Source organism: Anopheles coluzzii, chromosome 2, assembly GCF_943734685.1.
Source record: "Anopheles coluzzii chromosome 2, AcolN3, whole genome shotgun sequence".
NCBI classification, from domain to species: domain Eukaryota; kingdom Metazoa; phylum Arthropoda; class Insecta; order Diptera; family Culicidae; genus Anopheles; species Anopheles coluzzii.
Window position 1 is genome coordinate 24,181,790 of NC_064670.1, and position 121,896 is coordinate 24,303,685.

At 47.2% G+C, this 121,896-nt stretch overlaps 2 protein-coding genes across 5 annotated transcripts; one reads left to right on the forward strand and one right to left on the reverse strand.

The window, feature by feature from the left end:
• Positions 1–9,583: 9,583 nt before the first annotated feature.
• On the reverse strand, positions 9,584–107,473 carry LOC120947720 (hemicentin-1-like). Of its 4 annotated transcripts, none has more exons than XM_049607995.1 (12): positions 107,329–107,473; positions 107,184–107,231; positions 72,793–73,673; positions 47,234–47,350; positions 39,638–39,838; positions 24,768–24,908; positions 24,501–24,632; positions 18,284–18,381; positions 17,361–17,738; positions 16,317–16,525; positions 14,878–14,936; positions 9,584–14,422 (listed from the first exon to the last, which is right to left on the reverse strand). In XM_049607995.1, the coding sequence occupies exons 3-12, from the start codon at positions 73,154–73,156 to the stop codon at positions 14,292–14,294; spliced, it is 1,830 nt and encodes a 609-aa protein (XP_049463952.1). In that variant the 5' UTR covers positions 73,157–73,673; positions 107,184–107,231; positions 107,329–107,473; the 3' UTR covers positions 9,584–14,291. The 4 variants fall into 4 exon arrangements, with proteins under 4 accessions (XP_049463952.1, XP_049463951.1, XP_049463950.1 ...); XM_049607994.1 differs by having other exon boundaries at positions 72,793–73,676; XM_049607993.1 differs by having other exon boundaries at positions 107,184–107,473.
• LOC120947719 (uncharacterized) lies at positions 83,385–85,989 on the forward strand. Its single transcript, XM_040363317.2, has 3 exons — positions 83,385–83,516; positions 83,599–83,848; positions 83,915–85,989. Exons 1-3 carry the CDS (start codon positions 83,472–83,474, stop codon positions 85,864–85,866), a joined length of 2,247 nt encoding a protein of 748 aa, XP_040219251.2. The 5' UTR covers positions 83,385–83,471; the 3' UTR covers positions 85,867–85,989.
• Positions 107,474–121,896: the final 14,423 nt, after the last annotated feature.

The following is a 121,896-nucleotide window of genomic DNA, read 5'->3' on the forward strand; positions in this document are numbered from 1 at the left end:
CTCTGGAGGTGTCTAATTTCTTCTCGTTGGAGCCGTGCCACTATTGCTGTTTCGGGTGACGTCAGCTTGGTGTGCTAGTTTATCATACCGCACCAGATGAATAAATGAATGAATGACAAGCATGCGAGAAGACAGGAAAAGGGTCACCTTTAAAAAGAGCTTCGTTATAGTGTCGGCAACCGCAATGGCTTTAAATTACAGCGATCTAAACACATAAATTTGACCGGTCTTGTGGTACAGTCTTCAACTCGTACGACTTAACAATTTCCCGGTCTTGGGTTCAAGCCCCGGATCGATCATGACTCCATACGTAGGGCTGACTATTAATGAGACAGTGAAAGCCAAGGATTTAGGGCCGGTCTGGTGGTACAGTCGTCAACTCGTACGACTTAACAACATGCCCGTCATGGGTTCAAACCCCGAAAAAACCGTGCCCCCATACGTAGGACTGACTATCCTGCTATGGTAAAAATTAGTCACTGAAAGCCAAGCTCACTTCACTAGTGGGTACAGGCAGGCCTTGACCGACAACAGTTGTTGAGCCAAAGAAGCAGTAATAAATAAATTTTACCAAGCTTCAAGGTAATGATCAAAATGTCGTCTTGTATTGTGATGAAGATTATCTTTAATAAGCTATGCAAAAAGATATTGGAGCAGTACTGGCGGAAATTATTTACTATTAGAAAAAGATTGGTGTTAGTCTAGTTTCGAATGGAATTGGTACACCAAGGGCTCAAACTGAACATTTCGCTAGGTTTGCTAGGTTTGAACTATGCATGAAGTAGAAGTTGAAATACAAACAGAATGCTTTGTTGGCAGCAAGAACATAGCAAAACCTGTGGTAAAAATTCAATTTCCATTTCGTTCTGTTTGATGCATCGCTTGGCACGCTGATGTACGAACCAACAACTATGGTGCAAATCCTTTTAGCGAAATAGATGACTTTCCCAAACGTCTCACTCCAGAGTGGAACAAAAATATCACAAAAGGAACTCAAGGTATAAGCTATATAAAAGAAAAAAAAAGAGAAAAAAAAACTTTCTAAAGACGATACTTCATATTCCAGTCGCTTGTAAGATGTTTCACTAGCCCATTTCATAGTTTTTCAGCTGATAGCGCCGTTCCATTTGTGGCGCTGCACAAAACCACCCAGCCACCGGTGCAGATGGAATGCATTTGTTTGACTCTCGTAGCAAATGTAGCAAAAGCAGAACGAAACAAAAAAAGAAGCGTGGAAAAAGTTAACACGAAACTACCACATCAAAAGTGCTCTCCATCTTCGGATCGCGGCAGACACTCCGCAGCAGCCATCGCGCATCCATCTTGCAGGCGCCCGCTGCGTTTTCGGAAATTGATATGCCGTCAAAGACAACATCCAACCCGGGGCAGGGCACGTTTGGAAGCGCAGCAACAAGAATCAACACTCTCCGAGAAGAAAGAGCGTTCCGTTGCGCTTCGCATGTTGTTGGACGGATCGAATCGACGCCCTGAAAGCCGGGATCCGTCACCAGCGCCAGCCAGCCGAAATATGAAGTTGTCTTTCGTGAATCCACCATCGTTTCGGTTGTGCCGATGGTCGGGGTGGCAAGGTAATGTTGTTTTCGCAGAAATATTCAACATTTCATCAACACGGGGGTGTTTCCTGTGGTGCGAAAGCGTGAAACATTTCATAACATCATCAACCTGAATGTGTCGGTGCGCAAGGATAAACCGAGCGGAAAGACGATACCGAGCGCTGAAGATGATCCGGGGGACAAGGCGATCTGCTCCTCCCGCTTTATGGCAACCACCCCACCTAGCCACTCGCTCTCGCTCGCTCCGTCTAATGTGTGCTTTTCGTTTACACACATTTGGATAATGTACAGCGCATAAAGGTTGTGCTTTCTAGTTGAGTTTTGCGTAAGAAACAAGCACACACACACACACACACAAACAGACACAAAAAAACTTCAAGAAACGACACCCCACAGAGCAGTGGATTGAAGTTTTTCGTCGATAAAAGTGAACCGATGAACGTGTGCCGGTACGATGTTCGTCCTTCGAACTTCGCTGCGCTGCCAGAAACAATGGCACCATCGGGAACGGTACTATTTATGAGCATTGCCCGGGACCCGGGCAGTGTTCGAACACTCCTCGCTACTCCGGGGGGGGGGGGGGGGGGGGGGGGGGGGGGGAGGGGCCGGGGCTGGTTCGAAAGGTTGAACGGGAGCAAGTTGGTAAAACGCTTCAAATTATGTTAAATTTTATGGCCATCTCTTCATCCTTCATTGAACCCGGCTTGGGTGGGGCGATGGGGGCTGTGGGTAGGATCACTTTCCATTTGTGCAAACACATTCCCTTTGCACACCTGTCCGCCACAAAGTTTCGTTAACATGAGTTTCGGAGTTTGTGTCGGTTGTGCAGGTGGGTGAGTCGAGAATGATAAGCGAATTCGCCCGCCGATATGCTGTGGGCCGAGCACGAGCTGGATGCATCTCAGCGCCCGGGGTTCGTCAATCCTGGGCCCTTCTCAACAGCAACCTGCCGGGCACCGGGAAAAGTGCGTTCGGATAAAGTTTTGCCCCGTACGGGCTTGGTTTGCGTGCTTTTTTCTCTGTCTCTCTCTTTCTCGCTTGTTAGTTGGTTCTTTCCAACGACGATAAAACGATCGAGCAAGGGGCTGGTGCGTTAGGATGCTGCTGGATGGTAAACATGCAACGAGGACGTTTTGTGCTGCACAGTCAAGCAGGCACAGACGCACACGCCTCCACACATAAGCATATGCTAATGCTATAAGATATTCAATTTCTCCCTGCTGAGCAGTAGCGCTGACGGTGTGTGGTTTCGGTTTCTTAAGCAATTCCGTGCACGATGCGGGGAGTGCCGCACTTGCAGGCTTGCAGACGCCAACGCCCGACTAACGGGATGGTCTCCCCATCCCGAAACAGGGATGGTTTGCATCTCGGTGGTGGTTTTCTTGGTCACTTAAGACGTGCGGACGATGCCCGGATTGCGCAAACGGTGAACGGTGGCTTATGGTGTTGCTGTGAGGCTGGCGCTGTTAAACAACGGTCTTTGTTTTCGTGTAAAGCTTTTTTTTTAAAAAAAGGTCCTTCCTGTAGCCTTTAGTGTACGGACATTATGTTTGTGGCGATATCTAGCCAGTGAGGCAATGAGTAATGAAGGTGGATAGTATGCAAGAAGCGCAAGATAGATTAGCTTTACATCTTAGAAGCTTTAGTTTGAATTTTGGGCCAATAAATGTTGCGGAAGTTGCTTTGATAGTGGGCAACAAAAAGTCTTTCAATAGTAAAGCGTCGAGAACAGAGCTTTAGATAACAGCTATACGAAATACTGCTGTATTGAACCAATGAGTAGCACTATATGTTAAGTATCTCAATTGTTTTATCCGTAACCAATGTATCGTGCGACGATTCAACTCGTTTAGTTTCATTCAACATTTCTTTCAAAGTCCTTTGCAATCCTCAAAATCCCGTCAATACAACGTTTGTGCTTGTCGAAGCCATCACACTAGGAATGCCATATTCGATTGTTCATGCACGCAATCCCAACCTCAAATCTGTCACTTGAGACCATTGGTGCGGCACCAAGGACGGGACGGGCCATCCGAGTTCGTCGACTGAAAATTGGGATGCCAACAAATCTTCGCTCATTGTTCGTGTGCTGGCCCGAGTTTCGCCGGAAGTTTTCAGATTAGCGCTAGAACCGGTCAAACGCAACCACTCGAAGGCAGATGATAGTGGATAGGATACACACATCAAAATACGTCCATTAACCATACCCGGAATGCTGTGGGGCAAGAGCTAGTATGCCATCAAACTGCGCCACAGCCGTGAGGTCATGTGCCTTTGCTACTGACCCGCAAACCACAAACCGAGCTTATGGCATTTGCAGCCGGAAAGCAAGTGCGCCACACACTTTCCCACGAGTGTGTGTGTGTGTGTGCATATGTGTGAGTTGTTTAGCAGAAGCAGAGAGCCCCAATGCACGGTGATGCAGGAGATACAGTGCGGTCGAGGGAATAGCGAAGAATGTCACTTTCGTGTCCTCTCAATCACAAGAACACAATTAACTCGGCGGACATAAATTCTGGAACCTCCCGAGCCAATGCGCGTCAGGCAACGTGCTATTTTCATTTATGATCCGCTTTCGCATCAAGCTTACGTGCTTTCCGGCCAGTGTACTTTCACTCGCCATGCCGTACGCTGTGGGAGGCGAAGCAAGATTTCATTCGTCCCCTGCTCTTCCGTTATCTTCCACCCCCTTCCACGCGCTGTGTGTGTGTGTACCAAACCGTGACGGTCTGCTTCCGGTGCCGGCTTTTTGTTGCGTGCCGAAGGAAGATTCCATACTGTTGCCCGGGACTCGCTAAGAGCACCAGCACATAAGATGTGCTCTAAGTGGTTTCACCACGGTCGTCTTTACAGTGCCCGCGTCACGCACCACCCTCTCGGTCGGCTTACCTTGATCTCGGGGGCCCGATCTCTTCGGCTGGAAACGCGCCACAACCCAACATTTCTACCGTGGGCTGAGGCTTTATTTTATTTCATCATACTTTGCACACCGACGCTGGAAGCAAAACCTGCCACCGTCGCGGGGTGGTAGAAAAGAGTCCCTGGACACTCGTAGGCTTCTTAGCGGGGTGAAACAGCAACGAGGGTAGAGCGAAGAGGACCCATAAATTCTCGAGATGAAACGCGCTCAAGTGCGCGTACGAGGCAGGAAACAGATCTTACACGTTTTACGTGCCGGACCGTGTGCTTTTGCGTTGGTAAGGTGAGGCTGGGCTTTTTTTTATGAGCGCTTAATTTTTCATTCGCCAGTGGAAAAGCGGCCTCGGTACCTGGTCCGTTGTGGCCGCTGCAGCCTGGCCCGGCTAGTTTGTGCGGCTGGAGCTGGGCGTGATGAACCGTTGCTGCGGAAGTGTGCCGATATCCGGACGTGGAAGTACGGTCCAGTGAGATCAATTTGAATTTCGATGAAATGGTGAGATTAGCTGGGGATGGGTTGTATGAGCCGTTCGGTACTATGGATGAGCTATCACCGTTGGTGACGTACGTGTATAAGTCTGAGAGGTAATTAAGGTCATGTCCCAGTCACAGTACCACTGTGTGTACCAGTACTGTGTATCAAAGTTTATGCAAACCTGAGCGAATGTCTAACGTAGTATAGCACTCAAAAGTAGCATCCTGCTGTAAACTGCATTATGTAAGGAGATATTCGTACTAATGAACGCCTAAAGTTATGCAATAGAATGTGCATTTTAGTGCTTTATAGGCAGTAGTTGACAATCAAAACTACACTATCTAAAGCTACATTTTCGTTTTTCAATTGAATATTATTAAAACAGAAACTAACTGGATTGAACACATTACTGGGTTCGTTTTGCCGATACAACCGACACACCCTGCCAGCCCTTCAAGTGAGTTCTAGACATTTGTCCAAATGAAAACAAATGATACCGGCGCAATCCTTACGCGCCCGCGTAAGCACTCCGTGGGCTTTCGTATTTCATATTTTCAATTTCACTCTCGACGGCGCTTATGAAAATGAATGAAACTGGAAGCTCGCATTTATCAGCCGTAGATTACCAGCGGAGCTTCCGTGGGCGGTTTTTCTCTCAACGAAGTGGTTTATAAAATTTTCAAACCCAGAAAACCGAAAAAACGAAAGCAAAAACTCGGTGCGCCGTTTATCGCTACCGGGCCCTACCTGGGCCCCTCCAACACCTTGGCGAGCATAATCCATAATAATGTGCAAGAGGCTGGGATGGACGGCAGCAATGCAAGGGGACCGGGCAGCGGTACAGGCACGGTAAAATCCGGTAAACGAGCGCCGACGGGAAGTACACGGACCAGCACAGCAACGCACGGGCGATAAAGCGCTCGGGCCGCTCTGCATTGTAAAGAACGGTAATCTCTTAAATAATTTGCTGAAATGTGACAGTCTTTACGATGCGACGCGTATGCTTGCGGGCCCGATGCTAGCAGCATGTGCCAAGGGATGATGGGGTGTGCGTGGAAGGTGAACGAAAAAACATGCGAACCAGGATGAGATTGTCAGTGTATGTGTGTGTGTGTGCGTATGCGTGTGTGGGTTCAGAAACAAGCATTCCGTTCCACTCATTCCTTTGTTGCCGGTTCGCCCGGCAGAAGGTGGTTGCGGTTGTTGAAGCGTTTCGTTTCCTGCCAGTCGTTATCACCCTTGAAAAAATTCACGACCATCCAGTGTGCCATGGATCACATTTCTCCGGGGTGCACCGACACCAGGGCGTTGGAAGGAGGCAGCAGAAGAAGGCGTAAAAAACATGCCTTTCTGTGGAGCGAAGTAGCACAACGGAAAAAAGCAGCCAACTGTTCATAAATTGTCTTTTGCTTAGTGGTGTCGCGGGAAGAAACTTGAAACCGAGATCAGAAGGTGAACGTGAAACAAGCGCTTCTCATACTTTGTACCATGCGAGAGCGCCTGAAGAAACAGTGGCACAGGTCCTTCGTGCTTAAAGACCGATTAACCCCCGGGTACGCCGATGTTAAGTAGGGTTACTGATGATGGACAAACTTAGTAGCGGCTTTTTCCCCGTATGCATACAAACCGTCCGCGGTTGGAGTGTCTTGGTGCTTGGCACGATTGCTTTCTCCGCTGAAATCTCTTTTTTTTTGCAAGCAACACTAAACCGCACCTGCACCAAGGGTGCGGGATCTCGGGTAGTGATTGCGTTTTATTTGTAAACCGCAATCATCAACGGCGTTGCGGCAACATATGGCGTAAATTTATCGAGCTAACGCAAGACCTCGATTGCGCACCAAAAAGGCTCCAGAACACAACGCCGATGTTGAGATTGGACGGTTTCATTTGTTTTAATTTGCGAACCCGAACCCGTCTGGCAGCCGTGCATCTTCCCGCGCACGTCGTACCGTGCGTTCTTTCCGTGCGCACCAAACGACGCGATCGCACGCTACCGTCACACGATGGCGTTGGCGTCCCTGTTTTGGAACGGTTTACCTGCTGTTGAACGGAACGGAAGTTGCGTTTCAAGTGTGAGCGTAGATTTTTTTGTGGCCCCGCTTGCTGCTGTGTCACCCGTGCTGCCAGAACTAGCTTTCCGAATTGAATTGCTAATTTTGGGGCACTTTTTGACGTGCGGACTCTAGCGCACACCATATGAGTAATGGATTGCAGGAGCGTGATGGGTGCCGGTTTTGAGAATAGAGAGGGGGGGGGGGGGGGGTGAATTAAATAAAATAGGAAGCCGGCGTTCTAATGAAATGGTGCGTGAGGCGTGCGTTTGATTAGTTTTGGCAGTTTTCGTCTTTTTGGTTAATTGATCGACGCGCAATCTTTGCGCTCTCCGCCAAAGGCAAAGGTTTTCGGTGCTAAATTCATGCCTTTTCATCGTGCCTGCCTTACCATACCCGGACCGATGGCTGTCGTGCATAATTAATTGAGAAGATATTTTCATCCGATATGCCACATGCAAATAACTTTCTCAACCAAGCCCGCTCGAGCACGAACGTTTGTTTACACGGAAGTGGAATATATAAAAAAACGGTCAAATAAAGCTTTTGTGTTTAGTGAAATGAGTATTGCATGCATAGAAAGCAATAAAAGATTGTAAATTTAGCGAAAACGATGTTACGATACGATTGAAACTTTAATAAAACTTTACAGCTTTTACACAAAACAGTGGAGAAAATTAACAATGTATAGAACAATCAAAAAGAGAGCAATGAAAACTGTGAAAGAAATTTAAACAAGAACAAGCAAATAATAAACTAATATGAACAAACATAAACGATGTCTCAAAACAATAGTAAACAGGATTGAACCAATACGAAGAGACATAACAAATATCATGTTGTTTTTATTAGTTTTTATTGAATTTACTTTATTTCATCTGCTGGACAAAGTGTAGTTGTGTTTTGTTGTTGTTTTTTTTTCATCTGCTTCTTCTCCTGTTACACATTAATGGGTTGTTCGTTTGTGGGTCTTTGTTTTTAAATGTACGATTTGTTGTATTCCTTTATCCTTCTTTTTTTGACAAATACTTTCATAAACTGTTTTGACTTTCTTTCTGCCCTAAACTGGTTACGGCGCTTACTCTGCACTGAGATAAAGTGTTATCAATTACTCGGTATTCATGTGTTTGCTTTCGCTTTCATTCTGTTTTTCACCCTTTTTTACTGCGCTCGTTTTGGCATTGCAGTATGATTTTTTTTATTGCATGAATGCTATTGATAGGTGAACGCAACCGCCGCAGGGAAGCTATCCTGTATATGGTTTTTTTTTCTTTTACACGCTGACTGCACTGCACCATCATCGTTACCTTGAGCTTGTTGGTTGGCTATCTGCTGGGATTGGTTTCATACTTAATCTCTACACCTGTGCTTTTAGTTGTGTGCGAATATCATTGAAGAAACGTTCGAGCTCGAACGAAACAGAGAGAAGGAGTGTGTGTGTTTGTGTATGTGTGTGTGTGTACAGAGTTCTGTTCTCTGGTTGCCTTTGCCGTATGCTTGCTTCTCTATCTGGATTATTTATGCTGCCCATGAAAATATTTTCCCTTTCTGTTTGCTCCTCCCCTATTTCCCGTTCCTTGAAGACTGCGCAGTTTGCATTCCCGTGTAACATACATCTCGTTCTGTTGGTTTGGGTTTTGAATAAACTATTCGACACATTCGATAAGCTTTGCAAATGTACGCAGTGAGAATATTTTCGTCTTCGATCTTACAGGAGCTGTGCTTACAGCTTACAGCTATCGTACACCTGCCGCACTTTGCTAGGATAGCTGGCCTGGGGTTAGGTATGTGAGTGAGTGAGTGTGTGTGTGTGTAGATATATACAAAAAGTGCATCTAGAAGTTCACCAGCTTATCCTTCGGCTCAGCTATTTGCTACATTTGTGTCTGTCTTTGTTTTGTTTCAATTTACGTTACGTTTTTGTTTTCCATTCCTCCTCGAGTAAGTGCGATTGGGGGTTTTCTTTGCATCGCACACACCGCAGCGGAATCATGTTTCGGTTTTGTTTTCGCTTTATTTAAATAGGTATCATAAAAAGTATAAGTCATCATATAAAGAGTTGTTTGTTTTGTATCATTTTACTCATGTAGGTTTTGCTGACCTTTTCCACCCCATTCTTTCGCTCGCTACTTTTGTTCGCATGATTTTGCTTGAATCGGCTGCACCATGCCCCATACATAGTATGATTTCATTCCCTTTTCCTACTCCCTGTAGTGGGAAATGAAATGTCCATGGCATGGTGTAGCGTGTGCTGGGCGACTGTTAAGTTAGGAAAGGGAATATTACATTGATTTCAGTTTTCCTCTCCCTATTGCACGATCTACTCTAGCGCCACGTGATTGAGTCTTGTTTGCTGCAATGAATCTCGTTGTATGCTAGGGTGATTGGATGGTGACACCATGTGATTAAGCTAACATGACGCCCCGGACTGGTTTCTTTACACACACTAAATACACTTAGGAGGATGTGATTTTAAGAAGTACGCCCTTTCACTTTAATTTTGGATGATCTTAACCTATACCGGGAAACAGAAGCACTGCAGGCGCCCATATTTTTTGACTAGCAGTGAGTGTGTCCTTGTCGATCATGTGTTTCTCCTCGGTTTAGCTATTACACTCTAAACATTTACATTTACTAGCACAGCAAACTGCACGCAGCAGGGGAGGGAAAAGACGCGAGACAGACGCGATCGAGCGCGATTGAGCTGGAGAGTGTGTGAACATGTTCGGTTTGCTTCCTATTCTGCCCCTGGGTGTGGGCATTCGATAAAGGAAGGTGTTGCCTGCGTTCCTTCTGCACCGCTAATGCACAGTTTTGCTAATGCGTGTCAACTACATAACCTGCTACGACTCCTATGCATTTGCTAGGGAAAGTAAATAAAATACATTTTCTCATCCTTTCCGTGGGGGTAAATAAATATTCTTTCACAAATAGTAACACGACTCTCTTTTTGGGAGGGGGCTTGTGTCCACCTACTCAGGTGGGCGATGGTCAAGCATGATCAACACAGACAGGATACACATCTAAGGCGCTAGCAAATGTACAGAAACAGGTAGGGCGAAACGGTGTATGGGGGGCCGTGCTATGACTTACAACAAATTCAGTTTCATGTTTCCTAGTGTTTGCTTGCTTCATTCGCTTCATTAAACTATTCTCTATTCCGCTCGTTGAAGAAGATGGTTTCCGTTCGTTAGCACTGTGCCGCTTTAGTTCATGTAAACGGCTTGTCCTAACTTCCGCACTCATTTTGCCCATTAAATACCATCCTCTATCAGGGTATTACACACGCTTCCGTGAAAAGTTCCACCCGAACTGGACGCCCGCACCGGTCCAAATAGTGGAACATATTCTGCAGCACATTCACATCCATATTTACAGTAAGTGTTTTCCGCATGTCGGTGAGCTGCTGTGAAAACTATGAAAACAACCCGTACAAGATAAACTCAATCGTACGCGGAAACAAACGATACCCATTTGCGCTGCTCGAACGATCGGGATCCAGAAACCAGAAACAAATACTTTACAAACAGTTGCTAACCCGCGGCCTCACCCGCCCTCATACCCTACCAATCGGTATGCAAATGGTGAACCAGCATCACCGCAAAACTTCCGCCTTCCGCCAGTCAAAACTTTGCGCAAAGAAAGCTTGGGCCCCCATTCAGCGGTGCCAGCTGGCGGTGCGGGATTTGGCAGTTGCATTTTCGGTGCATGTGGTTTGTGAAAAGTGTGTGCTTGAAAACTTTTCACATTCACCCTCGCCCACAACAAGATTACGAAACGCGACGATGATGTGCATGATGAGATGCAGCCAGCACGATGATGATGTTGTTGTTTCCTTTATCACCACCGCCAGACGCTTTTCTTCGATTGGTGGCATATAATTTAAGCACTCCAAAAAAAAAAAACGACAACACTTCACTATAAAACTCAATGCTCTGACCACCCGCTTAGGTGCCGTTTTTGTGTGGTTCGAGCAAATGAAAACCACCACCACCACCACCACCACCACCACCACCAGTGGATTAGAAGTGGATGAAGTTTTGTCTGGTTTTCTTCCTTATTTGGAGGATGTTTTCCCGCTTTTTCCACTTCTCGGTTCGCTTTAGTTTGCCTTTACCGTAAACGGCGCACCAGCCTGAGGACCACTCAAGGGAGCTGTTGCTTGTCGGGCCCGAGTCAAGTTGAATGTTGGTGAAACTTTCCGCTCGGCCTTCGCCTCCGCAAGTGCTGCACCGCTCGCTCTAATCAATGTGGGCCTGAAGATAAACTCACGCCGCATAAAGAAAACCGCAACGGAACACACAAAGGGGCAAAGGGAAGTCAATCCCGTGCGGTGCTGTCTTGTATCTCGGTTAAGCCGAAACGCAAACGCGCACACACAAACATACGCTCGGTCGGTCGGTAAGCCCTGTTGCTTGACTGGCTCGTACAATCGGATAGCGTTTCGGATTGAACTGTCTAAAGGGGGCGCTAACCCGAGGGTTGAAAGAAAGGCGAGTGCATGCTCCTATCAACCATTCCAATTTGGACCTAGCAAAAAGTTGGGGGAGGAAACGGGGCCAGAACAAAGCGCTTCCGGAACGCCAGCTTCACGCCAGCGACGCTTACTAGTGGCCTTAACAGAAGATGGTTCGCCAAGAAAGGTCGGCAAAGTTTTGTGCCACTGAGCACAGCTGTCCTGGGGAGGGGGAACGGTTTTTGTTTGACTTCCAGATGTGAGTGGTAAGCCCGCCGTGAAACTCATTTGGGACCTGAGGATACGAACAGCTGCTGCTGCTGACCGTCGGCGAACAAGCTGCCGGAGCTGTAGCCTTCTGGTCTATTCCCAGTTGTGATGATGGGTCGTGCATCGCAATGAACGATTATGGGGAAGACATTAATGGTGCAAGATATTTGAAACGAGTTTGACGTATTTGACGGGCAAACTGGTAAAATCAACACCTTCGAATGATTGTTGATATAGCTTTGAAGGAAAGTTTTACTCCTGTTTGTTACACTGGGGATCCGGAATAAGCAGTTGACCCAACTGAGACTTGAAGTCAATTTAAATGGGTAAAATTCGTTTTACACACAAACAAACAAAATACTGTAAACTTACAAACGGTACAAACACCTTTTTCCACCGATTTATTTTTACGAGCGCAAATGCCGCACCGTCATAAAGATCCACAGTTTTACCAATTACACCGACTGTTGGCCGGCTGTCGCATGAATAGGTCCACCCGGGTGGTTATTTCCCTACCAGCACGATAAAAGTAATGTACCCCTACCAGCGTACAGCGTAAGCACAGCAACACAGCTGGATGCGCCTTTCCGTTCCGGCGGGACCGGTCCCAGTCCCGGAGTGCGGTCCGAGCTGCGACAAAAGAGTATTAGTTGAAGTTCGTTTCGTTGAATTTAATTACAAAATCCACCCCAATCAGCAAGGGGGAAGGTGGATGGAATCGACACAAGCGCGTGATGCATATTTAGCATCCTTTTTGGGGTCAACTGCTGGGTCGATTTGCGGTGGCCATCCGCCTACCGACCGCGTTCCTGACCTGCAGTATGGGAATGATTGTATTTTATATACCTTTAATTGCCGGCCACTAAATATGCTTCGGCTGCAAATGGAACCGGGGAGACCGAAACCGTCACAACAACAACAACAAAAAACGCGTCGATACAGATGACTATTTCCATATTCATAAGCTCATAATGGTTTGCATCCGCAAATGAGTGCAAGGAGGGGGCTAGTTTTGTTGGACAGCATTTGAAATGGAGCATCATAACAGTAGAAAAAAAACCCCTTGGCCAAGCACCAAAACCAAAACCCTTGGCCATTCGATTGAGCCCTACAGGGGGATGTGGTGAGCGTTACAAACAATGCTTAGGAATTATGTCCTCCGTTTAATGGCATGCATATCCTTTAATTGGACGCCTGAATGTATGCAATGTTTTGACATGATTCAGGACGGCGTCCATTCGAAAGTTTTGTGCAGCTTGTTGGCCTGGGGCATATCAATAGTCATTTTTACCCTAACGACGTTTAAATAATTGTACACTTGCACCATAGCGTGCCCTTTTGTTGTGCTCAATGTGATTCGCGTGGCACTGTAAGCACCAGATCTGAAATGACAGCTTTTCACTTTTCCGGACGCAGCAATCATTCACAGGAAATAAAAGCCCAACGAGCAGCACATTGCCCTTGTCTCGCGGCTGCGGCGACTGGGAAGAGGAGCCATCGCACGCACGCCAACGGGAGTGTGATTTCAATTAAATTAATTTAATTTTTGCTCCTTACTTTTGTTCATCGCGCGCAATGGTTGGCTTGTTCTGCTTCTCGCTGTTGTTTTCTTCCCCTCTTCCTTTGCCATTCTGGCTCACCCGTCTGGTAGTTCATCATTTCAGAGGTTTTTGCTATTTTTTGGAGTGCTTTTTGTTGAATTTTTCATTCGATAGCCGAGCAGAGAAGTGAGCGTTTGTTTTTTTTCTTTCTTTAACCTACTTCTTCTTTTTTGCGCGTCCTCTTGCCCGTTCCCGCTGGGGGAGGCGAATCGTAATAAATTATGGCCACCTGTGTGCGCGCAGTGCTCGCGGGGCCATCAGCGGACGTGGCACCCGTCAGGTGTGCAAAAGGTCCTGACCACGATCGTCACCATGATCATCAACATCATTGCCATCATCGTCGTCGTCGTCGCGTAATTGTTGAAATTGCCATCTTTGCCCGGTGGCGTGGCCGGAGGTTTAATTTGAGTGGTTGTTTATTTTATCAGGGTAAATTAAATTTCATCCAAAAATATAGTCCTTCCAGCTTAATCAATTTCAGCCCGCGTTCGGCGTTTTCGTGTTGGGAGTTTGGGGGTTTGTTGTTCTTTGCGTTCATACCTCTTCTGGTTTTTTTTTCATTGAGGCTGTCTGCTATATAATGTTGCTTGTTGCCGGGCGCAAAGTAACGTATGGTTTGGTTTTTGCTAGACAAAAAAATAAATCTACCTTCCTTCTACCCAACTTTTCTCTTCTGTGCTTACAAAAAGTGGTGGTAGGTGAACTAGCTGCGCTCGATCGAACGTATAAATTCATAATGATTCTCCAAAAAACGGAGCCCATCGTTCTGGGGAAGTTCTCTAGCAACTGTACCGAAAAGGGAACCTAATTCGTGCTTGAAGTGTTGATGATAACTGAATTGGCTACGCAATCACAAATCAACCCTTCTCACCATCCCAGCGGGGCACAATTTTCGCCGTGATGTTGCGTGCGCCGGTGATACGTCAATTAGGAGAAGGAGGGTCAACTTCAAAAGCTTACCAAACGGCACACGGCAACGAGCGCCAGCGCGCCCAGCAGGCATCGTATTTCACTCGCAAAGATGACGGACGCTCTGGAGGAGCTGTAGTGGGTGACACTCAGATCACGTATTTCGGTGTCTGCAACAAGAGAAAGAGAGAGAGAGAGAGAGAGAGAGTGAGAGAGAAAAAGTAAAGTGTAGCAACAAATTAATTAAGTGATTTGCTTTTGTGTCCTTTCTTGAAGGGCTCCTTCCCTTTTTTTACGGCAAAATTGTAATCAGTTTCCATTGGAAATGGGTGAAGTATTTTGCATTTTTAAATTAAACACAAAGTATTTCGCCGGTGTGTTTACTCTACGGGAAATTACCCAGTACGCTTACAGATCAACAAACTTCTTCGCAGGCGAACAAACCAACCATAATCAATGGCACTGAAGCGCACCGTAAACACTTGTAAGAAGGGGTTCCTCTTGCCGTAAGTTCGTTTTTCGTACGAAAATCTCAAGTGTTTGCATCGACTAAAGGGAACGCCTCATCCCTCGGTGTACGGTGTGTTTTACCCCGGGTTCGTGCCACATTGCCCAATCCACTTACCTGTGTTTGACGTGGTGAACAGAAAGCTCTCGGAAAAGTCGCTCCAACCGTACCGGTTCCTATCGACGGCGCGAGATGCAACCGTGTCGGGATGAGTCGGCAAGATGTCCACCGCAGAGCCGAGTTGTCGAGCGAAGGCAAAGTGCGATTTTCCACCATCCCCAGCACACCCGGTAGGTAATGGGTTTTAATCACGGTGGAAAATCGGTTCCAGCCAGCGTCCCGATTCGTAGCAAGAGCAAGCGAATAAAGGGTAGAATAAAACACAGAGAAAACGATGGATTTACCGGGATGTGAGTTGATTAAAATAAATTTAATTTAAATTTCAATTTAAGAATATGTCACCCGGCCGCCCACGTCCCATCGCAGCGTGGAGTGCTTTATCCGCTTACGAGCCACTGGGAAGTCTGGAACAGATTCCCACCGGTAAGCGCGTTAGATGCTGTGTGGGAGCATAAGGATTCTAGGGCTACCCTCCCGGGGGCAAACCATTCCGACACGAAAGCGCATCTGCATCGTCAATCGTACAGAACGTTTCGCCCGTGCCGGGGCTTTGTATCGACGTCAAAGGAGTCCCGCAGGAGTGACACCATTATTAAAAATCGATTAGAAGCAATCAATTTTATTCACATGAAGAGCAACATCCAATCTCCCGCAGGCTGGATAGGGGTCCTTTTTTCTACCCTACAGGAGTAAGAAGATTAGCATCTTCGTACCGATGTCACTCGATCACGTGTTCGGACACGGTATGATATCCCTCAAGCTTAAGAAGCTAGCTGGAACCAAACGCAAACATGAATATTGCCTGCAGGATTCACAGCAACGAGGCAAGAGAAAGGGGACGATGGGAGAGCGAGAATTATGTTCTCCTGTTTTCGTACGACAAGATTGGATTTTCGATGTGCAAGCAACAGCTCGTGCACAGAGGCTTACGCTACGGGACGAGAACATTGGAGCGGCGTGATTTTTTTTTTTTTTTTGGGGTGAGCCTGCAAGCCCAATGAAGCAGTCTTCAATTGTCAATTTTTGTGTGCCATTCCCGTGATGCGCTCGGGTGGTGCGAGGCTTTTAGAAATTGAGAAGCTAGGAGCTACCATCGCTGCTACGGGAAGAGTTTTTGCAGTGGTGGGTAATGTTTGAAAGCAGAAACCATTAATTTTCTGCCATATCGAATCGTGTGCCCCGCTGTGGTGCGCTGTGGCAGGAATCGGATTATAAAAGCTAAAGCTCCGCACGATAGAAGCTCCTCGAAGGAAGATTTACCAAGAAAGGTTCTTACCAAGGGTCAGGTTTCAGGAAAGTATTGCAAGCCCACGGAAGGTGCAGTGGGGCGCAGGAGGGTTCAACGGGGCGGCTCGTAAAGGTGCACTCCACTCTAGTGTGTCCCGAAGGACCGAGCCGAGCCCGGGAAATCTGGATGATCACTCATCAATAATTACCTGGATTGTACCCGTGCCTCGTACTGCTGGTCCGGCTCGAGGCCCCGAATCAGGTAGCTCATGCCCTGTGTGTAGTGGTGGGAGTAGGGAAAGGCCGGCAGCACAATGTCCCGCCAGTCCGTCTTGGACCACTTGTGGTGCAGATTGTGGTAGCCATTGTTGTACGAGTAGCTATCGTACGAGTTGATTTTCCGGTTGTAGTCTAGCATCTGCCGAGCGTTAGTTGGCATTATTGTTGTGTGTGACGGTGGCATTATTGTGTGTAGATAGCCGTAGTCCCATGTTTTTGTGTGTGTTTGTATTGGTACAGCAAGGCCGATCGCAACGTGCAGAAGTGACATCGTTTTTCGATTGGTATTCCGTGCGTACAAATTGCGGGATTTGATGGCAAGATGAAGGTTGTCATGGTGACGTTGGTGTGAGTGAGTGTGAAGGGGTTTTTTTTTGGTGCCGTTCATTTTGTGCCACGTTTCGGAGGCCATATTCAACCGCAAATTTCCATCCAACGGCAGTGCGGCAGCAGGGTCGTTCCATGGGCAGCGTCACAGTGCCCCGATTCCAGCCGGCAGGATCCCCGAATGATGAATGTGACGCACAATGGAATCGCACCGAGAACGAAAAAAAGGAAAGAACCAGATGGGATTGAATTAATTCTTTCGCTTCCATGCCCTTTGCGGTTGTGGGGATGAGTGTGGATTGGCTAGAGGAGGCACTTGGAGCGGTTGGAGTTGGCCTATGGAAAATGTCATCTCCAATGGTAGATAGCAGCGGGAACCAACTTCGAACAAGATGAGTCGCACAGAGAAAGAGAAGGGAAGGAACCAGCGAGACAGACCGTACACAAACACAATCCGATAACGATTGGAAAGCAAATTGAACTGACATTTATGATGACAGTATTATTGAATATGACAGCTCAGCTAGTAAGAGCTCGAAAGCGCCTACGGTGTAGGCAATCACGTGCACAAAAAGGACGAGTTCTAGTCCATCCAAACAAGCCTGCTTCTTTGATTTCAAGTGCATTACCACTGGTTGCGTACTTACATTATCACCCGCATAGCTATGGTGCAGTTTTCGGTTGTCCAGAAAGATGCCGTCGTGCGCTTGCAGCGTGTCCCCGTCCACCTGCCGGTAGTACAGCTTGAACTCCTCGATCGGCGAGTGCGAGTCGACGATCCAGGAGATGTTGTACTTGTCCTTCCACTGGCTGTTCGGTACGGAGCGGAAGACGGCCGTCTTCGGTTTGCCCGTCAGCGTCACCGTTTTGCGCGTCTTGCCCAGCTGGTTGTCCGCGATGCAGGAGTAGTTGCCGAAGTCCTGCGGGTGCACCTTCCGGATGATGAGCGTGTGGCGGGCGCCCCGGTTCTCGATCACGTGCCGCTCGGTTTGATCGATCTGCATCGTGTCCTTGTGCCACAGTACCTTCAGCGTGGTTAGAAAGGACCATGTTGTGAGTGGTGGCCAAGAGGCAGAGTCACAGAGAGGTAGGAAAAAATAGAGGAAGATAGAGAGAGCGAGAGAGAGAGAGAGAGAGAGAGAGAGAGAAAGGAGAGAGAAACAGATAGCAAAGAGAGATGGTGGAAGAAGAAGAATAAAAAAAGTAAAAATAGTAAAAACAGTGGTTTAGCTAGCGTTGGGAAGCGTACAAAACGAGCAAGAGAGCGTGTTAAATTTGAAACTAAAATAAAAGTAAAGTGTTATAAAGTTCAACACAAAGAACTGCAGCATTACTCATTAACAGGGTACTCAACACTGGGCCCGTCTACTCTAATTGCATGCACACTTTCAGAGAAAAAGTAAACAAACGTAAAAGTTCGCGTTTCGAGAAACATAACTGAAAAGGAAATAATAAATCCTGCCGATAAGCGTTAATGCCTTACAAGAACCATGTAAGCTAGTTAACGGAAAACAGCAAGCGCACCAAAGCACTTGGTGACGCACCAGGGCGGGCGCGGAAAACTACTTACTTCCGGTTGAGATTCACCGTGCACGATACACACGAGCATCGCTTCCTGGCCCTCGCCCGAGTATACGGTCGGATTCTCGACGCTTATCTCGGGTGGATCTGGAATGGTGGAAGAGGACGGGAGAGAGAGAGAGAGACAAAGAGAAGAAAAAACGAACAACATTAAAATACCATTGAACGGTGTGGTTTTGGTTCAAGAGTGAAACGATCATGCTGCAACGCGGACACATTCACGAAAACTACTGCTATAATAAACGCTTGTTTGCCTTCAATTGAACCACACACAAACACTCCCCCTCCGCCCTATGTTGGCTGTTAGTCGCTTTTATGAAGCATTAAAGAGGGCCCACGCTCCCCTGTGTCGGTTGCGGGTTGCTGGTGTCGAGTTTTCCGGACTACTTCAAACGAAATGCGCACTAAAACCGCAACAACAAGCAGCAGTGAGTGAAGGAAAATTGAATTTAATGCACGAAAATGCAAATGGCCAACCGTGGTAAGGGGGGGGGGGGGGGAAAGCAGCACGGTAAGAAACTTCACAAACCGCCACGGGAGCAGAAAACGGAAAAGGTGGAAACAATCAACCTTACCACTGGTGTATAATTAAATTAATTCTAAACTTGTGACTGTACTGCACTTCTACCGGACTGCGTACCTCATACGGAAGCCATGCCCGCGGGTGTGTCTATGTATGTGTGTGTGTGTGTGCGCCGTTGGGGAGTTCCATGAAGTTTCCGGAAGTTCGTGCGGCGGCAGTACCACTCGCCAAGTGGCATCATCAGGAAGTCAAATGTCAAATGACGCTAACACCTCACGCTCACTTTCGCTCATTTCCCTACCCCCCCCAAACTAAGCTAAGCCGCTGGCAGGGTTTCCGTCGTCACCGTCGCCATCGGTGGAGGAAGTACGAGACCATCGCATGGCTAATTGGCCGAAACTAAAACCCCAAACAGGCGAGGTCGGAAGGACAAAACCGCAGCATAGAGTGAGCTTCGGCGTGCAGAGGGACGCTCGGGGTGAAGGTGACGCGTGTGTTAGTTGCCTATTAACGGGACGGCAAGCTAATGCTCGTAAAAGTTTCATCCTGCTTTCTCCCCCCTGTGGGGGTTCGTTTGCCCCCACTCCGTCGTTTCTAAATGGCCACGTAGTCCGTGGTAGGTTTTCACAATGAGCCCGTGGTCAATAAGTTTCGCTCGGCGTGTCTATTCGACGTATAGTACGTGCACGTTTGAGGGGTTTTCCACATTTTCTCACTCGCTCGTTCTTAAAGTTTGTTTTCCATACCCGTCCGAGAGTGAACGAGAACAATAGTAGAGGTCCCGACACTTCCCACGCCCGGGTAAATACGAATAGGAAATAGCATAATTTTATGCTGCTCCATAAAGGTAATGGACTTGTTCTCGGTGCCTTCTGTGCCTATTTTCCACCCCGGGGCGCTTAATTTTCTGTTTGTTTTTTTGTTGCCTTCATTCGCACCCTTGCTTAAATTTCCTCCCCCTCTTCTGCGAGGAGAGGGTTAAAGTTAACCTTAAAGCAGAACAGACATAGACAAAGGCTCCGGGCCCGTAAATCTTTCCAAACAAAACGAGGCACAAAAATCTCCCAACAAAAAAAGGAGTATTATAATTAGAGTGTACGAGTGCGTGCCAACAGGAAGTGCGTGGTTCGGCGAAATAAAGCGCCTGTGCTGCGTTTGATGGATGAAGGCCGAGAAAATGGTCACCGACAACGGCACCGGTTTGGGCTAAGAAATAGCTTTAAAAGCAAAAGGGTTCACGCTGCAAAGCTGGCCGGAAGCAAAAACCCATGCTGGATCAGTGCCAAACTTGTTCGCTCGCTTATGCTTTTGCTGCCACTGTATCCAGCGATGCGATAAATCTGCTTTATTTTGAGTGAAAAAGTCGAGTGGTAGCCTTTATGGGTAGAATGAATGTAAATTTTATTCGAATAGGAAGTGATTTGTAGAAATTTCCTGCAAGGCTTTTGTTTCAGCATTAAGTAGCGTCGGGTTTATGACGGTTTTATAACACGCGCTGTACCATAAACTCAATTTAAGTTACATTAATGGGCAGAAAGCTCTTTTCAATGCAGCGAAGCAGCTTCCGCGTAAGCCGTCGTTCGACAAAGTAACCATTATAGTCCTCTGCACCGGTGGCAGAACAATGAACGATTGATTTACACACGTGTGCTGACCATCGTCCCTAAGACCGTGATTGTTTAATTCCTCTCACTGCACTTTCACTCTCTCTCTCTCTCTCTCTCTTTCGTGTCTTTTGAGACAACAATGTATGCAAATGCGTTGAAAAACCACATCAATTCGTGCCGAAAGCAATTCAAAGTATTCAGCATGAATAGAGATTCCTAGCACCGAGAAACGATCCCACACGCCCATCCCCCGGGTGGCCAAACACAAACAAACGTTGAGGGTGTGAAACTTTACCCTGCCTGGCTTCCACCGTATCGTGCCGAACCTTCCCCAACACCCAAAAGACCCAGTCTGATTTTTATCTTAATTGCTAATCGCTGTGAACCCATCATCACATTACGGTGCCGGAATCATGGAGGCGAAATAATAAAATGTGAATAAAATAAAACGCTTACTCACGCACTCGCAGCAGCGTATGCCGTATGCGGGCCGGCACATAGACACCCGACAGTCTTGCCTTGGACGAGCAAAAGGGGAGCAGCACACAGTGAAATCGACTTTCCGTGCCAAGAGCTCGTTACCACGCACCGAACGGAGCGATCCCTGCTAGATCTGTTCCTAAAAATTGACTCCCTGCTTATAAGTCCCAACACAACCTTCTCCTTTCAAACGAATGGAACGAGGAGGGCGAAACATTGTGGGGCAAAGAAGCAATAGAAAGGCGGAAAAAAGGTAGCAGCTGTCACTCGGATTTCAGCGCTTAATTTTACGCTTGTGCTATAATTCAAATCTACACCTGGTTCCCTTGGGTGCTGCAGACGGAGCAGACTGTGGGAATGATTGAGCCTGACGGGCAGGAAAAAAAAACAACAAAAACCTAAGACAGAAACGCAGCAAAAAAAAAAGTTCCTCTGTCACGAACAAGGTCACCGTCAAACACTTTCCTCTGCTTCAGGCGCTCTTCCGTGTGGTGTACGGCGACATCCCCAGGGGAATGTCGGGAAATTGCTGTCTTTTCACCTTGACGTAGTTAAATGGCGGAGCACCTCGCCGAGCGCGCCGGTTTGCGAACGTAAAGCCTATTTTCACACAGGCTCGATTTCACACAAAAGTAGCACCGTGGCCAGAAGAATGGTGTGCAAAAAAAGCCAACCACTGACAGGGACCATACCGGTTTGGGGGTTTGGGGGGGGGGGGGGGGGGGGGTCGAAATAAACGACTCGCCCGCACGGAAGCCCATAAAAATTACAATTATTTGTTGTTTCATCATGAAAGTCGCATTTCAACCGGCTTTTACCCCCAGCTCGTCAGCCGTACGGATATTCAACAGCGGTGTAGTGATGAGACCGTCCACTTGAGGGGCGAGCGTGATTGGAATAAATGCTGTGCAGCGGTGTGCAGATGTGCAGGAAACACACAGTGTCGCTTACACACGCCAAAGCCGGCCAAAAGCCATTCATTAAACGTGTCTTGCGAGGCGTAAAATAAAAGCCTCCAGTAATGCAACCTGCCACTGAAAACTGCTCTTCGTTTTCTTTTATGTGCAACTGAATGTGAACTTGCTGTTTTTGTTGTTTTAGTTTTGTTCCCGCAGCTTAGGAGAGCTTTAAAAAAGGGACACGGGTCCAATTGAACCGCACGAACGAAGACGATGAAGGGTCAAACTGTCGGATGATTATCGCTCCCCCCACGCTCACTGGAACACTCGTTTGAACTCGGTACGTGCCGCCATAATCTGTCATCATGTGGCTTCCCCACCTTCCCGAACCCCCAGGGCTTTGCAGTTAGGGGCTCACTTATGCAGCACAATGCCGCGAGCATTTTCCAACCCCCTATTGCCCCGTATCCGGTCTGTGGAAATTCCAATTTATTTTCACCTTATTTATCTTCGACGCTGCAACTTTTTTTTTACCACCGTTCAGCCTGTGTGTGTGTTGACGATCCTTTTCTAGCTGTCCACCACCCTGTGGAGGACTATGCTCATGCCCTCACGCCCATCCGACCGGTGGTGGTGTACGACGCGAACGACCTGCGTGAGAAGTAGTTTTTTTTGTATGTATGTGTTTGGTTTTCCCGGCGTCACGTTCACCGACGAGAACGGGTTGAAGATCGAATCGGCCTGTTCGTGTGTGTGTGTGTGTGTGTGTGCTTCTTTGTGTACGCGAGGTAAGGGGAAAAATTTCGACCTATACTTTGGCGTTCTACCGCTCCCAACCCGTCGGCCCCCGGCGCCAAGGAATGTCTCCGTGCGGGTTCGTGTGACCAGAGCCCATTCCGGGTGCAGGATTGCGAACAGTACACCCTTGGGAATGGAATCTCATTTATCACGAATGCCTTTCCGCACCTTCCGCACACGAACTGACCGCCGGTGCCACTCCGGTCACTGGGGAGCAAAAATAATGAAAGGGTTTTATCAACGTAGCTAGTTCCCTCGCTGTGTGTGTGTGTGTGTTTGTGTGTGTGTGTGTGTGTGTATGTGCGTGGTACGGTCTGATTATGTGATAAATGCACGGTTTTGTTCCGATCCCGGGACTCCTTCGGCAAGGCGCAAGGGGTTTTGGGTTCGGGTCATCTTCCACCCGGGGCAGGACGAAAATTGCTGCCCAGGCCGGTAGCATTTGCATATGCAGATTAATACGGAACGCCATACCTGCAGTCAATGATGCTTGCGGGCGCTGCACGGATCCCCCCGGGGGAGCACCTTGTTAGGCACGCCGGGGGCTGATTTGTACTTGTGGCCGTGTGTCTTCAAAACTTTCCGACAGTGTGCCCGCACTGGTACAGTCCGATAGCTCTGACAGTCGCCGTCACTGTACTCACTCACGCTTTTACGAAGAAGGGGAACAAAACACAACGAAAAAACAACTGCTAGCTAAACATTTAAATTCTGACATTTTTTTTTTGCGCACGCAACACGCAACGACACGGTATTGGGCACGCGGACGCCGTTCGAGGCCGTTTGTCAAGTGCCCTGGGACGCGGCACTCTTCCGGACCCGACCGAAGGTATGATTTTAACGAGCGAGTGGTTTTTGCATTGCACCGGACGGAGTAACAAGCGCACGAACGGGCACATCAGGCGTAGCTGGACGCGTTAGAAGCTTAATGGTTGCTTGGCACACTCCCGGTTGGCGTTGCAACGGCAATCACTTTAAACAGCGTCTTGTTTGTTTCGTGTGCGATAATGGATGGGAAATGTATCGTCATGACTCTATTTGGTATCAAGCGGTCTACAGCGGTCGAGCGGTGCATTAATGCTACACGCTTACAATGTTTGCTTTTTCGTGGAGACATGGTCCGTTCGTTTAATAGCAAATCTTTTCTCGACTTTTCCACACCGAAAAACCTTCCTTTCATCAAAATGAGCGAAAAAGTTACAAAAGCTTTCACAGAAATGAGCAGCAACAGTAGCAATCGGGTGGTTCTAAAAGCACTGACATACAAAGGCCAAAATGAAGTTTTCCCCTGAACACGTCAAGTTATAACACGAAAAAACAGTCCCATCGTTGATTGCTCTCGTTGGAAGCGCGATGACGACAGTCTTGTAATCTTGCAACTTGTAATTGCCACGTGCTCTATCAAGGAGATTGCACGTTGACTATTACACAAAAAAGAGCAGGACATTCATTTTCAGCACACAACCAATATGCAACGTCGCCGGCCGTCCAGCGAACGTCCACTGTCCGGCGTTCAAGGGCGATGATGAGATTGTTTCGCGGAACTACTGGAACATAAGGTTAGCTCTGGGTATTTGGCGAGTTATTTTAGTTTCCAAAAATAGGTGGAATAGGGGTGTTTTTTTTTTTTGTACCACGGGTATGTTGGTTGCCATGAAAATAGTTGATGAAGTTTGTGGGCGGTAATTGACACGGCTAGATTGCAGTGCAGATTCGCTGTGATCAGATGGAGTGCAGTTCACTAAACAAAAGTTTTATCTGATGCATAGTGCATGAGAAATCAGTGAAATGTTTGAATAATTGACCACTAATATTTGACAACAGTAATTTGAACTTTTTTTCCCATTAAAACAACGCTTCGGAGGTTTGACATGGGACAACTTTTTAGACATTACTTACACAGTACATGCAGAATAATTTGGCTGGTTGCCACCTGCCCGACGCCATTGTTTGCGGTGCAGATGTACGTTCCGCCCTTGTGCCGGTCCATGTTTTCGATGACGTACACGGGATTGGTGAACTGTTCCTCGCCTACGGTGGTGTCGAGATTTATGGGCCAGATCGGCAAATAAAAGAGAGAAAAGCACACGCAACGATAAGATTTGCTCGCCGTCTCTGGAAAGGTCAAAAGGGTTCAGGACAAACATAAACCATCAGAAGCCTTACCGTTCGGCAACAGATTGTTTTTCCGGGTCCAGGTGATGTTGGGCATCGGGTTGCCGGTGGCGGAGCACTCCAGCCGTACCGGGGAACCCTTCCGGACCTGCAGATGTCCCCCGGATGTGACGTGCGTAATTTTCGGTGGAACTGAAATACACAAACATAGAGCACAACAAAACAAGGTTAGGAAACATTCAAATGTCCATTGTAATAGTAACAGGAATGATATCTGAATAAACTCTGTTACGCTTTAACAGACGCATCCCTCCGATGCCGTTCCACTGGCCAGGCTGAAAGTTTTCATGGCAAACGTTTTTAATCTTTTGATCAAAAACGCAATCCTTCCCCATTACCGTTCGATGGTTCCGGGTGCCTAGACATCCGGAATGCTTACCCTTCCACCCGGCCGCCCTCATACACCACACCCGGTAGCCACGAAAGTGGAAATCAATTAAAGTGTAATTAAATTAAGAGTTGAATAAATTTGCTTCCTGCCCCTTGTTCGAGCCTCCTCTACCCATGCGGGGCCTTCGATCCTGGGGGTGAGGCAGGGGGGATTGGGTGGAAAACATTTACACCATTCGGAAAAGTCGGCCATCCATCGGTCGGAACCGACCGGCGAAAGTCAAAAAGCGCGTAATTTCCTTCCCATCGACCGGACGACTTTTCATTTCCTGCCGGTTCGCCATGCCGCTCGAGTTGAGTTTTCAAGTAATTAATTTCAAATTAAAGAGTGTTTGGGTTTTGCCCCGGCTGCTCGGCGTGGTCTATCTGCCGGCGATGGTGGCTGGGTGGTAAATGCTGAAAGGCTGAAAAACAACACACCAACACCGGCCAACATCGTGCGGGGAAAGCTTTCAAAGGCTTTGTCGAACATTTTCCAGCTGCGTGGTGTCGGGTTTGGTTTGGCGTTCGTGCGCCGCATTGGCCGTTTGTAGTAGTTCGTTTTGTGACTTTGGTTCGCGGCCTTTGGCCAGTGGCAATCGCCGGTTCGGCCAACTATTCTGAAACGTGCGAGGGGGTTTTCCCCGTTGGCCAACTGTTTCCTGTTTGCCCGCTGCCAAATGTAGCGCTCCAGTGTCAGTGCAATTTGTTCTATTAATAACCTTTTGTTTCGTAATTCATTCGCACTGTTGGTTGTAATGTTTGGCGCACCGAAGGAAGGGCTGCAGACCTGGACAGTGTGTTGCTCCCTTCCCAGCCCCGATCGGTTTCTTTCTACGCCATCGTTGGGCTGGCATCTTTGGCGGTGAAGCGTGTGCCAGAGACATAATTTGTTTTCAGCTTTACCGAGCGAACATTTCACGAGCCTGGCACAGTTTTAAAATAAAATGTAACGAGCAACATTTACAAACGCGAATTGGGGTGTGTATGTGTGTGTGCTCGCTCGTGTTTATTTCCAAGAGCGGCGCCAAGCAGCGTTACGATGTTGGTAAAGAATAAACAGGATCGTTGATTTTATTTGTCCTGCAACCAGCTTCCAAGTGAGGTAACATTATGACGATGATGGTGCCTCCATTGCTCGCTGCTTTATGTATTGCAATGTATGTGTGCGTGTATGTGTGTGTGCGAAGCGTATGTGTTGCTTTCTTTTGTTTCCGGTTCTACCGCCGTTCTTGATATTAATGTAACACCTAGCAGGTCGACATGGTCGTGTTTTTATCGGTACACTTAATGAAGAAACCGTGCCAAAATGCGGGACTATTGGTGATAAAAGGTGCAAAAGAGCAGCGTACTGGCGTGACAGACTGTGTCAGAGATCGGTTTTGGCATTCGGGAGGGAAGGGGGAAACTTTATGGATCATTTTCCAAACGAGCAGGGTTTGAGGTTTTCTTGCGTTAATGGAGCTGTTGCTGAAAAACCACAGAAATGCATGATACCGGTATTTCATCGCAATGGCGATGGCGAGATTCCAATGTTGGAGAATGTATGCTCTCATACGTTTTGTTGTGTAGCTTAGTATAAATTACTGCAGTATGGTGTTAGCTTTCTTTTTCTACTAAGATGCTTCTGTGAATTCATCTATTGCGGAATATGTTATCCATCCTAATCAAACCAAGTATGGGGTTATTATTTGCTATTTTCTGGTGCAAGGAATTTTGTTGCTGGTGGCATCTTACTAACTTGATGACACGTTCTGAGTTACAATTTTGATGTTAATCTATCGTAGTTTAAACAATATTCAATAATTATTGAAATTACATCCGCAATTATGGGGCTGTCAGTGTGTTCCGACTCTTCAATGTACCATTTTGAATCAACGTGAAGCTTAGGAAGAATCTTCTTACTTAGACATTTTCTTGCCAAATCCTTTAAACAATGATCCGTATCTATTCTTAAAGACAGCTTCATAAGAGAATGTGCTCGAGTGAAATGTTTGACGTAAGCCACTGATATTCTTTAAAAAGTACTAAGATTTACAGTAGATTAGCCTTAGAATTCGAGTGAACCATCAAGATCCTAATTTATATGAGGATTGGATTAAACCAAGATGGTCTGTGTTAATTATTATTAACGACCGATTCGCTCGCGAGGTGTTGTTCCCAGTAATTATCGATAGAGGGCGACACGGCCCGCGTTTAGTGTGGTCAACGTTCAACACTGATCGGGCCGAGTATTCTCGAACGCTTACGATCGGAGCTGCAGGAGAGAACAATGCTCATTCTTTCTCCTAACCCCGAGACAAGCGACGGATTTTTAGCTTCGCAAATAAAAATATCGATGCTTAAAAAACGCTTAATTTGATAAAAACAATTTACTTGGGCTGAAAGAAAGAATCCTGTTGCAGTGTGCAACAGTCTGGATATGGTGGTTGGTCCAGAATCAATGGCCGGACACTCTAATACAAAGTCAATACCACCTAAAATGCTTGCTGAACAATGGTGTAAAGTTTATACTCTGCATTTCCATTAGTAAATTGATTGAGTTCAGTAAAAAACGAGATATCATCTTTGTGGGTTTACTCATTTTGCCTCCCGTTTGCGCGAGCTGTGTCTCCCTGCTGTGGAGCGTAAAATATTCAATAACAATCATACGTTCCATCACTCTCCAGGTGCCTTTGTTGCTGATAATCATAAATAGATAATGACGTTTTAATGCAACTAAAAGTACAGTAACTCCAAAGCAAACACACAGCTTACCACCGTGTGTACATTCCATCTACCTAGCCAGGCTGTAATATTACCCCGAGGGTCAACCACACTGTATCACTTGTTCGTCCCACAAGCCGCAAAACATATTTTGTTGATTTTTCATTGACTCCCCAAACGCATACGCAAACCGATCCGAGCGGGTGTGCGGAACTGTGTGGCCATGTGGTGGTGGGAAATTTATATCCATTACATGACTTTAGTGCCACCTCATTGCTCCCTGCATTTCCTCTCTCTTCGGTTCAGCTGCTGGGGCGGTCTGCGTTAGACAGCGACCGCACGATTGTAGATAATTTATACGGCTTTCTCCCCCTTGTTACATCCCACCCGGGCCCGAAATGTCCGTCCCTGGTTGAGAAAAAAAAACACACACACACACGGGCAGAAGCTGTGACTGCAATGCAACAAATATTTCATGCCACTGCCGATCCGATAATAATGATCCAAAATCGGGTGCGGGATTGGAACGGCACGTACCGGAACCCGTGCGGGATTAAAGCGTTACAGCGTTACGAAGTAGCTTTTATTGGTTGGGTTTGCGGGCGCTCTCCTTTTGCTGTGTTCGACCCGCGCGGTTGAATATGCAGAACAAATAACGAGCGCTTCTCCAACCGCAACTGATAACGAGATAATCAAAGAACAGGAGCGCTGAGCTTCCACCCCCCCAATTCCCCTATTTTCATGGGTCAGTAAAGCGGTGGTAAAGGTGCGAACGTCCACCCGCCAACCGGCCGCTGGGCCGAAACCGATAAAGAAGGGCCGAAAAATTCCAACTTTACGATGAATTGACGGAATTCTCCGAAGCGTTTGCACCTCTCCCTTTCTCACACACACACCCGCTTGATTGGACCTGAAGTACCGGTTCGTGAAATTTTGGACGGATCGTTAGCGTCCAGCAAACCGATGGCACGAAACCCGCGCGGGATGAATCGTTCCGTTTTTGGAAATGTTTTATTTATTAGCTTCCCCGGTATGGTGATTTATTGGCAGCGAGGAGTTTGGGATTAGTTTTGCAGTCACATAAATCTCGTTCCCCCAGAGCCTCGGGGGCTGATCATGATTTTCTTTGCACCGGTTGCCGGGCTATCCGGCACTCCTATCACGGGCCCCCCGCGCTGCCAGCCAAGCCTGCCCCGAGCCAGGTAAGGGTGGGTGTATTTATGTGTCCACGGTCTCTGCACGGTCCCTGCTCCTCAGCATCGAGAGGGACACTGTGTACCGTGCAGGAGATTGGTACGGCAAAGCATGCAGAACATAAACATTGCCCACACAAACGGACTGGCTCACCCGTCGGTAGGGCGGTTGAGATTGCTTTCTCCTAACCGTTGCTATCAAGAAACCCCCCCCCCTCTCAACCGGTTAGGGATGAGATTTTTCTTCATATGCTTCGATACGTTTCATTACTTCTTGCTTTCTTGCCCCTCCCCGTATAGCTTGCCTGTAGCCTCCTTTGCCGCACCGTACCGTTCCCAGCTGACTGTTGCTGCTTGGGTGAGTGGTATTTTATTGGAAAATTAAGAGTCCTTTTTCTTGCCCGTTCCCTCGCCTAACAGGTAGTACCTTGTTTATTATTGATTAGAATGGCATCCATAAACCTGGGGTAGATGGCAGTGCAGTTTAGCGACCGGTGGTGGCTTTATTGGCTGATTGGGTGTCCCTAATGTGAGCCAATAAAACTCACCGCGTGCTCTAGGCGCACCCTATGCAGTGCTCTGGTGGAGTGGGTGAGCTTGCTGGAGAGATTGTTTTAGCCGCACCGACCGGACCGGAACCAGTTGCCCCGTCCGGATACGGGGGGAAAAATATGGCCCAACACATTAATCTTTTACAACTCTCCTCCAGAACGAACAACTCGGTTTCTCGGGATGGTGGTGGTGGTGGTGTACGATTGACGATAAAATTGATTCACCACCCGTCCCTTTTACATGTGTGTTGTAAAGTGCCCGTGCCCAAAGTTCCGTTGATCGCAATAAAAACAATGGCCACAGAAACAAACGGCCCCGAGCGAAAAACATATGTTTCCCTACCTTCCTCCGCCGTGCAGGCGGCAATGAATGTGTGTGAGCAAATTTAATCTCCATTATCGTTAGGGGAAGGCGGGAAACTGATCCACCCTATCGGGGTGGCAAATATTTGCCTTCGGTGTCCACTATTGCATTGCTAATGCTTTTCAAACTCTGCGCTTTGTTTCATTTGCTACAGCTTTTGCCCCCTTGGCCTGTGTGACAGACGGTACTGCTGCTATCTTTTTTTAAACGCAAACATTTGCATTCGCATGAAAGCGGCCAGTTATATCTCCAATTAGTTTATCAAAATGTAAATTTTTATGCTCCTCCACTGGCTTCACTCGGTGGCACAAGCTCAAATAGAGAAGGGGGAAAAAAAGACAGCTGAAATTGCTGCAAGGTTTATGTGGCAGCCGTAAGAATGGTGCGGGCGCATATTTTTGTGCCGCACTGAGCGCGCCACGGAAGTGAACAAACGGAGCGTGAACAACGATGGCACGATGTGTCACATGTGAACCTCCCAACGGGGAACCGGCTGCGGCCCGAACATTCCCGGAGCGGGAGGATGTTCCCCTTTTTTTGCTGTTGGTTTCGTTTTCTGCTCTTTCTTCCTCTCATTTCCCTTTTGCTTGTTTTGTTAAGTCCTGTTTCTATTGTTGAGCGCGAGTTTTATCCCCTTCCCTATGCGCTGAGTGAGCGAAATGACAGCGCTGCTCCCGGTTTTCCAACCATTTCGAGCGATTGACTTTCCGGCTGGCGGCACGTTTCGAATTTTCGGTGCAGGTCCTAACCGTGCACCGGTTGGCTGCATAAAATCCGGGACGGGAGCTTGCACGGGATCAGGGAATGGGTTTGAACTTTTAATTCGTTCGTTTGTGTGTGTGTGTGTGTGTGTGTGTGTGTGTGTGTGTGTGCTTATGATGGTATCCCGTGTTCCCGTGTCGCTTGATTTCGAGCCTGTCGGATTGCGTCGTCGGACATTCGTATGGTGCAGCTGACCATCTGACTCTCCTTGCTTGCTTGCCCTGGTAGCTAGTGGGGCGCTGACAAATGCAAACGAGCTGAAGTTGAAGCTGGCAGTGACAATTGCACTGCATTTGGGTGCTTTTTTTTGTTCCTTTTCTCGCTCTTGAAATGTGTGAAGAACGAAACCGAGGCGCAAGGGCTTCCGGAGTGCCCCGGGGTATGTTCGGAATGAGTCTAAATTTTCCCATTGTTTCCACCCCGCTGTTCGTATGTGTGTGATCCGTGTTTTGTGTTGCTTGTTGCGTTATGTGTGTGTGTGTGTTTTTTTTTTGTACAATGCTCCTTTCCGCCTGGTGAGTGACCATTATTTGCTCCCGCCATTGGGGAAAAGCATACAGATTGGACTAGCGCGGTAGGACCGCTGCCACCTGGCTATCTTTTAGAGAAGAAGGGTAGCAAAAAAAAAGCACGACAAAAAAACGCTGGTCGTTTATTTCCGACTTTTCCGAGGACATTTGTTTTGCACGATTCGCTCAGGCGCGAGGCGGGCGGGCTGGCAGAGTGGGGGAGAAATATGAATAGCGGAACATCGGTGGAAAGCGCTGCAACTGTCACGGTCTCGGCAATCGAGCGTGACTGGTTGCAAGCGTATGAACGGAGATGCAATTTTCTGCTTCCCTCTCAAGCACCCGCCGTACCACAGGAGAGTGGCCGGCCGATTTCCGGTGCAGATACAATTTTTCGTACCATTCGTCGCGCGCTACCGGGGATCAGTTGATTTGACACGAATTGAGCAATGTGATTGTGTGTGCGATAGCTGAGGGTGTGTGAGAGTTTTTTTTCCTGCTTTCCAGCTGGTGTATTTAGTTTATTCTGTGGCCTCGGTGAAAATCGATTGCGAGTGTGGATTAGATGTCGAAGCAATTTATTGTTTTAGTGCGGATGTGCCCCTGTTTTGGGATGGAATGGAAATGCGTTAGACATTGGTTTGAAGGGCGAACATCTAGGAGGTGTTATCGATCCTGCGACACACTGGATTTGAGCTACATCGATACTGCAATAGTCACTGGCAAAATGTCATTTTAATATATTTAATTTTCAGGATATTCTTTAAGTAAGCTTATTTTGATAACATCATAAAAAAATAAACAAATTGAAATTTTATATTGTGACGGCAATCTACGGTGTGCTGGCCATGTTTTACGCATGGAAACGGACGACCAAGACCTCAAAGTCTTTTTAGGCTGTCCACTAGGACAGAGAAGACCCAAACTGAGGTGGTAAGATTCTGCTTCGTTGTTTAAATATCAATTTTGTTTAAAATTACAATTTGAACAAAATGAAACGATTTGTCAAAATATGATACAATTTTACACCACTATAATGTTTGTGAATAATTGATCCTCAAAGTACCTTGGCAGAAGGTAATAATTCTTGTCTTATTTGAAGAGTTTCAACCTTCCCCAGTCTTGCTCACGCTATACCAATTTATGCTTCGCCATAACTTAATAACTCTATTTCATTTCCCTCCATCAACTGCTGCTTTGCATCGTGATACACACCCACACACACTCGGGGCGAGTACCGGCTTCGAACGACGAAATCCGTTCGACGCTCATGAGAGAATGAGAATCATGAGATACAACTGTCAAGCATTTAAAGACGTTTATATCTACGGTTCAAGGATGGTAAAGTTTTGAATTTTGATCTTTTTTGCCGTTGGTATTGGATTTCATTCGTTACATCATTATTGGATGATTTGTAATCAATTATAAGGCAACTTTACTCATTTTCTTGAAATTTGAATTTAACTTAGTTCAAATTAAGGAGGGACGACAGGATTGGATTTACTTTATAAAAATGTATAAAAATACTGATTGATTTTATTTTAAAGAGTTATAAATGTTATTTACATGGTGAAAATTTTTTGCGATATTTTTCTATAAAGTTTTCAGCAATGTAACAAATTTATGTGAAAAACATTAAATTTAACCTTTACATATATATAATAGATATTGGTATGTTTATTTATATTCCGATATATATTATGTTTTTTAGATACATTTTCAAAACTTTTTTTTATTAGAAATAGATCACAAAACATTTTCAAAATGTTTAATATCTCTAAGTTCAATTTACTTCAATCATTTAAAGCAAAATTTAAAGCAAAACGTTACATTGAAAACAACATTCGTTCCAAATCCGCGGCGCAAAATCTCGCGGATTTCTCCCCATACAAACGGGAACGTTCGACCCCGACAGATAGAACTCATTCTTTCACGCGCTTCCCGTCCGGCAAAATGAGTGTATTTTTTGAGTGATTTGAGTACCGTCCCCCGTTAGCAGTTACTCTTAGAGGAATGAGTTACACCCTAGAACGAGCCTTCCCCCTCACCCCACCCGGAACGCACGGTGCGCTCTGCAGTTCTCAATGTGTTGTGTTCTTTCCAATCATGCTACCAACACATCCAAAGATATTTGTTTCTTTCGTTTCTCGTTTTCTTTCATTCATTGCCACGATCGCAAATACGCACTTATTCTAACAACAAACACAAACACGGTCATTTTTGGTTACATTAAATACTTTATTGAAACATAAATTACACTTTCACAACACATTTAGAATCCTTCATACTCACGAATGGCGTCATACTGTAAAGTACCGGGTCGAGCCAGGCTGCGGGAAACTTGTCGACAATCTGCGTTGCCTCTGTTCAGCAAATTCTTACCTGTCGATGCACGCACTGCATGTGCGTCTGTACACACTGTTCACTTCACACTTTATCAAAACACACCAGCGCACGAAATGCGCACCAACGCACAAACACTGCGCGCGGGACTTAGAACGAAACGCGCACAACCATCTCCGGCAAAGCGTCGCGCTGTACTGGTTGTTTTGTACGCGTAGGAGGGGGGACATACGGAGCGATGGTTCGATGCTGTAGTGTAAGCGAGACAACACGATGTGACGAGCAGCTCGAAGTTGTTGAGCTCGCTGAAAGAAGACACACACATTCACAGACGGCTCGTCAAAGCACGGTATTTGTATTGGTGTTAGTGAAGCGCGCGTGTAAAACAGAATGCGAACTCTCATCGCAGCGCGTTTCTCCTTGCTTCCTCAAGCTTCCTCATACCCCTCGGCCTGAATAACTCAACATTTGGGGTCTCATTGTTTGCGTGGGTATTTCGACAGCGTCACTCAAATCACTCAAAAAATACACTCATTTTGCCGGACGGGTTATTTTAAAACTGAGCGCCAAGTGAGCGCCTTCTGACAACCGTGGCGAACGGATCTCGTCGTTCGAAGCTCATAGTCGCCCGGACTGACTGAAAGCCTTCGTTCCCGCTGTCAGTTAAACACAATCTCCAAAATGACAGTAAGCCGACCAAAGAAAGTTGCTGCTAATTACTTTTATCAGATTTTACTTAACCCCACGGCGCTGCTGCTGGATGGGGCTAGGAGAGGTGGCTCGATCCCTGATGGCACAATTATTCGCCTCAATGAACTGTACTGCGAATTTCCGCACAAAACTGTGAGGGAGGTTTCGCATCTTTATTGCCCAAACTCCCTTTTTCCCTCCGCCCAGCAGCGGCGCATGTGACACGTCACGTAGTTGGATTGTTCTGGGGCGGAAATAAATTCCACTTTTATCCATTTCCAACTATCCCGCAGCGATCTGGGACCATCCTCCCTACTTTTCCTGCCCACATCTCCTCCCTCCAACTGCTCTCTCGTACAGCCACATTTCACGGCCATCTCAGCCATACAGAATCGTAATCGTGCAAACGTAGACATACACACAGACACACACACGTACAGCGTACGACACTTGTGTTCTGAAAAGTTTATTATTTCCGGCATCAACCCCATGGAGCATAGTTTCGGCACGCGTGAAAAAAAAACTGCAAGCAGCAACAGAATACGTACGGGAACACACATTTCCTACCACCCCAGTTCCGGCTCTCCCACAGGATGGAGAAACTAACACACTCAAACACACAACTAAAACGCGTCCCGCAAATCCCGAAGGAACTGTTGTCACGTTGGTGCTGGGCAAAAAGCCTCAGCCAAGGGAGTTTCGGCTCAATCTGAGCAAAAAGCACATAAAGCATCGCGGCCGTTACAGCGCAGAAAGTTTCCATCCCACTTCGCTGCTTCCCCCCCCCCCCCCCCCCCCCCGGAACCGGTGCGGGTGGGGCGAATTCCGTTACGAAGGCATTCCCGGGCCTGTTTTGGTACGGCACCGCTCAGCTGAAATCGCAAAATGTCGTCCGCTTTTCCGTTCTCAACAACACTACTGCCACGCTTTCCACCGTGCCAGGGGCGGCAGTGCGGCATAAGTCATTCCGGTTTGACTCGTGGGATCGCCGAGGGGAGAGCAACTCACTGCCACCGCCAACCAACCAATCTTCCCCGTGAAGAATTCCCCGCCACAACAGAGACGCACTGTGGCTTCCTCAACCTTATCCACCAACTGCCACACCGTGTGTGCTTTTCCGAAGAGTAAAAGAACTGAAAATAAAATAAACCCCCAGCGCCGGTGGGTGCGCCGATATGGGTGCGCTTCTGCTGGGATGATATAGGCGACCCGTATGTGTATTGGCCCTTTTGCACCACCAAAAAAGTCCTTAAACCGCTCATCCACTTGCCTGGCCCGGACAGCAGCAAGCAAGGGAGGGAGCACGGAACTGAGTAGTCAAACTTTTCCGTCCCACACGTCCCACAGTACGTCCGTACGTGTGTGTGTGTCAGCGAGTGTCCTCTCCTTCGCTTCCTGAGCCGGCGGAAATCTACTCTCGTGTGGAAGTTCATTTTCCTGCTGACTTCCGTTCTCTCCGTGGCCCAATCGACCACTTTCGCCACGTGGGTGCGGGCTGCGAGGAGAGTCCGAATGGTAGCGCATTGCGGAAAACGGCTTCTTGCGACGGTAATGGGGACGGGCGGTTAGGTGCTGGGTGCCAAAATGCGGTCAGCAGTGTGAGCAAAGCGAACGTGCACACATACATGCGTCAAGTACGTCGCCAAGTTAGTGTGTCGCAGGGAAGGTGAACGGAGAAAAACAAAATTATTTCCCAAAAAAAGAAAACAAACTCTGATACGAAAAGAAGAAAAAAAAACGATGTGACAACGGACTGTCAAAGGAAGGGAGGAAACACCTCAACCCACGTCAGTCGGGCAAGGCGCAGGCGGGAAGCGAAATTTCGTCTCATTTCCCGCCTCGCTTTCTCGTGCTACTTCCGGGCGGTTTTGTCGTCAACTGTTGACCGACGGGGGTTTGGTTTTGCCAATTTGTTACGATTGGGAAATAAATGGATACTTGGTGGGTTAACATTAAAGCATTGACCCCGGTTTCTTAAAGCGCATCAAAGTTCACTGGAAAGATTTAATCCATGACATTGACGCTGTGACGTACTCAAATTTAAGCCCTCGTCAATACATTTTGAAGCAGGTGCAGTCACGGGCCAGAGCTTTACCTAATTGAACCGTATTAGCGGGTTAATTAATGCCAACCAGGCATAACCGTTTGGGCATCATTTTCCCGGACATACACAACGCTCACGCTGGTCAAACATGCTCGCAGCAGCCATAAAAGCGATCCGTTTTCCGATCGCCGTGTGGCAGAAGCATCATCAGCATCAGCGCTCGATTTCAATCGAAACTGCTCTACCGGCCAAATTTGGCTCATTCTAGGAGTTGTGATACCCACGACCTGTCACGGGTGGACAGCAAGGGTGGGTGTATTGCAGCACTCGGTACTCGGATCGGAGCTGCCCGCTTTTGAGCTGACTTTGGACGAATGGCTGACTAATGATGCAGCGTTTTCATAGAAACGGCAATGCGGAACGCTTTGAACGGGTGCATTGATTTGACTCTTTAGCAAAACTCCAATTGCTGCGAGATTTGACTTCGTTATGAAAGGTACGCCTGTGTCGGTTGCTAGTAGTTGATCCGTGCACGTTTTGCTAGGGCTACGTTGCCGCACGGGGTGGGATCGATCGGTGATTTCGTATTGAAATGGATAACATTTTTTTTTCTTTTTAATTGAATACTGCTAAAAATCAATTCTCTAGAAATTTGCCTCTCAACATCAGCATCATACAAGCTGTTGTCTGTTTTATTTGTGGCGGTAAAAACAAATCAAAAAACGGTTACCCATTATAGTTGAGTTTTCTTTGTATACGTGTGTGTGTGTGTGTTCATTTTTGTTGCCATTGAACGTAATTTCACCAATGAAGCCACTGCAGTCGTTCGCTAATTGATAGAAAAATAACGATGCAAATGATGAATGGTACTAGAACTATTTGTCCACAGTCGATAACGGATGCAATTGTTTGCACTGAGGAGGGATTGCATGAAAGTAATTGAGATTTTCATATCGTTCGTTAGAGTACAATCGATAGTGGTAACGAGCAGTCGTGTAATTATGACATCGTGAAGGTTAAGGTTACTACGAGCTTGTCTTGTAGTACAGTCCTCATTTTGTACGACATAACAACATGCCCGTCATGGGTTCAAGCCCCAAATTGACCTTGCCGCCATACGCAGGACTGACTACTCTGCTATGGGGGGTAACCCATAAATCACTGAAAGCCATGCCCACAAGTGGTACAGGCAGGTCTTGACGGACGACGGTTGTTGAGCCAAAACAGAAGAAGAAGAAGAAGAAGAAGAAGTAGTTAAAGTTAATTTACCTTCTCTAGTCCATTAATTAGCAAAGCGAATCGATCAAATTTCTATGATCGGTGCAATTCAAACGGTCTGTGGATTGAGCTAATCGGATTTTGAATTACGCCTGAAAGTATGCTATGATGAAAGCAACGTTTCAAGGCGAGCAACTCAAATGCAGAGAACATCCTTCAACCCTAAGGCGGATGCTTTTCCCGCAACATCCTTGAAGTTTCCAATCCCACCAACTGTTTCCAGGAAATTGTAAATCCCCTTGTGCCACCATAGTCCCCTCCCTGCTTTAGTCGCGGAATCAGCCCAAACGGAACTCGACCAATAAATCCTGACACAGGATGGTTCCGCTCCGGGGCCCCGACCGCTCCGACCACTGTTTGTGGAGTGTGCGGAGGGGGGAAAGTTTTTTCATTGTTACATCCCACATTCTATCCTTCGATCTACTCCTCTTCCTCCCTCCCCCCACGACCGGGTTCACTGAAGATAACCCCCTTTACCCTGGAGCTAAAGTTGTTCCACCACGTGACACCTTCTAAGCGTTCACTTTGCCAAATGAAATCACTCAAAAAGATTTAATAACCTACGATTGTGCCGGTACGTGCGGTGAAAGTTGAAAGGTTGTCTCCGGATTTTTCTGATCTTGACAGTTTTCTTCCTTTTTTTTCTTTTTGCTTTTCATGGCCATACCGCTGCCGCCGTCGTTTTGTGTGTCCTTCTTTTCGCTTCACATTCCTTTTCCGATTACCAACGCTCGGAGAAAAGCATACCCGGGTCGATAAAGGACCCAAAATTTGCTCCTTCCCCCCTTCGGCAGCACGCGGGAACAGCAACCGCTGGTGGCAAAGATAAGGATGTGCACACGAGGGAGAAAATCGGTGACGCCGGCGAACAGGAAAAACCCGCCATAAATCAGCATGCGAGACAGCGAGTTTCTTTGCGAAAAGATTTTGTACCATCCTCCCTCCTCCCGATCCACCGCAATGGGTATACGGCGGTGTGCTTAGCGGTCGTATGGGGATGCTTCAAAATGGTACAGTAACGGTGTTGGGGCACGATTGGTGGATCGAACGCGAGCGCGAAGGATCTGCTTGGTGCTGGATTGGAAAATGGGAAACAGTTTTGCCCTTCGGGCACGAAAACGATCGATGATTCATCACGAGGGCTGTGCCATGTTGGGGCTTCGGTAGGAAGAAAGTTTGTTGGGCCAAAGCGAACAAGTGCTACTGACACGCAGCCAATGATAATAATGGGCGTATTGTGCGGTAGAAGGACGCAGAGAAGTTAAGCGAAGTGGATGGGTGTGCGAGAGATGATGTGTTGTAAAGATGATCGGAAGAGCTTATCGGCGATTTGTTCAAACAACTCACAAAAGAGCAGCAACTTTTTCATCCAACTGTTACGCTGTGTGTGTGTGTGTGTGTGGCGGCAAAGAGCGGCAAAAGCTGTTGTAGCAGGCTGATAATCGCCGATAGGAATGGGCGGTAGATTTGATATCGTGCGGAACGTGTCCGTGAAAGTGGAAACATTTTGTTAACATGGTGCAAGGGGGTGACTATGATAAAAAGTCACAGTTTGAAGCATAGCATCGCTAAAGAAAAACAATTACTGCTGCAAGTACGGTTTATTCGCCAATGGGCTTACTAAGCACCTGAAGGTATGCAATACAATACAGTATGTGATTTTTAGTGTAATTTGTATACCAAATAAATCAATCATTTGATTTTCAACGGCAAAACAGTTAATTAAAATTCACATGAATGCTTAGCATACCAATGTGGTGAAAATACCGAGAATTCCAGTTGACAGTGCTGTCATTCATGGAACAGAATTCATGGCAAAGTGGTTGCAATCACATTACAAATCCTAATCGATTGACAAACCCATCTTCTCCTTGTTGAGTGGTACCACCAAACAAAAGCACTCGTCAGACTTCCCTGTAAAAGACTTGATTAACGTGAACCGCCGCTTCATTGGCCGCACTTGAGAGAAAGGCTTATAGACTAAGCTCCAAAGCTGAAACTTCCCCCCCCGAGCGGCATTCATCGATGCGAAATAGTCCTGCTGTTACTTACCGAGAATTTCCACACTGTGCGTAATTTCCCGTGGATCCAGCATCGCTATCTGGCAGATGTAGTCGCCTGCATCCTGCGGCACCGCGTCACGTATCTGCAGCGAGTAGCCGTTCACCAGCCGCACGCGCGGATCGGGAGTGACTTTGACCGAGCCGGCGGTCAGGATCGCGATGCCTCGCTTCCAGGCCAGCACGTACGTACCTGCAAGAGCGTGGGGAAAAGGGGTGAAAGCGTGAGTACACGGAAATTTGATTAGCGTACTTTAGTGCGTTTGGGTCACTGGAAACGTGATCTATTGCAGGTGACCGATGATACATGTGATGAGTTCCGTTGTTTAGTAAAGCCTAGCCCTAAAAAATCTCAGCTACAGCACACTGCACGAACACCATTAACCGGGTCGGCCTACGCGGCCTACCCATTCATCCCGCTCCAGTTCTTCGAAGCGTTATCGAAGGACGGCAATAAAGTGTAAGTTTTTATGAGTTCTTGTTAGCAATAAAACTGATAGCACGCACCCAAAACCATTCGCCCCACGGCAACGGAGAAGACGGTCGCCTTGTTTCGATTATTGTTCGTGGGTCCTCTCTGATGATTATTTTCCTTCCTGATTGTTACAGCCCTCCCAGGCACACTGCTCGGATTTCCGTCCCGATCGGACGGTGATCTAATGCTAGCGAAACAACGGCGACTACGCATCGGACATTGAGACCACGTTGGTTGGCCCGTACCCGCGTACCAAAACATCAAACGCTATCGGCCACGCGCCGGACAGGGCCGCTCGCGAAAACCCGTAAATCCCTTGACGCGAAAAACGAACCTAATTAAAATTAATGAAGTCTTTCGCTATAAAATTACATGCAAAATTGATCCGAAAACCCAAAGTGTCGACGTCTTGTGTTAGTGGAGGGGGTGGGTGGGATGTGGAGGAGGCCTTTTTCTTTTTCACCCGCGCCGGCTAGCGCTTGTTCCATCGGGTCGTTAAATGAATGTCCGTACCGGGGACGGACAAAAACTGGAAGATCCAAAGTGGCAAAAAAGGGAAAACTGGACCCAACTGGTCGATGAAATGTTATTGCCGGCGGGTACTAGAACACACCAATGTTCGAGATGTTTGTTAAACGGGCATACCGAGCTTGAGGGGCATACAGAGGAGAGTTGCAGCGATGGTTCATTATTGTAGCCAGCTCGTTGAGAGGGTTCTAGCAGCTGACGATGTTTTGGAATAGGTAATTTCGTCGGTTCGCGTTTCTTCGGTGGGCCACCCACGGTCTATGTGATAGCTGGCCAGTACCGGGTGGTGGCCATACTGGGAGGAGCTCTCCCACTACAAGTCACGCAACACCGCGGACCAATCACCCGCTAACTCGTCCGGCAGTTCGCGCGATAATCTAAATGTTTATTCAGTTGAGACAAATTTTATTTTATTGCTCCCCGCTTTTATGGGCAATCCGGCCTACCCGGTCGACCGACCGTTCGTGGGTGGCATTTGGGCTGATGGTGGTAGAACAGAAACCAAACAGAAGCAGAACTGATAGCGGAAAAGTGCTTTTTGGGAAAGTGCGTAACGAAATCGGGCGAGGTACGTAAATGCTGTCAAATAGCCGTGGAGGACGGTGTAGCTTATCGAAGCGGTTATGTGAGTTGAAGTTGGTTCGCGCTGTTAACCGGGTTAAGATGAATGGGTTTTGGGTGGGCTTTCGGGAAACCAAGTTTAGTCCAAAGACTTTAACGACTCATTAAACGGTGTCATAATGCTGTGTTTGTTTCGCTTGATAGTGTATATTTTGAAATGGAAGAAACGATACATCTTTTAGTACCATCTGGAAAGCCAAACATGTTTGATTCGAGTTTTCACAAACTAAAGTGTTGTTTGAGAGTTTTCAACATGATCTAATGCGCTTGGGAAATGTATTATATTTAGGACACTCACTACAAGTGGTCGAACTGAAGCTAGAAACGCAACTTTAGCTCCGAGATCATGCCCGAAGTCATCTGCACCTGTCCATCCAATCAATCATCACACCGCATAACGCTCGCTCGTTTGTCATATCACCCAAAGCCGGCGAGTCTTTATTGTTGTCCGGGCCTTTGATTTCATCCCTGGTCGTAGCCTTTCATGCTGGCATATTGTCTGTGCATGTGAAGAAATCGATACGTGCCCACGTTACCACGTCCCTGTCCCTTCGACATCCGGCGTGCATCAAACGAACGGCGGTCGGATGAGTTGCCGGCTCGGAAACAAATGTACACGCTCGGATGGACGCTGCCGTCCATCGTCTTTTGTTTTCCCACCGCTCTGTTCCCACTGGGCGATGGAATGGGCCATGGCTCGGTTGCGTACCGTTGCGCACCGTTGTTTTGCACGCCTGTCATTTTTGCGGTTCTTTCACATTTCGCCAAGCTTGTCAGCATCAGCCGAGCGGCGGGGAAAACGGACCTGACTTCCTCGCAAACTGCAAACGGCTGGCTATCATTTTCCGGTTTGCCTACCAGTGGCTTCAGCGTGCAGTCTTGCTGTGGCACCACCGTGCGCGTAAGACAGCCTCTCTAGCAGAGTAATGTGAGGTCATTCGGATTTTTTCAGCTGCCATTTCTCTTTACTGTTTCTCGCTCTCTCCATCACCATCCATTGCTGGAATGTGTGCATGGGAAAGCTTGCCGAACGTCCCGTAGCTGTCGTGTCCGTGGTAAGCGGTCGGTCGATACGACGCAATCAGATTGAAGAGACGTCGCACGTCCTGTTAGTATCCGACCCATTTGGAAGGTACCGTTGGGAACTACACCTGTGAATGTGAAGAAATGTGTGCTGCACCACGCAATGGAAATGGTACGGCGGCACTGGAATCGGCACTGGAGCGCCGACCAGACACTGCACCGCGTGTACAACACATCCAATAAGGGATCTGCTTTTGACACAATTCAAATTGCGTCTCAAGCTACCGTACATCCGGGAAGGGGAGTACCATGGGGGAAGCGTCCATTCGGAGTCGGTCGCTGTAACCGGGTCCTCACGCGCCCCAAACTCACGCTCGAGCTGCCCCAAACCGAATCGATAAAATTTCAAAGCTACATGTTCAGCCGTCAATCCAGCCCCCGTACGTTCGCATGTAGCTCATCGGCGTCATCGGCGTTATTGACGGTGCGGTTTGGCTGTGCCTGTCGTTGATTGATTGTCATAAATAATTGTACCACGAGCTAGGGGTTGCGCACGGTCGTCGTCGTAGTCGTTTTGACCGGCACCGGGCAGAATCGATAAAAAAGGTCATTCCAGTTTCGCGCTGGCACGGTGCAGTGCCAGCAGGAGGGACAGTGTCCTTTTGAATTATGAACAGAGCGCACGGTATTGCCATTGACGTCAAGGTAACGGCAAGGTTGGCCAAGGATGAGCCCGGAGAGCGGCAAAGAACGTGGGTTTATTAAAAAAGGATTATTAAATTGGACTGATCGTGGATACGTTTGGAATGGACCTTTTCGATGCGTCAACTTGATGGTGGCCTGATGTGATGTGCGGATGCGATCCATCCTTGTCATTCTTGCAGTTAGTGGATTGGACAGGAATTGTTGAGGTTGATACATTTATTGCAAAATAATAATGTAGTAATGGACTTTCACTTTCGACCAATTCAGCACTCCCAAGAAGACATCGTATTGCAGTGCAACTAACTCCATTCCAACCCAGCAAGTTATAGTGTCTATGACAGTTCGCCACACAGTTTTGTCGCACAATTGTTCTGCTGCTGATGGCTGCTTATAACCCATCATTACCATTTTCACTTCATCCCGTCCGTGCTCGGTTGTTGCACCTTTTCACCGAAAGTGTGTCGATCTGGCCTGTGGCAACCACGCGTCCTGCACCCCCGCAGCGGGATATTGATTGAATTTGCAATCAAAATAAACTCGGCCACAGGGTCGGAAACACTCCCGCCCCGGGTTGGGCCGACCATTCGATTCCACGACAGTTATCGCCTTCTGTGTGCGCTCGATGTCCAACTGTCAAAGCAAATCGATTAATGTCGTTAGCAATAGGTCAGGATCAGGGCGCATCAGGATCGGCCGTTCGCTCGGACGGAAAGGGGAAGCGTTCGTGGAAGGCAACAGGAAGCGGTTCGCCTTGGGCTTTGCAATCGGATGTGTATCTTTCCGCTGGCCCGGCTGTGGCTTGGGCCGTGTTTGCCCGTTGCGGGGATTTGATGAATGGCCGCTGATTACTGGGCATGCGGATGGTTGAAGTGTCGACCGGCTCGGCTGACCTTTGGCTCACGCTGCCATTTATAAAGTGTGCATATCTCTCTCTCTCTCTCTTTCTCTCTCTCTCTCTCTCTCTCTCTCTCTTTCTCTCTCTCTCTCTCTCTCGCTCTCACTGTATCATTCGCTTTCTCTATCTCGCTCGGCACACAGGTGTAACCATGTATCGGTAATGCAGAACATACCGTGAGTTCTTGGTACGGCCCCGGTTCATACATCACCTGTAGAGCACTGATTTATTCTCGTCTAATAAGTCGGGGACGCTGCTCGAGTTGCAAACGAAAACAAGCAGGGCAAATTAATATTATTATACGGCCATGGTACGCCTGTTGGTGGTGGTGGTCGATGATAATAGATGGGCTCGGAGGTTAGATAGGTTAGCAAGCTCAACATTGTTGTATTGTAATTTTGCACAAACACAGCACACACGGTGGGGGACGTTCACGAACCAGAATGTTACAAATAGAACGACGAGAATGGTTTGCCATAGTCACAGTGACTAATGAATATCTTTCAGTGAGAAAAAAGGTGCGGTAAGCTTCAAAACGATATCATTCAGGTCGAGAAAAAGTTTACGGCTGTAGCGTTATTCATTTAATGTACGTTAGATGCAATTCTATCATGTATTAATATATACTATTCTCATGTTATTTAGGTAGAGATAACGAAAGATTGGCAGATTTCCAATCGCCAAAATTAAAATGAACGCTGCAACTGATCCCTCACACAAAAAGCACGAACATTCCGCCGCTGATCAATATGTTGCGGTGCTGCCAACATATTGTTTCGCTTAAAAAAAAAGCCAAACCCCGTCCTTACTTATTGATCGCGAATGGCGCTTTCTATTTTGTTACGCTTGATCGCAAACAAATTTTCACTTCCCACTTTTCCACCGGTTTAGCGCGTTACAGCAAAACATTCCACCATCGAACCGCTGGCCTGTATCGTACCGTAGCTCTTTATTTTGCTTGTTTTGCCCAATGGTCAACCGGGCACAACAAGCGCACAACGGTGTATTGTTGCATATTAGCGCTGTGTGCGAGGGAAAATTTATTGCCTCCAGACACCAGCACAAACAGCGGATTCGATCGATTTCACTGGTTGGCACCGTTGCTTTGGTTTGCGCTGGTCAATGAATAATTTCCCCCCCCCCCCCTGCCTGGCCCGTTTTCCTTTGAGTCTAAAGCAACGGCAGCAGTACCTTGTACGGGTGAGGCCGCTTGTTGCAGGAGAGCGCTGTTTTTAGTTGGGGTAGAACGCGGCAGCGGACTGAATGTTTTGTACAACACCGCACAAAAGGAAAAACAAATATCTCCACCTCATCAATGTTGCAGCAGACTCCCGCACTGTCCCGCCGCCTTCCGTCACCGTCATCCTTCGTCACCAGTCAGAAGCCAACGACAGCTATGAATTCAAAAATATGACAAATTTCACCATCCCACCCACCGGGCACGGACGACAAACCGCACAAACCGGGGCCTGGTCGGTCCTTTCCGCCAGTTGAAACCAAACAAAATCAAACGAAACCATTCTTCCACGGCTTGAAGCCGCTGGAACAGGGAGGTGAAGGTTGGTCGTGGTTTCGAATTCCACCGTCGCTATAAATTTGCCATCCATAACGATGACATTAAATATTGATCGGTTCCCGCAGGATCCCGCCCGCGGTGCTGGGCGAGGTTTTGGATTTGTGTGTCGAGGTGCTGTGGCTTTTTCACCCGTACCGTGGACATTTCTCACGCTCACACCGCACGGGAACGGGACGCGCGTCTTCAACGTCCCCGGAACGTCCCAGATAGCTGAGAAGAGTTGTAATTTATTTTCCATTTAACTGCACCATAAACAGTTCAATGGCATGGCGCTGTTTGCTGGGGCAAAGGGGTTTAAAGTTATAATGCTCAAACAATGCAGCGGTGGGGTTCGGGGTTTGGAGCCTCTCGACCCGATTGCCCGATTGATTTACTGCCCCAGCAATTGCTTTGTTTTATTGACAGTCGTCGGGTTGAGCTGTGTTTGCTTTTGTGACTGCTGTGGGGCAGACCAATTTTGGCAGACCGGTTTTTTTGTGCGGCTTTAAAGCTAGCACAATGAGCTATGAGCTTTGAGCTGCTGAAAGGTGAAACTGTGGCATAGGGATGGGTTTTGGTTTCTCAATTTGCCCAGCCCCATTCGTCGATTAATAAACAACGCTTCAGCCAACCAGGTTTCGGCATTTCTTTGCTGTGCTTTCGAGCAATTTGCTTTGCTTTTTTGCGTAAAACCTGAATGAGCCCCGTAAAAGAAATGAATTCTTGGTCCAAAAAATGGCTAAATAACCTGTTTGAGGGCGAACAGAAAGGGATCAAAAGATATCCTTGCCAAAAAATGGTTTAAACCCACTCTTTGTTTCAGTCCAGCCGCACACAAAAACGCAAAAACAAAAGCCAAACCCGAAGAATGAATGCCTTTGGAGTGGAAATCCCATTTACAAATACAGCCCCTTTTCGGGCTTGGATCGCAAGAAAAATATGTTTCATAATGTAATAAAACCTCTACCACGGACAGTCCGCGTACCCTCCGCTTTCTGCCAGCCCTTTTTGCTCCGTTTGATCATGTTTGAGAGATTGCGATTTTGTGTGTGTCTGGATTGTGCTCACCTTGCTTTAGTGTACCGCACGTAGCATCAACGCACTACCAGCACCAACAAAAAAAAAAAAAGGATTTCCCCCTTCCCAATCTCCCTTGGGATGGTTGTCCCTTATCCTCCAGAGCGAATGTGCGCCTACGAGAACAAACGGCACAGCAGGAGCAACACACAAAAAAGAGAAATAAATCAATTTGTGTTTTATTTGGCTCAATTCTAAGCCTCACAGCATACCCTTGGCTTGGCGTACCCCGCATATGGGTTCGCTTGACCACTGCAGGTCTCATAAAACCCTACGTGAACGCGCTGGGCAGCATAGCCCGTGGAAGAGTTCTGGTACAAATTAGGCGGTTTGGAAGGATGAAGGTAAGGCCTCAGCCCTCAATAAGCTGTTTGGTGGTTGATCGCTTTTTTTTTTCCTTTTTTTTCGCAGTGGTTCTTTTCCACCCTCTCGAACACGAAAAGGATGGGCCAACCGAGCACTCCTGTGGATAATTTCCACATAGTTATGGCTCCCCTGGGGAGGTCTCCCGCCCGTAGTGGAATAAAAAATAATCTAAGAAATGAATCGCCATTCGTTGGGGTGATTGGTGTGCCGCGTTGGCGAGAGCGGTGCAGTGGGGGATTTTTTGGGCACAACGACTGCTCGAGAAGCTATGCTCGGTGCTTGAAGTGTGAGCATTGTCAGTGTGGCTGCTGCTGGAGGTTCAGGTTTCTGTTCTGCTCCTTACCTGGAGAGGCTACTTCGCAGGGCAGTGTAATCGTATCGCCGACAGCGAACTTGAATGCTTCCGATCTGGAGATGAATAGTGGTTCCGCTTTGTTGAGTATCTGACTAGCTGCTTCACCTGCGAAAGACATCGGGAAGAGTGGGGAAACCCATTAGAACGTGATTGAAGGCGTCGGCGCTTAAAGTTCGTGGTCATGGTTTAAGGCACCTGCTCTACTTGCAGGTGAGTGGATGTGTTCTTTTTGCTTCTTTCAAGTCAGGATTGGAACAAAACTTATCATTGCATTTTTAATATAACGAACAGATATTCAAGTTAACCACACCCTGCAGCTTGCGTGACCCATCCGAGCTAAGGTTGAGAGAAAGAGAGAAATACTTTTCCTCAGATTGGCTTGTTCGGTGGGAAAAACTTTGCTTTCCTTGCACTCTCTTGCTGAATAATTTATACCCATTTTTAATTGGTGATATAAGAGGCTCTGAATAGCTTGCAATTGAGCTTGAAAAGCTCCTCACGGTCGTGTCGTTTCTCGTTTTCCGTTTTCGTTCTGCCCAACTCAAGCACACTCGCTCTCTGGCTCTGTCTGGTGATACTTTCCCGAACAGAATCAGGCCATCAGAATTATCGTTCTTCTATCGCTTCTATTCTTAGCTCCGCTTTTGGCGTTTCCCTCAATCCCCACCCCAATCCCGCACGAAGATAGTTTTTCCAACTTATGCACAAAACCGGAGCTGCACTAACGAAGGTGGTCATCGTTCGCCACGATGTTCTGGAGGTGCTGGCGAAGCGATGCAAGAAAGAAAGAGGTGCTGGCGAAGCGATGCAAGAAAGAAATGGGCACGAGAAAACTGGAAAACTTTTCCTTTTCTTCCTCCCCGAAACAGTAAAGCTTTCGGTGAGGTTCTGAAATCTGATGCAATATCCTTTGCCACCAGTATCGGCCCACATGCACCAGAGCCCCGGTAGCCAGCTGTCCGGCAGTCCGGCCAGAAGGAAAAGCTAGAGCTAGAGGGTGAATAATAAATGGCACTTGGCGAAAATTATTCATCCGAGCGCATACTCCCTCCGCCGGGAAAGTTTTGGGCTCTCATATTAATTGGCCGGCTTAGTTTGGTGCCCGGTTGGCTTAGCTCAGGTCGGGGATGATTGGTGGGAAGCATGAGCAAGATTTAGCTGCTTGCTTTGTGGAGTTAGGTAGAAAAAAATACTGATATCGCTTTATGCATCTCTTTCAGCGTGTCCTGTAGGACTTAAAGTTTCACGTTTAATTCAATAACAGCAAGTTAAAGTTCTTTTGCATTCGAATTTAATTTGAACTAATTTCTTAGAAAATATTGGTGACACGTGTGTCAAAAAAACCAAATGAATACTATTTAACACCATCCCAAAGCTAAACTGAACCCACAGGAAATGTGGAATCATCGCATTGTTTTACGACACACACACCCTTCGTCGAGACATTTGCAGAAGATAAATCTATTTATAACCCGTTTAAGTTGGTTGATTTTGTAAAAGATCCCGGTCGGCCCTGGTTCCACAACCACAGTCTCGCATACGGCCAGCAACACACCACACCATCTAATGTGCCGAGTCGTGCCGAGCACACGGTGAGCTTCGCCCGAAACCGCACCACAGATGCTTCCTCCAGAGCGGCAAGAAGACACGACGCGAAGCACAACACTTCGTTGGCCTTGGCAGGCGAGTGTGGATTATAATTGTGTTTGCCATGCCATGACAGGTGGAGTTTTCCACCCGGTTTGACGCACCCGGGGTATCGGGTTGCTCACGAAGGCACCGGGATCAGGTTCATCGCTTTGAAGAGAAAACGCCGTACGCTGGTGAGTGGCGTGTGGCAGCAACATTACTGCGGGTCTGCGGATGTACCTGTTCCGGAAGGGTTTTGCGAAACTGCCTGTCTGTGAAAAACGTCGCTTTCAGAGCGCGTCCTAAATGCGTCCCCAACCTAGCCCCGGCTGTCTCGTCAGGCGTTGGTGGCAGTAGTGGTAAGCGCACAAATTACTTTACAGTGGCTTGCACCGCTTACATCGTTAACGGATTTCAACAGCAGGGCGCTAAGCCTGCAGGTTCAAAAGGTTCGCTCATTCGAATTTAGGGAATTTGGAGGGAAAGCTTCTTTTTTTCAGTGGTTTAGATTGCTTACTCACGCTCAGTAGGTGCATGATTAATGACAGTTTTAGGGTGAAAAAATTGAAGACATAACAATATCTATAAAGCAAACGTCAGCATGTTGCAATGGTTTTGAAACAATTGCATAATAGTGTGCTTATGTGTGATGATTTATCTTACTTTTGCTTCTATGAAATCCATATCCAAACCGAAACAAACTCCCATTCAACAAACTATCTCCCAAAGGACCGTAGGATGTATGGTGCTTCAAACCCCTTTCTTTTCTATTTGCTTGAGACAGCTTCACTCGGCTAACTTCATGGATTCCTTTTCCTTTAGGGTATTGCGAACTGTGTGAAGAGATTTGGTCCCCTTCTGCCAGCCGTGTTTGGTTTCTTGCTTCGATGCCGATGATTGCAGAATTCAGAGTTTTTCCCAGAATTCCTTCACTCCGCAGCCCGTAGCCAGCGGGCATCATTTCCCATCAGACTGAAACGGGACAGGGCCATCGCGTCGGTACGCCGGTAGCATATGAAATGAGTGTCATAAATTTCAGAGCTCCCGTACTCAGGAGCCGTCCCAGTTGTTGCCCTTGGGGAATTGGCACCGAGTCGGTCGGTGTCGATTTTTTGGGATAGAGGTTTTTGAAGTTATACCACAGCCATGCACAGCCCGGATGATGTTTGTTGAGTTAAAGGGAGAACCATGCTAACCGCAAGAAGCAAATGAGCCACGAAGAATGTGAAATCGTTTTCACTTTCATCAAGCCTTCCGCACTCCCCTCGGGAGGAGTTGTTCGTGAGCTAATTTGGTGTCATCCTGTTTCGTAAAAAAAAGAACGAGAAGGTAATCTAATTGCTGTTTGCTTTCAGTCACACGTGGAACGGTACTCCCTGCCATTCGTCTACCAACAAGTGCTCGAATGCAGCTTAAAACTGCTTTCCAGGCAATTAAAAATGAAAATTCTTCGTTTTCCATCGTTCATAAGACAGCACATCAAGCTCAGCATCGCTCAAACGATCCACCGTACCGTACTGATTGTGTCAGCTCGCGCAATCGACGCAAAAACAGTGACAACCATTAGCTGCCTCTTGCCGGGCTCCACATGAACATTCCGTAGGCAATAATCATTTCGCCCTTAATTGTAATCGTTTAACCGACAGTTCCGTGGAAAAACACGGCTCCCAGCGAAACAATCCCGCTCATGTGTCCCCCGGCTGGTTGTTTGCGAAATTATGCAAAGCGGGCTCTAAAAATAAACATACACATACATGCTGTGCCACACAATCGTAAGGCACGGCGGAAAAGCAACCCACCGAACCATTTGCTTTCGCTGCGTCTTATTATGTCCTGAAAAGAGCGCTTTAACATCGTTTGCTTGCACAGCCATATGGGCCCGGGCGCTATCGCTTTCACCATCTGCTGTCGATTGAAGCTGCTTTTAAAATGGGAAAACCATACACCGTCGGCCCACGGTGGGTGGGCAGGAGTGAGAGCGCATCGGAGTACTTCTGGGTGGGTAAAAGCAGAACCCGACACTGCGAGGCAAGGGATTAGCGTGCCTGTCAGGTCGAACAGGGGGAGGAGAACGGAAAATAGTTTTCTAATTACAAAAGCAAACATTACCAACACGTGTGTATGTGTGCCTGGGTGTGTGTGTGTGCACCAGTACGCTTTAATGTGTGTGTGAACATTTTAAAAGCTTTTCGCTATTGAATTTTTGCTTTGTTGCTCGTCGTCCGCCCGGCGATGCCGTTGGCCATTCGATTTTAATCAACCCGATCGTTGTCCACCCTCCGACCATAGGAAAGCGTTTCAGCCAGGCTAGCGATAGCAGGGAGACACACACACACACACACTTACCGAGGCATGGCATGGAGAGAATTAAGCTTTTAACGAACCCGAAAGCTGACATAACCATTCGTAATGAGACATTTTCCTCGCTTCACTATTACGGGAATGCTGCCAGAGGGGGATAGAAATCCATAAGCGGCACAAGCGCTTTGCAACATCAAACGATGCTGCATCACTTCAGTGACGGGAAATGGCTTTCGTTCGTGTTCTTTCTTTTTTTTTTACTTCTGCCTCTTGCACAACCATTTCCTACCAGCTTTCACCACCGCATTGCCTGACATTTAAAAAGTGTCGCCTGCGGCCCATACGCCAACTCCAAAGCCCATCATCATCAGCATCATCAGTATTATTACCCTCATCTGTGCTCCAGCCGTGAGACTTGCTGTCATTGGGCTGATGGGCATAATATTGTGCGCGACAATTCCCGTGCACCCCTTTTTGCGCGAAGCAAAAGCGTTATCCTCCAACTCTCTCTCTCCTGATGTGTCTCCTAAGGCCAGCCGGCACGGCAAGCGGATTGAATTTGCACAAAGTTAGCAGACCGTAACGCGCAGGCATATGGCCGCCATAGCCTTGTGTGCCACACGTCCGAATCAGTCGCCCGGAAGGAATCTCAGGCCCCGACTGAGAATTGAATCATGTCTGGAATTATGAAAATTTTATTAACCGCTTAAAACTCACACATACACACAGAGTTGTGGACACAGGAGGCATCTAGAGGTGCAATTAAGATAAAAGCTGCGCGAAGCGGCCGATGCAAACACGGGCGCTATTTCAGATCCTCGCGAGAGTGGATTTTAATTGCATTAATACGACGGTTTATGCTGGCGATTATCAGCTTCAGCCGTAGCGATGAAAACACCCGGATTAAAGCTTGTTCCACCCACCGATTGCCGTTTGGGGGTGGAATTGCGAAAAGCGATCAACATTTTTCCGCCAGCAACTAATTCGATGGAAGTTGTTAATGAGTCGCTAAAAAATGAGCTTGGGCGTGGTGGGTGGGTGTAATGCATTTTGCCAGCGGTTGGGTGCTAGTGCGTCGTAAAAATAGCGAGTTTTCTATAGCTCAACACACACACACACACAAGCACGGTTCCGAGGGAAAAGTTATTTTCCTTCCCATTTTAGCGTAACCAAATTAATGCGAAGGCAGCGCAGGGTAGAGCGCAGGGGTCGAAAAATAAAGAACTGTCAGGTTCATGTACAGTCGCTGCACCCGTCTGGCGTGACGGGTCGTGTCAACGATAAATCAGCCCGTAAACGAGCCTGTTTCTTGGCGCTTGCTCCCAGCCCAGCCCATCCCATTCGTCGTGCAATATTGTTCACTGGCAGCCGGAAATCATCCCCGTCCCTTATCACCGGATAAGACGCTGGCATGGCGTGGCAAAACATTGGGAAAAGCGTGAGGAGTTTGTTCCGAGTTTCGCACATTCGGTGGCGGAGGACGAGGCGATGCCAGTGGTGGCAGTAGCCGGATTCCGCAAAATGTGGTTATCGTTCACAAAGTTTAATTATCTCATAAATTCTACGATATAATAATAATAAGAAGCGCGAAAATCGTTCCCACCCCGCGCCCCAAAAAAGATGGCAGCTAACAGTTGTGTGTATGCGCGCGATTTTTCTGCTCTTTTTCTTCCCGTTAAGCAGAGACGAGCGACGGGCCTTTTGTACGCGCATGAAGCATATTTTTATGCCTCCTTGACTCACACCCATACACACACCTCTGCTTTTCCTTATTCTGCCGTTGGCAGGTGTGGTTTTTCCGGACAAAACACGTAGCACCGCGCTCTGGAAGGGATGCTGTGAAGCACGACGAATGTTGCCTGGGGGGTGACCGTAATGATAGGTTCCGTTTCCCGTTCCAACCCCCACGCCTGTTTGGGGTACTTTCGGGCCATGCCGCGAGCTCTGCTGCCATGCGGTATGAATTGCCTAACTTCATTATATTTTAAATCTTCCGGGCCGCCCGGAAATCTCTTCCGGCCAGATGGAGATGGGACAGCCGAAAAACGTCCGCTTGCATGCTGCTTCCCGCAGGCCGGCGCTGCTCAAGCCGCTTAATCCTCGCCCGAGTCGCTGATTTGTGTAAAAGTGAATGAATATTTAAATCTGTGGCTGTGAGCGTGAGGGTTGGGAAGAGGATGGTGCTGAACGCGCTCGAGCCGCACTGCGAGCGTGTTGTGAAGTTGGGTGATAAGAAAAGTGTGATTAGTGTTGCGCGATCAGTGTAGGATTAGTGACTGATGAAGTTATTCTTGACCGCGATTGTTCGATAAGTAAAGAATAAAAACTGATTGTTAAAATAAAAACCTTAAGGTTCTGAATTGATAAAAGAAGAAGCAAATAAAGATATTAACCTTAGAATAAGCCACAAAATTTGCATAAAACAACCATTCTATAAGAACGGAATCAGACAAGTGCCCGTTAATTGTACTAAACACATTGCCGTTGCTTCTTCCACTTACTGGCGTACCATTAACGTTATTTATTCCCAGTTTTCCAAATACTTTCCCACCTCCCCTCCAACCTTCCCTCATATCTGCTGGGTCAAGATGGATAGTGTGGTAACAGCGTCATTGCCGAAAGTTGTCTATTCAAATGGAAAATGGAAACAGACGCAAACTGTGCAAAGCTGCGGATTAGCCGGATTGCCGACGTGAAAATGAAGTCAAAGCACCAACCCACCACCTTCCTTACTTCCTCCACCCCTTTTGTGGTATCGCGACTTCAGAATTCTGAAAGTAAAACAATAACAGCCCATCGGAAGCGCTTAAGCCCGGACCAAATGCGATGTAAAGCCAAGGGTGGATCAAGCGATATCAAAGAGCGTCTTGGTGGCGGTTACAATGAGCGCTTTAATGGCCTTTCTGGTGCCGGATGGTTTCTGCCACCCTCGCTGGTGGTAGGAGAGGGATTGTTTTAAATAGGATTTCGAAAAATCGACGAAAGTGGAGCATAGTTTGCGGAACAACAATAATTGCTCTACCGTTGCCGAAGCGGCTCCTGCTTGTATTGCGGGCGATATTCTTCAATAATAAAACATCGACGACAACACTCTCGAAGTAAGTGCCGACCTAGCAAACCCGCGTTCCCGGGAAGAGGCCACCCATACCTGCCACTGATCTCGTTTCCCGTTTGGCGGAAGAGCGTTTCTATCTTCGTCTTCATCAGTAGACTGTGAATGGACGTGAGATGATTTCTTGAATTGCCCTGAGAAACCCTCACCAGCAAGAATTCGCTTCAAAAAGAAACGATCTTCTTGAAGTATTGTAACAATCAATTCTACAATAAGTGATTTCACTTCTGCTGGCTGTACAGATCTCGAACCTAAGCGGACGGCAACGGTAACTTACGCTTTACGGAAAGGTGAATCGAGTGGAATAGAATCTCGGCAGCAGAATCCACCCGCAGTACAAAACCGCATCGATTCGGGAAGATCCGATCAAAAGCTTGCTGCAGTTGAAGCTCACTCAGCAAACACGGCAGCAAAATAACGTTTGACTAAATTGGAATTGGTCCTTCAACTGCAGGCTCTTGGGTTTTTGTGTGGCTGATTTCTGATGCAGCTTTCGCATCAACGTTTCATGAGTTGAATCAAATCAAAGGTCTTTGCTTGTGTGTGTGTTGTTTTTTTTTGTTGCCTGCTTGTTCACATCACGAGGAAGCAGTCGTAGGAAATGTTGGGTTTGGGAAAATACGGATGGGATTAGAAATGTTCCACAAGCATCAGATGGCAATTGCAAAACGTATGGAAGAAAACATGTCTTGTCCGCAGTATTAAATCCGTTTGAACGACAAAACTCATATTTGTTTAGCTGAGTAGAAAAGCAATGAGGAATTTAATAATTGAAATATTCAACAAGGAGCAATAGTGACTCTATATTTCATCATCATTCTTAAACCGATTCTTGAACCGTTTGGTGTTTGAGGTTAACAATGTATCATCATTAGAGCCTCTTCCAAACTCAAGAGTAACAAGCATCCAAAACTCTTTAAATAAATTCTGTGAAGCAATGTGATATGTTATGTGTGAGGCAATGTATGTGATTTAAAATCTGTACATCAACGCGTCTTCCAATGGAAAGGGGATGTGCAGATCTTTGTTCTATTCGCGCTAACTCCGTCAAAGCAAGTGTTTTAATTAAACATGTTAATTTCCTTCTAAATTCACGCACTGTCAGCGGTTAAACCTTTCTCCTAAGCTTCCGTGACCCGCACTGTCAGCAGTATAATTATCTCACCGTTTCCACAACTGCGAGCAGGCAATGAATTTGAAATCCCCCATTTCATTATTCATTATTTATTTCACACATTTGCTGTTCGTCGCTGTTGCGCTATTCGCTCCACCCGAACGCAAATGGGCTGCGGACGCTAAACTCCCAAACATCAGAAAATGGAGATCATAAGAATGAGGTGGCTCCGTTAGGGTGGGAAGCGGGGAAACAGCAGTAGCCAGGTGGGGAGGGAGAGAAAAAAAGGAGACCACACAGGCAAATCAAAAACAAGTGGACTAATTTTAATCGCATGTCACGACCCGGTGCCCGGTAGGCAAAACCGTGTCACGTTCTAATTGAAACAAAATATTCAAATGAAGCAACCACTTTTTCCCAGACGCACACGTGCAACCGCGTACACGCGTACACAGACACTCATACGGTATGCTAATTTGGATTGCTTTGAGAGGTATCTTCTTAGTGGGGAGGAAAAAATAAACCAGGGGAAAGCTGGTGGGTGTGTTTTTCATATAAATTAAATTGCTGAACATGCTTCGTTCGCATACTAGTTGCTGAATCTGCGATTCGTTCTGGTTATTTTTTCTTTTGGTTTCCTTTCGCAAACAAACCCAACATGCAGGAATAAAAGCGAACGCCGTAATAATAAAATAAAACTATTACAATTGTCGCATAAAGAACAATATCATGCATGATGTACACCATCCTGATGGTGTATTTTCACAACAAACTGAACTAAAACAACCAAAACTCTCCGTTCAACATTAAAAACCTGCCTTACCGAAGTGAAACCACAATCGGTCTGAACGATTTAAGACACCCTCCCCCCCTCTCACCATGTTTCCCGCTGTTTATGGCCCACTGCAAACCATGAATGTTTCAGTATTAAATTCTTCGTGGCTTACTGATTGCATCGCGGGATGCATCCCTCCTCTCCGCTCGCCGGCACTCGGCCACTAGGCGGGAAGAAATTTAAACGCAATGAAATATTTATATTCACGCCACGGGTCAGCAGATCGGTGTGGGTGGATTGAGCGGAGCAAAGTGGAGGAGTAAATTTAATTTACCATCCCCCACATCCGTGGCATGTTTCGGAAAGGGCAACGACAACAGGGCATCACAGAGTGCAGAGTGCAAAAAAATCCCACCCAGCGAAAAGGGACCGAGCATTAAAATTGGCCTGGAAAGGCTAAAAGGTGAAAAGAAAATCGCACAAACACTGCATCGGAAATGTATGCACCGTGATTGCGGGGTGAGAGGTGGTTGGCCGGTGGTTTTTTTTCTTTCTTTCATTTTCACAGTAACATCAGCGATAAATCATGCATATTCATGGCATTTAATCAATTTATGATGCACGGCTTGCGCGGTCCGACCACACGTTGTGATAATTATAGCAATTAATATTGTTTTCATTGACCTTCTACTCATACACCGTCACCCTACGCTCCATGGACAATTGGCTGTGCATCAGTGCACATTTCCGGTGCATTCCAAACGGAGAGAGTTTGTGGAACATTTTAATCGGCCAAAATGGGTTCATGGTAAACTCACTGGTACTGGTGAGCTATCAATCCAGTTACAGCAAGGGACAACCGCTGGTCCATCGTGCCAGCGGCAATAGTAAATTGAAGAGTCGAATCAACAAAAGTGCTGCTGCTATTCACTTGCTATTGCTTGAGAGAGTTCGATTGGGCGGTGAATGGTAGCGTAAGAATAGGAAGTGCCAAAATGGTAGGAACACGTTCAATGTGACACAAGCACAACCCAAATCACGAAATGGAAACCGACGAACACTGGTTGCGAAAATTCTATTACCAGCCAAACACCGCACACACATACACACATCTAGTCCCATCTGACGACAATTCAATTTGGTTCTGGCGGGTTTGTGTAAGCGAAAAAGGACGACCGACAAAACCCACGACCACACTAACCCAACTGCTGCGAGGCGTGGTTGTGCAGATAAGGCCAGCTTCACTATCGGGAGCTAGTCCAAGTGCGTTCGGTTTTCGTTTTCACTCATCCGCCCGTCCCCCCCTTTTTGTTGCTGGTCCTTGCTCGCTCGCCGCATTTCGCTCAGTTCAGAGGAAGAGTAAGCTACTTCAAAACATGTGGCACTTAAAGTAACGAAGAAACCGTGGAACAAATATCACCACCCCGGTAACGGAAAGCTCGTAGAGCCTGCTTTGCTGCAGTATGGATTAGGGTTGAACATCATCCAACCAGTGTGGGAAGCGTTGTCTTGCGTGCCAGCGAAACAAAACCCACCACGAGACTCGATCGGTTCAGCATCGCGAAGCGGTTCGTTTCGATCGAGCGCTCGGCATTCTGCGTCGTTGGCTAGAGGATTATTTGCCCGCAATCACTTTCGCATCTTTGATTCTGCAATTCAATCTAGCGATGAAGCTCAGGCTCCGTCCTGTGGAGGGTATTGCTTCTGCATCAGTTGCTTCTGTTTATCTCTGCTGAGGTAGGAGCAGTGGGTTCTTTTCTTCTCTTGCGCTCCAGTACGGCCAATGTAGTGAACGGCCAATTCGTCTCACACCCACCGTCATAATGTTCAATTTATCATCATACCAAGTGGTGCTGGAGAAAGGTTCTTTAAAAGTTTATTAGTTTTGACTTTCGTTCTTGTTTTTCCATACCGGTCAGATGCCAGGTGAAGCAGACATTTATAATACTTATATTTTTTTTGTAAAAAGAAGGAAATAAATTAATTGATTTCTCTCCAGTTTCTTAGCGACCACAATGGAGCTGCAGTTGTAGCAATTGCACTCGCCAGGCAATCACAGCATACCAGGTCGTTTGCAAACAAGTGCTACAATATGGCCGCTGCTTTGTCGGGCTCGGGTCGAGCACCCCCTTCTCTGGCCGTTAGCTAACGGCACGCTAGCAGCGATAGATTAAGTTTACTTCATAAATACTTTCACTCGTCCAGCATTGTGCGTCCAGTAAAAAAAAAAAAAAACTTGTGTAAAGGCAGGGGAGGGAAAAGCAATCTTCACAATCTCCTGTATCGCTTGATGCCTTGTTAAAACTTTTCCAATAAAGAAAAACGGTAGCAAAGTGGAGTGAAATGGCAGCATCAAGCAACAATGGACAGCAACAAGAAGAAGAGGAAAAGAGTAACAGTGTGCGACGCGAAACGGCAACTACATCTGATACCGTTTCTCGACAGTTGTTGTTCGTTCGGCAATCGAACCGAGCGGAGAAATTGCCATCCCTGGCATCTCGGTTCGTCCAGCAGCTGCAACACTAGAGCGAGGCAAAGCCGCAAGCAACCGATGAGTGGAAGTTTTGTTCGACTTGTCTATCCGGTTCCGACTACTTAAGCGGACCGCATTCGACTCGGGCTACATGTGGACGGAGACGATTACTGCTCGAAGTTTACGGCTCGTGCTGGCCGTGGCAACGTGGCACCAGCGGTAACTTGCTGAAAGACTCGATTACTTTACGTCCTTTCAGCATCGTCGATCGGACCGATTGAGGCGCGTGGGGGAAACTTTCTCGAACACAGCTGCCAATGGGCCGTTATTTATTTTTGCTCACAGGTTATCGCTCTATCTCTTTCTATGCGCTGTCTCTCCCACTCTACTGGAGGGAGGGTTCCGCCTTGCTTTTGCATGGTGTGATCGATGCTAATTATTGGTCATTTATCTGCAACACAGCAGCAAATTTGCTGGAAATGGTAAGGCGTGAGGATGGGCTTATCATTAATAAGAGCCATCATTAGCGCAGGTATGATTTTCCCAGGAATGTATATTTCAGCTTCTAATGAATTATTTTTATCACGTCCTATTCTAGCGAACATGAGGTTAGAGGGAGTTCAATGAACCATTTAAGTATCTGTTGATCTATTACTTTTGCAGAAATAACTTGATACCGTGAAAATAACCTGCCAATATGAGCTTTTTCATATTTGTTATAAGTTCACTTTGGGCTTATTACGATATTGTTTTCAACAACAAAGAAATAGCTTTACTTAAAAGGACAGGAAGCCAGACGAAACTAAACTGAAACAAAATTATAAAAAGAATCAAAACTTCCCTGCTTCACATCCGAGGGCACAAAATGTCACCGTAAATGTCAATCGCTAATGCAAAAGCTTCACCAGAGGTCACCCAGCAGTAGGGCTTCCCTCTGCCACTCCGACTTTCGCAGCCCATTGTTTCACAATTTCAAGAATTTTAACAACCATCGGGAACACTTTCCCCCAGGCCCGGTCATTCCGCCGTCCGTCCAACACAAACAAATAGGGCAAAGGGCGTAGAGCCGTGGCCCATTTTGCAGATGTTTTAACGCCACCCGACATGGTCGGGTACACGAAACAATCGATGCTAAATAGCGCTAAAATCAGCAAGCACCTACCCGCTTCGTCCACAGCCCACCAGCCGAGTGGGCCTTGGGGTGCAATTTCATTGTCATGTTTAATGGTGCAATCTTTGCGCGAAACTTTGCCCAATTGTTTTGGCAGCCGTAATGTGTAGATCTGGAAAAGAGGACGCCAGGCAGGGATCCTCTCCTCTGCACATGAAGTTAGCAGTTAATGGGAAAAATGAGGGGCCAAGAATTTGCCGCTGTTTGCGCAAGTTTCAAGTGATCTCATAATTGATAAACGAATTTGTTCTCATTTATTCCCCGACCGTGCAGGGTTCGTATTTTGTGCTTGCTTTTTTGTTTTATCGAGTCGAGTAGCAGAGAACTTGGCAGTGCGCCGTGCCATTGCTTGTCGTGCCTGTTGGGGATGAGTTATTTTTCATTTTCCAAATAGTTATGCCTCTCTATGTCGGGCTCATAAATTTTATCCCCCATCGAGTTCACTCATCTCTTTCCCTTCTCCATTCCCGTACGGTAAGGGCTTTGACAAAGTTGGATTACAAAGTTTGCATTAGCAAGCGTAGTACTGGGTAGATATGTCAAGAATGTTGCTGCAGTTTGGCTTCACCACCGTGGGACAGAGTGTGCTCCGAAAATGCATCATCCTGATGACTTTCCACTCGCACTTGGTTCGGTTTTCAATTTCCCTGAGCACATAATACCTCTTAAGCAAGCGAGCCAGAAAATATGTTCAAGATATGGGAAATCTGCATCCACGGTTGCATCTCTTCTTCTTGGTTCATGGTTCCCCCAGCTGGTGGCGAGGATTTAGTACCAAACCCTCTACTATTTATCTCGGCCTCGGGATGCGGAGCTTAAAACATTGTCGAACTTTTCGTTTCGTAATCCATCCCGGTGCAGGTACGAGCGGTTCCCTTCAGGGGAGAGCAAAAATTGAATTACAACTACTTCCGGACAAACAAAAACATATTTACATACTAAATTTGATATTTTATGCAAATGCGTACGTCTGTGTACTAGCAATAGTCAAAAGGACGGTACCATCAAAGTGCACACGACGACGACGACCAAGGTTGCTCGTTGCATCACAAAAGGGCAACGGTCAGTATGAAGTCTCATCCCATGACACCGTAATAAGGTCAAAGATGGAAGGGTTCATCGTGTGAATGCTCACTATCGCAAAAGGGATTCGGGTGAGCCAATTTGCATGTAATTCCAATTCTTCCTCCTAGTATCATGGATCAATCGAAATTGGGGGGCCTTCTGGGGACAGGAGCACGACGTAGAAGTTCCTTTTCGTACCGTTTGCTCAGAAGGGTCTGCCGTAGCGGTGATGAGGGTGTTGTTGGTAATGCTGATAATAATTGACGATGAGCTAAGATGCGGACGAGACCTGCAATCTAAACCGCAAAGCACGCCTGCAGTCCTGAAGTTGAAAAAGGAAATGCTCAGCTGCTTTCCCTCCTCCCCCAGTTCCAATCGGTTCGCGCCAAGAATTTCAAACAGTGGGAAAGAGCGAAAAATTCCATCGCACCAAATAATGCCAACAATTCCCTAGTGGCAGTCGAAAGACCAATTCCCCCCCCCACCCCCACGACTCGGCCGAACGATACAACAATGAAGCTCCTTGCCCATCGATCAGGGGATGGAGAAGGTGATGAAAACTATTCAGAAGAATGGTCATATTGCTTGAAACGCCAGGGCCGTCATTCCAATCGAGCTCTTTCGAAGGAGTTCGCAAATGGAACTACACGTGATCGTGATAAATTGTGAAGCACACACACACACACCAACAGGAGTAGAAAATGGCAACGAAGATTGATGTTCCCGAGGCCGACCGGACAGCTGGCAGCGGAAGTACAACAACAATAACAACAGCAGCAAAAACTAAAAAAAGAAGCACATCCAAATGGAGCAAAAGGGAAAACTGGGAATCGAAAAGGATAAAGACATGGTCAAGGAAAGCGGTTCGGAAAATGGATGATCGAAAGATAGGACGCAAGCGGTCGCCGTCTTTAGCAGTTGCTGGTAGTCGCCTTTGTCAATGTTCTCCGGAGCTAGGTCGCAAAACCCGTGTGCAGGGAACTGCAATAAACGAGCGGTCCCAGCTGAAGTGAATGAAAAAATGCTTTATCACTTAATTAAGATCATAAATGGACGACCTGGATGGAGCGCGGAGAGTGTGAGATGCAGGGCAGGCAGGAGTAAAGGAATGAAAAAGAATACCGTTCGACGACCGGTTTGACGACGGCTCACAGCGATGATGGCCGCTGCCGGCGGGCGCAATGTGCCGAACGAGGCGGGAGAAGCATTTTAAATTAAATTCCACTCGCATTTAACAGATAAGATGGAAAGCACCGCGAGGGATGGGAGCGAAATAGAAAGGAGCGAAAACGAAAACTACTTCACCACAAAGATGGTGAGTGGGGGGGTTGGTCGTGGTCATCTGACCGAACTGACGATTGGCGAGATGCCCGAAAATGTATTTCCACGAGCTGAAGGAAAATGATTCCTCAGCACACATACACACGCACACGCCCGCGTTCGGTGACACAATCACGCTGGGATGTTGAAGATTTCGGCAACAAAGCAGAATCCGTCAACGGCAACGCGAGTCAACGGGGTTGAACACGAACGGAGTCGCCTGTTATTTCAATGTCCTGCAAATGGGGTTCCTTAAGATCGGTGTGGAAGTTTTGCCTTTTTATTTTTGTCTTTCTCCGGCGAACAGCAAAATGGAAAACCAACCCTTCAATGAGGGGAATGAGGAGGAAAGGAAATCATTGAACCGGACATCATGCCAACGGGCTCGAAATGGGTTCACGTTGGCAAGGCGCTACTTGCTTCTTTTGTTGTGCGTGCTCGAGTGAAGGGATACGATGTGCCTTCATAACAGGAAATCGCACAAGGGGAACCACACGGTGTTTCTTCGGAAACTTGCCGGTTCCAGGCGTTGCCAAAGGTGGCAGGTAGGGGAAAGCGGGGCAAAATGGGCATGTTAAGCAGTTTACTGAATATTCCATTGAATATGCCACAAAACACAATTATTCATGCATTATTGTATGCCTCCACTATTTATCTATGGATTAAAATTGCCACATAGAATGAAAACAACTTAAAATCATGAAAACAGTGTAAAATAAAAGTTGATGTTTTACGAGAAGCTATTTTGACACGCGGGGTAAAATGGGCATAGCCCTGGGGCAAAATGGGCATATGTAAACAAACTGTGAAACGTCAAAACACTGGGGTAAAATGGGCCACAACAACTACGCTTAGGTAATGGTCTATGCTTTTGCGCACCGTTTCGTGAATTGTATTTTCGTTCTATCTTTTGTTTTGCTGGTCAGGAAAGCCCTTAAAATTCTTCCAAAAATATGTTATCAAAATTAAAACAGTTTTTACACGTTTAAATCTACAAAATCGATTCTTTTGAAGCTGTGTCTGTTATCATTATTGAGGCGACAAATACAACACCATAGCCTCACCAAACGCCATTTGTCAAAAGTATCTGCCCATTTTGCCCCAAGCGTAACTGCCCATTTTGCCCCACGTGAAGCATTTTTGTATTTTATGTTATATTAGTAAAAATACGCATTCGATCGCCTTGCTTTCTTCAGACAAATTGTATAGAAATATCATATCTTTAATAATATATAATGTAAAACTTCAACGCATCCCTGTGACACTGGGTTAAGCTTATTTTCGAAGTGACAAAAATTACATCAATATGCTACTAAACCTTATTTTGCACTTTTCTTGGTTATTTGTTGTGTTAGGGTTATGAAACTTACATGGTGTTCATAAAACACTCTAATGAATACATTTTGAGCATTGGAAAGTAGCTTTGTAGTCAAATAATGCTTAAATAGAGGGTGCCCATTTTGCCCCACATGCCCATTTTGCCCCGCTTTCCCCTACGTGGATTCGCTCGACTTAGGTTCCCGATGGGAATGGGTGTGTTTCGTGCAAACGCTATTGAGCCGGGGTGTGAAGGGTGCACTTGGTTGGGATTGTCAATCTTAAAGGGTTTATGGCGCTGTGGAGCGTTATATGGTAGTTTGAAGTATTTACGAACAGCAAACAAGCATCGAAGTACGAGCTGTGGAAAGCACAAAGGAGGATAATGTTACAAATTATCTTTCTATTACGTGCACCGTTGTCAGCACGTCTAAATTTAGCACATCGGCGTAGAAAACTGTGATTGACAGCCTTCACACAGTGCATTCAGCTAAAGCGGGATTAAATTCTCGTTACGCCGCGCTTATCATGCTCATCTTCCTCGTCCTCTCTAAATCCGATGTCGATCTCGATGATTGTGATGTCTTCATCACAATGTCTACTTCTCTGTAACTACATCTCCACCATCAAGAGTGGACCTGTTCGCTGGTCTACAGTTACTGGGCACGCTAAGTGGAAAAAAGCGTGTGAAATCTGTCAGTTTCCCACCGTCCGACGATCTGTAACCTTATCAGAGGCGTTCCAGGAAATTCGAGGAGGAGTACTATGTATTCGTCGGTCAGTCTGTGTTCATTTCACGCCGCAGCAACTGAAGAGATTGACAGTTGTATTCGGCAGAATGTTGTAATTGATCGAACAACGAGCCTATTTGCAGCCGTGTGTTGACAGACGGGGAAGAAAGTATCCTAATGAAAAAAAAAAACACATCCATTTTGCAAAGGGCAAAAGGCAACATTAAACATTTGTAAGCTGTCATACTACACGCCCTTTCCTTGAAAACAATGCTCAATAAATCATTATTTCCCATCAGCTTGATGGTTCATATGTGTCTTCCGATGAATCAGGGTTGAAGCGAAAATATCTGTATCTGTAAAACTTTTCTTTTTATTTAATATTAAGGATATTAGTGTCGACTTAGGACAACGACCAATGCTGAGAAACAAGAACCGGACGGGCGAACTAGTCCCGTGTATAAAATAACTCGTTTCGATGCAAACTTTCGCCCCGACACTATCTGCAATCTAAAGTTTTCGTCCGCTTTTGCCCTTTCCCAACGTCTTCCATTCGCTGGCTTTGGTTGATGGTGCTGCTGCTGCTGCTGCTGTTGCTGATGATAAACTTGTGACGACCGTAGCGACATTGGAGCATGATTAGATAACGGAACGTTACACCGACCGAACTTCAGTTTCTCTATTGCATAATTCTTCCATAAAGCTGTTTATCTTTGGCTGTCGTTTGTTCGTTTTGTTTTCGTTTTTCAGAAGAAACATTCGAGGCTTACGCTTTGTTTCGCTTCTTAACGCTACTCCTAGTGTTTGAATTTTCTTGTTCGGTTTTATTAACAAGTTTGCTCTCACAAGCAGCGCTGTAGTTGCTTTTGATTTTAAATTAGTATTTTCATTACGCGAAGCTTCCCACTCCCAGCCGGCCAAGGATTACAAAACGAATTCGTCCGCGCCGCCAAACAACATTCGCGCTTGACCACTTCATCCTGCTCATAATGGGCCACAAATTCCACTTTATCATCCTCCTCACTAAGACATCTAAGACTGGAGGGCAACGGCGCGGGGATAACATTTCCGGTAGCACAAGCCACATCCGGCATCGTGGACACAATAAATTGAATTATGGTCCGCAAGATGGCACCACGGTTCCGTCCACCCGGCCTCGAAAGTGTAATCCCACACCAAAGATTACGCGCTAAATGGTGGATCATTTTTCATCTCACTTAACCACAGAATGTGTGTGTGTGTGTGTCCGCGAACGAAATCCGAGCCCTCTCTTGTCCCTGACCACTCTTTCCGGCCGGTCATCTTTTCCCATTGAGAAGTTTCTCATCGCGTCGGTGATTGTGTGGTTTGGGGGACAGCTTTTTGCTTGACCGGTCGGACCCGGTCGCTAATCGCGTACGGCTCCAAACTTCCCGAGCCATACCAGCGGCGTGTAAACATCATCATTACGACGATAATCGTATCGGATGACACGAGACCGGCCTACTAGCCCTTGTGTACGATACCATCGGGGAGGGGTGAATACAACAAAAAAAGTAAAGAAAACGGAAAACGACAACGACATGGTGGCATTGCAATATCCCCACCCAAACTGGCCAAATGTCGTAAGGGATATCAAGACATGAAACCGTCGGACACGCTTGTAATGATTCATTTATTAACTCCGCCGGTCCTTCCGGTTGGAGCCAGTTCCGCGTTCCCTTGTATGAGCCAGCGGGTGTGTGAGTGTGTGCGTGTGTGTGTGTCTGTTTATCCGCATGTATGAGAACCTAAAGGCAGTCACCACTATCGGAGCCATCGGCTTAGCTCGGGCTGGGAGCGAGTTTTCGCTTCGCTACGTATTCGCTTTCCCAGCAGCAAAAGTTTCACATTTTCATCATCATCACCATTATCATTATCATTGGCATGATTGCAACAATCCGCAGTGCTGCTTTTGCTCCTCTGGATTCGAGTGTATATGTGTGTGTGTGTCTGTCTTCTCTCTTTCGTTCCACTGCACTTACTCCCTGTTTGCCTTCAATCTGGCTCGGCGTCGTTAATGTTGCCGTAGCGCCGTACGGGGGTTTCGGTAGCGTTGTAGCATTTTGTCAACCACTTTGGCTCAAAATTGGACGCGTTAGCGAAGGGTGAAAAGAATGCACAGGAAAGGAACAAAAAAAATATGCTCAAGGCGTGAAAATAAAACGGTGAAAAGCAAACTTTCCACACTGGCACCGGTAACCGTTACGTCCCGGGACGACTCCCATGAGGCGTGGGCTACACAATTTGCTCACGAATTTGTTTGACTAGGACACACGGGCCCTTGTGTGCGGGCGGTCCGGGGAAAAAAAGCGGAGAGCAGGGAGCAGATTGTTGGCCACCTTTTGCTACTTATGTAATTATCGTTCACCGTAAAAGCGATGTTTTTTGGGGAAAGATTTTTTCCGGCTGCTTTGGGGGAGAAAATAGTGGAAAAATGCTGGAGCGTGAAACAACAGCAAACCCGGCCGGTCAATTTGTTCAAGTCGCCATGAAAATGACATTTCCACTGCGAAAGCCGGGGCGGGGTAGCAAACATCTTTTTTCTTCCCCTTCCTCGCCACTCTCTCGTTCTGTCTCTCGCTCCCTGCTATCCTTAGCGCTTGACAATATGGTTTGTGCGACCCGCACGTGCCTAGCAGCGCTCCGGGACGGAAATCATCCATCATCGCTCGAAGGGTTCGCTTGGGCAGGCGGCGAACGTCCGGCAGGAAAAAGCTAACCGTGCCAACAAAAAAAAAAAAAAGAAGGAAAGAAAGCAAGCCCCTTCGCTACATTAATTTATGTTAGCCACGGCAAGGAATGTGACACGAAGCGAAGAACCTTCCTCCCATGGAGCACCTACCTGACCGCGGCTACCGAGCGTGTGCTTTATTTCCTTTTCGTGCGTCCGTGTTTGTCGTCGAAAAACGTCCCAAAATTGGCGAAAAAAAAAATGAGAACGTCTTCTGCCACCGTGGGGAAGGCCACCGAATGGAAATGGAACGCCGTCCCAATCATCATGATTCGGTTTTGGCCAACCCAACGAAGAAGTAGCAGAGGGATAGGTTTCTCTCTGTTTGTGTTTCGTTTTTATTTCTTTTTTTTTTGTAGCATCTCCTCCCGGGAGTGAAGGAAAGTGATCGTTTCTCGGGGCTGCCTTGAGAGCTACCACAGATACAGCATTCCCCTGTGGCCACCTTGCTTTGCTGCACTCACCTTCACGCACACAGGTACACGCGTGGGTAGGAGTGGAAGGGGGGGGGGGGGGGGAGGCCAACGTAGGGCCAACAGTCCGAAAATGGGAAAATGGGAAGGATGGTTTTCACGTTTTATTTCCTAATAAACTTTCGCCAATGAAACATAACCGGTGGTACGTGATTCGCTTTTCGGTGGGAGATGGGGCGGGACCGCTTTTACTGCTTTATTTTTAATGAGATAGGTGGGTGCCGAAAGGGAAGGTTCGTGCGGGACGCTGTGGCACCGTGGCTGTCCTGTGCACATTAAAAACCATCATGCTCCGGGCGGGCACGTACGCGAAAATGATTCGCGCGAAGGGTGACACCGAACACATAAAGCATATGGGAGTGCCGCCACCGCCGCTTTCCCAGGGGAAAAGGTAAGCTGAAAAAGCTTTCTCTACGTAGAAGAGGAAGAAGAAAAAGAAGAAGTCTCCACCGCCGACACACCTTTACACTTAGCTGTCTCGGTTAATGGCGGCCGAAGCGGCGTGGAGTGAAGCGATAAAGAAATAAGAAAAAAGCTGCTGTACACAACCCACACACAAAATGTTTGAAAATATTTTAAGCACCAGTGATCCCCCGTTTCCCCGGCGACATGATAAGCGGTTAGGCGTAACATAAATCGGTCCACTTGCTTCGCGATACGCGCACGCACACGCATCAGCATTCTTCCGCGAAGGTTCGAGCGGGGGGTGAATGTTTAAAGCAATGGCATTTTAAGCGTAAATTACAATGCAAACCATTATGCGAAGGTGCTTCGCCTACACCGTGCAGGCAAAGTTTGTGTGTCGTTAAACATATTGCTCATTGCAATTAAATTATCGAGGTAACCTTTCTATAGCATAAATTCCGCGACGAAACCATATTTGCTCGGAGTGCGAAATTCTGGAACTCGCTGCCGCTCAAACGGTTCGGTATAATTAAATGTATTAAAGGCAGGTTCATGCTAACACCGATCAATATCCTCGATCAACACACAAACACATAAACACACACACACACGCTGAAACAGCAAACTAGTTGACGTCTTGTGAGATGTTGATTATGCGCAAGGTGAAATGCAATTATCCACTTCCCACACGGTCGTGTCGTGTGTTGACCGTGTGCTCGATCGGCAGGTGTAAATTTCCCATTCCCGCGTACCTGCGTGGGTGTTGGGCGGGTGGGAGTGGGTCGCATTTGCATCTCTTATCGCATCTTCCTTATCGCAAGCGCTGCAGGCATAGCTGACCACAACCACGACGTTGACGACGACGTCGACGGTAGACGATAACGAGGAAGCGAAACGGATTACTCTGGGTGCTGCAAAATGCGTTATCGTAGCAGTGCAAGCTGCACCTTACGGCTGCGTGTGTACCGTGCGACAGTATTGACACACATCTACACCGTGAGTGGTGGTTTACGGTTCGATGCATTGATTGAAGCCATGCTCAGGCACCTGCCATGCGGGCAACGCGCTCGGTTGTTTATTGGAAAGCACTTTAATCCTGTGCGACAGTGAGTAGCCTCTTAGCCAGCAGACTGTAAAGCAACCTATTGTGATAGTTGATGTTTTGATATGCTTTTTTTTCTTTCTTCAAAACGTCCTTGGAATAAGTTTTAAATCCCGCTTGAAAGAGCGCTTGCTTTCATCGTGGCACATGCATGAAGCTTCAGGTCCGTATGGTTCACCATTCCCTTCGAACAGACCTTTCAACAGCAGCTCGAAACCATTCAGCACGGACCGAAAATGGACGCTCACCGGTAGAACAAATTTCCGGGTACTCGGGGGCAGAGTGGGGAGTCCAAGGGGCAACCGGTAATTACGGAAGCCGCAGCTTCACCGTTCTGCAACCCAGCACAGCATAAAATATTCATATGCAATTAAGTAACGGTAGCAAACCATTCATTTGACGGCATTTCATCCTGTCTCGCTTCATTCCCGGGGATGCAGCATGGTCCACCATGTTAGCTCTCGCCGCTACCGGCCAGGATGCGTTTTTGAAGGCATTTCGGTTTTGCTGCTCCGCCCAGGCATACTGGGCATATCCCGTGAAACGTGATGCAGCACTACTCACTGCGGTGAATGCTCAGCATCCAGCACGGAAAGGGAATCAATTAAAAGCACATCCCATATTCCCGAAACGGTCGCTAATCTGCTACTCGGATGGAGGGGGGGGGGGTTTCCCCGTCTCGCTTGGGATGCTTTTACAAACGTCAGCATCAATCAGCGGAGCGAACCTTTGCTGCGGGAGCAGATCTGTCCGCTTTCCTTCTACTTACCCGGGACGTTGGAGTGTAGGGATGCGTGTGAATGTGTGTCTTGTTTGTCTGCTGCCGCGTGGATGATCGCCTGCCAGAGATTGGGTCGGGTGCGTTTTGGCACGCATCAATATTGCAAACGGTGTTTGAGGCGGTGAATAATTACCGGGTCGTAAATCTCACACTTTGGATGATGGCACAAAACCCACGTGAACACACATGCTCTGAGCTGGTGTGTGTGCGACTCTTTTGAGGAGCTGCTGGCTGACAGTTGACGACATGAGTGATACGAGTACTTTGCAAATAGTCCACCCAATAGCTTATTAGCAAATGATACAGTCTTCCAGATGTATTTGATAAGATGGTGAAGATGAAACTGCCCAAGGTTCACAATGAACACTCAAACTTCAAAACTTTTAAATAAATGATATAACAAATCATTATATGATGATACATTTTAATCTACTCTCGCGCATTATATATCTTTGCGTGATTAAATGGAAATTCATTGTCTTCGCAAAAATAACAACGTTGAACAGAAATGTTGTGTATGGCAGGTTAACTGCACTACATGGTTTCGGACTTTGACCACGTTCCTACTAGAATTTGCAATCGCAGCACACTATTTCGTAGTCTATCAGTATAACTTCACTGACGTATTTGACTACAACAAACGAACTCGGTGCTTCTAACAGCTAGTTGTTTTGTTTGTTTAGAACATCTTTCTTATTTTTTCTGAAGATATATTAAATGTTTTGTGAAAATAAACAATTAAATGCAACAATCAGCTGATCAATTTGAGCTGATGATTACTTAAATAGTTCTCACAAACCACAACACCCAATGAAATGTTGTATTATAACATGACATTTTCTTAAATAGTTTAAACGATAAAGCAGTAAGTTGTAAACTTAAATTTACAACATCTCTTTTGTCGAACGATCTGCAAATGGTGTGCTGTTCTGCTTTAAGTAAAGATTCAATCTTGCGTCATCAACAATCATTTCCAGGATGGGCATGGAACGCTGATTCTGCTAGGGTAAGTTTCTGCCCACGTACTAAGGGCATAAAACTAATTCGCCGGATCCGAACAACCCACTTGGGAGAAGTTTAATGCTCACACACACACACACACACACACACACACACACACACACACACACACACACCCTTGGTAAAGTTCAAAGAAAACTTGCGATGAGCGTGAACATTGGCAGAAAAGAAGGAGAGTCTGCAAACTGTAGACAGCAGCCGCGGTAGCTGGAAGGCACTGAAAACGCAGCGCCATTTAATTGCACCCCGCGAAACGAACCGTAACGATTTGCAGCGAAAAGTTGGGTTACAGCAGTACATGCAACGTGACGATTAAAACGTGTCGCCCTCGGTGCGCACTTGCCACAAATCAGATTAACTTTTCACGCTTGCTTTACCGAGACCCCGGTTGCCAGATTGGCACCGGTCCCGTGTGGGCTCCGTCACGACCGGAGAGGTAAAATTAAAAACTCATTAAATATCTTCGCTGTGATCATACTCATCAATCTCCTAATTGAATGAGCACAGTTTCCTTGTGCGCAACGTGTGCGCATAAAGATGCTTCGGTAGGCCGCCTGGAGATGGCGCCTGCTTGACGGATGGGCGTCGGCAAAAAAGGCGCGTCTGCATGTGCGGAGAAAAGCTTAGGAAAAGACATTTGTTGCCGACCTGGTTCTAATGCGCTATCACACTCACACAAACAGGCATATAAGCTGTGCTAATATAAAGCCAAACTCCCGTGAACTCGCCCACTTCAACCCTCATTTTACACTGCTCAACCAGACAAACGCTTCATTCCTAGCCTTTCCATAGTGTGTGTGTGTGTGTGTGTGTGTGTGTGTGTGTGTGTGTGTGTGTGTGTGTGTGTGTATGTGTGTATGTGTGTGGGTTGTGCAAAATCACGACAGCAGCGGCCACGTGAATGAGCGATGTTGAATTGAATATTAGTCACCGGGTGGCAGGCCGCGAGATAGCGCCGCGGCTGATAGCACTAACGACACTGTCATAAAATATTCGGGACAAATTCACGTCCATCAAGGTGTCAGGGCGCGAAATCACTTGCCCAACCAACCCAATTCATCGCCACAACCAACAGTCGGTTTGGTCCGACGGTGGGAGATCGGAGTGGAAGGGTGTATAACATTCCGCCTGAAAGGGTTATGAATGTGAATTCAAAGGACTCCCTCGTGATCGCATCACTCACGTCGCACAAGCGTTTGTTCAACCACCTCCCCCGTCCCGCCCGGTGCGGCCTGGTTAAACGGCATGTGATGACAGTTTTGATGCAAACGAGCCAAACGCGAATTAGTGCGATGAATGGCGTCGGTGGCGTCGGGCCAGCCAGCACGATTGGGAGTCTCGAGGGTGGCATCGTGTCAAAATTTATGGCAAACCGTTTGTGGCGGTCGCTTTTTGGCATGTGTCAAAGCTGGTTAATTTTGATGTGGCGCGATGACGGGTTTTTTTGCGGCAAAATAATTGCTTTTGCATGTTGGCATGTGATATGGGGCTGTTTGCCGATTCGATTGGATTCGGTGTGGTTGAGTTGATGGACTTAATTGGATGGGAGCTTTTTCTATTAAATGGGATGCAAGTTGAGGAATCGAACCCATTCCTATTGTTAGCGTTGGAAGCCTTCAACAGGGATTTAAAGACTAAAAAGTTAAACAAAGCCCTAAAAGGTGGTAGAGATGTATCAGCTGGTACTGCTGTGCGCCTGAATCTATGCAACCAACTCGGCTGTTGCAGCTGTTTAAGCTTGTTAAAAGTTTCTTTACCGTGTTTGATGTTAATATCGTTCGTTGCACGAGCCAGTGTTAACAAGCCGTCGAGTGTATCTATTAATGATCGTCTGTGAACGTTGTTCCATCAACTAACCCGTCAGTTAATGTCCCTCCTAACCCGTATAGCTTGAGCTGCTCGCATACGGTTTGCCAATTACACCGTACATCCAACCGGCCGAACAAACAAGCCAGCCACCGTGTACATCATTTAATCATACACCGGCGTAGAAAGATGCCACTTACCTATTCTAATATTTACAAGCATGTGTGTCAGCAGCACGGCAGCGACTAGCAACAGGTGCAGGTGGGACCGGGGATGGTAGATGGTCCTTCCGCGAATTTTCCACCGGCTCGCCGCACTGTCTGTGCAGGCCGGCTCGGGTGCGGAAGGCTTCGTACTGCGCGTGCCATGTTCGTGTGCCTGTTCGTCCTCCACCTCCTCGCCAGCACTGCCGTTGATTCTGCTCTGCGCTCCGCTCCATCCGTTGTCCGTTGCTGCCGGTGCCGCCCCGCGACCATCCTGAGCCGTCGGGTCTTCCTCCACTGGTTCGCACACTGCCGGCGCGGCGGAAGCGGCCCCGAACCGCCGGCGGTTGTAAACTTCCATCCTGCCGCGTGCCACGCCCCGACTCGCCCGAGAATGGATTATTTATGCTGCGCACCTGCTTTCGGTTTACCTGCACGACCGGCGATCGTCACCTCACCTCGGCTATTAAACGGGGTCCGTGATTTGTTACCTTTTTCACCCACTGATTTGGTGCGTTTTGCCGCTCGCCACTAATGTAAATGTAAGCATTTGTTGTGACGTGCTGTTAATGGCGGGGAGGAAGAAGGGAGACCGGCTCAAACGGTCATAAAACTTACTAACTGCGAGCGGCACGAGGGAAATCGTTTTGTGCCCGGTACACTTTTAGCCTATCGTCGTCACACGCGCTGGGGAGGAAAAAATCAGCAAACACTTCAATCACTGCGTAACACTTCTATTTTGGCCTAGCAAATCAACATTCCCACTCACTGCACACCCACAAACACACACACACACACGCACAAACACAAATCAGCTAGCGCTTTGGCCCGGCACTTCCGAAGCCCGTCGCAACATCGAAGTGGAAATCCATCACCATCTGCTGGAAAAAGAAAGACGTTGATAATCCAAATGGGGTGTGAATGGCACACAGCCTCGGGCTGAGTAATTCAAGGTGAATTCCGCACATAAACACTATTCGCCAGCGGTCGGTGGGGGTGAGGTTTGTTTTAGCATTAAACAAACTACTCACGCACACGGACAGTCCGTCGGGCAACAAGGGCAACAACAAATCTCCGCTCACGCTGAAGGCACTGCGCCAAACCGCCGTTTGCCTCACCCGGACCACGACTTTAACGACCAAGAATTAATGTTTCTGTGTGCGACGGTCGTTGCGAGGGCGTTGGCGCATTTGTCGTGCCTGCTGCCCGTTTACCCCTCATCAGCACTGAGAAGGGTTTTTGGTGATGTTATTCACGCGCCAGCAAATCTAATTGCTCTACTCGTTACAATCCATTTCACATAAAGTTCCCCCGCGGCAAGGTGGAAAGCGTCGATGCGGAGAGCAGAAAAGGGGAGCACAATGACTAAGCTAGCAAAAGGGAGTGGGAGTGAGAAGAAAAATACCAACCAAAAAACGAACAAAAAACAAAAGGTTTTTGCTTCAGCACTTTTGAGCCCTTCTCCGTTTTTGGATCCTTTCGTCCTTATTTGCCTTCCGTCGCATCGTTGCTCGCTGTAGCCTGCTGGCAGGGAGCTTGCGCTGGCTGTGCGATTTTTCCACCCTTCAGCACAGTACGCTGCGCGCAAAAAAAAAATGAGATCATTTTTGGTTGAAAATTTCATTCGTGCGCGATTTTTCCGCAGGCCACACGGAAAACAAAACGGAGTGGAACAAATCACCGAAAAAAAAAGCTAGAAAAGGCGAGCGAAAGGAAATCAGCCAACCCGGTCCAGATTTTTCTCACATCATAATTGGTTTTCCTCGGTTTGCTTTCGGGTTGCGCGGGGCCTGTTCGATGGGGAGGCGCGGTGCCCTGTGAGCTTGTGTTTGTGCTCTGCTTCTTCACGTTGGCTGCAACTCGCTGTTAGTGCCCGGCTGCAGATCGACCCGCTCATATCAACTGCTCAACGTCCAAGTGCAAATGGTCTGGAATGAAAGAAAGAGTAAGAAGGTAGAATAGAATAGATGAGTTGAAAAGCGTATGAGCAGCACACACATACACACAAATGCACACAAAAAAGCGCCGATAGAATGAAACCAAGCTGAACAAAACATCCGTCTGTGAACAAAAAAAAAGATAGAATAAAAGTTTCAAAAACTGGTAGAGAAAGCATAATACATTCTCCACACCGTATCGATGAGGAAGCTGGAGGAAGAAGGAAGCAAAACTTATCCACCCGATCCTCGTCCTTGCCACCTCGCCCACCAAAATAGAACCAAACACGATGGGTCTATTTTTCACCATCAAAGTTCAGTGCCGGGAACCGAGAATGCAATCCCGTACCAAAGGAAGAGCGATGAAAATTGAAATTCAATTTTTATATCCATGCTCGTGACGGCTTGCCACAAGGATTGGATGGTGCTTGCCTTTTCTCTCTCTCTCTCTCTCTCTCTCTCTCTCTCTCTCTCTCTCTTAGTTTCTATCTAGCGCGCGTGTTTTCTAGCTTCAACTTTGGTACGAGAATGTGTTGGAGAACAAGGTTTCTGTTTCCTTCCTTCACAAACCTGTAGAAATCACTGAAAGGGAAACCGCCGAAAAGCGATTACGAGGGTACGTGACGGTGACAAGGGTCAGTGATTAAATTTGTCAACTTTAAGATGAAACCTGCAACCCACCCTCTTGCGGGCGCAGGTGACCGGCCGTATCTGATCCGTGCTGTCGGTATTAGCGATAATTTTTAGTTCAAAACACGTTTTTTCACGATTTGAGATTTTTAGTGTGTGGACGCCTGCTAAGAAGTCAGGTTTCGTTTTTTATTAGCATACGTTCTAGGCGTTTTTGGTACGCAACATCATGCATGTTAGGGTAAACGCCGTATGCTATTCTAATTACAAAAGGCCTTTCATGAATGAACCAAGTAGTAGGATAGAAAATTTTCATTATATCTCGTAGCTGCACTTTCGTTTGGATTTATACTTTGGATCGATCACCGTCATCGATTTTCTCTAGAGCGCCTTTCAGCGTGTTTCAGCACCCAACAAAATACACACAGGCACATAAACACACACACACACATACACACACACTCATCTCAACCTTTGCCGTCTCAGTTGTGAGCTGTGTTCTTGTGCCTGGTGTTTGAAAGCAACATCAACAAACACCTTTCAAGCGTCAGAGAACAACACACCCATACACACGCACAACGGCTCGAACTTTCTCGTATCGGGCCAGGGCCAGGGCATCTTGCCGCATCCCGGACGAAGGGTTCATGGAGGATTCGGTTGCACCGGGTGTTCCCGCGAGAGCCTCCCTCTTCTTAGTAACAGTGCAGCATCCATTCAACCATCGCTCAATGACGTCGTTGTCGTCGTCGTCATGCAGTTTGTTGTTGTACAACGCTTCCGCTTCGTAAGCCTGCCCACTGATGCCTGTGCAAAGTTGGGTCTTAGAACTGGCAGCAGCAGACTGCAGCACTGCAGCCACTCACCCATGAGTTTCTTCCTTTCTTCCCTCCCTACCCGGGACCAGTGTCCCACCGTCGGAAGCACAAAGCGTTGAACTGTGGCCTATCTCTCCTGCCCGTTGTGCTAAGACGTTGCTAGCTGCACTTGTTGTGATGATAAATATTTTGTTGTCGCTTCCGGTTCGGCCAGCGCACACCTTCCAGCAGAACGTTTGCACAGAGCGTACAGCTGGGGTATCAACAACCTCCGGGGAAGTGTGCTGCTTCTCGTGATACGGCTACGTCTCATTACGGTAGCGTTTGCTCACGAGCAATGAAACCGACCGTCTAATGTTTTTGGCAAAACAAAAACACTTCAACAAATGGTGGAGGAGATCGTTTTTGTATCGTTTGTATCACCGCTTTTATTGTGACACTCGCATACACATGCACATATACATGCACCGGGTCGTTCGAGGCGTGTGACAATGTTTTTGGAGGAAATGATACACTCGTAGCAGGCAGTACAGGAGAGTACACCAGCACGCTGAAGCGGAATGCTGGGAAGAAAGCGACGGCTGACGAATGTTTTGATAAGCCGGAAAAGCAACGCATTCTAAACTTGTGAAACATTCTCGAAAGTTATCCGGTTGGAAGGTTTTATGATCCCCGCTTACCAGACGGCCCGGGAAGTGGTGGTCAGATTTATTCCACACTTTGGCTTCCCCAAAGTAGCAGCGTGTCCTACTGGCAAAAATGGGTTTGTGTGTCTTTGTGTGTGTGTGTGTGCTGAAAAAGCCATTTCAAAAATAAAATGGAAGATCACACACACACACACTCACGCCATGATATGGCACCGAACCGAAGGTTCGTGATTTATGTACTGGAAGAAGGTCGTTATCTTACGATGGGGATTAATTTGTGTCAATAAAAAAGAAACGGTTCGGCGCTGACGCTCGCTCGGAGGCGTTCGCTTTCTAGCCGGCTCTACATCTACAGTCGGCGCCACTTTCGGAAGGATGAAGCTGACCAGCACACATGCTTGCACGAAAGGGTCAGCATAATTGTACCCACCAGGGAGCCATTCGTTCGTACCCAGCCCGACGGTTGATTGGACGGATGGGTATATTTTCATGCTGGAAATTTGTGACCATAAAGCTGCTTCAAAGACAAGCGCGCTGCTTGCAAGAACCCTTGCCGCAGCTGGTAGCTCAGTTGCAGCAATTTTTCTAAAATAAACCCTCTTTGTTGGATGATGTTACCGAGAGTAAGATGAAAGAAAAAAAACCCTCTTTGATTGATATTTATTTCATTTACTCCACTCGTCACATAATAAAAATCCCCACAGCAAAATGCGAACAAAACGGGCCATGATGACGCAAATCTTTTCTTCGCTTTTTGCTGTCTGTTCAATTTTAACCCCTTCTATGCGGGCGCACGACGTCATTTTTCATTTTGTTGCTCCCAAAAAAGCGCACACACACACATACAGAGAGACAGAAATAAAAACAAAAATTCCACGCAAAACAGGCTCCTTTAAGAAGCCGTGTTCCGCCACAAAACATGCTGCAAAACAGGGCGAACATCGAAATCGAAGGTCTCTGACGCCTGACGTCTTGCGCGCCCCGGACGAAGGATAATTGCAAACAAAAATTTGTAGGTCAAGAATCCCAAGGACCTTCGGGAAGGATCGGAAAGGGAGTGGGAGGAGCAGCAGCAGAAGATGGCGTGGGTCCATCGTTCTAATGTTTCATTTTCCGCCGCTCGATTCCACCTCGCTTCGATATCGGGCTCAGTACGGGTCAGCATACAGGAGCAGCAGCCACAGACGACGTCACAAATATGGCCACGGAAGCGTGGGAGAGCGGCTTATAATTAATTGAATTTGTTAAAGCGGAAAAGCGCTTTTGTTCAAATGGATGTTTTTGTGCTGAGGGTTTTTTTGTTCTTCAACTTCCGCTCGGTCGAATTTTTCCGTTTTTTTTTGGGTCGGTTTCCTTCTCTCGAGCGTATCCGGATCTCCCTCATCGAGCTGCTCGAAGTGCTAGTGTTTTCACGCTAGTTCACTACACGGGATGGAAAAATTGTACCGTGAAGTGGATCGTTTTTTATTCTCCTCTCGCTTTTGTTAATGTTTGCGTAATAATCATTTTGTGTTGGTTTTTGTTATAAGCGGAGATACTAATATACTGAAACGGGATAGAACTGAAGTGGAAATCTTTTAGGGGGGTTTTAAGGGGTTACTGACGGAAGAATCGTTAGTGAGGAGCGATAAAAAATAAGATACAGTGATTAGTTTTATGTAGATTATATCCTTCACTTTTATTGTTTGAAGTGTTCGCCAGGGGTTCCTTGACCCGATTTATAGTCTATTACCTATGTTTATGTTTTTAGGGATCTTTGTAACAATACGATCATGAGTTCATCTTCAATAACATTTGCCAAGTTTCTAAATTTTCACAGATTTAATTTAAAGGCAATAAATTACAGGAAAATGCAACCACATACTCCATTGTCCTTACATTATCGTTCCCATTCGGCAACCATAAGACAAAACCATACTGAAGTGTTATTTTCCCTCGAGGTATTGACGAATATCACGGAATAAAGCATCGCTAGTTGGGTTGTAAGCGTTTGGCAGGATTTTCCCTTCCCCAAGGCCATCGCGGTGAAGTTTGCTGGCGAGCCAAACCCCAGCATTAGCTTGATTTCCCCCGAGAACTAATTACATTACGGTGTGAAGTGGAGCGCAAAATAAAAGTATGATCCAACGCGTGCGGTTTTGGTCTGCGCTTGCAAAATCCTTCCTCACATGTGTGCTCTCCTTCACACACACACACGCATACACACACTCACACAAATACACCCTAGTGTAGACCATACGCAAACACAAACGATCGCTCACCTTGTGCATTCCTAAAAAGCATGCTTTACCGACAAAAATGGAGTTATCGACCGGATTGTGATTGTGTGTGGGAATCCTATTGGAATGTTGATTATTTGCCCCATTTGGCAGTCAGTTATGTTAAATTCGTTGACCAATTTCACAAACACAGACACGCTTACATACATGTATTAGCAGACACAAAGAGACAGCTTTTGTGCAAATTAATTGTAAATTATTCAATAAAATTGATGGTATTTAAAAGGGTTAGCGGTGTGCACCATGATGGAATTTCTCAAATTACACTCTCGATTGAACATTCTTACGTTGGAATTCCCATTAGCACTTATTAATTGCAAACATTTCCGCTTCTCGCCCAGCCACTTCCCGTCTCCGACGCAATCACACATGGTGTCTTATTTTGACAAAATCCGCATATGAAAAATAATTCTTCTGGGCGTTGACCAGCCGCATTATGGAAGCCTCCTCGTATAACCAACACCGTGGCATCCATTGTGCGTGTTAGTGGAAATACGACAAAATGCCAATGCACGAATCTGTTGCTCTTGCGAGCGAGGCTATACGTAGGGAAAAGAAGTGAGTGAAAAGGGCATTTTAAAACCTTAAAGCCCTTCTTGACCCAGCTGTGGCTTTGGGACGGTAACAAAAAAGGGATCCGTTGTTTTTATCCGATCCCGTAAAAGACGTTCCATTGCCGTTACGCTCGCAAAATGGGACAGTCGTTTCGAAACGTAAACTGCTTCGCAAGCAGCAAATTCGTAAAATTTTATTGTTTACCGATAAACCGCAACAACCATAACTTTTCCATTGTCTGGTAAGCGTGTGTGTGTGTGTCTGTGTGTTGGAGATCGAGGACGACAGTTTTATGCCATTTTCATGTTCGAGAATTTTGGAACGAGTTTGCCAAGCCGAGAGACAAAGACAGATAGGAAGAGAAGACCCCATTTTCAGTACGGGGAGTGCAACAAAAGAAGCGTTTGGAGAGGTGTGAGTAATTTTTTTAAGTGCATTTTTCTTCCATCATTTATGCTGAGTGAGGCAAATGTAGCCTTCGAGGAACATGGGGCTGGTAACGAAACGGGATGGATGTATCGTAAGAGCCTGCCGGCAGCTTGAGTCAGATGAACCATAATTTCACTCATCGAGGTTTTCTCAGCTCAGACCGAATATCGGGCACGGAAAGGAGTTACAGAAGGTTCCAATCGATACATTAGGTTTATGTGAATATGAATCGTTTGTTTGTTTAGTGACCTTTTCTGAAGAAATATATCCCATTCGACTTGAATCGAAATGAAATTTACTATTTATTTTCACTATCTAGCTTACGATGGCAGTTGTCGGAAGCAAGATCAATCAATATTTCTATTTAAACATCTCATTTGTGCAAACCCCATATTTCTGAATGTGCCGTAGAGCTGAGCGCCTAAAAGTCAGCACAACGCACGACAAAACGTTCTTAACGTGCTTTTTCAAACTTTACATGTGGTTTCATAGCAAAGGAAGAGCTCAAATTTTGAAAACGTTGCAATTTCGCTGTAATAAACAGAAAAGCAAAGTAACTACTGGAAATCTGCCCCACATGGTATGTAACTTATGTTTCAAACGCACTGAACAGTTCTGATACTGATTTGCTCGTTATGTCGGGTAGCTAGACAAGCAGCGGACCGTAATTCAATCATCATGTTTTCGAACCAGATTCTGAATTACAAAGAACATCCGAGAACAAGAGCCGACCATGCCGGGTGTGTATGTGTGCAGCGTGTGCAGCACATTCAAACAAACCGCCAAAGAGACACCGATTCCGAAGCGATAGCCCGATCGATCGTTGATTGCACTCAAACAGTAAACTTCTGTTCAGTAGCTACTACAGATACTTCCTGCGAGCGGTTGCATTTGCACAGACGTCGTGCTGTACAGTTACTGCACAACCAATGCATCTGGTAAACTCCACACACATCCAGCGGGGATCGCAGTCTGAGAAATCGAACGGTGTGCACTTGGTATGACGGCAATCACGAGCTGGTTCACTGTTCACGATGAAGAATCGTGTCGACAGGTTGGTGGAAATAGTAAAAAAGGGTTGTGATTTCGGATTTCTAGTTCCATCCCGAATCCCCCATCTCTAGCGGGATAAACTCTTACGATGGCGGTTCGTTTACTCATCGGAAGTATCATGCACCTGAATGTAAGTGCTCGGTACACGTTTTGTGGGCGAGTTGGTGTAGAGTCGAGTTAGGTAAGTCCCGTTTTGTGTCGTTGGCGCTTGTAGGGACACATAATCAATCCCCATCGTGAGACACGATAGAGAAAAGGTAGCAAAAACAAAAAAAAACAGACAAGCTTAAATTGTCTGACGAGCGTTCGAAACCGCCCAACAACATCTCCGGGGTGGCATTTCAACTCGTACCAGTGTACTCGGAATGTGATACAAGAAGGAGTGACGCGACGGAACAGAGCTGAATTTCAAATTAGATCGAATGACAAGCGATTGTTTGAATTGGATTTTGCCAGATGAGTTTCATGGCTGTTGGGCATAAGGAAGAAGAAGTGCCTTTGCCTTCTTCTGCTTGTGTTTTCCTTGATCATGCTCTTCAGTTTCATTCCAGTTCGATTCGCATTCGCTCAATTCATTCCCGAAGGCTTTAAGATCCGTTTAAATAATTTTCCGACGCACCCCAAACACCATTGCAGTCCAATTTCTCAGGAACATCAGCTCCAGCAACCAATAGTAAGGAACAATCTCCCCTCCCCACCTCCAACCATATTTCCACTTTAATACTCGCGAAACATTCCTGCAAGTGTCGCATTTGGAATTTCTTTGCGGAAAACTTTTCTCGCATCATTACTCAAAAACCCGCCCCACAAAAAGGGTGAAACACTTTCCGCTTTTTTGCCGGTCCTCGCGAGCGCCCCGATGTGAACGAAAAAGGATGTGACCGATTTTCGCTTACTCAGCTAAAATACTTTCCACTCGAGCGTGTCGTTTGCACCGGCTTTCGAAAGCAGTCCCGGTAGGTTCTCGGGGCAGTTTATTTAACTTGCTCATCATCGATATTTTCCACCGCGTTGATTCTGGGGGACACTGGGCGACCGAAACCCTTCAAACCCGGAATCCACCGCCCCCGGGGGGTTCGAGGTGTTTTCAGGGGTTTCATAGACACAGACGCCAACGATGCGTTTCAGGCCGGTTTGGGTAGGACAATCGAATAGTTACAGCGCTTCGAATGGGTTGGAAAACCCCGGTCGGATGGACGGAACGGTCTATTTTTACCGTTTCGCCAACTGCTAAACGGAGCACTTCCATTAAACTATTGGCAAAGTGTGGGAACTGTAGTCGCAGAGGAAAAAAACTGCTCTAGCAAGGCGAAAAACGGGTTGACTGCCATGAGCAGAAAGCCCGGTAGCCGTTAGTCCTCGGGATTTTGCAACCGATTCCGATGAAATGGAGTGAAAGGAAATCGATTTCCAGACTCCCCCAGTTCTGCTTCACCGGCTGCTGGGCGTATTTTTCCGCTCCAAAGGAAAGATTCGAAGCGATTGTCACTTATTTACGTTATACTCCCATTGGGGAGCGGGGATCAGATAGCGCAAGACTCATTTCTTTGCTCTCAAGATTTTAAGAATTCCTAATAAGATTGTGTCCCAAGCAATTCGAATCCGGACCCCTTTTACAATGCGTAGATAATCAAAAATACCGACGAAATTGATTTCATCTTCCTTTCTAGTGAAACAGATTTGTTATGATTTGATTATAAGCTTTCAGAGGCGGTTCTCACATCCAATTCATTACCTTCCGTCACCGGATGAGAAGATGCACAGCTAGAGATTAGGAGATTATTGTGAGAGTGTGCCACTTTCTTGGAATGGAGCAGTTGGGGATGAAAGCCGATCTAGCATAATGGCTTATTTTCTGTACACTCTTCAGAAATGATAGCCGATAAGAAGGCAGAATTCTACTTTCCAATATCAGAAACATCTCATCTTGAAAGCCATACCGGCTCTGCGCCAGTTTCCATCAGTCTTGGACTCGGCAATTGAGTCATCTGTTCTCGAACACCTGCAGAGAGATTAGAGGGAAGATTCCACAACCAAACAATGGATAGTTCCGCTCCGTTGCACTAACTGGAGCGTTTTATCTCGCTAGTAGTAGCAGCAAGGTTCGTGCAGCAAACTATCACCAGGCCCTTATCTGCCACTAAGTTAAGCCCGCGTGGATGGCCCTGGATTAAGCTTCCGAGAAGACGGCGCAACGATTGCGGTGGCAGGAAGTTGCAACAGCGCGCTTAAATAAGCACGACCTAGACCCGGCCAGCATCAGTAACGAAACGACCCCGAGCCCACAGTCAAGTCTTTGGGATCTGGACTTCAACAACGACCGCGTGCAGAATGGATTTTGTGTTCAGGGTGTTCTTTTTGCAGTTCGTTCTATTCGTAAGTGTTCGGTGGGGCGGGATGGCGTGTTAGTGTCTTGAACTATAGGCAGTTTCTGCTGCTCTCTGTTTATCTGCTACAGGGTTTGCTGGTGTCAGGTGTACGACCGCAAACCGGAGGAACCGACTGCCACGGCAAGGACTACCTGTGTCTGGACGATGTCCGATTTCAACTTTGTGTAGACTATGGTGACGGGAAACCGACGACCGTTAACGATGAGGTGCAGCTCTGCCCGGCCGGGACGTTCTGCAGCAACAGTGGACAGTTTGAGTGCGACTCGTTCGTAGCACTGTCGACCACTGCTGAGCCGCACGTTAATGTGGAAGTGGAAGGTAAGTGGAGGGCTTACAATTTAGCACAGAAGAAACCATTTGATTGATATTTTGTTTTAATATCAGCTACGGCACAGCCAGAGTATGAAGAGCTCGTTACAAATGAACCAGTGGTAGTAGAAGAGGAGACAGAAGAACCAGAAGAGGCATCTGCACCAGCGAGCAAGCCAGCAGCAAACGAACCAGTGGAGGAACAAAACACAACGGTTGCACCCGAATCGTCAACGGCAGCCGTAGAAGCGGAGACTAACGAGGCTCCGCAAGAAGAAGCGGCAGCACCATTGGAAGACACCGAATTACCGGAACAGTCGGAAACAACCGTACCGAGGGAAGAATCTGCACCGTCAACATCGGACCCCGAAGCAGAGACAACGGCGCAATCAACCAATGCGGAAGAGGAACAGTCCCCCGCCGAAACGGAATTGCCGGAAGAAAACAATTCGCCGACAGTAGAAGAATCAACCACCTTAGCGCCACCATCGGAAGGCGTATCCGGACAGGAATCAGTTGCAACGGAAGCAGCCGAGGTAGAAGCCAGCGAAAACACGGAATCGGCTGTAGCGACGGAACAGACGGAAGCTTCGGAACCGGACTCGACTACTCAGCAGCAAGTGGAGGAACAATCGTCCACGGACGCTTCCGAAGCTGTCACGACGGAAGAAAGTGTACAGTCCGAACAATCGACGGAGGGCGTAGCTGCTGAGACCGAAGTGTCGCAGGACGCTTCTACAGCCGGAGTTCCAGAAGCACCAGAGCAGGTAGAAACAGAGAGACCGGAAGTTCCGGAAGAAACCGAAGCACCAGTTCTCCCAGAGGTAGAAGAGGAAACGGGTTCCGAAACGGTACCATCAGAGCCTGAGGTGGAAGCCGAAGTTGAGGAAGTTACCTCGGAAGCATCCGTGGAACCTGAAGCTTCGGAAACGACACCAGCATCGCCTGTGGAGACTGAGGCTCCGGAAGCTAGCTCCGAACCGTCGGTAGAGGCCGAAGCGTCTGAGCCCACTTCTCAACCGGCTGAGGAAACGGAGACTCCTGAATCCCCCGTCGTACCATCGGAGGAACCAGAGGCTACTGAACCCACCGGCACCGAGGCACCAGAGACTCCTGAAGCCTCCAGCGCACCCGAAACAACTGCAGCTGTAACCGAGGCTGAAACAACGTCAACCGCACCCACCACAACCGCCACCGAGGAGGACAACTCAGCGTCCAACGGAGGAGCGTCGGGCTCGAACGAAGGCTCCAACGCATCGCCAGACTCTACCGAGGCTCCGTCGGCCGAATCGGGCGCGGAATCGAACGAGGCTAGCACCGTCCACCCGCAAGCACCTGGATCGGGCGAGTTTGTGTGTCCGGCTGCCGGTCGCTTCGCCAATCCGACCGACTGTCACAAATACTACGTCTGCTTCTGGCTGCCCTTCGGACTGTACAGTCTCGAGCAGAACTGCTTGGCCGGGTACGCGTACAATCCGTCGCTGGAACGCTGCACGGCCGACCAGAGCGTTTGCTTCCCCGGGGAGTTCACGTGCATGGGCCCGGGTCGGTTCCCCGATCCGGCCGATCCGACCTCGTACTTCTGGTGCGTGTGGAACATGTTCGGTGGCTACCTGCAGTACAAGATGCAGTGCCCGATGGGCCAGGTGTACAATGCGTTCCGCGGACGGTGTGCCTTTGCGGTGGCGGGACGTTCGCTGCCGTTTGATGAGCTGGACGACGAGCTGGCGGCGGCTGAAGTTGCCGAGGAGTCGCACCCAGCGGAAGTCGATAGTGCGGTGGAGCCGGTGGAACCGGAGGTTGAGCCTGTCGCCCCGGTAACCGAGGAGCAACCGAAGCTGAAGGTAAAGTTCCAGTGTCTGGAGGAGGGCACCTTTGCCGATCCGAACAATTGCGGTCGCTACTTCGTTTGCACGCTCAAGAAGCTGGACAAGTTCAAGAAGAGCAAGTTTAAGTGCGCTGCCGGCGAGCGGTTCGATCCGCTGATGGGCATGTGCGTTCCCGACCTAGATGCGTTGTGCGAGTAGTGCGCAAGCGGATGGCTGCCCCAGTTAAACGCGCGGTGTAGTGGCAATGGTTTCGTACACGAATAAAGTATTTATCAATTTATTTTCAACCCAGGCAAGTTAGAAAAAACCAGCGACAAATCTGATTGTTTGGCTGATTGCCGCAAACCACTTGATGACAGGCTGTTGCAGTTTGGAGGGCATTCGGCCGTGAATTGAGCGCATTGTTGTTGTTCACCGTCAACAAGCAGATGTGCCAAACAACTCAATTTGTAACTGTTCGCCTCAATTAATCGATTATCCGACCGAGGGCATGTTTCAGTGCAACAATTTCGTCAGGTGATTACGCGCAAATGGCAAACATTAATTTTACGCCACATTTGCGACTGATTGAGAGCGAATGGAGCGGCAACCAATGCCTGAGGTTAGAGTGTTAGATAAAAGTGATAAAACTTCAAACACTTCTAATCCTCGCCAAGCACAGCGCCTCGAGCACCTACCTCGTAAACCCCCACCCGGGAGAGTATGGTGTGATAAAAGTGCACTTGCAAATGACACCACAATTGCAATCACTCACCCGGAAGTGTTGCCACCAACGAGCGTGTGAACGCGTGTGTGTACTCACGGTATGTGCGGGAGCGATGGGAAACAAAAATCGTGCACCGTGCTCCACGCGTTCAAAGTTCTAGCGGTGTGCAAACATTCAGGCGCAGTGTCAGCGCCACCGCGTGCAGCGGATAAATATTTGATGAAGCGTGTTTTTAATTAATTTTAATGGAAACAAAATAACCTCAATCTATCGGATGACAATTATTGGACGGGTGTTCGTGTGGGCGATGTGTTTTTTTCCTCGTTCTCACCCACCTCACGATTGATTGTGTATTTTATCGCCGTGGCGGACTCGATGCTTACACTTGTTCCCGTCGCCTGTTGTAGCGCTGTTGTTTTAACATGTTTTCCGCTGCTCAGTTTGTTCACCCGGTTTGTATGGGTTTTTTCTTATCGCCCCAATCGCTGCTCTTTCCGATAACTTTCTTTTTGTTTATGTGTGTGTGTGTTTTTTTATCAGACATGCCCATCAGCGTGCGTTGGAATTTAAAACGAACAATAAAACGTTAAATTGATTGCCTACAATAATCACGCAACGCATATGCATAGCGATGGTGAAATGTAGCTTAAAAAAACCCCCCTGTTATAACGAATAAAAAAGCCCCCAACAGCCAATTAGATGCTCGGTAAACATTTTCCCACAACGCGATTGTAAAGTTCATGTTTACTGCACTGGTGTTATCGTACTGCCGCCAACACACATACCACATTCGCGGCCCTGCAAAGGGATGTGCGTTGATTGTCCCCGACACCTACGGGACACACGAAACTCCACTCCACAGTGTGGCGGTACTACATAGGGTTCCATCAAATCAACTACCCATCGACACCATCGCGCACGCTACGGTCCCTGCGGCTGTGCTTTGTCTGGGAAAAACAAAATCCAATCAAAACATCATAATTCGCGCCCCACCGAATCCTCAATCTCCCGGCGTGGGAAGAGCTCGCGTTGGAATTGTTTTTGCCTTCCTCCGAATAGACCATCCCATTGTAAAGGGCAGGGAATGGTGTAAGGAGGTGATGTACGGGGCTATATAATCCCACACGACCAAAGGAACGCGACGAAACTTTGGCACACCGAATTGTATCTCCGCGCGCTGAGGGCTAGGGATTTCTGATGAAGGATTGAAAGAACGAATCCGTTCAACCGTGCACGCGCCGTACGAAAAAAAGAAAACACCTCCACTACCCTTTTTCGGTTCTCGGTTGCCCGGTTACATCCCTGCTTAAAAGGATCAACGAAGGGACAATTGCGGTGTACCGGTGCGCACACGAGCAAGCCAAAATACGAATGTTAAATAAATCATTCAAACTTTAGCGACGGTGAAATTCAATTACGATTCATCTCGGGGATACAATCACTTTTACACACACACACACACACGGTGGGATGAAGCAATCTGGCGAGGTGTTTTGCCATCGCAATGTGAAGGCAGATAAGTCCAAGAGGGTGGGATTGATGAAAATAAATAATATTTTACATCACTTTCGTGGAAGTACTAGGGCTTTTACCCTTTTCCATTTGATTCAAACCATAATTGTTTAGTATTATTTAAACCGTATGGATTTTTGCTTTTTTAATAGAATTGGATCGTATTTAGGTTTACGTATAATATAAAACTCTATCAAACTAAATACATAAAGCAAGCTTATTGGGTTTAGAAACTGCCAAAAGTATGAATCATTGCCTACATTTAGGCGCAAACGGTTATATGGATAATTATACAGCTCTTTTTCATACTATTTTGTGCTAAATTTTGTTCTACATTTAATACCTTCCCAGCTTAGCCACTGAATCCGCTATTCAACAGTAGCATATACCCAACCGGTTGATTTGTCTGAAACCTATCTCACTGTGCGCATCGTTTTTTGCATGATGGCAAAGCGATACCGTGGTAAAACGAAACGGTTGCCGAAGGGTTTGTGTTATCTTTCACCGAGCGTCCACAGGAAATCCCCGGATAATGCTAGTTACGGTGGTGTAGCTAGCGGCATAACCATCGTTCCGTGTTTTCCTACCCGTCAGCCATGAAATATGATTTGTTTGTGCGAGTGCTCCCGTGGTGGCTCTTTGTTTGTAAGCCACTACGACAAAAAGGTCATGAATAGGGGGGGCATAAAATCTAATTGAAACACAACGGTTAACGCAAGCAAATCCCTGCCCCAAGGGTAACACGAATGCCTTTTCCAATCGTAATTATTTCGGGAAAATCGTTTCATCCTTTGAACGATAGTTAAGTTGAAAACGATTTAAAAAACACAAACGGCGCAGCAAAGCAATATGTAGTCGACCGCAAGAAACTCCGTGGAGAAGTACCATCAATACATTTTCAATTCATGCGTTGTGACGTCGTGCGTGACTCCACAAGAGCAAGTTGACCTTTCCGCAGAACACTTTGTCATATTTGAATGCCCTTCCTTACGGTTCAGTAACAGGAATCCGATGATGTTTCAGCGGCTTCCGATCGATATGCCGGCGTGTCTGCTTGCGTCAGCAGTGCCATTCTCTCGCCGAAGAGCCTGTGTCGTCTTACAGGGGACACGAGGGACGCACGGCCACGAATCAGTGGCCGCGGGGACGGCACCAGAGAAAAGCTGTTCCCAGTTGCCAAAGCAAACAAAGCGTTCTACGGGATGGGGAAAAAGCCGAGCCAGAAGCGGTCGAAGTGACACCGCATACCGCACAAAGTGGAACAACAAATAGACGGATTTGCTTAGCACACGCACCAACGCACACACACACACACATCGGGGCAAAAGCGCGAGCATAAGTCAACAATGCGAACGACGATTGAAGACGCTCCCGAATGCGGTCACGGCCTTAAACCACAGTCACAAAACGGAGATGCGCGGCAACGTTTCCGTTGGAGGGTATTTGCTTTTCTCGGGACTTTTTCTTTTTTCTTGCCCTCACTTTTATCCATAAGTGTGCGTGTGTGTGTGTGGCTTTTGGTCCTCTTTTAGAATTTTTCGCACACTGGATTACACACCGTACGCCACTCGGTAGCACTTGGTGCGGCCGTGGGCTGTGTATTCTTTCTATTCCTGGAAGCAGGACACAATCATCCGGCTGTGCGGCGGCACCCTAGCGACCACCAGCTTGATTAGAAACGCATTTCGTTTCCCTGGACGCCTCCCGATGGATACGCCAATCATCTGCCGGGGGGAACGGTCGACCGAGCGGAAGCGGAAACGGATACATAAGCGGAAAACCTGTCTTCCGGTGGTGATGGTGGTGCTGTTTTCCCCCAAGCCAGGGCGCAAGCAATGAAAAAAAGGACGAAGTAAAAATGATACACTCGCACGGTCACACCCGATGGTGCGGGTCGGTGCGGAAGCCATTCCCTGCAGGGCAACAGGCATACGGGCCCCATGCAGGCGCGCGCGTTTGCGCGTGAGTGTGTGTGTGTCTAAGGCATTGTGCTTCATTGTTTGTTTAGTGAGTGCTTCTCAAATTCAGCGATGTGTTACTGAAATTGGATTATGGTGAAGGACTCCCGCCCTGGCACTTGTACGCCCACTCGGTTCGCTCGCTGGTAGGCCACTACCCCCTCGACCAGAGTGACCCGTCGCTTCCGAACGCTGAATAATGCATGGACTGGGAGTATGAAAATATAATTTTATTTCCGCCCCTTCGATACAAACACACACACACACGCGCATGCACAAAAACTGAGCGTACGAGTTGGCAAACGGCTTAGTAGCTGAACGAGTTTTCCAGCCATCCATAGGGAATAGGATCGCAGGGGCAGAGGTTTTCGGGTCCGGTTTTGGAATATTGTGGAAGCAGGAGCAGGAGCAAACCGCAAAATTTGTCACATTTGCCACGTCGAAAAGGGGTCGAGGGCACTTATGGGGTCACACACTTCCCGGAAGAAGCAGTAGAGCAACGACGGTCAGTCGACAAGGAGCGGCACGAGCGGCAGGCTTGTGGCTGCGAAGTTTGATGAGCTTTGGTGCCGGGCAGTAGTAACACGATGGTGGAAAGTTTGTGATGCAAAAAGGTGTGCGCGTGTGAGTGTCGTTCGTGTAGGGCGAAAATGGCTTACCACCCAAGCGGGAAAAGTTTGTGGCTGCAAAGCCATTCCGAAGCGGAATCGAGGTTGCCCAACAGCGAACGGTTGGATGTATGGCTGTGTTTCTCCGAATGGTTCCATGTGCGAATGCAGAAAGGGGTGCAGCAAAGATTTTGGCTAGCAGGTGTGGTAAAGTGTCTTATCATATTTGATCACGATTTCAATTATTCATGGGTATGTGTGTTTGTGTTCAATTCCATCATACTTGAGGTAGTGTTTTCAGCGAATTTTCCACTGCCTGAGCCAAATAATTCAAGCGCTTTGGGATTCATCCGTATTTATTCCGCATATTTTACATATTCACTTCCAAGCGCCTGAATGTATACCATGTATTTCACGTCTGAATCAAAGAAAAAAGATTACATTACTCGAGTCATAACATCTCGAACAAATGTATCTCGCCGATTAGACAAAGCAAAATTAACACACACTCGATATCCTTTTGTCGATGTTGAGTACGTGTCGCCTCCTTCATGGACGGGCTATTTCTCGGCAGTGTTAGCCTGGTTCGTCGCTCAGTTCTCAGCACTGACGCTGTCGATTTGCACCCAACACAACACGAAAAATCGTTCGCTGGAACTTCCAACCCTCCCCACCATCCATCAAAACTTATTCAATTTCGGTCATTAGGGTGAAATGAAACGTTTTGACATGCGGCAACCGGATGCGACCCGTTTTTTCGGACGGAGGTCCGAACCGATTCGGCACGACGAAATGAGAACGAATGGCCACAGAGGACGCGGAGTCGTATCATCTTATCGGTACCCGAAATTGCTTCCATCAATCAAATTATACGCGAGTGATCCCGAAATCATCATAAATTAAACCCCATTTGCCCGCTGTCCACGGCACAGTGAAATTACGCACATGGTTGCGTTCGGCAGGGCGCTAGGACATGTCCTGGCCAGCCAGCAATGGGGACCTTTCATTTAGCACCCCTTTTTACCAATTCCTCTGCCGGATGGGGGAGAGACAGCAGAAGTTCACCATCGATGCAAGAAAGCAATCGCTCTGCTCGTTTCTGCCACATTCCGGACGCAAGAAAACGGCGTGCAACGCTCCCGAAGGGAAGGGCGGTTTCTTTTTCTTTCCATCCCCCCTTCCCGGAGTGCCCGGAACTCCCCCAGCGCCCCACGGGAGGGGTCAAAAGTTCACTGCTCTTTGCACGACGCCGGAGCAGCGGGTATACGGCTGATAGGGAAAACGTGCTGGTTCCGTTCCATTTCCGTTCCAAGCCGATTCTCGGGGCTCGGCACTGACTTTAGCGGGCTTTACCGACAAACGATGAGAAATGGTCAGCGGTGCACAACTAGGCAACAGGGAGAGAAGAGCCGGCGGGGCTGGGCCCTAGGATGGACACCGAAAAAGCAACCATCATGCGCGTAGCACTAACCGGAAAACAACCAGACCGGCAAATATGTTTATGTTGCCAATATACACGCTCGTAAATATTTTCTGTACGATTTTCCGTCCCGGCCGGCGCTCGGTAGAAACAAAAGCGGGTTGACGAGAGTGGCAACCTGGGAAACAGGGGACAGCGAGGGCTACATTCTGGTCACCCTCCTCCATTCCACAGCGATGGGTTTTCCCCTCGATGGTGCCGCATGTGTGTCGGAAAATCCCTCCCATGTGTGGGTTTGTGGGTTTGGTAAGTTAGTGCGATATAAAATGAACTGCGCGCAGCGTCGCTGCGGACTGGACTGGTTGGCGGTGGCGGTGTATGCGTACGGTCCAAAACCTCCTGGCACAACACATATCGACCCGCTGCCCCAGTGCGCCAGTAAGCTCGACCGGTACAACAACAAAAAAAAAAAAACAACGAAATGCTTCCCGGAAATGCGATGCAATCTCGAGATAAAACAACTGCGAACCCGATCCACTTGCGCCATCGAAGGGCGAGTAATCCACTACCACGCCGGAACGGAACGCACTGACCGAGCACCAACGAAATGGAAGGAGAGCGAGCATTACCATAAATTTGCTGTCTAGATTTTCGCACTTTGCCATTCAACGTGCCACCGGTTGCGGGTTGCGGCAGCACGACTGAGGAGGCGGGCTGTACTGTGAAGGATGGCTCGGATTTCGAATCCGTTTCTTGCAGCAGCAATTTGAGCGTTGTGCAGTCCGTCCCCGCCGTTGTCACTGTGTTGTCGTGCGACCATCGATATAGCCGCCTTCGACTGGGTTGGTGCGACATTCTTCGCTTGGATCAGCAGTTTCAGCAGCCGAGCGTTTCATTTTCATGCCGAAATAGCATCCCAAGATGCCGTTCGATTCGAACGTTCCTATTTCGTGCGAGGGTCCGTACGATCCGCCCGGTTTGCGCCCTGTTTCGGCTGAGGCGGCTTTGTGTGGTGTGGGGTGGTGGTTTTTTTTTCGTTCTTTTTGCTTCCCGTTCCCCTTCCCCTGTGTTGTGCCGTGTGCGAAAACGGGAAAGCAAAAGGTCTTTTATTTTATTCACATTTTCACTTTATGAATTCGTTTCCTTCCGAACGGAACGGTATTTTGACTTCCGGTCCATTGCCCGGCCCGGTTTGCCGTGAAAGGAAAGAAAAGCAACAACAACGACAACAAGAAAAAAAACCCCCATGCACAAACACACCGCTCGGGCTAGCGGGCTGGTTCTGTTGGGTTGGTGGCTTTGCTATAAAATAAAATGGAATTACTTTATATGGGCTACACTATAAAGCCGCCCGAGCAACCGGGTGGCCGAACCGATATGGTGGGGGATGGTTTTATTGATTGAATTTTACCCTTCCTTGGGGTGAACGTACGTACAGCCCCACATTTGCGCCAATATTTTCGCCTACGTTCGCCTGTACGCTTACGACGCGCGTGTGAGTACGATTCGGTACACAAACGTACGCACACACACACACAGACAGGCCCATAATTCTCGGTTCACATCCCGAAGCACGACACGGGCGTGATCTAACTGATGGAAGGAAATTAGATTTCGGCGTGGGCATTTTACGACTAAGTGGCCACCCCCAGTCCCAGCACACGGTACAGCTATACACATGCGTGCGTTAGTGTGTGTGTTTGTATGATTGTTGGTCCAAAAGGAAGCTGTGTCCCTCAAAAAAAAAACTTGATAACAAAATGTAATCAGCGGTTGTAAGAAAAGGCTCGCACACGAAATCAGATCGATTTGGGGTTCTGTTTGCGAAAACCCGATTACGCGCTTCGAGTGCCATTCGGAGGTGGGAAAATCGGCTTTAGAGTGGAAAAATACCCCGCCAAAGAAGTAATCGGCAGCGCTGGCGTTGGAAAATCGCTTCAAGATAAAGCTTAAAGGCGACCCCACCTCAGCCAGCTCAGCTTAATGGCGTGATAATCAGATCCTCCCGCCACTGAGTGGGAGTTTAAGGCTGCACAGGCTGCTCACTTCACTTTTGGGTCAGCCGGATTTGCTTCGAGCGATGGGGGCGATAATACGGCGAAGTGCGGACCACACGCTCACCGTTTGAGTACGATTTTGAAAATTCCGTTTCACATTCAACTGCAACTGCTGCTCACGGCAGGCTCAGCATAAATGGAATCTATACTTATCGGCTTTGTTTCGTGCTAAAAGGTGCGCTTTGCGAGTGCTGCCCGCAAGGTAGAGCAGGTCCGTGTTGAACCTGTTGCTGTGCGGCTATATGATTTCCATCGTTTTTGCTATACTAATCCACTGACAGTGGGGACGGGAGCGTGCTGTTTTTTTCTACGAACACCGAAATGGGTACAAAATTCCGAACATTGCGTTTCGCAAATCCCTAAAGGCATTCACTTCTGACGCACACGCACACACACACGCATCACAAATCAGAGCCCTCTGCAGCAGGCAAACAATGAAGCTGCATTAATGAGCTTCGAGTGCTCCGCGGCATTTCCCGAACATGTGTCCCTCCCAAAACCGAACGCACCTTGATAAGCGAAGTCATTATCGGATGACGGCAGGACGGTGCGATCGCAAACGCCATCCATCTATCATCAACCCAGCCGCCCAGGGAACCCCTTAATGGAGGTCCAACCGTCGCGTTGATGCGCACGTCGCACGCTGGCCGACGCGCTCGGGACGGTAATTAATATTTCATAATGCAGACGACTGGTCTGCGCGCATCTGTCTGTCAGTTCATCGTTCGTTCATTAGCCGAACTTTGATTGATTTACTGGGGCCGCCGGTCGTGCCTCGCGCTCAAAGACACCGGCGCTGATAACGGATGACACACGGTACGGCACGGTCTTCATCATCATCGTCGCCATCATCATTATCATCACCGCCGGCAGCAGCAATAGTAGCAGATCACGGAGGCGTGAAGGCTTTCAGCGTTGTATTAAAGCTAACGAGAGATCCCTTCTCCCTGGCAGTGCTTTTACGTTGTTTTCCGTGCAGCATTCGCTCTGGTTGGGAGATTTGTTACCACCATCAGCAACAGCAGCAGGAAGGAAAGAATTTTGCACCACAAGCCGGGCGGAACAAAGTGTACGAAACTTGCTGAACCGCAAAACTCTGCTGTTTAAGGCTTAAGCTTTTCCGTGCTCGGGCTTTTCCGAGCCGGGGTTCGCGGGCAAGCAAGGCTTACGGGCTAATGGCTTTCACCGTGGCTGGTTTCGTGCAGCTTTGGAAGCTTTTTGCTGTACATACACATGCACATACATACAAAAAGGCAGGATAGCGTCCCGTGACCGTGATGTAACCCAACTCGGTGCATTGTTTCGTACACAGAAGCACACATACACGACGAAACGTGCCCGAACGAGCAAGATGGCCATGGCTGCATCTTGCTCGAGATTAATTAATAAACCGAGCAAAAACGGTGGGCGTAGTGGCTTCGTCGTTTATATCTCTCCCTTTGCTGCGGTACGCTTTCTGAGTTTGTTTTGTCTATTTCATAATGCATGATGCCAGCAAACAACAGTGGGAAAAAATATGCATGAATCACTCACCTAAAATTCTGCAAGATGGAAAGAATGAGATGAATCATTCTGCTGAGCTTCCAGGAGAAAGAGGAGCGGACAACATGTATACATTTTGGGCAATTTTGTCTTGGGCCCGCGCACGGTACGATTCATTTCCTTTCTCCGGTTCCTAAATCAACATTGGCGTTAATGGCCGCCGGCTGGCAGGCGGTTGGGTAACGTAGCTTTAATAATGTAACCGTGCCATTTTTCCCGAGGCAAATATACTGCCATTATAGCGAGAGATATTTTTTTTTTGTCATAGTTGTAGAAGCTTTCAGTTCATAGAAATGAAACAGAATGAAGCGAGAGAAACCAAAGGGAAATAATAATAAAGTCGTTCAGACTGCAAACAGTGCAGTTATGAAATGGAAACAGGCTTTGCTATTACCCAAGGAGATGTATGTTTGACAGTTTGCATACTTTGAGGCGCATTAGAGATTGTTCCTGGGAGGAACACTAAAGAAATCGTAGTGCTTTCAGTATTTCCGAATCTTTCACACACTTCAATCGAACGTTTGCGAAACTTTCCCCCGCAACTATGCTTGACCACATCACGTCCTGCGCCCAGAGTACTTCGAAAGGAGAAAAGAGAGAAAAAAGATTCAAACGAACTACCAATCTGACCACTGAAAAAACCACCGCTTCTCACGTTCTGCTGCTCCGTTGCCAGACCGCCGCTTCCCTCCCAGCACCACCGTATCGGTTGAAACTTTCCTAATTTGTTGCACAACTGGCTCAACTTAAGCATTCACTAAAATTCTTGCTTATTAGTTCGGGGCGTTCGGGGTCTCCGAAAGTTGTCGTGCCCTTTTTAGCCTCCACCGCTACGAACGATTGGGGACGGTGGAGCAGCCGATCTTTCCCTCCCCGGTAAGCAAGACCCCGACGAAGAGCGACTAACCGTTCCTTGCCGACCACTTTGCTCCGACGCGGCAATATGGTGGTGGGATATTCATTTCGTTACGATTCAATAAAGTCCGAGCTGGTCGGTGCTGGACGCAGCAAAACTTTGTCCTCCCTCACTTACGGGCCAAAGCTTCCCCTCCGTACACAGCGCCATCCCCCGAGACGTGTTGGTTGTTTGTCGGTGGCGGCTGTCTTGGGAACTTTTCGCTTGGAAACAAGCGGTCTTTTCTGCTCTCTCTCTCTCTCTCTCGCCCTCCTGCACCTGCATTTTCCACCTGCTGTACCGTGGACCATGGTTTGAAATTAATTTGAATTTTTGCTTCGCCAAAGTAGCCACTCACACACTCTAGAGGGGAAAAAGTAGTTCAACAGTCTTGCCTTCACGTACGACGAAGCCAACTAGCTGGGGTTTCTGGCCATCGAATTTTCTTATCTACCTCAGAAAATTCCCTCACACCCAAACCGTCTCCGTCTGTCCTGTTTCCGAACCAGCTTCGAACGGTGCGTCGATCAATCAAGCACAGAATCGGCCCCGATAGACGTGGCTCCATCTGGGCTAGCAATTTAAAGCGAATTTTGCTGTGTGCTTTTTTTCCTGCACCATCGTCCAGACGATTAGCTCGTGGGCGTCTAGGGTGCTTTTTGATAAAGTTGGCTTCGCTGGTAAGATTGTGTATCGTTTTTTTTTTTTGCAGATCGCAGGTGGGAAGATGAATTCCAAGAAACATAATGACCGGAAGCAGCAAAAAATATATTTATATTGCAGAAAAGCTTCCACCCCACAATCGAACCAAATCGAATCGATCAATCAACGTGTACAGAGCTTGTGCGTTGATAGGACCCGGGGAGAAAAGCACTCTTGTTGATTCGCTGCTTTACCCTACAACAGGTGTACTTTCCAATCAACTTCCAATCGACATCCCTGGGTAAATGTGTACCCCACACACACACCGATCAACACATCTCCGACCACCCCCGAAACAACGTTGATGAGCTACTGGCCGGCCCCAAGCTGATTGCTTTACGGTGCGTGTTAATTGAATATATTTTCCAGCCTCCCGTTCCGTTGGCTCCCGCTGTTTTTTGGGGGGCGAAGTTCGACATCGATATTGGATGGATTGGCTTCCTCCCCCAAAAAACATCTTCCACCCCAAACAGGATGGTGCGTTTAAAAAAGGTAAAACAAAATGGGAAGCTTTCCATTTCGGTTATTTCGAAACAGGGAACACGTGAAACGAACGGGCAAAAGGTACAGTAAAAAGTTTCACACTAATCGATGTATTGCTGCGGAACACATTGAACCGCGCTACAACACGCGTTACACGTGGTTGTTTTTCCTTTTTTCCCGTGTCTTTTCTCACTTCTCTTTCTTCGACCTACCGCCCCATCGCATTTGCCTGCTTCCTGCGATACATTTTCGGGTCCCAGCATCGAATGATTAATGAGGTACGGTGCTGTAAATTTATATATATATAAAATTAAAATTGATTGATTACATCAAACACCGCCGACAGCGTTTTGGGGCGGGCGCGACCGGGAAAGAAGGGCAAGGCAAACGGCAAACGTGGAAAAAGCTCGCACAAGGCATGTGCCGCAATTGACTACATGGGTAGCACAATTTTCCCGAGCTCGTGCTTTCCACAACCACAAGCGAAACATGCCACACAAAAAAGGCGAGAGTCGAGGACACCGGCTGATGCTTGTTCGCAAGGGGGAAACGGACCCAACGAGGAAGATGCCTGCCTGATTGTTGATGGTTGATGGGAAAATAGCAACTTCCCCAGCAGAAGTTCTCATCACATCCTCTACGTCCCTTCCTCCGAAGCGGTTTTAACGCCCACCAGTGTGATGTTTTATGTTTTCTGCCGCTGTTTGGCTTGATGTTCGCCCCCCTTTTTTGTCTGTGCGTGTCTGCGGTGTCGCTGTTGTACGGATGAAGGATGCAAAAATACAACCCCACGAAGGCGGGACGTTATCGATCACAACAAACATTTTTGTCCAATCTGAACACTGCCCCCTTTTGGCAAGAGGAGCAAAAAACACTGAGTGTTTTAAAAAAATGGACCACCCGTTAAAGAACGATTCTGCCGCCCCAACGATCGGATGTGGGTTGGGGAAAAAAGTGTGAGAAGAAAAAAGCGCACGGCACGCATGTAGATGGTACAACGTTCATGGTGCAATGCGTGAATGTTTTTCTCTTCCGGAAACATACACATCCACACTTCCACTAGCCATCGCTCCACTTCGCGGAAAACCACCGGATAGGGTGATATTTATGTTTGATATACGATGACATCTTTCCCCGCTCTGTCTCTAGACGCTAACGGAAAGCGGCCAGGAACGGCAACGCAGCGACACGCTGCACCTGCGCCGATGGGGGCCTGTTGATGCATGTGCCTGTTGACCAGCGTGGAACAGGAACAGGCACAGCAGTGTCGATCACAGACCGATCCGCGTTTTGCTCAGTTGCGTTTTAAGCCCGGTTACATCCGCCAGCGACACATCATGCTGCGGGCATCCAGCCGCTGTTGCGGCCGTGTGTACACACGCTCGCATTATCTGGCGAACAAACAGCACCGAATCGTAATGCCGGTTCGTGTTTAATCGCCGGCCTGGTGAGTAAATCGCTGCAACTGCGCTTTGTCCGGAAATATGGAATGCATCAGCGTGTATGTTTGTGTGAGGGATGCACCAAACAGGCAAAACAAAAATATTAAAGGAACCGAAGTAAAGGGAAGTTGTGAGTTCCAGCGGCCAGGGAACCGTTGGTGGGGAAGTTTTAACATGCGAAATGTTTCCCCCATCGCCTGGACGGTGCTATTTATCCGGTGCCAGCTGGCAAAACTAGGTGCTCATTGGTGTTCCGGCTGCTGATTGAGATTTCATACGAATGAGGATTAAATGCAAAATATTTGTCGGGCGGTTTTTGCTGCACCTTCTGAAAGACGGGGCTGTGCGGCGCCAGGATTATGCGGCCGATGAGCGATTACAGATGCGTGAAGGTGGACTGGGGTGGAATGTAGGAAACATTGTTTCAATTTATTGCGAATAGAAATTGTTACAATATTACGCATAAAACCGCAACCACAACCAGATAATGTAAAATCGTCGGATTGTACATAAAAATGCATGCGACTGTAATGTAATTTAGGTATTTAGTTACCACATTTTCCCAGAAGTACATCAACGGGGCGTTGTGAGAATTTTTATTGAAACAACTGTTTTTTTTTATATCCTTTTGGCCATAAAGGAGTTTTTTTCCAAGATATTTAGTAAGAATGCAAAATAATCCTGCGAACCTTTGGAATTCATGGCATTGCCTGTAACAAAACTAGCAAATTTTGGGTAGGAATTTATGTCATAAGGCTATTATTATATAAGATTATATATGACTTGATATTGAATGAATTGTCACTTTATATTATTATTTGTTTTTGTGCTTGAGTGTTCAACGATTCGGGGTAAACGTAACAATAGTGGTTGTAGAGCACTAAAATACTTGCCATACGATAAATTAGAAGGAAGGAATCGTTGAAGTTATGAAATGTTTACTGATTTTATGCAAAGGAGTCAACAGTTGAATTGCATTCTTCTTTTTATAAACGTCCGAAAATTCCAATCTTTTGCTTATTGTTTGTTTGAATTTTATAGTATATAATTCATGTTTTATTAACGCTGTAAATGTATCTCCCTATACAAAACGAAGTAAGAGGTGACGCTCACGTTACGCTCACGTTACGCTCATAGGTGACACGATTGCTCACTATAGGATCTTCCTGTACGAAAAAGTTACTCACTATAGAACGGTTTTGCTAACCAACTATGGGTGCTTGGATGATTTTTATTTCTTTGCGGTGTTTCCATTCTCCGAAGCAATAAGCAATGGTAGAGTGATTGAATCATTGATACATTCAGATCAAAAGACATCATTATTTTCTTCTACACACCTGTTGAAAGTGTATCAATAATGATCAAATTATTCCCAGTGATTCTAAATAATTCTGTGGTGGAGATTCTACCTCGTTCCATCCATTTTATCATGCGTAGCAGTGTTTTATTGTATAGTTCAAAACGTTTAAATAAACAGACTTGCTTCGAACCATCATCCAAGTGCAGTAAAATGCATGCTTGAAAGGATTGCAAAATCGTTCGCTATGAACGTAGAACAATTAAAATTTTTCATGGTTCATCAACCCAAAAACGCATGGAACAATGCAATATAGTGAAACTATCGGAGCTGCATAACTAGAACTAAGTGAACAACTTTGAAAGATGCATATAGCGGATTTATATTTCCCATAAATCGGGCCTCTATACGCAGATGGGTGGATAAGGCTCAGTACAAGGTGTGCTAAACATTATAAAAAAAATTATTTATTGAATTCTAGTATTTATTCATCAATTGAAAGTATATCTTGCGGGAAAAATAATCTTATGGTTCAGCAGTGTCATTACAACTGAACTGCACTGTAAAACTGAAATGAACTGCAACTCCTATTGGGAAAAGTAATGGGATATACACGGAATAAGGACATTCCTGGGTCATGGTTTTTTTTTTATATGCGCACATGATGAAGCAACACAGTTCAATTAAGTTAGTTTGATTGTTTCTATTAGCATTTAGCACTCCTGGATAACCATGGCTGCTTGGTACAGAAATAGTCTTGCAGAAGATGGGGCACGGGTCAATAATAAGCCGTGACAGTTAGCCCTGTGGAAGAAAGACTCGGACCCATATGTCATGACATTTAATAGTATGATATAGTAGTCAAACGTCTTCTTCTTTGCCACAATAACCGTTGTCGGCCAAGGCCTGCCTGTGCCTGGGCTTGGTTTTTAGTGACTTTTTGATAACCCATAGCAGGTAAATAGGAAGTCATGCTGGAACTTAAACCCATGATCGGCATGTGGTTAAGCCGAACGAGTTGACGACTGCACCACGAGTCCAGCCGATAGTCAAACATACTGAAAAAGAAAGTGAACCAAGATTGCTAATGTAATGGAAACACTAACATTTGTAAATAAGTCAAAAATATGGAAGGGCTATAAACCGGGATAAGAATTGGATGGAAACCTGTACCAAGATAGCAACACGGTTATAATATAAGTAAAAAGACATCAAAAGAGAGCAGGATTGCTTATCTACATGTTTGCATGAAAACAGTTAAATGTGTCCTTCAGTCAGTCTGAAGACGTCTTAGGTTCTGTGGCGAAACCCTGCAACCGGGCCAAATTAACTAGTTCTACCAAACTTAATAAATGTGTATTCTCCACAAATGTAATAAAATGCACCTGATGTACACACTTTACTATTTTCTCTTTTATATCGATGGCACCATTAATAGGTACAGAAAACATACACGTTCACACATAATCTTCATAATTAAAAAAAAAATCATGATATGTTTGAGCACTCGTATTGTTCTCACAGACACAAGCACCAGAAATACATTCAATGTTATCATTTTAACACAAAAGGGCAACACCATTATTATGCGTTCATCATAGCTGTCAGGAAAAATGTATTGTTTTCGATAGTGAGTAGTATTCAATGGTAACATGAGAAGTGTTTGAAAATGTATAGTGCATTTAAATCATAATATGTTGACGTATGCATTCCTTTTTACTTTTGTTAAGCATTGTATTGAATTAAAAAAAAAATCTTTACCGATACAAATTGCACCGTACATTATTCCCATCAAAATATTGCCAATTGTTTTGTATTGTTGTGTTGATCGATGTGTCAGTTGAAACAAAATCCATCGTAGTTTAAAACTCTCAGTAAATTCATTCCTTTTGTTTCCCTCCATAACAAAAGACAGTCTGCCCTGAAGGGAAATGCTTTCATCAATGCTTTGAATGCCTCGAAAACAAGAGAATATGGAGAATACGAGTATCACTAGCATCGTTGAATCGGATGCCCATGTACGACATAGCGCGCAACAGCATGCCACAACATGCCAACCACGTCATCATAATATTCATACACGGCACAGGTTACACTCGCGCCTGGCGGGTGTAGCGTTTTGTCCTGCTGCCAAAAACTGCTTCCTTCAACACACCTCCTGCCCTAGCCTTGATTGAATCGCAACTGTGGTGAAGAATCTCTACCGAAATTGTGCCATAACCATGCTGCCATTCTCAGTACAACCGTATGAGCGTCTTTATGCTTGATTTAAGCAAGCAGCAGCACCACCGGCGCGATGTCTTTGTGTTGCGTGCAAACTAACCCATCGCAACTCCAAAGCAAAAACAACAAAACCACTCCCGTACGTCATCGCGGCCGTCTTGAGGCAGCGTCATAGTTGTTACACCGAACCACTTCACCCTGCAAGTAGTGGGAAGGCACAAGAACACTCCTCACAGAAAGCCTCGAGCCATCGCGCCAAGCCGCACGCGATGAAGCAGCACGGCAGAGGACAACTTTTGCCGAAGCTCGCCTACAAGCAACGTAGCAACTGTGTGTATATTCTCAACATGTCCGCCCAAGTTGGGCGCAACCTAGGTCGCCCACACTCCTCACCCCTCCCAAATACAGCCTCCAGCACTTGCGTGGCACTTTTTCCCGATTACGTCCCTGCGACCGAAAACGTTCGCTACGAAGCACACGGCGTGCGGCGGCCGGATGCTTGGCAGTTTGTTGATTCACGAAGGCTGATGATTTTAAATGTCAATTTTCAATTAACATCGTCGCAGTCTGCTCAGGCTTCCCTCGTTGAGCCGTCAGGGCGCCGTCTTCACTTAGCGTGTTATCTTTGCGCTGTTGCGGAGTGGGTTGGGTAAGAAAACCCATTTTCTCACGTTCTGCTCGCGAGATAACACGATACGAATGGTAAGTGGGATGGTGGGTGAACTGTGATGCCTTCGTTCCCATTACAACTACACGTGCCTTAGAGTTGATGCCAGTAGCGCCATGATAGATATCGGTGTTGGAGCATGCCCTTGTACCGGCGGTAATGATGCGTGTCGAGATTCAAGACACTGTTTGTCTCTAATTATTGTTCACCTGTAGCGGAACCCGGTGGCAAGTGAAGGTACCAATGTAAAAAGTAAGAAATGTTGATTCTTTCAAATCATACTTCAATTTGTTTAAAAGCTTATGCAAAGTGGGCGCTTTTCGTCTTCCGAAAGTGGTTACATAAAACAATACGCAACCGAGAGCAAGCTAGACACAGAGAGAGCGCATCAGCGCTTTGTAACTTGCTTGCATAAATTTATCCTTAAAAGCCTTCCTACACAACCCCGGGCACTAAAGTGCGCTCCAACGAAAAGAGTGCAACATTTTATGGCTCTCGCGTCCATACCCCAAAAACGCACGCCAATCCAATCCATTGTTCAACGTTGAGGGACAGCAAAAATGGCGAAAGCAAACGGCAAATCGGTCACCGGTGAAGCCAATTCGTGAGCACACTGAGCTGCCTGTGGTGTTCTGTTGATTTTACGGCCAAAGTTGATGGCCGTCCTTGATCGTCGCGAGGCAGCAAAACAACAAGTTGCAAGCGGAGCAATCATCATCTTAAGCGCGCCTCCTCGCTTAGCCCGTAGCCGATGGCTTTTTGATTTTTCAGCGACTCAACACCGGCCCCACTGTGTAGGAGTGTGCTTTGAGTGTGTATGTGTGTGTGTGTCCCGCATTTGGCATTTTCGCTGCTTGCTCAGGTGAACTTTTTGGCCCGTTCTTCTCCGCCAACCGGACCGCCATCGCTATCAGTCCCGTCGTCCCGGCTGTGTATTCGACTTAAAGGCAATCTGTTTAAACTTTTGCCTTTCCCCCATTGCCCAAACAATCAAGGCGCGCAATGATGGAGCAAAGTTATTTGCTCCTTCTCTTTTTTTTTGTACGTGCGCCTGTTTGTTTGTTGTTCAGCGCTTCGGGAAGCCGCTTTGCAAGTGAAATTGAGCGATTAGTGGAGGAGGATCGGAACATGCCAGTAACGAATTGACTTTCGCTCGGCGCACAACGTCGCTTGGTAAATATGCTGGTTTGTGTCACGAGAGAAAGACAGACAGAGAGAGAGAGAGAGAGAAAGAGAGAGAGAGAGAGAGAGAGAGAGAGAGAGAGAGAGAAATCTTTCCCGTTTGGTGCTAAGGAAGACAGTGTTCGCAACGTGTCAAGCAGGTTGGTGGAGGATCTACGAAAATAGAACCATTTTCTCGTGCAGCCAACAACAGGTGCCAGATTGAGGTATGCAATCCGCACCACGCGCTCGCACGTTTTCATTGCTCCAGTTAAAACGACCGCCCATTAAAAAAAAAAAAAAAACAAGATCTATTTTAACACACCGCTTCCGGTTGAGTTGAGTGGAAAGCGGTGTAATTTTAGCCTAACCTTCCGCGAATCATTGCGCAGCAGAGCAACAACAGCAACCAAAGGAAAATTAACCCGATTGGAACCGGTTTTTGAAACTTTGTTGAAAGTTTTAGGAAAAGTGTCACCCCCATACCCATAGCTCCAAACCATGCTCAAGCTATTTTGAGACGCATATTTGACCGATCTTGTAATGAGAAAATTGTTTCTGCCCGTTCATTCAATCGAACAGCTCACGCTTTTTGTATACTAACCTTTTTTTTTGCTCGCATTTTCCACCCTGCGGTCTGCCGATGGCGATGACTTTTTGTCGCTGCGGGCACCGGAAATCAAATCTCCGCGTTACAGATTGTCCCCCTTCTCTCGTGGAAAACGCTGCCGCTGGCATATCGCCTCGATCGTCCCTCGGCTGAAGCGCTATCGAACGCAGGCTGGCTGGCTTGGCAAAAGTGCAAAAAACGCTCCAAGCAGGGGATGAAGGAACGCAAATTTGACGGTACGGATACTAAACTAAAACAAAAACGCAACGGACCGTAAACGCGACCGAAACACAAACACAAGCGTGAAAGAAAGTGCCACGCACTAACGAACAGGGCTTCTGGGCAGCAAATCGTCGGGGAGAAGGGACAGGAAGCTTGAGGCCGTTTTCCCCCTTTTCCTTGAAGCTTTCGAATTCAACGAGAACGATAGGCAGGGAGACGGGGTGGAGCCGGCTCGGCTCGCAAAAATTCACCCGCGCGCACACGCACTAAACGGGGGGCACTTTTGTTTATGCTAACGATCTTGGTGACCGAGCCACACAGAGCCACACGCAAAATGGCACAATCGCTCGCGCAACAATTTGTACGCGTTAGTTGAGGGAAGGACGAGAGGGAAGGGGACAGCTTGCAAGCAACAGCAACCGCTTTACTGCGATGAAATTTTACACTCCACTGCGTGTCTTACAGTTTTCGAACGTTTCTGCTTTTTTTTTGTTGCTGTGCGCTGCGGGGCCGACGCGAAGGCACGCGACCGCACACAGGACAGAGAGAGACGGGGACTCGGGTCCCTGTTTGAGCTGTTTTCTTTTAATTTGGGTTCCACTTTTCACTTCAAACATTTCTTTTGTTTCCTTTTTTTACACCCACCACCACAAATGGTCCGTGCGGCAAGTTATTATCATCATTACGGAGCAACGGCGCAACGGCGCAACAGACGCAGCGGGGCGCGGGGGTGTTCTGTGTTCTTCTCCAAAAACGGATGGTGTCGTTTTAAGTGTGCTTAATGGTTTTCGGCAAGTTATTTGCTTTCACTTTGCCGAGCAAACCGCGCCAAGGCACGGCTGTTCTCCAGTGTTTTCCAGCGGCATTTTCTTCCATGTTTCCACACGCACTGGGAATGCTCACCTCGTGCGAGTTGGTTCGGTTGAATGTTCTGCCGATGCATGTTTTATTCACCCGCCAGTTGCGAAGCGTGTTGTTTTGTGAGGAAATTTATTGTAATATCATGCCCGTATCATGCCCCACCTCGACAAAGCAAACTTGGAAGGAAAGTGGTTCTTCTTCCCGGTCCTGCAGCGCTTGGGACTGATTTATATGAAAATTGCTTTGCACGAGCGGGTGCACGGTGCGAAGGTCGCCGCCGGCCGTGGAGCTGGAGTGTTGACAGATTTTCCACGTGCGTTGGAAAATGGGGTTCACTTATTCACTTCACGCGACGGGTCCCACGCTCGTCGTCAACACCACCATGGCATGGTCGGCGACCGCAGGACACGTTCCTTCCATAAATCACGCACAGCACAAACACACACACACACGCTTTCGCACATACTGCTTCACATCCTGATAAATTTGGTTTGCGCTGCAAAAAAGGGTCTTGCGGCCCTGGCCCTCTCTCGCATTGCGCGTAACGCGTTTTCCTCGCGGTGCCGAGGGTCGCTGGCTTTCGCACGGGCTGTGTTTTTGTTGGCAGAAAGCGCACGGAGCAGATGAATTATGAACTACCGGCAAAGCACTAGCAGACGAGATTTACACACTCTCGCACTCGCAAACTCACACACACACACACGCACAAGCAAGTATGGAATATGGTACAAAGAAAATGATTTTCATCACCACTTCAGACTCGATTTCCATTCGTAAATATTCCACTTTCCTTTGGCGCGAAGCAACTACCTTTCTGCGTGTTTTTTTTTCTATTCCACCCCGCCCACTGCCCAGCCCTCATTCGTGCACGCAAACGGTACCATTTTTTCGGGTGAAAGGCAAAACAAATCCCCCCAGCCCACCTTGCTTTGCCAAACCGAAGCAACACTTTGCTTAATCACTTAATCCGTATTATTCCTGTGCCCGAGTAGAGAGTACCGCCCACCGCCCTTGCGCCCTGTCGCCTGCTGTGTCAGTTTGTGTCGTGTTAGCGTTTGCTAGCATGCGACTTTGGGCTAGGGTTGTTCGCTGTATCGCACACACTCTTTTCACCGTTTACCACACACACACAAACACACACACACTTACCGGCACTGTTCAGCTCGTTACCGTGTTCGGGGAAAATCGGCTTACTTGCTACCCTACCAAGAGCGATGATACATTAGAACGAGCAAAGGATAGAGGATGAGACGCCACAGCGGGCGCACTCTATGGCGAGGAACGCGTACCACACCGTTAGCCAACAGTGGACCGTGTCCGAAGCGGGGCCAGAACGGGGCCGTCTGGGAAAAATTGGCTTTCGCTTTGCACTGACCGCACTGACGCGGGCGGAACCGTATCGGCGAACGTTTCGACGTCAACTGACAGCTGGTGGAGGAAAAACAACCCACTGCCAGTGGCCCGTGTCGGGTACGCGTTGTTCCCGAAGGGAAGAGATTTTCCCGACCACGGCACGATGTGCTGTGCGTGTGTGTGTGTGTGGCACACGCGTGTGACGTGAGAGTCCACTGCCGAGGTGAAAACGGAGCACGCGAGAGAGCGAAACGCTTCACGCGCTGGAATTTTGCTTCCGCGAAAGCCGAAGGCTGCGAATTGCGAGGCGGGCGGAAAATGAGCGCTTCGGAAAATGTGCGCATGCCGTTCGGGAAGCGTTTGACTGTCCTTCGCTTGTTTTGGTTCATCCGCAATGTGTAGGAAGATGAATCGGAATGGTGAACGATTCATTTCGGGGCGGAACGATTCATTCGTTGCTGTTCGAAAAAGGGGAAAGTGAACGGTCGATTTTGATAAGGGTTGCATCAATCTTGAACCCCTGTATCATTATCTTTGGTTCTGTTGCATGTAAAACGGAATAGCTTTGTACGAAAGGCAGAGAATCGTAACGAGTTGAAATAATACGCCGTTAATGCACATGAATGCAACGCTCGGGGTATTCTTTCGAGGTAACATTTAATTTAAATTAATCTCCCACTTTTATCTGCAGCTCAGCATCATTATAGCCACCGTGCGTGCGGTTAAGAACAGCAACTGGCGCCACTCGGTGCGCTCTCCCTCTCTCTCTTAATCCGATGTTCCCATTGAACACACCGCAAATCCTCCCATCAACACCGAGCCCGGCAGCGAAAGAAAGCATCCGCATCACAGCTGGGCATCGCAAAAAAAATCCCCCACACTACCCCAATTCCTTTAAATGATATTCGCTCATCCCCGCCGGCTTTCGCGGCTTATCGCTCAACCGGACGAAGCGTGGAGTGGGACCAATTTTTTTTTTAAACGAACACGAGTAAATAATTTCAATCACAGCTTGCAATCTGATAAAGCAAACAAGCCGTCGCCTGTCCTTTCACCCACTGCTTGCGTACCACACTGCAGCTATCGCCGTGCCAACAGCGGCCATAAAACACGCGACGAAAGCAAACACACACGCGCGCACGCCCACCACCATCGGTGCAGTGCGAACGCAAACGCATGCATCATATATTTTATAATTCAATAAATAAGCTTTAAATCCCTGCATAGTGTAAGCACCGGGGGGCAGTGGGAAGGGGAGAGGTGTTTTCGTGTTCTTTTTTCTGCGTGTCTCTCCTCGCCGCCGCCAGCGGTACTTAACGCGTCGGGTTTTTTGGTGAGCTAACGCCGATCACACATTGATCATTATCGGTGGATTTTCATTGGCGGGGTGGCGTCCACCGTCCTCCTCCCTCGTTCCCTCCCTCCCTCACTGGTGCTGATTGGTGGCTGCTTTTTATTGCCATTTTGCATGCGATAAAGCTTTGTTTGATCATCGCACAAGTAGATTGGTAATGTACCCCGTGTCACATTCTACAGGCGGGGCGACGGCGTGCGATGGAGCAGCCTGGTGTTTTATGGAGGAACAAAACAAAAACTGCTCGAAGCTTAAACAATCAATCGGTGCTGTGTTTATATCTGAGGAAAGTGTTTGAAAAAGGTTGTAAAATGTTGGCCCCAAGTGATAAAATCACGCCCATTTGCCCTTAACGAGTTGCAATCACATTTCATTGCATACATTTAGGCGTATTATCGAGATTTGCTTTTGCGCTTTATCAAAATAATATTTTGCCTCTTCGCCCTCGTACATGCACTCCATAAATGCATGGGTTTTCCCGCATGCCCAGTACATTCAACCAAATTCCAAAGCACTGCTAGAAATTGAATTTAGTTTAAATTGCATCGCAAACAAAGCGCCGTCCGACAGCATCCGGCGAACGTTCTATTGTGGCTCGAGTTGCACACAAATCGCCCGCCCGCACCGAAACACTATCGCTTACTTTATTTTCCTCTCTTCCGCACGATGTTTAACAAACTAAACCCACTGACTGACATCGATGAGCTTGGTTTGCCGCGCACCGAACCGCCTCGGGCCCAGCATTAGAGAATCAGCTCCAACCACAGTGGCGGCGAAACCACAAATGGCGAGCATTGTTCACAACACGGCGCTACACAAAAAAACACACACACACACACTTTCAATCACTCACCACACCATAAATCGGTGCGTTAACGCGTGCTACCCGCAGAGTGATGTTGGCTAAATAAAACGCGCGCAAACAAAGCGGCAGCAAACGCACCGAAGGCACACCACCCGATGGTAACAACCCCGGCACCCGTTGACGGCGATGCTGCGATGGGTTTTGTTTATTCGAACCGTACTTTTGGTGTGCTCTTTCTTGTTTGATACGCGTTTTTTTTTTGCGACGACGGGTTGATGCGATGGTTTGAAGTGCGGCAGTTGCAAAGTTACACGCGAAATCAAACACCAATCCAGGCGCCCTCCCCTTGTACCGCCGCGCAAGGCAACGGTGCGGTTGGGTATTATTGTTTGGGCAAATAATATTTTCCACAGTCAATTTCACTGTCGAAACATTGTTCGGCCGATTGGACGAAGTATTGGAAACGGTGGTTTCAGGTTTGGCCTGTGCCTAAACGATTCCACAACGCGCATGTATGTGTGTATGTGTGTATGTGCGTAATCAATGATGGTTGTGGCTTTTGCATGAAAAGTAAATGGGCAGTATTTTCAACCTCATTTTACACGTTCAATGGCCATTGTTGTCTTCATACAGGAGGTTTAGTTTATTATTGAACATACAACACAACACAAAGTAATTTGCAGGGCTGGGATCAGAAAATCAGAACCTGACTTATCCTGCTGAGCTCTATCCCAATCGGATAAGATGGGCGAGCGAGTTTATCATCCACCTACGGCTCCTGCCGACCGACAATAAACGCGTTAACATTATCAACTCCTGCCCGAATCCGATGCGTCCGCTTTGGCTTGAAATAAAACAAAACCCTCCCGAAGCTGGCGTGCACGAATCAACGGGCTTTTGAGGGGGGGAAAACTTTTCCCAAATTCCTTCTCAATCCTCGGTCGAGCAAAGCGGCAAAGAAATAAAACCCGTTTGCAACTCGCTTTCTCGCTTTCCCGGCTACCGGGGATATCTCGTCCGGAATGCTAACAGTACCCGGAGCAATAAATTCTTGCCTCTATCCGAAATCGTTTAATAGCTAGCGTTTTCTTCCCTCTCCCAGCGCTCTCCCATTATTTTCCACCTCCCCTCCTCCTCGAGTGGCGGGTGGAAAAACTGGCTAACAAACGCCAACCGGCTTTACGGAAAGCGTCAATGATTTTCGGCTTTGATTTCACCTCAAAAATGCGCCAGGGCGGGAAACGCAACTAACGGCTAAGCGGGATAAATCACGCCCGCAAAACAAAGCCTTAAAACATGCGAAACATTTCGGCTGCTAGCGTTCTTTTTTTAGGTTTTGTGTGTATGATTGTGTGTGTGTTTTTTTCCTTCTTGTTATTTCGTCTTTTATTTCCAAGTCCGTTCCTCCCCAAGACAAGCTCGGCCCGCCGCCGCTAATCGCACCGTGGCTTTATGTTTAGCCGAACAAATTTTCACTGCCAACATGAATCATAAGCAACTTTCGATTTCATTTTTACTGCCCCTTCCGCACCCGTCCCAGTTTCCCTTTTTTTTCGGCCACCGTTTGATGCTTTCGCTGCTCGCCATCTTCAGCTACCCTGTGCCCATTTCGGTATGTTTCGTCTTAATCCATAAAAGCAAAGGCCGGAAGGGGCGAGTGAAAAATTCACCGCCAAAGGAACGTTTCAATGGTTTTGGCTGGGAAGGCTAAAAAGGTAGTAAAACAATAAAATGTGTATTTTTTTTATGCTGCGGCTGTTGCTGCCAAAGCATAACTCTTCGAAAAAGTGCGTGCAAGGAAATGATTGAATGCCTCTGGTGGTGGCCTGAAAACGGGGAAGTGGGGCGGTGGAGCTGGAATTTGTTTCCATCGATTCCAAAGCGCACCAACAATCCAGCGGAAGGGCGAAATTTGAGTCGTTGCTGCTTCCACCATTTGTTGCCTCCCCAGGCTCGTTAGCGACGCCGTATCATTCGTCGAAGCAAAACACAGAGTTACAGATCGTCCCCAATCTAGCCGTCCAACGGAAAGACAATCGCGACAAACGGTAACCCCCTTTCCGCCGCGCGTACGTTTGCCGCCTTTTTGTCCTCATCGCAGGGTGTCATTGTCTCAAAACATTTCCTTTCGGAGCCGTTTTTCTTTCTGCCAGCAATTACCAATTTATTTTTATGATGCAATAAACACATTATGCGCTCTCTCACGCACACACACGCGCACACAGACCGACATTCCGTTTGCACTCTTTGCTTGGAGGGGTTTATTTCGCCGAAGATGAAAAAATGTTCCTCCCCTTTAGGTGCTTTACATAAATCCTATCTTTTTCTTGTTTGTTTTTTTTTTTTGTAAAAGTTTACTCCTTAGCTGCTGCTGTTGAATATTTGTGAAACGTTCTCCTATCTGCGATCCCTGCTTGGAGCGGCACAATGCCGTGCGACTTGCTGTTTACGACAATTTGTCATCGCGTCGGTGTTTGATGTGATACGGCAACCGCGTCGTGTAGCGATTTACAGTGTCCGGAAAATGACACAACTCTTATGTCGCAACAAGTAAAGTTATGGGAAAGTTTCAAATTTAAAAAGTACCGACAGCAACAACAACAATACCTAAATCTCATTTACAAATTTCCCACCCGGTCGGGCAGCCGACCCCCCCCCCCCCAAATTCAACGCTGCATAATGAAGTTTGGGCTGCAATCTTGCTGTTGTTGTTTTTTGTTATCCATTTTTTGGTTTGCTACACCCGCCCGCTTGTCCAATTTTGTCGCGACTGCTCGAACTGAACAAATAACTTGTCGTCTGTGTTTGTTTTTTTTTCTTTTTCTTCCGGGGAGCTTTGTTTTTTCCTTCACATCCGGCTGGTGCAAAGTTTAAATCGACTTCGCTGCTTCGCCATAATGATAAAGTCATTGCAAATGAGCCATTAATGTTTCACCTACCGTAAAACCGTTCCGATGGGATGGATTTGGGGCGGCCTTATCATCCGGTGCGGTGTGCGTGTGTGTGTGTTGGTTTTTTTCGTCTTTTTTAATTTTTCCCTCCAATGGAACGACTTCACTATAGATTCGGAAAAAAGGTAAAGTGCTCAAAACAAGTGCTTAGAAAACAGTACTGGCAGAAAGAAAAACAGCGTGTAGAAGACGCTTTATTGTCGCTAAGAACGAAAACACCAACCAACACCAAGAAGAAGCCGAAAACGAGCGAGTGAGAGAAAATAAACCAAGCACCAAGGGCGGAAATGGAGCTTAAACATAACCTATAAAAATTGAAAACCATCCCCGAGAAACGGCGCGTTCTTGAACCTGCTGTCGCCTGCCCCCCGCGTGACGCAAACGGTGCACGTGAGTGTGCTACACATACTTTTTAGTATTATTACTATTATTTTTGCCACCTTGTCCCGCTCCGTTCATGCTGCCGCTCCCTTCATGCGCTCCCCTCGTTCAATGGGTATGTTACGCCCCGAATGGGGCACGTTGTTGGTGTGTTATTTTATTATCATTGTTATTATTATGCTAACACACTCGCAACGCCCAACTCATGCCTCCCCCCCCCCTCCGCCACCGTGCGACACATCACTTCCACTCACCCAACCCACCGTTTTCGCCACTTTATTGCATCGAAAGTGACGACAATAAACTCCCGTCGGTAAAGTTGTTTAGTACATGAATTTTCAATATTTTCCACATCACCCGATGCGACTTGGACGGAGGGGGGGGGGGGGTTGCCTGTGGTTACAGGGGTCGGTGCCTTCTTCGACCACATAAGTGCTCAGCATCAGTTTGCTTCGGTTGCGTTGTTTTGGTGTGCAACTTTCGTTATGTTTCTTCCTTTTTTCGCTTTCTCTTTTTCCCTCTATTTTGGCAGTCATTTGAAACCGCGACACACACACACACACACACACACATTCGTGGACGGTGTAATTTTTACGCGAGGGTCGTAATAGCCGTTTCAGGTAAGTGCATGGTGTTCACAGATCGATTTCAGGTAAGGTAAGCTGCTCTGTGCTGCGACGACTTGAGCGGAGACAAATTCTAGCGGGAAGAAGATGGGAATCTCGTCACGTAAAAACAATATCTCGGGATCAAATCGATCGTTTCTGGTGGTCTATTTTACATCCATTTTGCTCTAAATACATGACACCGTAACAGAACGGTTTGGGTGGGTATGAGCCGCCCCGCTGAAAGCGTGTAGTATCATACTAACTTAAAAATGTTTCACAAGATAAGTTAAAAATAATTGCGAAATCGGCTAAATCTCGGCAAAATGGTTTGCTAAGCTCGTGTTTTAACGGTGCTGTAACTGATGTCAATTGTCACAATGAACTAAATATCGATTTAATTATTATACTTGCCCCTATCCGGTAGTCGATCTGTCCTCTGTTTATGTTGTTTACATCGTGCAAGAGAAGCTTGGATTATTTTTTAAATTGGAATAAAAGCAGCAACTATTCTACATTCAGTAGCAAGATAATGCAAGTTTATGCGATGTTTAAAGCATCTTAGTTTTCCTTATCATCTTGTGATGAATTTGCCATCCCATCTCTACCGATCCATGTATGCCTTACTCCTCATTTCTAGAATGGAAAAGATTAATATTGGAATCAAATTGGAAAATGAATTTGTTCCAATGGCGAAAGAGTCCATATGGACCAAAGTCAGAGTAAATCCCTTGCAGACAGGAAGTCAGATGCATATGTGATGTTTGCAAAAATAACTTGAGCTAAGAGCTGCAGCGGTGGAAGCGCCTTATTAATGTAGTTACAAGTAATTGTTTCTCTCCTAAATAAATCCTTATTCCCGGACGTAGTTTGATAAAGTAAAACAGTATTAAAAAGCTGCCACTGTTTTATGCTATAAAGAAACAAGATTTAGCAACAACGCACTTACGTTGGAACATTCAAATAAATGCATTCCAGAAAGAGTAGTAGAATGCGAAAAGATAATGCATACCTCAGAACACACAAATAATAAAACAAATGCAAAATAGGATTAAAAAGTGTATCGGAAATCTATTCCATCAGTTGCAAGCTAATGGACGGAATGGAAGCAAATTAATACGTCTAACAGGTTTCCAGCGTATGACTGCCTGATCGGCTTCTATCTCAGCGCCTAGTAAGCTGATATACATTCGAGCAAAATGTATGGTTAAAAGCTATAAATTGATGGCGGATTGCTCTGACTGACTATACTGGCAACCGCTGGAAGGAAGCTTTCTGTAAAAATGGTTTATTTTTCAATACTAATGCGAGTCCTGAATAGATTATCCACCATTCAAAGCGTATCCTTTACTCGATGCTTTTATGCTTCACTGATGTGACTCATTCTCATTCAAATAAAAAGCTGTTAATTTGCTTGTCGCATTCCATTAGCGTCGGTGGTTAGTGGTATACGCATTGTGCATTTTCTTTCTTGCTTTTCCAATTTTCATACGAAACCCATCCATTGTTTTGAATCCAACAACGCTCGATTATTATTTTTTCAGCCGGCAAGGAGTTCTATTTAGATGGATATTCGTGTTTATTGATTTGCTGTTTGTCTTTCCACCCCGCTCCCAATCAAAAGGATTATGCAAATCAGTCCAAAGTTTAGCGTTTTGCCTTTTAAGCATAGCAAACGACTCCTGCAAAACAAGCCGCAACTAGACAGTGAATGCGTGCCAACGCCACATTAAATGCGGTGATTCGGCTCCAGCGAAATGGCAACCAAACTAGACTGGGGTGCAGATTGAAAATTTTACAACCATTACTTCGCAAACGGAACAAATCGCTGCTACAGTGTCACCCAACCAACCAACCAACCAACCAACCAGAACGCTACATAAATCTGGTCAATCATCAAATCGAGATTTATTCTACCGAGACACAGTGTGCAGTGTGTATATTTTATGAGCGCAAAGTGATGGGGCTTCGTGGCGTCTCTCGTTCGGTGTTTCATCGATGTTTTCCCTTTGGCCTGGGGGTAAAAGTGCACTTTCGCCATCTTCGCTCGCGAGTTGACCGAACGGTAGGGCAGCAAAAGTGTCATGAATAAATCAGCTATAATAAAAATCACGCCAGAATTAGGAGACCATAAATACGCGTCTTTATCGCGGCGTTGTCCGCAACCTATTGGTCGTGAATCGAAAACCGGGCGAAGCTTCTCGTTTAGCCGCAACATGGTTAAGGAATACGTACACCCCGTAATCGTAAGAAGCATTTTACCAACGAGCTTCTAAGAACTGTTCACATAATGCTCAACCTAGCGTCGCTTTTAGTGGGAAACGAAACTCAAACAATTCCTTTGAAGCGGAAAAATAAAATTCGAAACATAATAAAATACGAGAAAGAGTTCCCGGTAGGGTGTGATTGTGTTGCAGTAGAAAAAGCAAGGAAAAACTTTTTTTCGCCAACTTTGCACCGTGAGGGTGAAGCAGCTGAATGGCGAGCCTTCTTTTTGCCAACTCATCGCGTCGCTACCTCCTTCCCAAATCAACACCACGAAGCACATGGTTTGAATCGATCATTTTCCAATGCCGGAAAAAGTTGGCAGGTGCCAATGAATGCCCACTGAAAGCCCCGAAACATGGAGAGTCACAAAAGCCACCCTGCTTCGAAAAACAAGGCCAACGATCTAATGGCTAATTTTTGCAATGCATTACTTAATATTTTAACCACTCGTTACAAGTTCGCATTGGTCACCACGGAGCAGTCAATTTTTCCCCCATCGTCATCGTGTGGCCTCGATGACGCTCGCTCCAATCCTCGGCGTCACACCATTTCCGTGGCAAAAAGTTCCGCTCTACACCAGCCACACAATACAGGTATTATGCTAAAATGTGCAACTTTGTTCGCTACCCATTGCGCGAACGTCACCTTACCGGCTTGCTGCTGATGAAGCACGTTCCGCGAAAGTTGTTAAAGAAAAGCTGCTTCGATTGGGCAAGCCGGGAGCGGGAGGGGACTGCCAACCACTGCTCCTTTCCTTTCCAACTACTTACTACCGAGAAAGCCCGCACGTGTCCCCTCGGGGGTACGGCGGTTCGCCTATTTTTCTTCCAACACTGCATTTTCTCAATCAAGTCGAGCTTTTGTCCGCGGCTCGCATTGTAGCTGACTGGCAAGCCCTCGACCGCTTTGTGGAGGAGAAGTCTTTCTTCGTGTTGGCGAGGCGATGGGATCCTTTTGAGGGCTGCAAAATTCAATCATAATTGTTCGGCGATGCCGTTTCACATAAAAGCTCCCGGCAGGTGGGAACAATCGTTGCGCCCGAGCATGCACCCATTATTCCGGATTCCGGCTGGTTACGCCACACACGCACACAAAGGCCTGTGTCAATGTGTGAGGCAATTTTGAAATATCCGTTTCGTACGTATGGGAAAGTAGAATGAAGGCAATGCTTCATACAAACCGCCAAAGAATCGGTTGCAAGTTAAACAAGAAGCGATCCGATGTTGTACATGAGAAGCTTAGTGAAGGATGACGGTTCGCGTGCCCTTTAATTGGAGAGAGAGAGAAAAAGAAAGAAAGAGAGAGAGAGAGAGTCAAGCAAAACCACAGCCGCCAATGGTTTGCCCAACCCAGTTTGCCAACAAAATAATCGGATTGTGACAAATGACCACGCGGATGGGCAGTAGCCTACCGCTAACCGATTCGATTTAACGTCAATTCATTTCCCAATTTTGGCATGTTTCGCTTCCGGCGTGCGTACTACAGCCCCTGGCCAACCGAGACAAAACTGAGAAAATTGATCGATGGTGTGGAGAAAAAAACAGCAACGAAAAAATGGACACCGATAAAGCCGGGAGAGAAGTAGGGCGGGACTAAGCCGATGCTAATCCGTGCCCAACGGCATCCCGCAACGGCAAATCGAGCAGGGCGTTCGTTTGCTTCAAAACAATGGAATAGCGGTCGCTATACCGGTTAAATACTCCTTACTCCTGTCCGTGCAATGGCAATGGTCGCACACGGCATCATCTGTCCAGGACGCGAAAAGAAGCCCTGATGAGCAGGATAAAAAAAACTACCCCGTGACCGTTGCGAGTTTTCTGTGCGGCTGCAGAACCGATCGAATCGGTTCCGGGCGTTCGCAAAACGACAGCAAAAAATACAATACCATGCACACTCCTTGGGCAGTTGGATGGTTGAGTTTCACCTGCCAGAACCGTTCGATGGAGCTGACGTGTTCAGGTTCAGCAAGGTAACTACTGTTCGAAGGAAATCGAGCAACACAAAGCTCGTTGTTAGGGCTTAAGCCTTAAAGGGATGCGGCAACAACAGTGTAGAGATTAAATTACAACATGCAAAACGTTGCTTGGAATGCATTACTTTGAATGGTTCAGTTATGGTAGAATCGAGTCGAACCTTCTTCATAATTGTTAAAAATCATATCGGAAGGCATAACAAGCAGCAACAAGCAGCAAATTGCATACCTTCAGGCGTTTAGCAGGTTTCATCCGTTAGTATAAAAACGGATTGGTGTCTTTTACTGCATTTTCAACGTTCTTAAACTTATTAAATAAGTTAGTTAAGCATTTACATTGTCAACCGTGCCCTTTTACAAATCAAAACAGCGTTTTATTCGATTTCCCTCGACAAAAAGCTTCATTTCATCTACTCACTCCGGGTTGATTTAGTACGTCCATTTGATGTGTGTGAGTGAGTGTGATTCATCAGGTGCTTCATTTGAGCACCTGGTCGAGCATAAATCCTGCCTTACTTGACAACCGAAGCGCAGCTAAATTTGCACCGGATTTTTCCCACACCGCGCGCCATCGATCTGCAAGTGCAGCTTTTCTGCACCCCTTGGTTGCTCGAGCGAGTGTGGGGAGGAGGCGTTCGGCGCCCCAGACTAGCCGTGGGATGCAAACAGAAAATCCCGGAATCCTTTCACAACAGGAAGATAATTACTCGTAATCGCTTGCAGCAGTTTCTGCCCGGGTGCAACCAGGTGCGATGCAACTTTCACCACCCCGGAGTGTGCAGTGAGAAAGGAGAGTTACTGTCTGTACAGAGGGAAATAGAATCCTGTAATGTGCCGGTGTCTATAGAAATAGGGGCAACGGTTCGTTGTATCGCTGTAGAAATGGAGCAACGTTCGTGGTCGTCTCTACCATTCCCTGCGTGTAAAGTGAAGTTTCAAGAAATGGTTCAGCTTCCGTCGACATTGGTGCGAGGGGAACGACGGTGTAGCAATGGGGAAGGGCGCTGATAAAATCCTCTCTCTGTGCGCGATGAAACGATACGCGTTTTTTTTTGTGAGCTTCCAGCGATTTTTTGTCTCCCACCCTTAACTACCAAAGCTCACACAATGTCCTGCGCGTGCGACGATAGTTCGTCGTTAGTTACGACTTTTACTTGATTTTCTTCTCGATTTCCCTTCCGTTGCCTTCGCCTTTCCCCATCAGCCAGTGAAAGCAGGGACAAGGTTTTTAAGAAATCTACTGCACCTCTTTGCCCCAACGCTCAGGCTCCACTACCCACTGGTGCGTTTTTCGACCGTACGCGCTGGGAACTATTGGAGCGTTCGCGCACAGAGGGGGGCCCTAATGAGATAACACAAGCAATGATAATGATCGTTCTTTTCTCCACCGGTTTTCGTCCGACCGCGCTCGGGTAGAGGCTGTCGTGTCGTCAAGGGAAACGAGCCATTTTCCATTTTCCCATCAAGCTTTTCGCGCGACTTACGCCGGCTCGAGCTCGGGACGAGAAGGATTTTAATGAGCCTTGAACGGTGAAAAGTCACGGCAACATATCGAAACCATTTGACGGCGGGACAGCGTCACGCACCCATCCGCACACACACACAGCCATTCAACGAGATGCATAATTTACAATGACCATTGCCGGGAGCGGTTCCCTTCGGTTTGACAGTGACGAGTGGCTGCATTAATGAAAGTTGGCCGCATATTTTACGGTGTCGGAACTTTGCAACCCAGCTCGCTTTACGGTAGTCATTAGCGCCTAGAAGAAGGAATCCAAGGACACACCCACACACGGAGAGAAGGGGCGCGTATTTGATTTGTCGTAACGAGTGTTTGAAGTTGTACCGAGCGAGCGCTGGACGGAAGCTGACATCCAACTAATCGGTGGCCAATTTTGCGGAACGGGAGTGAAGCCACAGACGGCAGACGATGCTGTTTGTGTACGGCAAACGACAAATTAAGTTTTGCGAATGTTTGCAACTCTCGGAATGGGTGTATGTGTGCGTGTGTCGATGAACGGAAAGGGAAACGATCTGTCGTGCGAAAAGAATGCAATAAATCACGATCACCATGGCGTCACCCGTGTATGGCTCATTGTCCTGCCCTGCCATTAGTCCGGTGTCAGCTTCTGGCTCGTCCCCTCGGAACGCGAATGGTAACCGAGATGCCAGTGGGAGAAAAGTGCGGTGCAGGACGAACGGATTGGGTAATAATTTTCTCTTCGCACCAAAAGGACACCATCATCGAGCGCGCTACATTAGCTTGGTGAGAGTTTTTTTTTTTTGCTTTCTTGCTCAAATGTCCTTTCGGTGCTGTGAGCTTTATTAGGACATCATTCAAGATGACGGTCAGTGGGACAGAAACGATGGAACAGCGTTAAGGAAGTGTCCTTGGGGGAAATACATCTCGAATGAATAGATAACTATATCCCGGCTAGATAACTACCCCGAGAGGCATGGCTGAGACGCCGGCGCATGAAAGCTTCTGCTGACGTTGAGTGAAGTTGCACTAACAAGTGTAGGATTGGTTCGTCAAACATGAGCGGTCCCATTATTGTTGTGGAGCCCCATAAAGCCTGCTTTGGCAAGCAACGGGTCCTTTATGGTTTATTTGGCGGGGTAAATAAATCAACAAGGGTACAATATCACTGACCTTCGTATAGGCATTTCTTACATAAATGTGCCCAAAAAGGTAGTACAACGATCGAACACAGTGATTGACGATTTGATCGGGACAATCGGCGCGCGGAGAGTTAATCTTAAACAACACAACAACACAACGTCGTAAAACACCCCGGACCGACGATCGTCGGTGATTGAAATACGGACGGTTTTATTGCGGTCAATACGTGTAGAATCATATTTTGACGATGGCATTTTTATTGCATTCTATTGTTTCGATCGTGCGCAATGGGATGGGATGAACAAGCTGTTAACAGTATCCCGAAAACGATTCGAATATGTTTTACGACTAGGCAGTTTCCTGCACATAACCGATGGTTCAAACAACACGCCCAAAGCTATGCAATTTGCATTACATCAGAAGACTTTTTAGCCGTGGCCGTTGCGATTGGACGGCCAAAGATGTTCGTTTTTATTGTTAAAAACCATAAACCACGACTGAAGTGCATGTTTGCTCGATATCGCAACATATATCAATTACATGGCAGATTTTTAATAGCTACCCTTCGCAACCTCACTCGACGATGCGATCAAAACACGGCACGTAATAATCATCACTTACCGATACTTAATGATGCCGAATAAAAACAAATCACGCCACACTTCATTAACACGGTAAATAATTTTATTGTCCATTCTAATGCCACCTCACCGCCCCGCATCAAACCTCGTTTGTTCAATTTCGTTCCCTCACTTCAGAATGAATCGGTGCAACACAACCCACCCCACAGGCACTGCAATCGCTGCCCCATGTAAATAGAAATTTATCTCACACTTGCATCTGCACGCTTTCCCACCGACCAGCGGCATCAACATCGTTCTGGTCGTCGTCGTTGTCGTCGTCGTCATCAGTCATCAGGCTAGCAACCTCGGCGCAACCCTCTCGAAGCGCGTTGTCGCTTGTTCCGGGGAGAAAACGAATGGAAAACATTATTTAGTACCATTTTACAGCCACTTCTCTATCCTCTCGTTGCTGCCTCTACGACAGCGTTGTGTGTGTGTATGCAAGAAATTTGTCCTCCCGTGTGAGTGAGTGTTCTTCTCGTTTGTTGCTGCAAACTAGCAACACTTCAGTGCAGATGCGTCATGTTTGCTGGCACGAAGCGGAACGTGAACGATGCAGAAGAACTGCTCCGCACCGAGTTCTTCTGGCAAGTTTTCTTTAGCTTCTGAATAATGCAGCCATCGTCACATGCATGGCAACAGCAACGCATCTCAGAATGATCGAATAGTTCTTGTCCTGAATTAGTTGAACATTATTCATTCACCAACATCCATTCGGTAAATTAAATTACGGTTCTAAATACATACATTTATAGAGAATATCAAACCAAATTTATTAGCGATTTTAGCTGAAAATTATAACTCATTTTATAACCAGAAGACAAAATCCTCACACCGCCTGTATTACTGTGCGAATCTATAGATGCTGATGCATTTTCATCGGAATTTTCCAACTAGTAGCGCTCGATCGATGTGCTCTCCGGACCG

Bases quoted from the DNA above. Each gene is read 5' to 3' on its own strand.
- LOC120947720 (XM_049607995.1), bottom strand. From the start codon at position 73,156: ATGGAAGTTTACAACCGCCGGCGGTTCGGGGCCGCTTCCGCCGCGCCG. The intron at 18,382-24,500 runs GTAAGTAATGTC...CCACCATTCCAG, and splicing joins AATTATTCTGCATGTACTGT to ATCCACCCGAGATAAGCGTC. The intron at 14,423-14,877 runs GTAAGTGGATTG...CTCTTGTTGCAG, and splicing joins GTTCACCACGTCAAACACAG to ACACCGAAATACGTGATCTG.
- LOC120947719 (XM_040363317.2), top strand. From the start codon at position 83,472: ATGGATTTTGTGTTCAGGGTGTTCTTTTTGCAGTTCGTTCTATTC. The intron at 83,517-83,598 runs GTAAGTGTTCGG...TATCTGCTACAG, and splicing joins TTTTGCAGTTCGTTCTATTC to GGTTTGCTGGTGTCAGGTGT. The intron at 83,849-83,914 runs GTAAGTGGAGGG...TTTTAATATCAG, and splicing joins CGTTAATGTGGAAGTGGAAG to CTACGGCACAGCCAGAGTAT.